The sequence below is a fragment of the Canis lupus genome, chromosome X (genome assembly GCF_048164855.1).
Source record: "Canis lupus baileyi chromosome X, mCanLup2.hap1, whole genome shotgun sequence".
Lineage (NCBI taxonomy): Eukaryota > Metazoa > Chordata > Mammalia > Carnivora > Canidae > Canis > Canis lupus.
Genome location: NC_132876.1, coordinates 102948941 through 103093119, shown reverse-complemented (window position 1 = coordinate 103093119; position 144179 = coordinate 102948941). Strand labels below are relative to the sequence as shown.

At 36.3% G+C, this 144179-nt stretch overlaps 1 pseudogene; it reads right to left on the bottom strand.

Annotated features, from left to right (window-relative positions):
- Nucleotides 1–47215: 47215 nt before the first annotated feature.
- On the bottom strand, nucleotides 47216–135843 carry LOC140627487 (large ribosomal subunit protein eL29 pseudogene; annotated as a pseudogene).
- Nucleotides 135844–144179: the final 8336 nt, after the last annotated feature.

Below are 144179 nucleotides of genomic sequence, written 5' to 3'. Positions count from 1 at the left end.
ATTGATCAATTTAATGTATTTCTAAAGGGTATTAGAATATAGTGCACTACCACTGAGCATTCAGTGAACACCTGAGGGAAAATTAAGGGCAGATGGGTATATAGTTGCTTTGGGGCTGGGGCACCTCCACATTAGAATCTGTCTTATTGCTCAATATTAAAAGTTCTATACAAGTTCAGCTAATACCTATAATTATGTGGATTCCTCTCCCTCCTTTCTAGTAGGCATGAGAACAGCTGCGGGTCTCCTTTCTGCTAAGAAGAGCTTTTCAATCTGTGGAGCTTAGCTCACAGAAGTTTTTCTGTGTCTTCAGTTTCTGGTTCTTAGAGTGAGGGCAACACTCTCTTTAACTTTCTTTCTTTCTTCCTTTTTAAAAAGATTTTATTTATTTGAAAGAGAGAGAGAGAAAGAGATAGAGCATGAGCATGAGCAGAGAAAGGAGGCAGAGGGAGCAGCAGACTCCCCACTGAGCAGGGAGCCTGATGTGGGACTTGATCCCAGGGCCCTGAAATCATGACCTGAGCTGAAGGTAGGTGTTTAACCCATTGAGTCACCCAGGTGTCCTTCTCTTTTAACTTTCTACATCCAAACTTAAAATGAAAATCTTTTCATTTTTGTTTTAAGCATAGAAAGTTTTATCCCTTAACAATTAGATATTTAAGAGGCAAGTTCTTAAATATGTCCCTTTTATACTTGCCCTTGCAATTCCCCATTATGTTAATTTTGTCTGCATTTTTATTTCTAGGTTGATATTATATCATTTTCATCCCTTTGGGGAATCAGCTTTTATTTATTTTCAAGATCACAGAAAGTCTACTAAAAGATTATCCCATTCTTACATCTCTTACATAATGAAATGTATTTGTGGGTTTGTTTCTCTTATAATTTTTCCAGGTGTATATATAATTCGTTTTTTGGCAAGCATTCTGACACTATTTGTGAAAATTATTTTTTATTATGTTCTCATATTTAAATAATTTTGAGGTTAAATATTGCATTCTTGATTTAAACATATTTTCCTTTAATTATTTCATAACATTTCATTTTTTTGCGTTGAATTTTGCTGTTGATAATTCTGATACAATGATTCAACCTTATTTTTCTGTAGATTATTTTCTTTCCAACTAGTATCATTTAAAATTTGTATCTGTCATTGGTGTTCCCCATTTTAATGTGTCTAGGTGTGGATTTATTTCCTCTTAGCTCTCTAGAAATACTGTAAGTCTGGTTTTGATCCATTTTTCTTAAATTCTGGGGAATTTTTAGACATTAGGTCTTCAAACATTAATTTTATATTTTGACTTAGTTTTTAAATTACCAACTAGATTCAACTCATTAATTCTCCATATATATCTATCTTACTATTTTTTTAAATGCTTATTTATTTTAGAGAGAGAGAGAGAGAGCAGAACCTGGGAGAGGGGCAGAGGAAGAAGATCTCAAGCAGACTCTCTGCTGAGTGCAGAAGACCATGCAAGGCTCCATCCCAGGGCCCTGAGATCACAATTTGAGCAGAAATCAAGAGTTGGCCACTTAACTGACTGAGCCACCTAGGTGTCCCTCTATTTTATTATTTAACTCACTATAGTACTCTTATTTCAAATAAAAAATTTTATATCAAATGTTCCCACTTGGTTCATATTGAAGTTTCATTGTTAATGATTTGTATTGCTTATATCATCTTCTAACTATTTAAACATGCTTAAATGTTTGGTACTTCTGTTTCATATTATATCTTTTGTTTAGATTGGTACCTTTTTTGGAAATGACTGTATTTTGGGTATCTAATTTACTTGGTCCATGAGCTCATGTTCCCTGATAGTGTCAGCTATCTGGAACCCCAGAAGCACCGTATGTCACTCCCAACAGCTGCCACTCAACGAAATAACCCCTCTGGACAGTATTTCACTTTAAATTCTTCAGAAAAAGCAGCATGGGTGGATGGTCTCCCTTGGTTATAATCCACTGGCCTTTAGGCTTGGAGTGTGAGAGCATAGAGAAGTGAACTCCCCTAAGTGCCTGTTAGTCCACATCTGTTCTTTTGAACTCATCCTTGCAGGACTTTTGTTCGGCACTGTTATTTTCTACACTAGTATTCCATTCTTTTGCTGCAGAATTCTTTGCTAAAGGGCTGATGGCTGTTGTTTCAAGGTAAAAGAGAGAGGCAAAACAGAACTTAACATATTCTTTCCATCGTTTTATTTTATCTCTGTCTCAAGCCACTGTCTGCCCCAAGCTGCAGCACACCTGCTAAACACACACACGCCATTTAAGAGAGCCTATGACTGCCCAGGCATTTCCCAGCTTTTTGTCATTGTTATTTTTGCTCAAAACAGTGCTACCTTTTTATCTCTATCGTGTCCTCAGAGGTGATTTGGGGGATAAGATGTGTGGCAGACACACTCTAAGGTGAACCTCAGTGAGTCACACCCTTATATGATCCTTTCCTCTTTATTGCAGGCAGAATCTGTAACTTAATTCTAACCAATAGAATATGGCAAAGATGATAGAGGGGCATCTGGGTGGCTCAATGGGTCAAGGGTCTTGAGTCTTGGTTTTGGCTCAGATCATGATCTCAGGATAGTGAGATTGAGCCCCACATTGGGCTCCACACTCAGCACAGTCTGCTTGACTCTCTCTCTCTCTCTCTCCCTCTCTCTCCCCCGTCTCCCTGCCTACCCCCACCCCCGCTGCTTCTCTCCTTAAAATAAATGACACAGATGATAGGATGTTACTCTCATGATGATGTTTTGTTATGTATGAATCTGATGAGAGTGAAAGGGACAGGCAGAGAGAGAGAGAGAGAGAGAAACAGAGACATTCTCCTGGTGGCCTCAAAGGAAGAGAGTCATGTTATGAACTGCCTATGAAAGGGGCCATGTGGCAGGGAACTGTGGTTGTCCACCAGCCAACAGCCAGTAGGCAGCCAGAGACCTCAGTCATACAGCCATGACCAAATTAATTCTGTCAACAGCCTGAATAAGCTTGAAAGCAGATTCTTCTCTAGTCAAGCATCCAAAAAGACTCCAGCCGGCCAATATCTTGATTGCAACCTGAGTAGAGGACGCTGCCAAACCATGTCCAGATTCTTGGCCACAGAAACTGGGAACTAATAAACATGTGTTGCTTTAAGCCACTGTATCTGTGCTAATTTTTTGTGCAACAAGTAGAAAAATAATACAGTAGGAAATAGCCTGAGCTAGTTCTAGAATTTGATAGGAACTAGAAGCTAGGGATGGATGGGGAAGTAAAAAAATGTGTATACTTTTATCATCTCCCAATGAGGAGAGAGAATCATTTAGAAGGTAGAATTGTCAGAGTAAAATAAAGATCATCTACTGCAAATTTTTTAGGATTACAAATATTTTTAGATCTATTTTTTTAAAATTCAACTGAATAGCTATGGTCTATTATAGATTGTTAAGGAAGACTATCAATATTTCTTATGTTCCACTGCTCTGTAGAATGTCAATAAAATGGATTAACTTCAATGTTATTCATCCTAATGTTCAATAAATTAATACGCCTTTTTTCAACAGGAAATTTCCCCAACTGTCACATAAATTTATGATATGTGGAGAATCATAATTTTTATTGAAGTTTACTATCTTTAAAATAAAACTAATTTAGCATTCATGAAGAAGTAATATATCAGCCTAATAGAATTCAGTCATAGTTTATCAGAACCGATTACAATGTTGGCATTGTAGTTATTTTGCCCATATTTCTCTTTTAAAACTATCCTGGGCAGGATTTAGCGGTTTAGCACTGCCTTCAGCCCAGGGCCTGATCCTGGAGACCCGGGATCGAGTCCCACGTCAGGCTCCCTGCATGGAGCCTGCTTCTCCCTCTGCCTGTGTCTGTCTCTGTCTCTGTAACTCTCTCTGTGTCTCATGAATAAATAAATAAAATCTTTTAAAAATAAAATAAAAACTATTCTTAGGAGAGGCTCACTTCAGTCTTTCAGGGTATACCTTATGAATGGGTACAAAATGAGTGAATTAAGGAATTTATGATATTTACATAGGTAATTTCCTGATAAATAGATAAAAAAGCGGGGGATTTGCTCTTCCTGATAATTATCAACTTCCTGGAAAGCTGAAAAAATGTTGATTGTTTTTCTCATTAATACTCATTGATTATATTAAAGAATTTGTACTAATTGGATTATAGCAAGTATCTGCTGAAAGTATAACCTTTTTCTTCCTGCTCTATCATCAGACAGACTGATGACCATTTCATATCCACCAGTTCTCATTTTTACTTGTATCTTTTTGTTCTATTAACTTATTTTAAATACTTTTTATGATGAAGTGGAAGGCACTGTTTGCAACAAAGACCCCACTTACAGTACTCAGCTATTCAGAATATCAACTCTTAACAAGCCTTAGTTTTTAGGATATCAACAAAATTTGTAGATGTGAATATTCAACCTGTGTTATCATGGAAACTTACTTAACTGTTTTGGTGTCTTTCTTTCCTTCTTTCTTTCTTTCTTTCTTTCTTTCTTTCTTTCTTTCTTTCTTCTTTCTTTCTCTTTCTTTCTTTTGTTTCTTCCTTTCTACAGAAGAACAAATAAAATTATTTTCCCTTGCATTCAAGAAAGATTGGAAGATTAAATAAATCCCTATTACTACCAAAAAAAAAGAAAAGAATTTTTTAGTTGTCAGTAATTTGGTCTTTGAAATAGAATGCCATCATAATTTATTATGTAAAGGAAATAGGGGAATAAAGGAAAAAGGGATAGGGATACAGGGAAAGAGAGTGCTTGTAGGATAGAAGCCAGGAGGAGATTTCAGAGAAGAGAAACAAATGTTGGGAGTTATTAGAAATGTTGTGGAAGCTTGGTTGTTGATTCTGGGAATGTTACTGAAAAGGCAATATAGTTTACTGTCTGGGAAGACACAAATGAACAGAAATAAAATGAAATATCTCATAGAACAGAGTTTATTTATTTATTTATTTATTTATTTAAAATATTTTACCCACTTATTCATGAGAGACCCAGAGAGAGAGCAGAGAAGGTAGAGGGAGAAGCAGGCTTCCTTTGGGGAGGTGGACACAGAACTCGATCTCTGGACCCCAGGGTCACCACTTGAGCCAAAGGCAGACACTCAACCACTGAGTCACCCAGATGCCCTCATGGAGCAGAATTTAATGCATAACAACTATGTAGAAGCTAATTTCTAACCTGCTAATTAGCAACTTTTTCCCTGAATAAGAATTCATGCAATTTCTCAAAATCTAGTTGATCTCTGCCTCCTCCAAAGCCCAATAAGCTCTGTTTTCATCAGTATCTTACTTGTTGAGGGCCCAGAAGGAAATTCTTAGCAATACTGGCAACCTCTGTTTAGTTTAATGTACTGGGACAATTGTATCATAAAATGAAAGACTCTAGATACTTGATATGATGATTTTTTAAATGAGACTTGAGACCATCTGTCTCAATACAGTTTAATAATTAAGACTGAGAAGTGAGTCTACCTTTACCAAGATGACCTCAATATTTGTTCCATGGAACTTCTTGTCCTAGAAAATAAAGCTTTTTTTTTTTTTTAAGATTTTATTTATTTATTCATGAGAGACACACACAGAGAGAAAGGCAGAGACACAGGCAGAGGGAGAAGCAGGCTCCATGCAGGGACCCCGACATGGGACCCAATCCCGGGACTCCAGGATTAGTCCCTGGGCTGAAGGCAGCGCTAAACCTCTGAGCCACTCGGGCTGCCCAAGCTTTTAAACTAATACATAACTTTGACCTTTGCTTCAAAAAATTGTTACAAACCAATTTGTGCGTGCAAACAATTTATTCATTTGGACAAACAGAGTTACATTGGGACAAATGTATTATTCACATTAGCAAACAACTCACTTAACAGACAAGAGTTGACTCATCAAGACTCATGTCAAAATGCTCGCATAGGAGTGTTCATCACTTGTAACTTGTAGCCAAACCTAGCAAATCTCCAATTTCCTGCCTTGGAAGACCCACAAACCACTTGATTTCACTTGGTCTCCTGACACCCTATTCTATTATAATATTAAGACTCTATCAAGGTAGTGTCCTCCTTTCCAGAAGTGTATCTAATTAAGTTTATTTTATTTGATTAACAGGTTTTCTGCTAGTCTCTTGGGGAATCAATAGTACCAAAGCCACTGAATCTGTACTTGGGTAGTGGGGTTGAATGAAACAGTCTGAGAATACTTTCATTATGCTTATAGAAATGTTGATGTATCAACATTTTCATATGGATAATTTAATGTCAATTCCCTTTTGAATCTATTTTTTATGTGACCCATGATATATTCCATGAGACAATAGGGAGTGAAGACTAACTAGGATAAAATATAGGTGAACAATAAAACCCAGGAATTTATCATGAAATAATAATATATGATAATACATCTCTAGTATATCTCTGCAAAATAGAAAAAGAAGGATCACTCCTTGGTTGATAACATGTGCTATATGTTGCACCTCAGAAACTTAAAAGGCCAAATATTAAGCTCTGTGAGTATATCAGTGATGTGTGTGTTTGTGTATGGATGAGAGAAGCATGTGTCTCACGCACTCCTTACTAAGCATTTCAAATAGGCTTTTTTTCCACTGGGTTGTAATTATTGTTTTTCATAATCAGTTTATCAAAACTATGCTTTGCATATTTTATGTGATTTTCCTTTGTCATTATCAGAGAAACAAAATTACTTTATAAAAAAGCATCTGTGTTCCAGTAATTGCTCTTCATAATCAATTTATCATTTCTTGGGCATTGTGTTGGCAGTTCACTTTTCAGGTTATCCTTTTACTTATTCCAGATGATTACTGTTGATGATTTGTGCCAGACACCAATACCTAAAGACGTACCTGTAGTAATGATTTTAACTCAGAAGTTCAAAATGTTAAACAGATTGTAGCAACCCAGTGCTAGCCTCAGAATTTCCTCTATGAGAAGCAGTCAGAGGTGGCAATTCACATCTGGAATTAGTAGAATGATCTATTGTTCTATTAGTGCTTACAGGACTAAAGGTAAGATTGCTTAAAATTGTTGGAAGAACTGCACCCAGGATAGATTCCAGAAAGGATTACAACACCTCTGAAGTCTTCAGATGTAGGCTAGGTAAAGAATCTCAGGTAAGATTATCTTGAGGTCATAACTCAAATTGTCCAACCAGCCTTGTGTTTCCTTTGCTAACTTCAGTCAAAGAAGGAAAATAATATTTGTTTCTAACTTTAGTGGGGATGTTTTGACATGTTATCATTGAAGTAACTCCAAGAAACCCATTTCTGGTTGCTATGTTGAATAGATATTTTTGAGTTAAATGGCTCATGCCTATTTCTTTATCTCAAAGTGTAAATAAATGCCATTATTACTATAGTGAATTTGCTATACTTTCATTTTTACATCTTTGTGATATGCCACTTATGTACCTGCTAACAACTACAAACATAAGCATAGTTTTGTAAATAAATTTTGGGCAAATTGAAAGGCGTTGTGTACTTGCTATACAGATATAAAAATGTATAACACTTTTCTTATGATCCATTATACAACATTGTGACATCCTCCTCCAAATTTTCCAAAAAAGTTTGCACAGTTCTTTTACTGCACAAGAACAAACTAAGTTCAAAGTTAGTAGAAGGAAGAAAATAATAAAGATTTGAACAGAAATAAATAAAATGGAGACTCATCAGAACATAGAAAAGTTATTTTCCTTAAAAAAAGATAAAGAGGAGAACCTGGGTAGCTTGGTGGTTGAGCATCTGCCTTTGACTCAGGTCATGATGCCAGGGTCCTGGGATCGAGTTCCGCATCAAGCTCCCTGTGGGGAGCCTGCTTCTCCCTCTGCCTAGGTCTCTGCCTCACTTCCTGTGTCTCTCATGAATAAGTAAATAAAATCTTTTTTTTTTTTAAGATTTTATTTCTTTATTCATGACAGACACAGAGAGAGAGAGAGAGAGAGAGAGAGAGAGAAAGGCAGAGACACAGACAGAGGGAGAAGTAGGCTCCCTGCAGGGAGCCCAATATGGGACTCCATCCCGGGTCTCCAGGATCACACCCTGGCTGCAGGCGGCACTACTAAACCACTGTGCCACCAGGGCTGCGCCATTCAATACCATTTTAAAAGGATCATACAGCATGGTCAAATAGGTTTCTTCTCTGGGAATTAAGGCTAGTTCAACCCACTCAAATCAATGAACATGATACTCCACATTAATAGAATGATGAATAAAAACATATGATCCTCTCAATAAATGCAGAAAAAGCATTTGAAAAATTCAACATGCTTTCATGAAATGCTCTCAACAAATTGGGTATAGAAGGAAAATACTTCAACATAATAAAAGCCATATATGACAAACTCACAGCCAGCATCATACTCAACAGTGAAAAATGGAAAAATTTTCCTCCAAAATCAGGAACAAGTACCCAGCCTCATCACTCTAATTCAACATAGTACCAGAAATCCTAGCCATAACAATTAGGCCAGAGAGAGAAGCAAAAAGCATCCAATTTGGAAAGGAAGAAGTAAAACACTCACTGTGTACAGATGACAATTTTATATACCCTAAAGACTCTATCAAAAAACTGTCAGAAGATAAATGAATTCCATAAAGCCACTAGATACAAAACCAATGTACAAAAATCACTTGCATTTCTATGAACTAACAACAAAATATCTGAAAGAGACATAAAGAAAATGATCCCATTCACAACAGTATCAAAAACAATAAAATGTTTAGTAATAAATTTAACCAAGAAGGTCAAAGATCTGTATTCTGAAAACTATAAGATATTGATAAAAGAAATCAAAGACACAAATAAGTGGAAAGGAATCTCATGTTCATGGGCTGAAAGAATTAATATTGTTAAAAAGTCCATTCTACTGAACACTACCTATAAATTCGATGCAATTTCTATCAAAATTCGAATTGTATTTTTCACAGAAATAAAAAAAATAATCCTTATTTTCTAATGGAATCTCAAAGGACTCAACGTACCCAAAGCAATCTTGAGAAAAAAGAACAAAACTGAAGACATCATACTTCCCGATTTCAAACTATACTACAAAACTACAGTAATCTAAAATAGAGTGGTGCTAACATAAAAACAGGCACATGGATCAACAGAATAGAATAGAAAGCCCAGAAAAAAAGCATGCATATATGGTTAACTAACATTTGGCAAAGAAGCCAAGAATACCTAGTGGAAAAAAATCGTCTTTTTATTAAGTGATGCTGGGAAAACTAGATATTCATATACAAAAGAATGAAATTGGACCCTTATCTTGTACTACTCACAAAAATTAAACTGAGATGGATTAAAGACTTAAAGACCTAAAACTGTAAAAGTTCCAGAAGAAAACTTCAGGGAAAGGTACCTTGACAATGGTCTTGGGCATGACTTTTTGGATATGACACCAAAGCACAAAGAAGCAAAAGCAAAAATAATCAAGTGGGACTATATCAAATTAAAAAGTTTCTTCAGGGGATCCCTGAATGGCGCAGCAGTTTAGCACCAGCCTTGGGCCCAGGGTGTGATCCTGGAGACCTGGGATCGAGTCCCACGTCAGGCTCCCTGCCTGTGTCTCTGCCTCTCTCTGTGTGTCTCTCATGAATAAATAAAATCTTTAAAAAAAATTAAAAAATAAAAATAAAAGTTTCTTCACAAAGCAGAAAAAAAGATCAACACAGAAAAGAGACAGTCTATGGAATGGGAGAAAATATTCACATACCATATAGCAGATAAAGGATTAGTATACAAAATATATAAGAAACTCATATAACTCAGTAGCAAGAAAACAACCCAATTAATGAATGGGCAGGGGAATGGAACAGCCATTTTCCTAAAGACATACAAGTGGCCAAAAGACACATAAAAAGATGCTCAACATCACTCATTATCAGGGAAATGCGAATCAAATCCACAATGAGACATCACCTCATCTGTTAGAATGGCTATCATGAAAAAGATAAGAAATAACAAGTGTTGGTGAGGATGTGGATAAAAGAGAACCCTTTTGCACTGTTGGTGGGAAAGTTAATTGGTACTGCCATTATGGAAAACAGTAGACAGTTTCCTCGAAAAATTCAAAATAAAACTACCATATGATCCAGCAATTCCATATTTGTGTATATACGCAAAGGAATTTAAATCACTCTCTCAAAAAGGTATCTGTACTTTCACGTTCATTGCAGCCTATTCACAAAAGCCAAGACATAGAAACAACCTAAGTTATCATTGACACTTGAATGGATGAAGAAAATGTTATTTACATATATATATATATATATATATATATACACACACACACATTTATATATAAATGTTTTATATAGATATAAATATAAATATAAATATAAATATAAATAAATAAATACACACACACACACCCAAAGGAATATTATTCAGCTTAAAAAGGGAAATCCTGCTACTGGTAACAATATGAAAAAACCTTGAGGGTATTATGCTAGGTGAATTAAGTCAGAGAAAGACAAATACTCACATATACGTGAGATCTAAAAATAACCCCATCAAACTAATAGAAACAGAAAGTAAAATGATGATTGCCAGGTGTACGGGGTGAGGGAAATGGGGAGATGTTGGTCAAAGGCAACAAACTTCCAGTTATGAGGTGAATAAGTTCTGGTGATCTAATGTATAGCATGATCACTATAGTGCATTATATATTTGAGAGTTGCTAAGGGGGTAGATCTTGTATCTTCTCATCACACAGATAAAATTTTAATTATGTGAGGTGCTAGATATTTTAACTAACTGTATTGTGGTAATCATTTCACAATATAAATGTATATCAAGTCATCATGTTACATACCTTAAACTTACATAATATGTTAATTGTATCTCAATAATGGTAGGAAAAAAAACAAGCCACTCTCCTAGCACTCCTGAATTGACACTGTTAAGAAATATTTTATAATGAAAATATGTGGACTTTAAAAAAATATTGAATGATTGCTGCTATAATTATTCAATGTATTTTAAAAGGTACTTAGCTAGACATATTTCTGCTCAAGGACACTTTCCAATGTATATGTCAAAACAGACACGAGGGCGACAAAGAGGCAAAACCACTTAATATTATAATTAATATTGGACTGCTGACTTCTGAAATTCTTCCTGAGAATAAGAAAGACAAAACCCTAATGTGTTTAACGAAAAGTCATTTCTGGACCTTGTTACCAGTACCTGAATACAATCCCAATTGCTACAGTTCTAAAAGTCTTTTTCAATTCAGAATAATTGTGCATTGGAAGGAGTAACTGCTTTAATGTCTTGAGGCAGGAAAAAATGAATAATGGATTGGAAGACCCTGTTGCCAAAAACAGATCTACAGCAGAGGTAAAAGATCAAAGCTGTGCCTTCCAAACACTCTCACTAGCCAAGTGTGAAAAACTGAAAAATCAAAAAGAAAAAAATAATTACAATGATTTGGAACTTGTTTTATCTTGAAAACCCTTCAGTACATAATGATACTAGCAAATGTAAAAGTTATTTTAAAATGTACAAAAGTTAATTATAAATAAAAAGAAGATGACTAACAGAATATGCTTAATTACAAATGGCAACCTGTTGGGAATTTGTTATTTTTTTGTTTTGTTTTCTTTTTAATTAGGAGTTGCTATACAGATTTGTGTCTCCTTTAAATATGGGACACCGGCTTTGAGGAACTGCAGGAAAACCTACATAGTTCCCAGAAGTTAGGCACTGTATAAAATCAGGAGGAGTAATCAGCACTGCTGTTCACAATGACCTGACACATGAGAGTACAGCAATGAGATATAAGATATGGATTAGCTAGAAATCCAAATTCAAGAACTGACCACATAGACACAATGCACAGTTTTCTTGTAGCATACACAGATAAACTAATATTTAATAATAAACTTCTATAAGGCATTATGAAATAACTCTTAAATTGAGGAAAATATACCCAGATCAAAACTGGATGGAAATCTGAGTAGAGAGAAACACCACAACCTGAGATTAAGCATGGATTTGTAAATTCCAACTGAATTAGCAATGAATCTTAATTCTATAGTGGGATCCAGCCAGTAAATTTTGGCTAAGGTTTAAACCCAATCAAGAGGGACGCCTGGGTGGCTCAGTGGTTGAGCGTCTGCCTTTGGCTCAGGGCGTGAACCTGGAGTCCTAGGATCGAGTCCCACATCAGGCTCCCTGCATGGAGCCTGCTTCTCCTCTCTCTGCCTGTGTCTCTGCCTCTCTCTCTGTGTCTCTCATGAATAAATAAATAAAATCTTAAAAAAAAAAAAACAATCAAGAAGATGAAATTAGAGCCTGTAAATCAGCAATCTGACAGTGCTTTTTCTTTGGGATCCTAGTATTCTGTACCCTCGTGTAGAATTAGACATGTATGAGGTTAATAATGAAATAGAACAAACCTTCAATGTTGATATTTAGTATTAGTATAACTGTATATGTAAAATAACTTTTATTATCATAGTAATAATCTGTATATTGTCAAACTATTGGAAGGAATTGAGAACCTTTGAAATGTTGGACTTACCATTACACAGATACATTTTTTTAAAGATTCTTATTTATTTATTCATTTATTCATGAGAGAGAGAGAGAGAGAGGCAGAGACACAGGCAGAGGGAGAAGCAGGCTCCACACAGGGAGCCCGATGCAGGATTCGATGCAGGAACTCCGGGATCATGTCCTGAGCCAAAGGTAGGCGCTAAACCGCTGAGCCACTCAGACGTCCCTACATAGATACATTTAAGAGCATTTCACTAAGTTTACAATCAACATTTAAAAGTCTAGCAATACCTAGTGTGCTTTATTTATTTTAATGACATTATTGATGAAAGAGTATTTAAATATTTTTAAAAATTGACTCATGGTGGGCAGCCCGGGTGGCTCAGCGGTTTGGCGCCACCTTCTGCCCAGGGTGTGATCCTGGAGACCCGGGATCCGGTCCCGCGTCAGGCTCCCTGCGTGGAGCCTGCTTCTCCCTCTGCCTATGTCACTCACTCTCTCTCTCTCTCTCTCTCTCTCTTTCAGGCCTGAAAATTAATCAGGGATTATAGGAATGATAAAATGGATTAAAAAGAAAACATAAAAAGTACAAGTAAAATAGAAGAAGCCATCATTGAAATAAAGATTTCAATGTGTACACCATAAAGGGCATATTGTTTCTAGAAACACTGAAATGAAAGGCTGAATGTCAAAGCATATGGTGGCAAAATACTGAATATTAAATATATTAAAACTATATAAATGAACACTGGTAAAGGCAAAACAAATCATGCACAAGGTCTCCTACAAATCACCATTCAACTTAAGAAGATTATGTACCAAAGGTATCCCACTGTGAGAGAAAGATGCTTGAAGAATTTTATGCCCAGCCATATCTTTCAAGTGAAAAGATAATAGAAAATATTCTAAAGCTTATAACATCCAGAAAATAAAATTTCCTTCTTATAAATCAAACATACAAATAAAAACTATCTGATTATAAAATATAACTAATTGGTTGTGTGATTTGAAATAAATCAGGAATGATGCAGAATAAATCTAATGATGAAAAATAATCAATTTGAAATTAAGAATTGATGCTACTTTAAGTTTAGAATTAGAGAAGAGTGTATAAATGTTACAAAACTTGACAATAACAGAAGTATTACAAGTGAGTAAAAGCTCAGGATGGTCAAGGGAAAGTTAAAGTAAATAAGTGGTTGATGGCACATTTTCTTGAATTTCCCAAAGGTGTCAAAATATATCACATGGATTTGAAACATGAACATGTATTAAAGCCAAACTGGCTCCAAATTCTTAATGTTTTTGAAAATCTAAATGTTTTTAAAACCAAAGACCCCATCAAAAAGGGGAATTATAGACCAATATCCCTGATGAAGATGGATGCAAAAATTCTCACCAAGATACTAGTCAATAGGATCCAACAGTAGATGAAGAAGATTATTCACCATAACCAAGTGGGATTTATCCCTGGGATCCAAGGTTGGTTCAACACTCGTAAAGCAATCAACGTGATAGATCACATCAATAAGAAAAACAAACAAACAAACAAACAAACAAAAAACAAGAACCATATGATCCTCTCGGTAGATGCAGAGAAAGCATTTGACAAAATACAGCATCCATTCCTGATTAAAACCCTGCAAAGTGTAGGGATAGAGGGAACATTCCTCAGCATCTTAAAAGCCATTTATGAAAAGCCCACAGCAAATATCATTCTCAATGGGGAAACAGTGAGAGCCTTTCCCCTAAGTTCAGGAACAGGACAGGGATGTCCACTCTCACCATTGTTATTCAACATAGTACTAGAAGTCCTAGCCTCAGCAATCAGGCAACAAAAAGAAACAAAAGGTATTCAAATTGGCAAAGAAGTCAAACTCCCTCTTCACAGATTTCATGATACTATATACAGAAAACCCAAAAAACTCCACCCCAAGATTGCTAGAACTCATACAGCAATTCAGCAATGTGGCAGGATACAAAATCAATGCCCAGAAGTCAGTGGCATTTCTATACACTAACAATGAGACTGAAGAAAGACAAATTTGAAAGGAGTCAATCCCATTTACAATTGCACTCAAAATCATAAGATACCAAGGAATAAACCTAACCAAAGAGGTAAAGGATCTATACCCTAAAACCACAGAACACTTCTGAAAGAAATTGAGGAAGACGTAAAGAGATGGAAAAACATTCCATGCTCATGGATTGGAAGAATAAATATGGTGAAAATGTCTATGTTACCCAGGGCAATTTACACATTCAATGCAATCCCCATCAAAATACCATGGACTTGGCAGCCCCGGTGGTCCAGCAGTTTAGCGCCGCCTGCAGCCCGGGGTGTGATCCTGGAGTCCCGGGATCGGGTCCTGCGTCAGGCTCCCTGCATGGACCCTGCTTCTCCCTCTGCCTGTGTCTCTGCCTCTGTGTGTGTGTGTGTGTCTCTATGAATAAATAAATAAAATCTTTTAAAAAAAATACCATGGACTTTCTTCAGAGAGTTGGAACAAATCATCTTAAGATTTGTGTGGAATCGAAAAGACCCTGAATAGCCAGGGGAATATTAAAAAAGAAAACCAGAGCCAGGGGTATCACAATGCCAGATTTCAAGTTGTTCTACAAAGCTGTGATCATCAAGACAGTGTGGTACTGGCACAAAAACAGACACATAGATCAATGGAACAGAACAGAGAACCCAGAAATGGACCCCTCAACTCTATGGTCAACTAATATTCGACAAAACAGGAAAGACTATCCACTGGAAAAAAGACAGTCTCTCCAATAAATGGTGCTGGGAAAATTGGACAGCCACATGCAGAAGAATGAAACTAGATCATTCTCTTACACCATACACAAAGATAAACTCAAAATGGATGAAAGATCTAAATGTGAGACAAGATTCCATCAAAATCCTAGAGGAGAACACAGGCAACACCCTTTTTGAACTTGGCCACAGCAACTTCTTGCAAGATACATCTATGAAGACAAGGGAAACAAAAGCAAAAATGAACTATTGGGACTTAATCAAGATAAAAAGTTTCTGCAGAGCAAAGGAAACAGTCAACAAAACTAAAAGAAAATCTACAGAATGGGAGAGGATATTTGCAATACCAATCAGAAAAGGATAATCATCATATGGCTTCACTCATACGTGGAATATAAGAAATGGTGAAAGGGATTATAAGGGAAAGGAGGGGAACTGAGTGGGAAAAGTTAGAGAAGGGACAAACCTTCTCAAAAAGGTTTGTCCCTTCTCTCAAAAAGTTAGAGTTAGGACAAACCTAACTCTGGGAAACAAACAAAGGGTTGCAGAAGGGGAAGTGGGTCAGGGGATAGGGAACTGCGTGGTGGGCACTAAGGAGCGCACTTGATGGGATGAGCACTGTGTGTTATACTGTATGTTGGCAAATTGAATTTAAATTAAAAAATGTGAAAGAAAGAAAGAAAGAAAGAAAGAAAGAAAGAAAGAAAGAAAGAAAGAAGAAAGAAAGAAAGAAAGAAAGAAAGAAAGAAAGAAAGAAAGAAAGATTTAAAAAGAAGAAAATCTAAATGTTTTTAAAGATTTTTATTTTTAAGTTATTTCTATGCCCAATATAAGGCTTGAACTCACAACCTCAAGATCAAAAGTCACGCACTCCCCTGACTGAGCCAGCCAGGTACCCTCAAAATCTAGTTTTTAACTAATTATATCATTTAGATTTTTAAAGTAAACACCTGAAGCTCTATTATTCCATGTTTTCATTCAATTAATTTATGTTTATTTTTTGTTTTCATAAAAATAAACACATTATTACCTTGTAACTTTAAAAGAATACATATAGATAGTACACTTACTGTAATGAACATTGAATAATGTTAGAAGTGTTGAATCACTATATTGTACACCTGAAACTAAAATAATGTTAATGTTAATTATACTGGTATAAAAAATAAATAAAAATTAAGAAAAAAAGAGTACATATGATTCTATTTTTCTAAAAGTGTCAGAATTTTTGAGTATAGTCAACAACCTTGAACAATCAGTGTTGAGCTCCTTCGGTCCACTTATATGTGGATTTTTTCAATATATATAGTACAGTACTATAAATGTATTTTCTTTTACTACTTTCTTAATAACATTTTCTTTACTTTATTGTAAGAATACAGTATATAATATATATAACATATAAAATATGTGTTAATCAAGTGTTTATGTTATCAATAAGGCTTCCAGTCAACAGGCTATTAGCAGTTATGTTTTTGGAGAGTCAAAAGTGATACATGGATTTTTGACCATGCAGGGGGTCAATGCCCCTAACTTTTGTGTTGTTCAAGGGTTGAATATAGTTGAATTTTTATAAATGAGCATGTTTCAATTTCTAACAAACCATAATATCATTATCTTTTATTAAAGGTAACTTAAAACATTTACATTTAGAGATGTCTTATAAGTACTACCGGATACCAACAACACACAAATAAAATGACAGGGTTAGACATGGCTAATCATTGTGTGTCATTTGTAATTTAGAAGCCTCCATTAGAAATCACATTGCCTTTGCAGAGACCTCTCCAATCTTCCTCATTCTTTCATGCTGTATTCACAGAGATCAGACATAACTGATTCTTAAGGAACAAGTGAGCAGTTGTGCTCTGCAACTGACAAACTTCCAATTAAGGAAGTCCAATTAAAAGCTCATTTCTGTAATTGAGCAGAGATGTAATCAAGCTTAAAGAGAAGCAGAAGAACAAGATACATGCAGTTTGTTTAGGGGAATGCGCATAGTGATTCTGAAATTTAATAATTTTAAAATAATGTCTATGGTTTCACAATTCTACATTAAATTTCTCCTCTATTCTATTCAAGATCAATAGCTAGAGTCACCATGCCAGTATATTGAGAACAACTAAAATTCAAAATATGAATGAATTCTGGAAGCATGCAGGCTTATAGCCAAAAGCAATCTTTTAAGTTCCTTGTTTTGAAAATGGCTATAAAACATGCATGCATAGGAAAGGTATATGTTATCTTCATGCTTCATAGATTAGGACAATCAAACCCTAAAGCAATTGTAGAATTTTCTAGAACTCCTTAGTGAGATTATATCTAAATGAAATCACTGTTATTGCTTAATTTCATTAATTCCACCTCTGTGACTAGACTTATTCTTCAATTTTTTTTTCACAAACTGTCCTGATGTTGACAGAAATTATAATATGCTTAATCTAGTATATTTAGGGCAGCCCCGGTGGCTCAGTGGTTTAGCGCCTTCAGCCCAGGGCGTGATCCTGGAGACCCAGGATCCAGTCCCACATCAGGCTCCCTGCATGGAGCCTGCTTCTCTCTCTGCCTGTGTCTCTGCCTCTCTCTCTCTCTGGGTGTCTCTCATGATTAAATAAATAAAATCTTTTAAAAAAAATCTAGCATATTTATACATCAAGTAATATTCTGCATATTATTCTATCTACTTCTTATAAACCTTTCAGTAAAAAAATCTCATATTGTCTTTCTAGTAAAGATTTGAAACATTTATCTAACCTAAAATAATCAACAAATAGAATCTACTCAGTTTATTTTGTTTTACATTATTGTACTACCTTATACAACCAAGAATAAAAAATTAAAGTTACATATTATAACTTTCAAATGCAAACAGACTTCTTCAGGAGGTGTTTTTAAATTATTGCATGTTAATTTACAAAAGGGCATTTTTCAAACTGCTGATGTTTATAAATAATCAAAGTACTTCAATCATTTTTTGTTTTGGGAAAGGAATTCAAAATTTGTAGGAAAAAAATGTATTCGTTCCTTTTCCTAAATCCTGAAAGTAGCTCTTTGTATATCCAGTCCACTTAGAAAAACCAGTAGATGGTAATACTTTAGTAGTGCTGGTTTAGAATTTCATAAAAAGTCTAAAAATAAAAGTCACATTCTCTGTCATCCAACATCAGATCCTTATAATTAATCTTCACCTTCAACCGAGGGCATGAGAAAATTATATAGACATTTGTCCTACTTTCTTTATTGCTAGTGCTATAAAATATTTTTAAATTATATCTCTTATTTGTCATATTTCCATTCTGAAATGCTTAATTAAATTTTCACAGATGAACTTAAATTACTTCAATGACACTACAAAATAATGAGAATTAGTAAAGTGCAAAATAGAAATAGTTTCTCTGCTCTTTCACTAAAACTTTTAGGGCTTGGTGTTGAAAGCTTTATATATTTATGCTCTTGAAAAAAGAAAATTCCAAAATTATATTGTGGAATTCTAAATAATTCCTATTCTTAATTGCTTGTTACACAAATAGTAAAGACATACATCATACCAGAAATGTCTGAGAAGCATAATTTTGTTACGATTTTTATAAATGTGAAAGCAACTAGGGGAGGAGAAAAGAACAGATGACTTTATTTTTTAATTTTATTGTTAATTTTTTATTTGTTCTTTTTACTTTTTAAAAATTTTTATTTAAATTCAATTATTTAACATATAATGTATTATTGGTTTCAGAGGTAGAGGTCAGTCTTCTATAACACCCAGTGCTCATTCCATCACGTGCCCTCCTTAATGTCCATCACCTAGTTACCCTGCAACTGATTGCTGGACATCTGGGCTCTTTCCATAGTTTGTCTATTGTGGACATTGCTGCTATAGACATGGGGTGCAGATGCCCCTTCAGATCACTACATTTTTAACTTTGGGGTGAATACCCAGTAGTGCAATTGCTGGGACATAGGGTAGCTCTATTTTCAGCTTTTTGAGGAATTTCCACACTGTTTCCCAGGGTGGCCGTACCAGTTTGCATTCCCACCAACAGTGTACCAAGGTTTCCCGTTCTCACCATTTTCACCAACATCTATCATTTCCTGACTTAGAACAGGTGACTTTAGATCAAATAAGTTGGATTTTTTCCACTGGTACCTCTATACATTTATTTGTAGAATAAAAAACTAAGACTCAAAAATTTCCTAACAGTTCACAATATAGTAGGCAAACAACAAATATATATTGCATGAAATAATGAACAGAAAGCAAGTGGAATTAAGGAATTTTAGTTGTACAAGAATATTCAAACAGCATATTCTCTTGGGTATGGTACACACTCATTACCTCATCACACATTTTCAATCTAGATGATTATCCTTAAGGAGCGTCTCTATTTGCCTTTCTAATATTCTCAATCCCTGTTCCACTTCCTTTTTTCCATACTCTTAAAGATCCTGGCCTTAAAATAACTGGCAATTCTTGGCTCAAGCTTTATCTCAATAAACAACTACACTGTTGTTTCTCTTTAGCTCAATGTAAAATCTTTCCAAATTAACTTTTTAACATATACTGCCCCTAATAGTCACTTCTCAACACAGTTTGACCCATCTTTTGGGTGCACACAGTTTTATATATAATGTAATATATTATGTAATCAAGGGACACCTGGGTGGCTCAGTGGTTGAGCGTCTATCTTTAGCTCAGAGTGTGATCCTAGGGTCCCAGGATAGAGTCCCACATCAGGCTGGCCACAGGGAGTCGGCTTCTCCCTCTACCTGTGTCTCTGCCTCTCTCTCTCTGTCTCTCATGAATAAGTGAATAAGATCTTTTTTTAAATATATATAAATATATATTATGTAATCAAAATGTTGACCAAAGGTAATTTTTTAAAAGATTTTTATTTGTTTATATGAGAGAGAGAGAGAGAGAGAGAGCGAGCAGTGGAGAGAGGCAGCAGGAGAGAGAGAGGGAATCTTAAGCAGATTCTGTGCTAAGCTTGGAGCCCAATGTGGGGCTCTATTTATGACCCTGAGATCACCACCTGAACTGAAACCAAGAGTCAGATGCTTAAGTGACTGTACCACCCTGGTACCCTCCAAAGATCATTTTTAAAAATTCAGATAGTACTCCTCCTACTTTGGTTATAAAAGCAATAGCACTTATGTAACACATTTTAGCAAGATGTCATCAAATGAAAAAATTTCCTAATTTTCAAATTTGCTAAAATAAAGAGTGCCACTCTAATAGAAAAACTTTTCCAGGGCTACTAAGCTTCATATTTTGTTTTTAAATTTCTGGTGTATTTTCTTTTTTTTTTAAGATTTTATTTATTTATTCATGAGAGGCAGAGACACAGGCAGAGGAGCTCCCTCGCAGGGAGCCTGATGCGGAACTCGATCCCAGGACCCCGGGATCACAACCTGAGCCAAAAGGCAGACACTCAAGCACTGAGTCACCCAGGTGCCCCTCTGGGGATATTTTCTTTTTTGTAATGTGTTCCTTCACAAAATGTCCTTGTAAGAGGAATATCTGCTTTATATGTTAGCTATCCTCACATATATCTGAATATCTGTTTAGTTTATAAAAATAAAGGTCTCTCAGATCCTTGACTGATGTTTAACTTCAAATGATATTTAAATTAAGTAGCTAACGAAATTTTTTTTTTTCCAACTGTCATGTCTTGATGAACAGTAGAGGAAACACATAGCTTCTCTTCCAGGAAGGACTTGTTGCCCTGGTTACTTTCAGCCCTTTCAGGTACCTCACCTAAAGTTATGCCTATCTCTGGCAGTCCAGATCCAATGACTGTTCAAGATGGGGTATAAAGACCTAGCTTTTCTATGAGGGATAAGTCTAAAGGACTTCTCTAACTCCAGAACATCCCTTATGGGATGGGCGGAGACTGTTGATGGGCTTGCCTCAAAACTGGACTTCTTCCTCTTTCCCCTCCTTCTTTCTTTTCCTCCCTTCCACCAGTTTGATCCCAAAGAGCACTATAGCATAAAACTCCTGCAAACTAAATACCGTCTCAGAGTCAGCTTCCCAGGAAACCCAACTATGATAACCCATCTCTTCATAATTTGCTATTGTAGAGGACCAAATCTTGCCATCCCAAGATAGGGATCCCTGGCATATTGATTATTTGGGGTTAAATATAAAAGTGCAGACACAAGAGAAGCTCTGAAAAACAAGTAGGAGTCGCCCTTATGTGAGATGTTTACAAGTATAAGGGAGATCTTCATTTGTAAGAGTTTCTCCATACATTCCTCAGGAAGAAGGCAATGACTTTAAATCTCTGAAAACTGTTATCAATGGAGAAGGTGAAGACTCAAATCTGCAATACTAACCTTACTCTTGTTTACTTGGCTTTTCCTAGTAACCTCCCATAACTGATTCCCCATCCACAACATTCTCTTTTCTCTTTAGTCGAAGACTATATTCAAGGTGATGGCTTCAGTGATTTCAAGAAGTTTACTCAGCTTTCTTATCTATGTCCATGTATATAGGGGTTATACATGTTTTCAAAATTTTGTTTGATTATCTCTTGCTAATCTGTCTCAGGTTAATTTAATTTTTAGACCAGCCACAAGAATCCTCAAGGGTAAAGAAAAAATTTTCCCTAAGACCGTACAAGTAAATAACTTGCTTTTAAAATCCACTGTGTTGCAGTAGAGTACCTGTAAGTAATTGTATAGGTATTTTCAGATGTCATAGAACTTCTCTGCATTCAACAGGGCAGATATTTTCTAGGACTTCAACTAATGTATTATGTAAAAAATTGTCAGATTGCTCTGATTAGGATACTATGCAATAATGCAGTGGAAATACTTTTAAAAACTAGTGCATTAAAAAAAACTAGTGCATTACCCTATAATAAATGGATAATTAAGAAACATTTAGTCTGTAGTTCACACTAGTGACTCAGAGACAAAAATTGAGGGATTGTAGGTTGTGTGAATTGAAATGAAGATTTTGAAATATATGACCCAAGCAACTATCATATATTTAATTATAGTTGTGTTTACTCTTTAGAAAGTTGATTAAGAAATTACACATATTTATTTTTTTTCCAAGACAAATTTCTTGCCAAAATATTTAGAACTCCTTTCTACACAATAAAGAACTTCGTAAATGAAATAGACTTTTACAGTAAGCTCTTTCCATAAACTATGGTGACTTCTGGTTACCAGTCTGACATATAAAGAACTTGGAATTCAGAAATTCCTATCCTCAGGATGGATTAGGAGCAGACTACAAGTCAACAAATTATCTGAGATCCGTTAGAGAATTGAGGTCACAAGGCAATCCACTGGCCCACAAACTAGAGAGAGAAATGAATACAGAGAATCAGTGCTTACCAGGAGCAGAAGCTACAACTAGAGATTGGTACAAACACTAAAAGTTAAATGACTAATTGTTGTAGACTGAGTGTGAACTAATTTGAGATAAAAAGTCCTGCAGCCCATTCTTAGGGAAGGCTCCACACTTTTATCACCAGGTATTAAATTTTGCCAACAGGTTTTCTGGGTGAAAATGAGAGAAAAATCTCATACATCCATCAGTAGGAAGGGAAAAGTAACCATTTTGAAATAAACCTAGAAGGTCTTTTTCATTAACAAGACTGCCCCCAAGGGAAATTATTTTATCAGAATCTAACCAATGTGGATTTTAACAGAGTCTAATTGAGATGGATAAAGAGAAATATACAACTGTAGGCTCCTGGAGCCTCCATGTGAGGCAAGGGAAAAATCCAAATCCAGCCTATTCCAGGTATCTTGTATGTATAAAAATTCTGAGAAGCATTTGTGAAAGTCACAGTCTAGTGCCACAGACTCACTAAAATACTGAGACCTAATCATAGGAGTATAGAACACTTCCCCTCTGCTCCCTACTAAGTACCACATCAACAAGGCTCCTGAAAATAACAGGGCATTGCAGCTAAAAAGAATTCCAAAGCTTAGATTCTATTTAAGGAGTCTCTAGGAAAACCTAAATCCAACAAGAGTGACCAAAAAAAAAAAAAGGACACTGGAAGAAATTTTAGCCTCTGACACCAACATTATAGCCAATAGTAAATATAGCCTAACAACATATAGTCAGATAAACCTAAAACCTCACACAAAAGACCTATCTACTTCCATTCCTTTTACCTAACATAACATAAAAGGTACTAAGCATGGCAAAGGCAAAAAATGCAGTCGGAAGAAACAAACCAAGCATCAGAACCAGACTCAGATATAGCAGAGATGTTGGAATTATTAGAATTAAAATAACTAAGATAAATATGCTAAGGCTCTAATGAAAAACAATGGGATGACATGCAAGAACAGATGGGTAATGTAAACAGAGAGATGGAAACTCTAAAAGAGAATTGAAAGGAAATGCTAGAAATGCAATTGGGCAGAGGTGAAGAAACAACAATGAGCTTAAGGATAAGTCAATAAAATCTTCTAAAACTGAAAAGCCAGGAGAAAAAAAGTGGGGAAAAAAAAAGAACAGATATTCACAAACTGTGGGACACTTAGGAAAAGGTGCAACATATCTGGAATGGGAATACCCAAAGGAGGAGAAAGAGAAAAGAACAGAATTTCTGTTTGGGATGATGACAAATTTTTGAAATACATAAGAGTAATATAATCAACGTCACCAAATTATGCACTTAAAATGACCAATTTTACATTCTTTATCTTTTTCCTTAATTACAAAAAAAGTGAAGGAAAAATAGGCTTTTACACGCTAATATAAATTGAGAGATAATTTGTTGCCAGTAGACCTGCCTTGTAAGAAACGGTTAAAGAAGTTTATCAGAGGGAAGGAAAATCGTATAGACTTACAACTACATAATGAAGTGAAGAGCATAGAGAGTGATTAAATGGAAATAATTTTTTTTTTGTTTTTCTTATTCTTAATTTACCTAAGAGATAACAATTCACTCAAAACAAATAATGGTGACAAAGTATTCAGTGACTATATGTTACAGAGAAGTGGAATGAATGATAGCAGTTTTATAAGGATGAGACAGGTAATGGGAATATTTTGTTATAACAGTTATAATATATAATACTATAATAAATAGTACGCATACTATAAGTGAAGTATTATGGTTATTTGAAAATAGATTAGCAGTCATAAGCATAGTAGTCATAAATGTCTATTGCCATCTCTAGGCAAACACTAAGTTAAAAAAATGCTAAAGAGAGAAATCTAAATCATATAAAATATTCAATTAAAGCCAGAGAAGGCAGCAAAAGAGAGGAAAGCAAATAAACACAAAACAAAACAATACAGAAAACACAAAGAAAACAAAGGCAACAAACACAAAACGTTTAAAATGTGGTCAATATTAGTCGAAGAATATCCATAACTACTTTAAAATATGAATAGTCTAAATATACCAATTACATGACACCAACTGTCCGAATGGATAAAATTACAAGACTCAACTATATATTGTTCATAAGAAAACTGATTTAGGGATCTCTGGGTGGCGCAGTGGTTTGGCGCCTGCCTTTGGCCCAGGGGCGATCCTGGAGACCCGGGATCGAGTCCCACGTCGGGCTCCCGGTGCATGGAGCCTGCTTCTCCCTCTGCCTATGTCTCTGCCTCTCTCTCTCTCTCTCTCTCTCTGTGACTATCATAAATAAATAAAAAATTAAAAAAAAAAAGAAAACCGATTTAATTGCAAAGACACAAATAGATTAAAAGCAAAGGGATGGAGAAATATATACCATGCTGACACTAATCAAAATATAGCTGGAGTAGGTATGTTATTTTCAAATAAAGCAGACTTCAGAGCAAAGAAAATTATATGGAATATAACACGTAACAATAAGGAGGACAATTCTCTATGAAGACATAGTAATCCCAGTAATCCCACAAACTCTCATTAGGGGACCAGTCTTACATCTCAATGTTATCTCACCTTTAGTCTCAGAATCTGACTAATAATACAGAGTAGGTTCCAGCAGTGGAGGCAGGCTGTATTAACAATACCCTTGGGTGCCTGGGTGGCTCAGTCGGTTAAGCATCTGCCTTCAGCTCAGGTCATGATCCCAGACCCGCAATGGGCTCCCTGCTCAGCAGGGGTCTGCTCCTCCCTCTCACTCTCCTTCTGTTTTCTCCCCTCCCTCAAATAAATAAGTAAAACCTTTTTTAAAATCCTCCTTTAGGGACGCCTGGGTGGCTCAGCGGTTGAGCATCTGCCTTTGGTTCAGGACGTGATCCTGGAGTCCCGGGATCGAGTCCCACCTCAGGCTCCCTGCCTGGAGCCTGCTTCTCCCTCTGCCTGTGTCTCTGCCTCTCTCTCTGTGTGTCTCTCACGAATAAATAAATAAAATCTTCAAAAAAAAATCCTCCTTTAGGTATAAACATAAGATTCTTTTTTTAAAAAAGATTTTATTTATTTATTCATGAGAGACGAAGAAAGAGAGAGAGAGAGAGAGACACAGGCAGAGGGAGAAGCAGGCTCCATGCAGGGAGCCAGACGTGGGACTCATCCCGGGACTCCAGGACTAGGCCCTGGGTGAAGGCAGCGCTAAACCGCTGGACCACTGGGGCTGCCCCAGACATAAGATTCTTAGTGATGGACATTCAGAGCATTTATCTTCCACTTTAAAACACTGGTGCATTACTTTCTTTTAATTAAAAAAATTGTTTAAGTAATTTTTCAGGGCAGCCCCGGTGGCGCAGCGGTTTGGCACTGCCTGCAGCCTGGGGTCTGATCCTGGAGACCCAGGATCGAGTCCCACATTGGGCTCCCTGCATGGAGCCTGCTTCTCCCTCTCTGCCTCTCTCTCTCTCTCTGTGTCTACGAATAAATAAATAAATAAATAAATCTTAAAAAAAAAAAAAGAAAGTAATTTTTCACCCAGTGTGGGGCTCAAACTCACAACCCTGAGATCAAGAGTCATGTGCTCCATTGACCGAGCCAGCCAGGAGTCCTCGGTCACTACATTTAACGAATATTTCTGACCCATGCCTCCATTACTGTCAGAATACCTGATACTAACAACTAGGCAGGTAGCCAGGGTTATGTAACACCATTTGGCCTACTTCAGAAAATGCAGTTTATTTAAAGTCAATGCCATCTAGTTTGCTTTTGTGCCTACATTTAGAGTACAGGGGCGCCTGGGTGGCTCAGCAGTTGAGCGTCTGCCTTGGGCCCAGGGCGTGATCCCGGGATCCCAGATCGAGTCCCGCAAGGGGCTCCCTGCAGGGAGCCTGCTTCTCCCTCTGCCTGTGTCTCTTGAATGAATAAATATTTTTTTAAAAAATAGACTACACTGCCATTGTGCAAACGGCTACAGATCTCTTCTTATGTTAACATCTTAATATAAAGAAGAAAAATTAAGTAGGTTCGGGTACCAGTTCCAGTTGGGGGGGTGCCCACACCAACAAGCAATTCTTGGGATACCTATATACGGAATATAATTCAGCCATAAAAAAGAATGAGATCCAGTTCTCCTCTCTCTTTCTCTCTCTCTCTTAAAGATTTGTTTATTTATTTTAGAGAGAGAGCACAAGCAGGGAGGGGCAGAGGAAGAGAGAAAGACTCTCAAGCAGGCTCCCCACCCCTCCAGGAGACGGATGGGGGGCTCCACCCCATGACCTGGAGAGCATGACCTGAACAGAAATAAGAGTCAAACACTCAACCGGCTGAGCCATCCAGGCACACTGAGATCAAGTTCTTTTTAATGGAAACTAAAAGTTCAACAATTATTTACTACTGGCAAGCATCTGTCAGGTGTTAGGCTGGGGTGGAGAAAAAAATAAGTGGTATAGTTTGGCAAGTGTTCAATAATACCGAAGTTCCCTTTTTCCACAAACCACTGCACTTAAGTTTGGGTCATGTGATGAACTTCTGGCCTATAGAATGTGGGCAGAATTTATAAATTGCACTTCCAGTCCAGACTACTAGGCCACTGTCTGACCCCCATGGGTATTATCCTTCCATTTTCCCTAGGCTTGCTGCAGAAAGTTCAGATGAGGGGCACCTGGGTGGCTCAGTTGTTGAGCCTCTGCCTTTGGCTCAGGTTGTGATCCTGGGGTCCCAGGATCGAGTCCCGCATCGGGCTCCCCACAGGGAGCCTGCTTCTCCCTCTGCCTATGTCTCTGCCTCTCTCTGTGCCTCTCATGAATCAATAAATAAAATCTTAAAAAAAAGAAAGTTCAGAGGAACTCTCTGAGACCCTAAAAGTGGTGGATATACTTAATTAAAGGAGCATCTCATTCTGAATCCTTCTTTAAAAGCTTCCCACCAAATAGCTAAATTATCTGCAACATAGGAAGAGATATACCTCCATTTTGTTAAGCCACTAAGATCTAGGGGTTGGTTGTTATAGCACAGTCTACTGTGAACAAGAGACAAAATAAGACATGGCCCCTTTACTTAAAGTCCTAAATATTTAATAATAGAGAGCACATATACATATATTTTATCATTGCTTAGTACTGTCTCCTTCCCTCATAAGAGAATGTCTTACTTCTGGAAGCAAAGACTTCTGTTTGGCTTTTTTCAAAAATTAAATTAATTTTCTCTTTTGTTTTTTTTTGTCCTCTGAATATTTTAAGAGATTTAAGCCGTATCCTGTATCCTAGTACAAGCCTTGGTGCCAAAGAGGCCTCTAATAAATACTTGATGAATAAGTGAATTCCATGTGGAATCTAAATCCATCAAACAAATAAGCACTTAATAAATCTGCCTTAGAATGACAGTGATGCAGTAACATTTTAAGATATTTCATTTTGTGAAATTTCTAAATTCTTGAGTGCTGTAAGTATCCTTATTTCCTTAAAAGTTAATATGCACAGGGACCCTGGGTGGCTCAGTCAGATAAACATCTGACTCTTGGTTTCACTTAGGTTATGATCTCAGAGTCCTGAGACGGAGCCCTGCGTCAGACTCCAAGCTCAGCGCAGTCTGCTTGTCCCTCTCCCTCTGCTCCTCCCTACTCCACGGCCCTCATAAATAAATAAAATCTTTTTTAAAAAGCTGATGTGCACAAGAATATATAATTCAGTTGAATTTCCTGTTGCCATTGCTCCTTCTATCTCATTACAACATAATATTAAAAAATATGCCTTTTAAACTCTACACACAGGGGAAGCTAATAAAAAATAATAAATGAGTTAATTTATAAATGACAAAATACGTATTTAAATACAGAATATATAACTATTCCTTGATTATTCCTAGAGGTGCAAATTAAATAACTGATTTTATATTCCAGGTATACATCGCAACAATTTATCAAAAGACAAAATAAATAGCTCAATACAAAATGATATTTGTAAATGTATGCTTCTGCCATTACTTATTCTAAAACTTTATTTCAGTCACAAATACCAAATTATATGCAATCACCTTTTTAAAAAAGTAAACTAATTATGGAATTATTATTATAGGAAATTTCCCCGTTTCCTTTTGGAATTTACTAAATATTAAAAAAAAAAAAGAAATGTCTACACTTGCACTCCTCCTAATTTCCTTCCTTTCTAAGAAACAAAAATCTGAGAGAAAAATTTAACAGGATTTAATACCAAGTGTAGACTGCTGACAATACTGACTCCATCTTTGGCTGTCCATTATGTTCATGTCTGCCTGATGACCTCCTTTGGGGCTACATGTTCTAGGCCCATTGGAAGATTCTGTATGCCCTGACCAGAATGAGGAAAGAGTTGTTTCTGACAACTAGAGTTATTTAGGTAACAAGTAGAGATAACAGTTGCCCCCCCGCCTCCCCGCTTCTGGTGCACAGGTGGCACCATGGTCTGTTTTTGACCCTCACCACAATGCCCTCTACACATCCCCTCACTCTATCAAATCTGTGGACTAAGGTCTGGACTTTGTAGAGAATAGCTGCACAGCTCTGGACCATTAACTGTTCCATCCCTGTTGTAAGTGACCCTGACTAAAACTCCGCATAAACTCTATGGACTCACTTGCTTTGTTTTCTGTCTCAAAGTGCCTTCTCAGTTTGGAGGCTACTTTCTGCCTTCTCCCCCACCTTCCAACAGTCAAGTATCTTACCTGTTCACATCATAAACTTGGTTGTCTGATGAGTAACTAATAGAAGATGGATTTACAGAGTAAAATATTTAAAAATGCCATTACGAGTCAAGGAGGACAGAAGTGGTGGGTCATGATCACAACTTGAGGTCTGGTGATTTTACCAACACCTGAAAATCTATAATGTATATAAAGGACTGTTTTTTGTTATAGTTTCCTATAACTCATATGAGGAATTAAAGTATGAATGAAGCTATTTTAGTTAGCTTTTAGTCTTGATTTCATATTGGCTTTGGGGCTGCATAGATTTATTTCTTTATTTTTAAAGATTTTATTTATTTATTCATGAGAGACACACTGAGAGAGAGAGACAGAGGCACAGGCAGAGGGAGAAGCAGGCCTGCCATGGGGAGCCCAATGTGGGACTCGATCCCGGGACCCAGGGATCACCACCTGAGCCAAAGGCAGATGCTCAACCACTAAGCCACCCAGGCGCCCCCGCATAGGTTTATTTAAAAAGAGTTTCCATGCAATTGACTTACTGTTTCTATATATTTTTGCATTTTTGCTGAATTTAACTTTGTAATTTCTAAATAGTGTTCTTAAGTGTTATGGGTATGTATTCTCAGTTTTATTTTGTTTTATTTTATTTTTTTTAAGATTTTATTTATTTATTCATGAGAGATACAGAGAGAGAGAGAGAGAGGCTGAGACACAGGCGGAGGGAGAAGCAGGCTCCATGCAGGGAGTCCAATGCAGGACTCGATCCTGGGACTCCAGGATCATGCCCTGGGCTAAAGGCAGGTGCTAAATCACTGAGCCACCCAGGGATCCCCTATTTTGTTTTAAATGTATGAAATCGAATAAACACAAACTAATAGATTGGACATCTAAATGTCTAAAAGCCTTTATATTGCTTAGTTTCCTTATATTTAAAATGGAGACATTATTGATTCATAAATTGAATGAGGGAAGTAAATAAAAATGCATAAAGCAATTAACACAATATTTGGCATATTAAGTCTGTAGTCAGTCTTAGTAATTATAATTTAGTTTGGGTTCCAATTACAAACCGAGGAAAACTGAGATAAAGTACTGTAAGATTAAAACAGAAACAGTGTTATCTAATGAAGTGAAGTAGATTCACATGCTAGACGCTTAAAGATCTAAACTGTGTCTTCTCTCATTCCTCAAGTATGGAGTAGAGTTTTTGCTAGTCCCAAACTAATGATCACCAAAGAATTGAATGCCCCGCTCTCATATGAATGTCTTTGAAAACTTTAATTTTGCTCTGTAATTCTGTTTAAGAATTTGATTTATACTTAAGATGATACAAAGGAGGGACCCTTCAAGTGATGTCTGGAATTGTTATACAGAATAATACTGTTAGACTTCGTACAGAGTTATTTTTTTTACTTTTTTTTCATACAGAGTTTTAGAGAGTACTCCCCCTGCAACAATATGAGAGAAGGGTAAAATATTTGGAACCAAGAAATGCTTCCCTCCCATATATACGTATTTCCCACCGGAAGGGATCTAAATTGGTAGAGTACTGTAGCTGCCTCCTATATGAGGAGGGTGTTATCAAAGGGAATGTGAAACCCAATTAGAGTTTGATTGTTTTTCCTTTTCCATTACATATTTACAAATCCAGCACTCCGGGCAGCAATTCAGACGGCTAGTGTGTAGATCTTCTGCTGTTGATTCCTGGTGGTAGATTGGGAACTACCAATAATGCAATATGTATAAATCTATTCCACCATTACTGTGGAGAAATAACTTTTTATCTCGACTTTAAAACCCTCTTGTGTTCTGTTTAATTGTGTTCTTCAGAGTTATGTCCTGCAGAAAGAGACTAAGTTACACAGAAGCAGTAGAAGTCAGTGTTACATAAAATACCGAATTGTATCAAAGGACGAAGAGGCAAGCAGGGAGAAAATTTAATTTCTCATCTAAAAAAGGATAACCGGGAGATGAATATGTTGGTATGGGAGGTAAATAAGCAGGTTGAAAATTTCTCTTCTTGACTTTGGCTATGATTTTTTTTCAAAGGGAGGAGGAAAAGGAAGAGAACTCTCAGCTGAATTTGAAGTCCATAGAAGATGAATTTTAACCATTTCTGGTTTTTCTCCCACACTCTGTACCATTACTCTCCTAGCTATACAAATAATTACATAACATACATTATTTCATGTCAGGTGCTAAGTTAAGACAATCTACATATTGACTTTGCCAAAGTAAAACTGTAAAAGGAAGCATATTCCATTACTATGTTTTGAGCTCAATAAATCTCAAGAAAGTTGGTAGTATTATGTAAAAAAATTACTGGTGACTGTTGATAAACAATTTTGGATAGGGAAACTGCAGTGACTTCACTTTTTGAAAGGCTCCATCTCTGCTGCTTTTCTGCGAGGCCCCATTTACTCATGTTCTGTATTTTCTATCTGAGGAAACCAAAGAAGCTCTGTTCCCACTCCAAAGGGGAAGCAAGGAAGTTAATCATTCTCTGAGTTTCACTCTAGGCCTCAAAGGCCCTGATAACATCTAAGAACTGAATTCCAAACATGTTCAAGGACATTATCTTCGAACAAATCTTCACTGACACTGGCATCAATATCCCCTACCTTCAGCGATTTATGAAATAACACCTATTCTTCACCTAATACTCGCCTTTGATAGGACCCTCCCTCGGATTTCTGAAGGAACATGTGCCCTGGACCCCTTTCCAATGCTAACTTCTAGCCCTGAATGACAGAGATACTCATTCTCCTTCATTTCCGAGTCTCCCAGACACTCCATCTGCTATACTCTGTCACCTATATTATCCAATAAAACTCTGTTTTCACTTCTTCATGGTTCTCATCTCATTTCTATCCTGTGCAAAGGCAAGGACCCTCCTGGCTGGTCCTGTGGGACCCCCTCTGGGTCCTCATACCCAGCCTGCCTGCATCAATTTGATCATCTCTAATAAAAGCAAGACTGCATACCCTACAACTCAGCATTTTTACTCCTAGATGCCTAAAACACCAGAATATTTATAGCAACATTGTTTGTAGTACAAACAACAGGAAACAACTCAGAATAAATAAAGTGATTTCGAGAGAGTAAATTGTATCCATGTAGGTCGATCTCTAAAAACTAACGTTACACAAAATAATGACAATTTGCTGATGGACAATTTTGTAAAATGTCATTTGTATGAAGGTTAAATTTGCATAAGAATAATCTATAATGCTTAAGAAAAAATATGTAGAAAACAGATAGGACATTATTATGAATAATAAGTAGCATTACAAGATAGTGGTTATTTCATAAGAGGAGGGCTATACCAGGGGTTGTTATTACCTTTTGTAATTTTCATTTCTTAAACTGGGTAATTAACATAGGAGTGTTAGCCATTTTAATCTTTATAAATGCTCTGTATGGCTTAAAGTTAATTAAAAAAAAAACAAAACTAAAAACCTCTCCATAGAATACTAACCCATTAAAAATATTTGTGCTTAGGAGGAAAAAGGTGGCTGCTAATAAATATCTTCTAATTATTTTAGTTATCTATTGCTGCATATCAAACTACCTCAAAACTTAGAAGTTTAAATCACCATTTTATTTGCTCATGAAACCATAGGTCAGGAATTCAGAGCTCAGATAGGTTGTTCTTCTGCTCTAGTAACTCAGCTGCAATCAGCTGGTGACTGGGCTAGGCTGGAAGTCTATACATGCTTTACTCACAAGTCTGGCACCTTCGTGCTCTACCATGACCTTCCTCTCTCTCGTCACAGTGCTTATTTGAGCTTTTTCACAGCATAGCCTTAAGATAGTTGTATGTCTTACCTGTTGATTTTTTTCCCAGGAGGACGCATTCCAAGTGGTATGGTGTGTAGTTACAGATTTCTTAATGTCTGATACTATGAGTTTCCTTTTGTTTCTTATTTCACATTCTATTGCAGAGTCCAGATTCAAGAGGAAGGGAAATAGACTCTACCTCTAGATAGGACACAGCAAGGTCATATTGCAAAAGAGCATAATGTGGTTTTTAACCTTCTAAACAATAAAATACAAAAATCAAACTACACAAACATTCAAACAAAACCTCTCTTTTGGTTTCTTATCCTCTCCAACTATTGTGTCCCCCCACTTTTGTTTCTAGCTTTTAAAGACAATCTTCTAAAATTATTGGGGAATCATTGTATTTCCATTCTCTGACCTTTCATTCAAGCTTTAACCATTCTAACTTGCTTTCCACATCACCACTATATAAAATTGCCCTGTTTAAAGGTCACCAAACATTTAGGTAAAGCCAATAATGTGAATGGTAGAATAGCAACCCAAGAAATAGAAGTTACACACATAGAAAAATTGTTATTGTAACTCTAAGTGCAGGAAATTATTATTATTATTAAGATTTTATTTATTTATTCATGAGAGGCACAGACACAGGCAGAGGGAGAAGCAGGTTCCATGCAGGGAGCCTGACATGGGACTCGATCCTGGGTCTCCAGGATCAGGCCCCAGGCTGAAGCCGGCACTAAATCGCAGAGCCACCCGGGCTGCCCCTAAGTGCAGGAAATTAAAATAAGTTTACTTAATATCAATATTATATGCATGGAGCGGGAAAAGGAAGTTATTTTAAAAGATTGCATTATTATGTATACGAAATAACTAGAGATGATGACTAAATTAAGTGGTGGAATGGACAGAAGACAGATGAGAGAACTAAAAATTATACCCAATTAATGAGTTCTTTCCCCAAATGGCAACAGAAAGCAAAAAAAAAAAATTTTTTTTCAAAGAGCATTTGAAACATAAAGATGATTGATTTAGAAGTCCCAACATCTACTTAAAATATGATTCAGAAGGAGGAAATAGTGAGACTGGAAAAAAGAAGATAGCTTAATTCACCATGTTCAAAAGGTAATCCATCATCTGTGTCACTTTACATATTTTATACATTTATACTAAGTGTATATTCATATGTATTTAATGCATTTACAAAATATAAAAATATAGGTATTTGTGGGGATAAAGGTCAGGCCACCCCAAGATAGGCCACTTCGGCATGAGCATTATTTTGAGTTAATGAGCAATCAAAACCCAGCAGATTCTGGAAAAGCCCTTTACTTCTCCCTCAGTGGCTGCCTATACCAGGAAGAGAGCTATTAGCAGAAATTCCCTCTTCACCTAAGAAACTTATCTGTACAACAGGACTTTTGTTTTCCAAACATCTCTCACCTGCAGGCTAATGGTCTTCCTCACCTTTCTAACCTCAGACCGTGGAGTCTCATTTTGGTTCATTTAAATTTGCAAGGCTGCCAAAAAGAATACAACAGGCTCTCAGCCATTTCTTTTTGATTGGCATATACTCTCAGTACAACAGGGAGCCTTGATACTACTTGCATCTCTCAATGTCTCCATCCTCTCCCAGATCTTAATTTTTCACTATTGTTAGCTCTTGGATCCCGCTAATATAAAAATTTTAAAGCAATCCAACTTGTCTTAGGTTGGTTGAATAATCATAGATGAATTACCTAGTCTACCATAGGTATGTGAAATAGATTGAGTGGGATGTGGTGGTATGGCTATACAACTGTAATCCTTGTATAATTCACTACCACTAATATAGTCCAGAGGGTTTAATCATTCAACATGATGCAAAGAGTTAGTAATAACATCAAGGCAAAACTCAGGTTTCCTAACTGCCTCTCTGAATGTTCCTTCTGTAACTGTCAGATTGTCTATCATATTTTAGATGTTCAATAAATATTTATTGAAGTAAAGAATCAATATATTTATGTAATAGACACTGATATAAAATTCCATAATGTGAACCATGCTAAACCACATTTGTTGTTACCATTTATACACTTCTTTAAAAAGTAATGTGAAATCCTCCTCTGAGTGGCATTCACTAGTGTCATACTTAGGGAAAAGTCAGCAAGATAGATTTATGTAACTTCAAACAGCTTCATATCCTAATCTGCTTTTCATTTACTCTGCCAAAAATGCTATAATTATCCTCTGGCTTCTTAATTTTAAGCCTAGAGGGAGAGTTTCCTTAAATGCAAATATAATTATTATCCAAGACCAAGGTTCCAACATTAGACAGATGCTATACAGAACAAATTTTAAAATTTACCTTGCCTATGCTGAACCTGAACCCAAACTGACACCATTGCTACATTTTAATCTTCAAAAAAAAGTTACAATTAAAGTTCTCTGGGGAAAGGACAGTCCTGTATCAACTTACTGTTATTATTTTTTGATCAAAAGGACTACCATCCCCTGCTCAGAATTTAGAGAGTTGGGAAAGCTGTCATCACTATACTAACAATGAGTAAAAAGCAGTGCAAACTATAAAATCATACATTTTGTTGAACCATCAGAGATATGATGTTACAGAATAATCAACAATGCTGAAATCTTGGAAAAGATAGGCATTTCCAAGATGAGATGTGACACAACCATTGACTCACCTATGGCGGAGCACAGAAGGAAGACAGGGCTTGCTTAGAAGTGGCCAAAAAGGTTTCAACTAAAATATTTGACAATTTGCTAAAGGCTGAGCATTGGGTAGCATGAGGTTATAGAGCTCTTGAGAGCTACAAACACAAAGTGAGACTGCATACACTTGAGGGCTCTTCTCCAGAGATTTCACCAGGTGCTGAAGAGAAAGATTGTGAGCAGGAATATTGGAGAAAGCATCCCTTGGTGGTTTAAAATAATCAATGTGATGCGCCATGTCAACAGATTAAAGAAGCAAAACAATATAATTGTCTCAATAAATGCAAAAAAATATTTTGCACAAAATTCAATACACATTTGTGATTAAAACTCTCAGAAAGCTAGACAAAGGAACTCCTCCATCTGAAAAGGGTATCTAAGAAGACAAACCTCTGCAAGCAGTATAGTACTTTTTGATGAAAAACACAGTTTTGCCTCACAGTTAAAGGGAAAAGGCAAGGATGTCTATTCTCATTAGTCCTATTGAACGTGGTATTTTAAGTCCTGGCCAATGCTATGAGACAATACATATAGATATACATACATACATACAAATGTTCATGCATATATAAATGGCATACAGATTAGATATGAAAAATAAAACAGTATCTACTTGCAGATGACATGATTTTCTACATTGGATATCCAATATAATCTATAAAAAGCTAAAAGAACTAACAAGTGAGTTTAGCGAGATCACAGGACAAAAGGTCAATATAGAAAAATCAATTGTATTTCTATGTACCAGTAGTGAAAAATAGGAAACTTAATTTTAAAAATACCACTTAAAAAGCAGCCTTGCAGTGGAGAAATGTGGCAAACATAACTCTGTCAGGTGTCAAGGTTAACATCAACAATCATAAGTCATGTCAACCATGTGTACTCCTGATATGATGTGATGAGAACGGCACTTTATCTCTGCGGTCTTCCTCACAAACTCTCAACTCCAATCTAATCATGAGAAAAACATCAGAAAAATCCCAACTGAAAAAAAAAATTCTACAAAACATTTTACTAATACTCCTCAAAAGTATCAAGATCACCAAAAACAAGGAAATTCAGAGAAACTGTAGCAGTTCACAGGGGCCTAAGGAGACATGACAACTAAATATAATGTGGTATTTGGGATACGATCTAGGAACAGAAAAAGGACATTAATGGAATTCTAACAAAGTGTGAAACTTTGGGACGCTTGGGTGGCTCAGTGGTTGAGTGTCTGCCTTCGGCTCAGGGCGTGATCCTGGTCCAGGGATCAAGTCCCACATCTGGCTCCCTGTGAGGAGCCTGCTTCTTCTTCTATCTGTGTCTCTGCTTCTCTCTGTGTCTCTCTTGAATAAATAAATAAATAAATCTTTAAAAACGTGTGAAATTTTATTAATAACAATGGAATAATGTTGGTTCCTTAGTTGTTAACAATGGGTAAGGGCTATATTGGAACTCTGTACTTTGAAAAATTTTGTTAATCTAACTCTATTCTAAAATTTTTAAAGATTAAAAAATAGCATTTAAATTTGCACCCAAACATGAAACATGTAGATATGAATCTGACAATACATATGCAAGATCTGTGTGCACAAATGTATAAATTACTGATAATGGTAATCAAAAATAACTTAATAAGTAGAGTAAAATATATTGCGTTCATGCATTGGAAGACTCAATAGCATTTACATGGCAAGTCTAACAAAACTGATCTATAGTTTCAACTAATTCAGTAAGAATCAAAATCCTAGCAAGAAAAACCAAACAATTTGATTTTTAAAATTTATATGAAAATGCAAAGGAACTAGAAGAGCAAAAAGGCATTTTTGGAAAAAGAATAAAGTTAGAAGATACAATTCTCCTGATGTTAGTAATTATTATAAAAGTTAGACTAGCTAAGAAAATGGGGTATTAGAGAAAGAATAGAAAAAAGATCCATGGCACAAAATAAAGTCCTAATATAGATTTACATATATTTGGTTAATTAATGTTTTTAAAGACGTAATTATTTAGAAAAGCTTTCAGTTTGCAAAACTGAGAAGAAAACACAGAGATTTCCCATATATTTCTTTCCCCATCACTATCATCATCATCACTCACTGGAATGGTACATTATTACCAAAGATGAACCTACATTAGCACATCATAATCACCCAAAATTCATAGTTTACCTTAGGGTTCACTCTTGGTGTTATACATCCCATGGGTCTGGATAAATATATAATGATATCCATCATTAGGGTATTATATAGAGTATATTCACTGTCTTAAAAATCCTCTATGCTCTGCCTCTTCATCCTTTTCCAAATAAACTTCAGAAATTAGAGAGTATATTAATACTTCCTACTAACTGGAAGACAAGAAAATGTCAAGGGTACATGTTACTGAGGCAGGACCAAGATTAAGCTAAGGCCAGTGGGCAATAAAATATCAAAGTTTTAAAGAGAGAGGATCTGACCCTGCACTTGCATGACCCCGACAGTCTGTGCCTCACTTGTCTAACCCTATTATCAGCCCATGAATGGTGTCTTTATTTAAATGTGTGATATTTTTTCATTATGGATTTTGGCATTAATTTTAGTTTTTAAAAAATATTGAATGGAAGCATAACTTATCTTGATTACTGAGATTGTCTCATCTTCCTCTGACCTTAAATTTTGAGCTCAAGGTGAATGCCTTACTTGCTTCACCCCAGCTCCAATCCTGGTGAGTCTTCAGTTTTTAATACTGATCCTTTTCCTTCTCCCTCCACTCCTGGCAATCACTGATCTTTTTACTATCTCCGTAGTTCTGTCTTTTCCAGAATATCATATGGATGGAATCAGATGATAGTGGCCTTTCACTTATTAATATACATTGAAGTCTCCTCCATGTCTTTTATGGCTTGCTATTTCATTTCTTTTTGGTATTGAATAATATTCCACTATCTGGATGTACCACCATTTATTTATCCATTCATCTACTGAAGGACATCTTGATTGCTTGCAAGTTTTTGTAAGTATGAATGGAGCTGTTATAAACATCTGTGCACAGAGTTTTGTGTGAACATAAGTTTTCACCTCCTTCGGGTGAATACCAAGGAGCACAATTACTGGATTGTATGGTAAAAGTATTTTTAGTTTTTTAAGAAATCATTGCCAAGCTGTCTTCCAAAGTGTACCATTTTGCATTTCACAGAGATAAGATCTGACCCTGCACTTGCATGATCCTAACAGTCTGTGCCTCACTTATTTAACCCTATTTTCAGCCCATGGATGACGGAGAGAAACTCAAGCAGACACTGAGTTGAGTAGGGAGCCTGATGCGGGGCTTGATCTCACGACCCTTAGATCAGACCTGAGCTGAAACCAAGAGTTGGATGCTTAACTGACTGAGCTACCCAGGTGCCCCTTGATCACCGTAGCTTTATAAGTCTTGAAGTAGAATGTAGGTCAGTCAGGCAGCCCTGGTGGTGCAGCGGTTTGGCGCTGCCTGCAGTCCAGGGTGTGATCCTAGAGACCCTGGATCAAGTCCCATGTCAGGCTCTCTGCATGGAGCCTGCTTCTCCCTCTGCCTGTGTCTCTGCCTCTCTGTGTGTGTGTCTCTATGAATAAATAAATAAAATCTTAAAAAAAAAAAAGAATGCAGGTCGGTCTTCCAATTTTGTTCTTATCTTGCAATATTGTGTCACCTATTCTATATCTTTTGCCTCCATATAAACATTAGAATCAGTTTTTGTATATCCAGAAAATAACTTCATGAAATTTGACCAGTATTGGTTCAATCAATAGATCAAGTTAGGAAGAACTGACATCTAGACAATTTAATGAACATTTCCTCATTATAGATCTTGTATATATTTTGTTAGATTTATACCTAAGTATTTCATTTTGGGCAATGCTAATATAAATGGTATTATGTTTTTAATTGCAAGTTGCACTTGAAAAGAAAGCAGTGGACTTTTTTGTCAATTCTTTCAGATTTTCTGCATAGACTATTAGGTCATCCACAAAGACAGTTTTATTAGTCCCTTCCAATCTGTACACCTTTTATTTCCTTTCCTTGCCTTATTGCATTACTAAGGACTTCTAGCACCATGTTGAAAAGGAGTGGTGAGAGAGTCATCAGTTGATGTTAAGAAAAGTGCAAAGGTAATGCAATGGAGGAAGAATAGTATTTCCAACAAATGATCCTGCAACTGTTAGATATCTATAAAGAAAGATGAATATAACTTGTACTTCAAGTGCAGGTAAGTGTTTATTAGATTATCTTTTATTGCTGAGCAGTATTCCACTGTAGGCTATATCACAGACTATCCATTCTCCCATTGAAGGACATTTGGTTTGTTTCTAGTTTTCGCCAATTATGAATAAAGCCACCACAAACACTCATATCCACAAATATTCAAGTACAGGGTTCTGGTGTGAAGATAAGACTCTCCCTTATCAGGTAAAATAACTGTTTAACTTTAGTGAAAGGGCCAGCCTGTTTTCCAAGTTGCTATAATATTCTGCACTTCAAGCAGCAATGTATGAGCATCCCAGTTGCTCAACATCTTTTCTAGCCCTTCAGATAGATTGTTTATCTGAGTGTTCTACTTTGTCTTTTATTTTATATGTGTTTTGGGGTTTCCAACTGGTGTGTAATGGTATCTCATAGTTGCATGAGGATGTTGAGTATCTCTTTTTCTTTTTTTTTTAAGATTTTATTTATTTATTCATGAGAGACACACACACACACAGAGAGAGAGAGAGAGAGAGAGAGGCAGAGACACAGGCAGAGGGAAAAGCAGGCTCCATGCAGGGAGCCCGATGCAGGACTCGATCCAGGACTCCAGGATCATGCCCTGGGCTGAAGGCAGGCGTTAAACCACTGAGCCACCCAGGGATCCCCAGTATCTTTTTTTCTTAATATGTCAGACATATTTTTTTCTCGTTGAAGTGTTTGTTTGAATCTTTTATCTGGGGCACCTGGGTGGCTCAGTCAGTTAAGCGTCTGCCTTCAGCTCAGGTCGTGATCCCAGGGTTTGTTTGCTTCTCCCTCTGCCTCCTCCCTCTGCTTGCGCTCTCTTGCTCTCTCTCTGTCAAATGGATAAATAAAATCTTAAAAAAATAATATATTTTTTATGCATTTGTACTTGGGATGTTTGTTTTCTTATTAGTAATTGAGTTTTGTGATTCCTCTATATATCCTAGACAATTCCTTTACCAGCTATGTTTGTAAACGTTTGCCACAGCCTGTGGTTTTTCCTTTAATTCTGTTAACAACATCTATAGAAGAGCAGAAACTTTACAAATATATAATATCCAATGTAAATTTATTACAAATATGTTTTGATGTTGTATTTAAGAAATGCTACTATCTCAAATTTACAAAGATGTTTTCCTATGTGTTTTCAAAGAGTTTTGTGGTTTCAGGTTTACACTTAAGTCTATGATTCAAGTTAATTTCATCTTTCTCATATTATATGAGGTAATATATTTTTAAGGCAAATGCTAATTGTCACTCCATTCCCTGTTCAACTTTGATTAAAGATCAGTTTTTGGGGACCCCTGGGTGGCTCAGTGGTTGAGCGCCTGTCTTTGGTCCAGGGTGTGATCCTGGAGACCTGGGATCAAGTCCCACATCGGGCTCCCTACATGGAATCTGCTTCTTTCTCTGCCTATGTCTCTGCCTCTCTCTGTGTCTCTCATGAATAAATAAATAAAATCTTTTTTTTTTAAAGATCAGTTTTTGTCTTGAAAATAAGAGCACAAAATATTTTCTGTCCAAAGCTGAGGTTTGCTTCAATTCTACCTGTTACTATATTCTTGATCCTCTCTTTACCATCAAATGACCCATTTTTCCAATCCTGCTGCCCAGGCTGTTACATGACATAACCATCTTTCTGCCCAAATTGCTGGTCTGAATTCCTGAACTGTTTGCAGCTGAACTTTTGTCTTGGTTTCTATGCCCTTGCCTAGTATTATTAGTTTCTGATTCCTCTGAGTTATTTAGGTTCTATAATAAGCAGTTAATAAAAGCTGAATGAATAATCTTTTTTCTTCACCCTTCAATTTTGATTTAAATCAGTAGGTGCATTTACTATATGAAACAGGCACTGTGCTAGGAATTAGGCATATAATAATGAATAAGGGGGCTATTGGTACTAGAAGATCTCCTGCTTTTAGAGAACTTAAGAGGCTTATGGTAGAAAGTATACCTTGAATTACAATCCAATGTGATAAACTCTGGGTGAGATATGAGAACATGGACAGGATACATAACATAATTTGGGGGGAGTCAGCCCAGCCTTTGCCAAGTGATTTCCATGTTGGTTATGGAGGGTAAAGAAGAATCACCCAAGGAAGTGAGAATGGGGAGAAGAGATGTATTTCAGATGGCAAGAGTACAGTCTGAAATGGTCCAAAATGAGAGACAACAAGGAGGTTTAATAATATGAAAGGAGTTACTTTTTATAGAAACATACAGTGAGGTGGTTGCTGAGAGGTTAAACTAGAAACAGGGATTAACTCATGTAGAGTCTCATACACTCTATTAAAGGCTTTTTGTCCTTCCCATTTCTGCACAGATAAAATTACATTACAAATTTTTATTAATATACACTAGTTTTGTGTGCATGATAATTTGGAAAAATTTACACAGCTTTCAATCTGGCTAGGCCTTGAAATTAATCTTTTAGTAGCTCGCAAAGGCCTGGTTCTTTTATACTTTCTGCTCTGCTCTTCTAAACATGCCTTATATTTAACAGAATTAATTATCTCCCCTCCCCGTTCCTCACTCAGACCAGACTGCCTCACAAATAAGTGGCTAATCATAGAATTCATATTGGTTGGTGAAGGTTTATACTTTCATCCTAGATGCCATTATCATTTATCCTATTGTGACAATTGTTTTGATTGTTTCTTGTTTCTTTCTTTTCCATTGATAAGCATGAGTTACTGTTATAATTGTATTTAATTTATTTTTTAAAATTTATTTATTCATGAGAGACACACACACGGGGGGGGGGGGGGGCTAGGCAGAGACACAAGCAGAGGGAGAAGCAGGCTCCAGGCAGGATCCCGGGTCCCCAGGATCACGCCCTGGGCCGAAGGCGGCGCTAAACCGCTGAGCCACCTGGGCTGCCCTAATTGTGTTTATTTAACTTCTGAAATTCAGAGAATAAAATAAACTGCTAATAAGTTAGGATACTGCACGGTGCCTGGGTGGCTCAGTCAGTTAAGTGTCTGCCTTCTGCTCAGGTCATGATCCCAGGGTCCTGGGATCGAAACCCACCCCCACCCCCACCCCGCCAAACCCTGCATCAAGCCCTGCATTGGGTTCCCTGCTTGGTGGGGTGCTTTTCCCCCTCTTTCCATCGTTCTCCCCTCCGCACTGTGCTCTCTGGCTTTCTCTCTCTCTCTCTGTCAAGTAAATAAAATCTTTAAACAAAAAACCAAAAAGAATATTGCAGAGCTCAAAATAAAAACTCATTTTTATGTAGTATTTTGTATTTTAAAGTATTCCAAGTGCTACATTTTTTGGATAAAGCTTTTTTTCTGATAGTCATAATCATCAGAGACCTTGACATTTTAGCCAATATGATAAACAAAAGCTTTGGTGATATTTTTGCAAAAAAGAATCAGATGATAGACAAGAGACAGAGAAGGTCAGTTCAGTTTTAATTATGATGCCTGAATTTTCTATCATGGTTTATTTAGGTTTTGCTTCACAACCAATATTGAGTCAGAGAAAAATTAAATTAGGTGGATGGCTGGGATTTTCAAAACAATGGCTTTTACTCTGCTGTTTATACTCTAATATTTCAATTGAGCAGACACTAATCATAGTGCTTTTCTTAACCACTAATAACAACATTAGGAAACTTACAGAAAGTGTTATCATTATTATTCACAGTGAAATGAATGAGTTAGTGGTATTCATAGAAAAATGTACTCATTCTTTATTATCATCACACAGTAGACACTTAATTAGTGCATACTATTTGCCATGTGCTAAGTACTGAGGATTTAAAAGTAAGCAGGATAAAATTCATTAATTCATAGTCTGAATCCATGACAAGGTTAAGAGACTATTACAGTAGCAAAACAATAAATGTGAAACAAGTTGACTTTGATAAAAAATAAGTTCTTTCAAAAGTTTTTAGGAAGTGAGCCGATTAGTATCAGGAGTGTTTGTTGCTACACCTTCTGGTTGTCAGTCTGGAGAAGAAACCAAGACAATACGTGTACAATGGTTACTACCTACCTTGTGAGTCATCTAAACTACAGCTAGCGTCTTCTTGAACCAATGAGAGCATTTCAATTCTGCTAGACACACAGCAAATTTTTGACATTTAACAGATAATGTTGTTACAAAATAGAATTTTTAGTTTTATGGCAGGAAGCAGAAAAATTATTTCCCAAATCACAAAGATTTTATGAATTGGTTCCAGCGGCTTAAAATGCTGCTGAGGAGGACAGCCAAAATGGGATTCTGGAACGACCCTGTATTATCAACAAATTTCTCAATCCTTTTCTCTTATGCCACCTGTAGGGGTGTTGACCAAACTAATTCCAAGAGAGCATCCATGCCAAAACATGGCATTTGTGCCGTTTTATAGATGCCTTACATGAAAAGGGAATATTCTACTTGTTCAATTCTGCCAATAAACACTTTCCTCTCGTAAAATGTACATGGTTTACATAAGCTTTGATATTTTTGTCATTTTTAAGCACTTACCCACATCATAAATATTTTCTGCAGTTTTGTGAGTTACTTAGACCAGTATCATTTTCTATAATTTTAGTTAAATCATTAATGTCAGAGATTGATTCAGTTGTGTGTATAGTTGCCTTATAGACCCAGCATATTAAACAGTATTAAAAAGGGTTCTAATTCTACAAAGGAAAAGGCATTTAATTGCGATGCAGCTGTACGTTGCATTTGTCATCTGTTATACAAATGGGAGAGGGTGAGAACTACAAAATATCCAGGACCTATCATTTATTCCTAATCATCATAATTACCATTAATCATTATTCATCAGCTCCTCACACATATTCTCTATCCCTTTGGACATATGATTTGGCATCACTAAATATGTCATGTTTGTTCTTGAGTACTGGCTAAAACTGTATAGGTTTACAAAAAAAAAAACAACTTGAAAGGAAATAGATCAGAGGGCACATGCATACATTTATGTTCTTTAGTATAATTAAATATTTATGTTTAGATTTGTACATATGGCAAGTCATTATCCTCAAAAATGCAATGAATTTCTTTCCCTGAAGAAAAACTATGTTCTGATTTGATACAATATGAAAATGTAAGTTATATAACAATCATAATACAGTGATAGCACAGAAGAGTAAGGTGGGGAAAGAGGTTATAGTATGTTGTATTGTTTATCTCCCTCTTTTTTTCTGGAAAAGTGATGATATAGTGCAAAATTTTAGGATTTCGTATACATGGAATTCTGAAAACAGCATAAGGCAATCTGTGACTGTTGGAAATGAATATTCTTGTCACACAATATAACCCACAAAAACTCATCTACTCCCAGGAGATTTTTTTCACAAGCTACAGAGTGAACAGTAAAGCTCAAAATTCTTCCCAAAGAATATTGGATGAGGCAAGTAAGTGAATAAGCCGTGTCTGACAGTAGATCCATTTCATCATTGCTTGGTTTACTTTCGGTGCCTAGTATCAATTAGTACTGATTGTCCTTTACCTTTCCTCCTGATAGGATTGAAGACATCACCCTGCAACTGTTTCGAGGACTAGTACGATGACAATTAGAGGAAAGAGCTCTAGTCATCCAAATTAACCCAAAATACACCTGTGAGTAATTGCATCCATGCTTAACTCTTTAATAGCTAATTTGAGAAAGGTCTTTTTTTTCCTCCACAATGCTAAATTATTCCCTAAAGAAGGCATCAGATTCTTCTTCGCTTTGGTAGTCCATAATTTAATCATTTGAATCAGATCAGTGAATCAGATCATCACTAAAGACTCTGGCAGCTCTAAAATGTTATGATTTTTCACGGAAGGAGAGATTTCTCCCTAGAGCTTTTTCCTCTATTTTTTTTGCCATGGAGCCAGGTTTATAACAACGAAGTATTCTCGCTGATATTAAATATGATAAATCTCCCACAGGGAGCTCAGAGCATTTCCACATATATAGCGTCCAACATTAGTGCTGACACAAACAATGCTTGCAAGGATACAGAGAGAAACTCAACAATTAACGCATTTGGGGCCTCTAATAACTCAAGAGTGTATTTTGATTCCCTAGCTCCGTAGTTTCCACTGTATTCCTTAATGCTAGCTGAACCCTACATGCCTTAAAGGGACTAGAAGTAAAACAAACAAACAAAAAAACCCAATATTAGGAAAATATTTTTGACTTTGTAAACCCTTGAAAGGGTCTCAGTGATGCCAAGCATTTTCTGGAACACATTTTTAAAACTATTGTAATCAAATCCTTATCATTTAATAATTCAGTTATTCAATATTCATTTGCCAAGTGTCTTCTGTGTGATGGAGATCCTGATAGTTACTAGGAATGTAATGCTCAAAAGATAATACCCCTGGCTGGTAAAGCTATATAGATGAGTAGAGAATACTGAGGAATAAATAGGTGACCACAATGCTATATAGCTAGTTTTGTCTGTAGGATGCTTCTAGACAATATAAATCTAAAGCCAAAATCATGAGAAATCAGAAAATTAAAAACAAAAACAAAAACCTTAGGGATGGGTGTGTCACCTAGATACCTTCATATCCAAACCTCTAACCATTAGATGAACTAAATGACTCTTTAGGAAGAATAAGAACAGTTTTGTTGATCAGGTTCTTATACACAGATCTGGCTTCTTGAGAAATACTGTCACATACCTATTTTTCAGGTTCCTGGAACATATGAGGCAGAAAATTAATGGTGAGAAAAAAAAGATGTCTTTACCTATATAAGTAGCTACAGTAACTTTTTAAATCACTATTATCCATTATCTAAACATCTCTTGACCCATTGTTTATGTGGTGTCTGTTTGGCAATATTCCAAACCTACCTAAGATGAACCAATAACTTTCTTGGCACCTGCTCCTAGATATAGAATCTGCTGTGGAAACATAGACAACGGGGTTTTAGTCCATGGTCATGCTAAGAAAGGACATACATTCACTGATTGTTGAGTGCAGGATTCTACACAGAAATTGAGGAGATCACTTATTACGGTGCACAAATATTCTACATTCTTGGTGCTTATCTGCTCAACACATAAATTTTTAAGAGAGATAAGTTAAAATCCTTCAATCTGATTTTGGAATTGACCATTCATTCACTCACTCATTCATTAATTCACTCATTCACTATTTATTTATTTATTTATTTATTTATTTATTTATTTATTTATTTATTTATTTTGACAGGTCCTGCCGCAGGTTTATTTGTACAAATAGCACAGGAGGACACCAGGCCCATGCAGAGGGAAGCCCAGGGGTCATACCAGTCCTTCTGTCCTCACACTGGCAAGCAGAAGCCTGTACACTGGAGACTTTCTGGGGACCTGGGCACCTTTGGGAGCCTGCGCTGCAGGAGTAGAAGCAGGAGCCAGAGCTGGGGTCGCAACTGCAGCCTAGGCCTTGGTTTGAGCCTTGGCCTTAGCCTTTGGCCGGCAGAGCCTGAGACCTTTGGCAATGCGGGCACGAGCATGTTTCCTGAGCTTGGGGTGAGCGATGTAGGCAAATAGATTGAGCTTGCAGCTGCCGCCCTTTGGGATCTTGGGATTAACCACCTTGGGCTTGACAAGAGCCTTGGTAGCCTCAGCACTCACAGTCATGGCCTTGGCATTGTTAGCCTGCATCTTCTTTAGGCCCTTCTTGTTGTGCTTCTTGGCAAAGTGCATGTTCCTCAGGAACTTGGGGTCTACCCCCTTAAGAGATTCATATCTTTGTGACAGGGGTTTCTTGATGCCATTTCTGTGCCATTTTCGTGACTGGTTGTGCGTGGTGTGGTTCTTGGACTTGGCCATGTCTGCACCAAAGCCCGCGGCTCCCCGAAGAGAAAAAGTCATTCACTTTTTATGTTATGATTCCATGTTATCAGGCACATAGAGTTTTAGGATTGTTTTCTGGAATTAAACAGAAAATAAATGCAAATACTTTTTTGTGTGTTTTCACTCTATTTGCTTAATCACAACTTTAAAAATTGATTTTGTTTTCCATTTTAGTGATCAACCTGATCTTTCTTACTCTTTTATGTTCTTTCATTAATCAAAACTTGCATTAACATCTTTTTCTGGTGCTTGAATTGGAAACTTAGTTTATTTTCAATCTTAACTTGTTTTTTAATCCATGCATTTAAAACCATAGCCTTTACAATTTAACAGTAAGTGCTTTTTATGTCTTTGCTTATTATGTCTTTGCTTATACCATCTCACTTTTGCCTCCTTTTTCTTCCTTCTTCTTGGAGTAAATTCTCGAATAATTCTTTCAGAATGGATCTGTGAGTGAGACACTTTCTGAGACCTCGCACAACTCAAAATTGTTTTTGTTTATCTCTATTGCCCAGTGATGGTTTACCTAAGTGTAGGATTCTTTCTTTCTTTTTTTTTTTTTTTGTATATTTTTTATTGGAATTCGATTTGCCAACATATATCTTTTTTTTTTAGAAGATTTTATTTATTTTTTTCATGAGAGACACAAGAGAAAGACAGAGACACAGGCAGAGGGAGAAGCAGGCTCCATGCAGGGAGCCTGATGTAGGACTTGATCCTGGGACCACAGGGTCACGCCCTGGGAAGAAGGTAGACACTAAACCGCTAAGCCACCCAAGCGCCCCCTATGGTTAAGATTCTAAGTCCAAGGTTACTCTCCTTCAGATCTCTGAAAACTAATTCACGTTATTTTAACATTCAGTATTAATAAGATATTGTCCTGGTTACTTGACTTGTACTCCTTTGCGAATATAAGCTACTTGTTTCCTTTTCTAGAAGTTTTTAGGAATTCTCTCTTTATTCTCACTTTTCTGAATTTATGTTATGTCCAGGTTTGAGGACAGGTTATTTTTCATATATTTATTAAAGTTACTTAGTCTATTCTGCATTCAGGGGATCTTTTCAATTTTAAGATACCCACCAGTTGTTTTTTTCCTGCTAATTTGAGACCTTGACTACTATTGCTTTATCATTTCTCTTTTTAAAATCCATTTTGATTTATTAATTTTTCTTAAAATCTTATCCTTTCTGCTTTATGCAATCGTGTGAAACATATTCAGTTTAACACCTATAAACAAAAATTCTGCTATCTGAATAACCCAGGCCTCTAATTCTGCTGTTTGCTAATTCTGTTGACGTTGGCCTACAGTGACAGATTCCTACTGTCTTTTCTAATTATAGATTGTGAACTCCTGTTCAGCAGGGGTTTAGTAGAGAGAATCCATTGAGGTTTGGTTTGAAAGTACATTTTCCTGAGGATTTTTATATTTGCTACTCTTAGATGCACCCAGCGCCATTAACAGTCCTGTACCAGGTTTTGTTACATTTTTTAAAATAAATATATTTTTTATTGGTGTTCAATCTACCAACATACAGAATAACTCCCAGTGCTCATCCCGTCAAGTGCCCCCCTCAGTGCCCGTCACCCATTCACCCCCACCCCCCGCCCTCCTCCCCTTCCACCACCCCTAGTTCGTTTCCCAGAGTTAGGAGTCTTTCATGTTCTGTCTCCCTTTCTGATATTTCCCACACATTTCTTCTCCCTTCCCTTATATTCCCTTTCACTATTATTTATATTCCCCAAATGAATGAGAACATATAATGTTTGTCCTTTCAGCTTCTGGGTAGTCAATGCAAGCAGTCTAAATTAAAGTTCTAAAACTTCATCATGGCAAGAATGTGGTTCAAATATTAATGAATGCTTTCTTACCTAAAGTCCAAGTTAGTAAATACAAATTTTGGTTCATCTCCCTTTGTTTGCCAGCAGTTAATCTCCTCCTCCTCCCTCATGTTCCATTGGAGGTGGAGTCTTTTCTTGGACAATCTTTCAGGGGTTTCATGCATGCCTTTATTTTGAATTCTGGTACTGTTTAGCCATTATGGCCTGGCCTGAGCCTTTCGGTTCGCGAAGTTATAAAATTATTTTAGGAGAAATCAAAGACTCTGCCTCCATTTACCACTGTGAAAGTATTGAAGCAAGGACTCCATTAGACTGAGTAGCCCTAATGTCTTGGTAGCTTAAGCTAGCGAACCAAAACTTAGGCCAGAGTCAACACATTTGAATCCTAGAAAATGAAACTGAAGAACAACCAATCACACACAGCCAAATAGGCTTTCCCAAATAAGGCAACTACTTAAGCTATAGTCAATCAATTTTCTTATTTTGCTTCCATGTCTTCTCTATTAAAAATCTCTCCTTTAGTTCTTGTTGATGGAGTGTTCCTAACCACTTTCGATTTGGATTCAAATCAATAAATGCTCAAATAAACTCATAAAGTTTAAATGACTCCATCTACCTTTAACATCACCGAGGCTCTCATTTCTTATGCCTTTTTTTTAATCTGTGGAGATACCCTCTTAATATATTGTAAATTTTGTTCTGCACTTAAGGCTTTGTTGAATATTTTACTCAAAATTTCTAGATATTTTCAGCAGAAGTTCCTTCAGATTAATCTAGTCCTTTATGGTATGTGAAATATTCCTTTCTGTTTTTCCATTTTTCAGGGTTTCCTCATTGTTTCCTTTTTGTGTTGTGTCTTGGCTATGATTTACAAAATACAAAATTTTTCTGCTTTTTTTTCCTATGCTTTTGAAGTAGGAGAGAGCAGTATACTCTTATATGACATCTTAAATTAGAACCTCTAATTAATACTTTATACTGGGGTTAGAATTATATTTTATTGTAAAGCAAAATCAACCATGTCATGCTTGTTTTTTAAAATTCCTCAAAGACTACCTACTGGGGTTGTAGAACAAGACCTGATACCTTCAAAGTGCTAATCAGCTCTCTTGAAATTTGGCACGCAGCCAGAGGGATCATTAGTTAAAACTGTCCTCAATGTAATGATGATGAAGGGCCTCTCCTTGCCGTAACTTTCTCCCCCAACTGTTGAAAAAAGTTTGCTAAGTAATTATATTCTTAGAGGTAGCTGTAAACTTTGGTGGTGGGAGGAGACCCATGTGTTTTGGAATGGGAAAAGCAACTGGAGTTCAAATTCAGAGCAGTGGGGATGTCTTCCAGGGAGTCAAAACTGTATTTATCTAGCTTTTTTGGTATAGGGAAGACTTTACTGCATCTAGCAGCAGTACCAGAGTAGGCACGACTAGAGTACTTGATGCTGCTCGACCCCTCTCCATGAAGACATGCTGACCTGTTGTGGGCAGAAGTGGAAGTGTGCTCCCCAGGAACCAAGAGTGGTCTCCTATAAGGAGGGGTCCTCCCTTTCAATAGCCAACTCAGGCACCCAGGTTTTGCCAGTGAAAACACCACTGAGCAAGACCCTCATGCAGACCTGATGTAACACATAATCCACTTTGGCTTAGCCTTATCACTCTCCTGCCCTACTTCTTTAGCCCTACCTGGATTTCCTTGTTTCTCTCTGTCAGGCAATCTATTTGTTATCTCTGTTTCATATCTTCTAATCTCTATTTGGATACCGTTTAGTATACTCAAGGCAACATACTTGCCACTCTCTGGTAGGAACATATACCTCACCACGCTGTACTTTCCCCCCACTGCCTTTCCTCCTCTGGATCTTTGCCACAAATACTGTACAGTTAAGTAGATTCATTTGGACTTAGTTTTCCCAGGTTCTGCCATAGGTTGAGGTTAGCTCCTTCTGGAAAATATTCTCCCAGTGTGTGCTTTTCATGTACTTCCTCTGTGATCAAGTTTTAATGAATACACTTATGCAATAATTATGTTTCTACACACATGCACATGCATGTGCACACACACACACAAGTCAGTAAAGCCTATGAAGACACTGGTCATTTTGTCTTGTTGATATAAGTAAGCTCAAAGCCAACACAAGCTCTAACCATAGGGTAATTGAATTAAAATTTTTACCTGCTATCCATTTTCTTATGTGAGTATAGTATATTCCTATGTGAACATATTTAATTTTTTATATATTTCTTTGTTCTCATGCATATCATATGTTGACTCAAAATATTTGAGTACCTTTAGAGCAAGACCATTGGTATATTTTTTTCTTATATAGACCCCAGCATGACCATAATATTGAGATGTGGTTTATTATCAAAAATATTTGTTGAATTGAATGGATACAATTAATAAATTAAGTACATAATTTAAGTTATGAATATAATTTTATGAATTCTGAAATGTTATGAATTGGAAGCTACGTGAAAAAAATATCACTCTGAAAAATTTATTCTGATGCCTCAGGAAATCATGCAAAATCTCCTAAGAATATTATGCTTGTGTAGAATAATAACGTACAACATCCTGAGTCATAGATATTAAAGGAACATCTAAAAGTATAATGTACAATTAATGAAGGAAAATTAAACATGCAATTGAGTTACTCTTTCTGCTGGAAGGAGAAATCAAATATACAGGAAGTATTAGTTTCCATTTATCTTCAAATTCTAATCTGTATTCACATACATGTATTTGCATTCACAAGTTCAGATTTAATAAGCCGAAATGATTATTTTAGGCTGTAATTGATTATAGAAAGCCTGTGAGGATCAGACTTAAAATGTAACTCTCACAATTCCATGAAGTCAATCAAAACACAAATCACCGGGCTTGTGATTTAGCACTTCTCTATCTTCATTAATTGTACTATTGCCCTGGGCAAATCCCATCTTTAGCTGAAGCTACTTATAAGATGGCAACCTTTCCCAAATAAATACAATTTACTGACACCCTCTCAGGCTGTGTGCCTAAATGAAGACACAGAATTACATTTTAATAGGCGAACCTTCTGTTTCATTTCTGTTCCACATTTAAAATGATAACTTTCTTCAAAAAGGAAAAGAAAAAGCAGATATTTCTGCTTACTTTGCATGCCACAGTTTTCCGAGGTGTAGTAGCTTTGATGAAAGAATTCTCATCGCCTGTTTTGAGGGCAAATCATGTGACTTCCCTTAAATTAGTGATTCTCAAACTTGCTTTTATAAGGACTGACGCCTGGGTCGCACCCCCAGAGATTCTGAGGTAATTGGTTTGGAGTTCAGCTTCCTGGGCATGAGATTTTTAAAAGCTCCCCAAGTGATTCTAATGTGCAGCCGAGGTTAAAAATCACTACACTAATTAATAGAATAATAATGAATTGTCTAATCACAGAGAAGACCACACCAATACAACTATACTTATAATTGGGAACCTATTGTTCTTTGCAAAAGAATATTCTTGAAAGATTGAAAAAAAATGAATTTGAGGTTTGTGTAATTGTATGCAGTCTTTATTTCATAAAAGACCCGACACTTACCATGGTGAATTCTAATCAGGTGGCTCACCATTCATTTTGTGTTTATTTTCTTATATAAGCAAAAAGTGAACTGATCAAGATTCATCTATGATTAATTAAACAAGTATGTATTTAGCCCTTAGAATATGCTACTCTTTCTGATTTGTTGGCTCTTCCTATAAAATAATAAGGAGGAACTTTGTTGTTTATTTCCAACGTGGGTCAACCTTAAATTGAGAAGGGAAGATAGTCTGAAAGGCAAGAACTTTTTAAGCATTGAGTTCACCATCACCTTCCACAAACCAGATAGGGGCACTGAATTATTCTTTCTGTCAAAGGCATCACATTACTTGCTATACATAAAAATTAAGTGAATAAATACGATGCTATATGTAAAAGTCAGGCACAGGAGGTAGTGGGAGCTCAATGAATATTAATTTCCCTTTATCTTCCTCTGAAGCTTGAACTGTTATTGCAATAATAACTTGAATTATGTAACTAAGATATCTTTTCTACTTCGCCCCCTACATTACTGCCAGATTAGTTTACAGAATTACACTTCTGCAAATAATACAGAGATATATAAAATTAAAAAGTTATAAATCTTACTTCCACAATCTAATCTCACTCTTCTTTCTACGAGTAACTATTATTAAAAATGTGGGATGTAACTCCCAGAAACTTCATGCACTAATGCATAAAACCTTAAATGTGTGTACAAACAGAAGCATATATGTATGTGTGTGCACATGTTTGTAGGCGCACGCACGTGCACGTGTGTGTGTGTGAATTCCTATTTCTTGGGAACATTCTGTATTAGCACTCAAAGAACTATTTCATTTTAAAAAATATCTTACAAGTAACTCATGTATCCATTTATTTTATTTTCCTATTTTAGAAACTAAAGTTGTTTTTATCTTTTTAGCTAATTAAGAAATGTTTCTTTGAGAAGAATATATTTGCATGCTGGTGGGAATGATCCAGTAGAGTGAGATAAATTGATGATGTGAGAGAGAAAGAGCATGTGATAACTTAGAAATTAAGTCTTTGAGATGCTGAGAGAGGGCAGGACCTAGGGGAACTGGCTTTGATGCATGCAATTTATTTCATTTGCAACGTGAGAAGAAGCAGTGAATACATACAGATACAGATGATTTGGTAATACTGTTGGTGAGACATGAGGAAATTACTGGCTTATTTTTATCTGTAATTTTTTTCTTTCAATACAGTTTTAGGGGGGAGACATATACAAAGATTAAAAGATAAGTACAAAAAACAAATAAAAATAAGAAAATAAAAGATAAGTACACTATGTGAAATAATCTGGAAGAATGAAAATGTAAATACATATACCAGAAAAGTGTTGAGGAAATTTTGACCAGCAGAGGGCGCCTTTTTAATATTAATAATCGTTAATTTAATAGTAAATAGACCCACTCCTATGTGCACTATCTTCCAATCAGCCTTCATCTGTTTAGGGAAAACCATTGAGAAGAAAACTGCCTAGTTATAGCCGAGATTGAACGTTTGCCAGTTGTGTGCTATGGAGGGAAAGAAGGATGATGGAAATGAAATGAGTCACTACAATTTGGAACACAAAATCCACGCTGGATAATGAAGAAAATATGCGTGAAGCCGTGAGGTTAATAGGTAATTATAATAAATGATATACCAAACTGGAGGTCTCGGTGAGCTTGAAAAATTACAGAAGATAAAATTCTAGACTAGAGATCGACTAAAAAGGTAGGGAATCTCTGTTGGAGTGTGGTAAGACCGCAGCAGAGATTTTGGAGCTGCGCAACCATGAGTAAATACGAAGGGCGTGAGAATCAGAGATTGAGGTTGATGGAGGGCGTGAAAATTGCAGCAGGTTGTTTGGTAACTGTGGGGACAAAGTGCAGGCAAGATCATCCTTACAGAGGCTGAACTGTCTGAGTACATTATGACATGAGATGTGGTAAAAAAAAAAAAAAAAAGGAACCGAGTAAGCTGTCTGCTGCTCACAGTGGTAAATAAGAAGTGACATAGCCTGCTGGTGGATCAAAGCATTAAGAGGAGCATCAGTTCATGAAGACTCACAGCTCAAATTTCAGAAGATCTGGGGTTCTGAGGAAGAAGGAAGAAAAACAGTTTAAAAACTAGCAACGAGAGCAAAGATGACACTTCTCCAATCCCTCCATATTTGTGTGGTTTAAACAGTTTCCTTATATTTACAGGCCATTGGGGTTTTGCCTTCTGTGAAGTGCCTGTTCCAATCCCGTATCCAATTTTCTATTGAATTGTTTGTCTGTGTCTTATTTGCAACAGTTTGTTAGATATCCTGAGCTCTGATACTGTGTTTGATGTATGTTCAAAGAACTTTCCCCAGGCTATCTTTGTCTTTTAACTTTTTATGTCATCTTTTTCTTTAACAGAATATTAAATGTTGAGGTAGTTACATTTGTCAATTTTCCCATTATGGTTTTATTTTTTCCCCTTGTCACAAGCAAGCTACTAGTTGCTGGGATTCACAGCATTGGCCCTGGATTCAGGCAGGGAGACTGGCTTCGTTCCACGCCACTGTTCAGTCTTTTGGATTCCAATTCCCTGAAAGTAGTTTAAGACCAATCCTCATTGCCAATTTCTGGTCTTAAAAATTCTGGACCTCAAGAGTTTAGCTTCCATTCAATGTTCAGGGTTCCCATATAATATTGGATGGATATATCTATCTATCTAATCTATCTATCTATCATCTATCTATCTATCTATCTATCTATCTATCTATATATATATATATCTTCACATATCCCATGGACACCTACATCCTTTTTTATATAAGTATTTTCTTAATAATTTCTACATGTTTAGATCAGAAAGTGTACACATATAGCTGTTCTATAATGATAAGAATTTAAGAACTTTCAGTCCAAAGAAAAATACTTAAACCTTTGTAGATCTCAGACCCTCTCTTTAAATAGACACACCTAGAATTTTCATATAAGGACTATTGATTTACCAGTCCAATTAACTGAACAGACCAATAGAAAAAAAACAAGTCACATTTCATAGACTCTTCAAAATTACTAAATGGCCAATAATCATATGTAGACTGTGATAAAATACCAGTCATCCAATGAAGGGGTACTGAATTAAGAAGGAAATACAATATGTCAACTATGAAACTGGTCATTAAAACCAATACTATTATCTCCAGGGAGTCCAGTTTATGGGCAAATGGGCCCTTTTGGATACAGCTGATAAGAGAGCACACTGATACTGGTTTGCTTGAGATAAATATTCAAATATTTTAAAGTGTAGAGACCCCTTGACTATTAATAATCTCTTTGAAGAAAATGATCATACTTGTGTGCAAAGATTGATACAGAAGGAATCTCATAGCTGAGGTATTTTTTTTATGGCTGAGGTATTTAAAATATAAGTGTTGGGAAAATATTAGTAATCAAAAGGTAACTGACAATCTTCTGCAATAATACATAACCATTAAAACTAAGATGTAGAAAATGATGCCCAATGAGATTATCAACCAACTGCACTATTAAGGGATGGGAGACAAAGAAGACTGCAAGGCAGTGAGGTCTCACTTAGGGTGAACTTGGGTGCCGTGTTTGCTTATGTGACTATGGATAAAAGAGCATACAGCCACAAGTTAAGGAAGTTAATTAAAAGTAATTAAGATACTTTATTTTTGGGGGGGGTTGATATTATTTTCCATATATATTTGTTATATGTGAAACATACTTCTTTTTGTAAATAGATTTAAGAAGCTGCTAGCATTTCTTTAAAATTCGTTGTTGTTGGGATCCCTGGGTGGCGCAGCGGTTTGGCGCCTGCCTTTGGCCCAGGGCGCGATCCTGGAGACCCGGGATCGAATCCCACATCGGGCTTCCGGTGCATGGAGCCTGCTTCTCCCTCTGCCTGTGTCTCTGCCTCTCTTTCTCTCTCTGTGACTATCATAAATAAATAAACATTTAAAAAAAAAAAATTCGTTGTTGTTGACGAACCTACATAGACACGTCATAGTCACCCAAAGTCCTTGGTTTACCTCAGGGTTCACTCTTGGTGTCATATATTCTATAGGTTTCAACAAATGTATAATGACATGTATCCATCATTATAACGCTATACAGTATTTTCACTACTTTAAAAATCAACTGTGCTCCACTTGTTCGTCCCTCTGCCAGCCACACATGTCAACAACTCCTCTTTTTATTGTCTCCATAGTCTTGCCTTTCCCAGAATGTCATACAGTTGGATTCATATGATATGTATCCTTTTCAGAGTGGCCTCTTTTACTTAGTAATATGCATTTAAGTTTCCCCCAAATCTTTTCATGGCTTGCTAGCTCATTTCTTTTCACCACTGGATAATATTTCATCATGTGAATATACCATAGTTTATTTATCCATTCATTTACTGAAGGACATCTTTGTTGCTTCCACATTTTGGCAATTATATTTTTTTTTAATTTTTTATTTATTTATGATAGTCACACACAGAGAGAGAGAGAGGCAGAGACACAGGCAGAGGGAGAAGCAGGCTCCATGCACCGGGAGCCCGACGTGGGATTCGATCCCGGGTCTCCAGGATCGTGCCCTGGGCCAGAGGCAGGCGCTAAACCGCTGCGCCACCCAGGGATCCCCATTTTGGCAATTATAAATTAAGCCACTATAGGGGCACCTGGTTGGTTCAGTTGGTAGAGCATCTGACTCTTGATCTTGGGGTTGTGAGTTCAAGCTCAAGTTGGGTGTGCAGATTACTTAAAAATAAAATCTTAAAAAATAAATTAAACTGCTATATATATCTGTGTGCAGATTTTTGTGTGGACATAGTTTTTAAATTCTTTGAGTAAATACCAAAGAAGGTGATTGCTGAGGATTGTGTGTTAATATTATGTTTAGCTTTGTAAGATGCTACCAAACTTGTTGTTAGGGTGGAGTGGTGACTTCAAAGCTTCTTACATACCAAACTGGAACCTGGAAGTCTTACCCCCCTTTAATACTCATATAAGCAAAGGAGCTGATAAAGATGACACATTTTAACTGTTGTTTACTAGAATTCTGAAGAAAATACTCCAGTTTTTATTATCTTACTTTCCTTCAAAAACTTTATGGCTATCATTCCATCTGGATGTAACGTTTAAAATTATCTAAAAGTCAATTGTCTATTGTACTCTTAATTTAGGCCTATATTATTCTGGCACATTCCTTTCCGTGCAAGGAAGCCTGGGTTTATTTGATCCATAGTCTACATGAAGGACAGAAAAAAGTTAGGTATTTCACCTCCTCATTGTTTTCTAACAACTTATAGAGAAAAACTTCAGTAGCAATAGGAAGTTGTTCAGACCTTCTCCTGATTTTCCTTTGATCCCACGTGGAACTAGGATGGGTTAAAGAGAAGTCAACATCAATACCTGGATAATGCTATATGAGGGCATCCTAAAGAATAGATTTGAGTGTATCTCCTAGTGAGACAGGGGACAGTAATACTAACTTGATTTTAGATATTTATATATTTAAGGTAGATATTTAAGTATTTAAAATGATCAATCTAGTGATCACTCTTACGTGTGTGCGTGTGTGTGTGTGTTGGTCTACAACACAAACTTTAAGCCACAGCAAGTTTTATATTTCCCTTTTCACTGCTCTCTGTAATGTGTGAACTTTTGTATAGTCTTGGCTTCCATGTAGAGGTTGTAAAATCTTCCATGTAACATTTGCTATTCCACTGGGCAAGAAGCTCAAGAGTATGCATTTAATTTTGGGACATGCAAGGGAACTATTTAGTTTTGGGTTGTTAAAATTTTATACCTAACTCCAAAATGCAACAGACCAATGACTTCTATAAGAAAATAAAAGTATTGTTCTGAGTAATGGATTAGAAATCCTTTTGCTCACTATAATTGCAAAGTATTTTTTTAGTGTCTTGTAAATTAGATTTACTAAGAAAGTAATAAAGTTGAGCAAATTAGAAATAAGCCCTAACTGTAATGAGTTGACCATTAAACATAACAAAACTATTAAGAATGAACCCAAAGAGGGTTCTGGGAAGATGGCAGAGTAGGACTCATGAAGAACCTGCATCGAGCCTAGACAAAAACTGCATGGCAGGATTTGCTTGATACAACTATTTTGGAACTCTAGAGTCCGTTGAAGGCTTGCAACTTCCAGGGGAAGACTTGGATGATAAATTGCTAATTTTGGTCAGTTTCAGCTCTTAGCTCATTGGCAGCTACCCAGCCCCAGCCCCTTGCCATGTGGCAGATAGCTATGCACATGCTCATGGAGCAGCTTTCATGTTGCTGTGGGAGCCAGGGTGGGAAAAAAGGGTCCTGTTCTCTAGACCAAAAGATACTACCCACAGACTCCAAAGGCAACCCACAGAATGGGAGAAAATAAACGCAAATCGAATATCCGATAAGGGATTAATATCCAGAAAATGTAGAGAATTCTTAAAATTCAACAAAAAATCTACAAACTACTCAGTTTAAAAATGGGCAAAGTATTTGAATAGATGTTTCTCCAAAGATATATGAATGGCCAATACACACATGAAAAAATGTTCCACATCACTTATCATTAGGGAAAGGCCAATCAAAACTACAATGAGACAGCACTTCACGCCCATTAGAGTGGCTGCTATCAAACAAGAGCAAAAACTAAAAACAAAAACCAGAAAAGGTGAGGACATGAAGAAATTGGAACCTTTGTGCACTGTTGGTGGGAATGTAAAATGGTAAAGTCACTGTGGAAAACAGTATAATAGTTTTTCAAAAAAAATTAAAAATAGAACTACCATATGATCTAGAGAATCCACTTTTGAGCATTTACCAACAAGAATTGAAAGCAGGGACTCAAAGAGTTATTTGTACACTCCTGCTCATAGTAGGATTACTCATAATAGCTAAAACACGGAAACAACTCAAATGTTCATTGACTGATGAATGAATAAGCAAATTGTGGTATATGCACACAATGGAATATTATTTAGCCTTAAAAAGGAAAAAAACTTCAAAATATGCTGTGACATGGATGAACTTTTAGAACATTATAGTAAGTGAAATAAGCCAGTCACAAAAGGACAAATAATGTATGACTCCACTTATATGAGATATAGAATGGTCAAAATCGTAAAGACAAAGTATAATAGTGGTTGCCAGGGGCATGGGGGAGAGGAGAATGAGGAGTTATCAATTAATCAGTATCGAGTTTCAGATTTACAAGATGAAAAGAGTTTATGGAGATGAAAGGTGGTGATGGTTACTTAGCAGCGTGAATATATTTCATAACACTGAACAGTACACTTAAAAATGGCTAAAATGGGGGCAACTGGGTGGCTCAGTCAGTCTGCCTGCAGCTCAAGTCATCATCCCAGGGTCCTGGGATAGAGCCCCGCCCCACATCTCTGCTGAGCAGGGAGACTGCTTTTCCCCCTCCCTCTGCCTGCCATTTCTCTGCTTGTGCTCTCTCTCTCTTTCTGTCAAATAAATAAATAAATAAATAAATAAATAAATAAATAAATCATTTTTAAAAAACGGTTTAATTGGTAACTGTTATGTTATTTACATTAATCATTATGTTATTTTACCACAATTTTTAAAAAGTGAAAAAAATGAACCCAAACTCAACTCAAGCAAGCTGGAGCAAGATAGATCACTAAAACTCAGGTGCCAACTTTCAATGACAGAAAATAATTATGACAAACATTTTCACAGCTAAAATTTGCATAGCACTTTGTACCAAGCACTATTTTAAATGTTTTCCATATGTTAATTCTCATAAGAACTCCATGAAGTAGGTATTGTTATTATTATACTTGTAGATAAGCAGATTGAAGCATGGAGGGGTTAAGTAACTTGCCCAAGGGCACATTGGTAGAGAATATCAAGTTTGAGTTTCATAGTTTTTGTTTTGTTTTGTTATTTAAGTAATCTCTATGCTCAAGGTGGGGCTTGAACTCACGACCCTGAGATCAAGGGTTGTGTGCTCCACTGACTGAGCCAGCCAGGTGACCCCAGAGATCGGTACTAAGACAATACTGATGCTAGTCATTGCCAGGGATGCAGTGGTTGTTGTATTAAAACCCAGTTATTTAGATAATGACTCCTAAGATCTAATGCTCATATGTTGGCATTTTCACAAACAAAAGGTTCTAGCAGAGACCTGAGGAAAACAAAAGTTGAAGAAGAGTCTACTCTGGAAGGGGCTGTCTAAACTGTGCAAATAAACTGCTCCGAGGATAAGGATACTGAAAAGGCAGTTGAGTCCGGTTCTGCTTCCTCTTTTGACTACTAAATACCTCCCAAACGAGCTTCAGCTCTTATTAGAACCTGGATATATAATGCTTTGGTTGGTTAGTCCATTAAGGTAATTGGTGAGGGCTATCTTATACAATTTTTCTCTCTGTATCAAGTATTCTTATTTTTTAACAAATGCTAATTGCACAACACAAAGATATAGTCTCCTTATAAAATATTCTAGAAATTACATGTCAAAATAAGATGCTTTTTGAAAAATAACCCTGCATTATCTTTTTTTCTGCATAAAAAGAGACATTTCTCACTATTCTGTGGGTCAGTAATTTCATCTGGAATCAGTTGTTGAGTCTGGTTTCTGCTCTACCTGGTATCAGTTGGGTTCACTCACTTGGATGTACCTCAGTTGGGATGGCTGAGATAGCTGGGAGGATGGGGGTGGTGGGGATGGTTGGGATGGTTATGATGACTGGGATGGATGGAATGGCGGGGAGGGTTGAGATGGCAGGGAGGGAGGGGATTGTGTGGAAGGTTGTGCCTCTCTCTCCATCCTCAAATGGGTAGTCTCAGGGTTCCAAGAGAGCTACAACAGAAGCAGCAAGGCCTTTTGAAACCTAGCCTTGGAAGTTGAACAATGTGAGAATGCAAGTCCTGAGGCCAATCCAGATTCCATGAGTAGAGGGATATACTCGACCTCTTAATCAGAGGAGTTGCAAAGAATATGTGGCCATTCGCAATCTATCACATTCCTGAATCCAGTGCTGTTTCCTTTCTGGAAGTTATGCTCACAGAAACTTTCTATACATTTATGTGCATTCAAATAAAAAAGCATAGTGATATTTTGCAATGTATTTGCATAAATTGTAGCAAAATATATGTGTCATTTTGCAGTCTGTTTTTTTTTATCTTAATTGCATATTGAACTGCGTATTGGAGATTTTTCTAAATCAGCATGTATGCGTCTTTATCATCAACTTTAATAGATGCATAGCACTCAAAGTGAAGATGCATTATGAGTTGGTATCTTGTTTAATTTTCTTAGTGGTGAACATTAGACTATTTTCTTTTTTGCTACTATAGATTTTAGCTCAATGGAAAGACCTATCCCTGCTATCACATGTACATATCTAGGTTCCTCTAATGTTGATATAAAGAAGGACCAACATAACAGTTGAGTCAAGTTGTTTTATTATGCCTTATACTTTGTATTTTGTCTCTTGACTGGTGGAGATCTTGGAAAAGAGCGGTGGTGGAGCTAGGTGATTCGTCCAGCTCCAGCAGGGGATGACGAATTACAGTGTTTTTAGGATGGAAATTACTAGATTATCTTTGGATGCAGACAGAAATAATACAGTCTTTACCACATGGTGCTTTCTAAGAGCATACTGAAGATAAAGGACAGATAAGAGATCATTATAAGATCAGAGTCCTGGAGAGGTGAGGGTCACATGAGAAATATGGAGGGGTTTACCCTTCAATATAGATATATATTTCCTATCATAAAATAAAGGAAAATGAGTTCAATGGGTAAGAATGCAAGTAGGTTTGTAGATTTTGTGATGGAAAGATGACATTATTTGGGCTTCATATAAAGTGGATTTACAGAATTATCCTCATACATTAGACCATTAGGGTTTATAATAAGGTATAAAAATGGAAGTGCTGGTTGAGGTATATTACAGAAAGAGATGATATCACTGATACTGAAGGTACAGAACTTTTGGGAGTAGGTGATTAGGAAAGACTTCTTGAAGAGAACCAATTGTGTGCTGTAACAGAGTATTGCGTTTTCAAAATAAGGGGCTTCTTGGTGCTTCTCCTCAGTCTCAAGTCAAGAGAGAGAAGTTTTATTTTATTTTTTTTTAAATTTTCTTTTTAAGTAGGCTCCATGCCCAGCACGGAGCCCAACATGGGGCTTGAACTCACAACTCTGAGATTAAGACCTGAGCTGAGATCAAGTATGGAGGCTTAACTGACTGACCTACCCAGGCACCCCAATGGAGAGGAACTTTTAAAGAGTTCACCTACAGGACCGTGTGTCACCTGTAGATGTTTTTCTTTTTGTTTAAAGATGGAAGAGGGAAGCTATCTGGGGATCTGACCCACTGCACAGAAACATCAAAGATAAGAGGCAGCCTGAAGTGGTCTTTGGCACTAGAACTGAGGATTGTGTTTTAGTATCTAACTGCATTTCTCAAAGTGCTTCTAAGGCATTTGAATATGTGAATGTTCCCCTTGGGGCTATGTGTGAAAGAACATTCATGAACTTGTCATACATTCCACCTAAAGGTTCTCTTAGTGAAGCAAATAGGACTCCATTAATTAATAAGCTAGAAAGTACCAGATGCTCAGGATATAAAGAAGTGATAATATTTAGCTGGACCAGAAAAAAAAAATTCTTTGTCAAGGAAAATATAGGCAAGGAAACCCTGGGACCATTCCCAGGTTGGGAATAAAGGAAAGAATCTAAAGAACATGGAGAAGCACTCCCTGAAACAAATGACCAATTCTAAACACTTTTCAACTTCAGAGCACCGAAGTGCCACCGCAGTATCAATGAAATAAGAATTTCCCTGCTCTCTTTATTACCTCCTCTAATACTTAATCATTTCATCTATTCCACCTGGAAAGGGACATAAATCATAGTAAGAAAGATGTAGAAGGACACGTAGAAGTGAAAGGCCAGGGGGAAAAAAAAAGTACATTCTCATTGTAGGGCAGAGCTAAAAATTTTTTTAAATCATTACATTGGAATAAATATCTTCATGACTAGCTAAATAAGACCACAACATTATGATATTTCCCATAGATTTCATCCAGAGGCATGGGAAATCCAGTCCCATCAAGGGGCATTCAAGGGCCAGTAGGAGACAAAACCAATCTTTTTTTCTGATTAAATCACTTAAGATCCGTATGTTCGGCATAATAGTTATTACTTACATAAAGAATGCTTTAAAAACCAGTCATTTACTTTTTAACTTACTGTTGAACTGCTATTGAAGATATTACACATTTATCATGCAAAGCTAATTTTATGTGTGCCCATGATAATGCATTTGCTATGAACTTCTCTTTCAGAAGATTAATACATTTACTAAAATAGATTTTTCAATTGTTAGTGTTTTGAACCTGATAAACATTGCACACCTTGATTTTTCTCTAGATTATTCCTTTATTTTAGAAGCTGGGGTTGTATAACTGAGGTCTCAAAGGAAAATAAATGTCATGCTCAGGGTAGAAAATTTCAAAAAGCCTAATGAAGGGACTATTTGCAAAGGTGTAAGCAGCCTGTAGGGAAGCCATTAGGGATGGTACAGGGATCCTGGGATTGTAACAGCAAAGATTTTGCCAACCGCAGGCCTGAAGTTATGAGGAATAAAGTGATGATCAGAACTCAAAATCTATTGTATATGGAGAGGAAGGCTTTCTTCAAAGAAACAGTGACTCACATTTGAAGAACACAGCCATGCTGAGGAGATCCCACAGGTAAGAGCAAAAGAAATTAATACCCTGACCTCATTCTCTTGCTTCTCTATACTCTCCTGCCGGGTATACCCATTGTGGAACTCAAGGAAACCAGAAGGCTAGGAAGCTTGTGGAAGTAATCCATGCAAGAGGTATAGAGTTTCAGAATAAAAAGGTACAGAATTGCACTGCAAGACTGAATAGACCATATCAGCAAAGGGTTCTTAGCAACAAATTTGGGATCCTCCATAAAGTCTATGGCCGTTTACATTTACATATTTCTTGGCAACCTAATTTTACTGTTGACTATTCTTTCTCTGTTGTTCTTTTTCCTTTGTCTTGATATCTGAAATAAACATATTTTAAACTTTTTTCAGTACAGATATTTTTATCAAGTATCTCTTTTTGAAACAAAGCAGAGTATAAATATTTGAATATATAAAGAAATTATCATTTTGTCAATTAATTAATGCATTTATTGTATATTTAATGTGTGCTTCATATCAACTAAAAGCACTCAGTACTGTCCTAATAAATTTATTTATCAAAAAAATTTTACAAAGCATCATTGCATAGAGTAGATACTGAGCAAAATATTTTAAGAGAAAGAATATAAAAACCTATCTTCTATGTGAAACAATAGACAATATCAGTTTTCAGCTATACTTCAAGTGGTTCATGATGCAGTTACCTGCAGTTTCTATAAATGGTCAAAGACTCATTTCAATACCAGAAAGATATATATAAAAAAACCTGTGCTTTCTGTCCTGAAGACAACATCTCAAATCTGCTTTTACCACTAACTCAAAATACATGGCAGTGTAAGTTGCACTTTTTTCTTCTTTTATTCTGGTAATTTTTGCATAGTTTGACATGCCAAAGATTGATAAAAGAAAATCAGTTATATGTTTGTGATTGCCATTAGTTCTATTCTAAATGATAATCTAGTAATATACATGCTTATCATTCCTTTATGTATGCTTTTGATTATAAGAATTAGGTCTTAAGATTTGAAATCTTCAGTTTTTACTCTGCATGGCAATGTTTTACATAGGGATTCAGACATCAAGTTACTTATATGGCTGAATAAATGTGGCTTGCCAGGAATAATGGCAAGATTCTTGCCTTTCAGTGTTTAAGATTAATGTTTCAATTTCAGTTATGTAGTGGAGAAATTATTTTTTCAGATAATTAGAAATGCTTTCATATGACATGATATTTCTTCCCTTGAGATCAACTGGCTGAGTGGCAAGAGGTTATCATGATTTTATAGAAATATCAGTGGTTTTGGATTTAAAAAAAAAACAAAACTGTATTTAGCTATGGATTTGGTAGTAAAGTTTAATGGGCTTCATTTCTTTCATCTGAAGGTGTTAAGTAAAAGACATCATACTGATTGACTAGCACTCAAGAGTCAAAAATGTTTCAGGAAGCAGAGGATCCCTGGGTGGCTCAGTGGTTTAGCACCTGCCATTGGCCCAGGCGTGATCCTGGAGTCCCAGGATCGAGTCCCACGTCGGGCTCCCTGCATGGAGTCTGCTTCTCCCTCTGCCTGTGTCTCTGCCTCTCTGTGTGTCTCTCATGAAGAAATAAATAAAATCTTTAAAAAAAAGTTTTAGGAAGCATCTGTAGGTTTTGGAGTGTGGATATCATAGGATAGCTACCTCCTGGAGCAAACTCTGACACAAGGATTTAAATGTGAGCAGTTTATTTGGAAGGTGACTGTGGAAACACCTGTTAGGGAGGGGAGGCATGGCATAGGAAAGGCAAAGAAGCCAACAAAGGGTTCGTTATTGATCAGGTTACTCCTGTGGGCAACCAAGGAACAATCCCACTGAGGAACTCTGGGATACTGTGCAGAATATACCTAGGAGATGTTCTACCTGAGGGTTAGGAAGCTTAGATATTTATCTTCAAATCCCATCGGTTATTGGTTGAGGGCTGCACTTAGGGGCATCATTTCATCAGGAATTCTGGCCTCACACACCTGAGGGGTTGCAAGTACTTCCAGTTATATGCTGTAGACTTTTACTTAGAATTGTGAGTAACAAGGGAATACAGGCAGAGCATCAACACATCTGCTAGAGGAGGAAAAAAAAAAAAAGCCAATGAATGTGACCTAAGTATTCAGTGTTTGACCAAGCTTCCTGTGCTTGTGCAATGTATTGTCTTACCATTTAGAGTTTCCCTTATCACAGGACTTATTACACTTTATTTTTTGCCCGTTTAATTTTGTATCTCTTCCACTAAGACATATGAAAGTATTCATCATGTCAATCATATAATGCATTGGTGATGAGCACAATACCTTAACATAGTGAGTTCTTAATAAATATTGGCTGAATGAGTTAAGGCATGAATGAATGAAGACTGAACAATGTAGGAATGGACAAAATATTAGAAAGTAGAATCTAATATTCAGTCATCTTCTATTGGAAACAAATCAAAGGACCAAGATTCCATTTACTATATGTGTTGTTTTTTTTTTTAGTTTTTAGAGAATTATAGTTACTAAGTGTTTCTTCAATTGAATTGGAAAAAGATTGTTTAGATCTCATTATGGAATTATCAAAGAATGATGAGTAACAATAAATGAAATGCTGTGCTTATTTTGTTTTGTATCTACAGAGTACAGATATTTGATATCTTATGTAGAAAAAATATAAGGGTAATAGCTGGTGGGATCTCTGCTAATCACCAATGGAAAAATCTGACATTTTGTTTAGAAATATGATTTCTAATTAAGCAAAAATCTCATAACTTTACAAATAATCAGCATATGTGTCCTTATCACTACGCAAATGGGCATGACTCTAATGATTATGAAACTTAGTCTTATTAAATAAAAATGGTATAAATATTGGAGCCTTCTCTGAAATAAAATCAAATTTTAGGAGTCTTCCCGTAATCCGTGATTCTTCTTCCTTTATTTTGGACAGTGTCATTATACAGCACTGCATTCTTTAAGAACTTTCAATAACTGAGCCAAATTCTATCATTTCAATATTGATCTGTTGAAAAAGATCCATATTTTTTTTCATGTGATAATGGCAGAAATGAGCCCTTAATTTGATATTTCGGGGGGCCAATACCAGAATTAATATTCCCTGTCTATTTAAATAGCAAACTAAAAAAAAAAAAACAAATTAGGTCACACTGATATGATTAAGCACTAAACAAATGATCTCATCTGCAAAAATAGAGATGGAGATAACATATCATGGAGTATCGTTATAAGATCTGAATACTAACAAAAATAAAACCTTTCACATAGGGCTTTACATCATCATCTGTAATGAAGAATTAATATTAAAAGGAAATTTTCCTTTAGTAGTTTCATAATCATTAAGTAAATATATGATTAGGATGTAAAAGTCGTTACCATTCTTTACCATAATTCTGGGTATATAAGAAAGAAAATAAGTCCACATTAAGGAAGAATAATAGGGAAATATGCTAACTTAGCTAAATACAGATATACACATGGACTTGAATGGCAGTGAGAAATTAGTTCAGATTTGTTTAAAAAAATGGATATCAGAAAACAGTATACATGCCTGTGCTGAGATATGATTTTGAATGCCATAATTGAACAAGCAGTACCCCTATTCCACACCAAACTCTCGAGATGTATTGGTCAATTAGTATCGGAAGAGGAGAAAACCAGCACCCTGGAATCCACCAGCTGGGATTCAGTTACTTTTCACACAGGTAGCTAAACAAGTATCCTGGTTACCAATGTCTGGAAGCAGTGTGGAAAAAAATAATGACAAAAAACAAGGTAAGTATGAATTTTTAAATAAAGTTCAGCCATATTTTAAAAATGAAGAGAAGGATATACTTAACTTCTCCTTTGATTGCTCTCTGTCCCCTACCCCAAGGGTTTTAGCCTCCCCTCCCTGTTGGGCACTCAGAATGCACAGCTCTAACCCTGTGTTCCTCAGGGCTTTGCAGTTTTTTCCTAGGGATGCCCCAGGGCACCACTGCTAGACTGGAAGGGAGTTCAGGATCCATGAAGCTCCTCCACCCTCAGTTCTGCCAGGGCAGCTCCTCTTTTATCTGTTTTATCAGTTTTGTGTAAGATCTCATTTAAAGAAATGTATTCCTTTAAAGTTTGAAAAATACAATTCTAGCTCTTTTTAAAATCCATCCTAAAGAAAGATATTTTCTATACATTTATTTACCAAGGCAGTTTCTATATCACATTAGTACCCCCTCATTCGTCTATACGAAAGAAGGGGGATGTAAAAGTATTTTTGTTTTTTTTTTTAAGATTTATGTATTTATTTATTCATGAGAGACAGAGAGAGGCAGAGACACAGACAAAGGGAGAAGCAGGCTCCATGCAGGGAGCCTGATGCGGAACTCGATCCCAGGACCCCAGGATCACGCCCAGGGCCGAAGGCAGGCGCCAAACCACTGAGCCACCCAGGGATCCCCATTTTTGCTTTTTAAAATGTTTCAACTCCAGAAAGCAAATGTATGAGAAATCTTTCATAAAGAAAGGGCGACCTTAGTTTCTTTTCTTTTCTTTTCTTTTTTTTTTTTTTTTTAAGATTTATTTATTTGAGAGACAGCACGTGTGTGCCAAGGAGGAGGCAGTGGGAGAGAGAGAGAAAGTCTTTAGGAGACTCTGTGCTGAGGGATCCCTGGGTGGCGCAGTGGTTTAGCGCGAATCCCACGTCAGGCTCCCGGTGCATGGAGCCTGCTTCTCCCTCTGCCTGTGTCTCTGCCTCTCTCTCTCTCTCTGTGACTATCATAAATAAATAAAAATTAAAAAAAAAAATTAAGGAGACTCTGTGCTGAGGGTGAAGCTGGAGCTGGGCCGGATCTCAGGACCCTGAGATCAGAACCTGAGCTGAAAACAGGAGTCCAGTGTTCAATCGGCCGCACCACTCAGGCGCCGCAGGAGGATCTTAGCTTCAAGGTTAATATTTTCCCCATGGAAACAACATGAAATTTAGACATGCTTAAAACTATTTCCATAGGGATCCCTGGGTGGCGCAGCGGTTTGGCGCCTGCCTTTGGCCCAGGGCGTGATCCTGGAGACCCGGGATCGAATCCCACATCAGGCCCCCTGTGCATGGAGCCTGCTTGTGTCTCTGCCTCTCTCTCTCTCTCTCTCTCTCTCTCTCTCTCTGTGACTATCATAAATAAATTTAAAAAAAAATTTTAAAAAAGAACTATTTCCATAGAACTCTTAAGACTATGAGCCTTGGTTTCCTCATCTGAAAAATAGGAATAACATCTATTTTGAGGAGTTTGGGAGAAGATTAAAGTATATTAAAAAGTCCTAATGCAGAAGGCCTGCATAGTCCATGATCTCAAAACTGTTATTTACCATCTGGAAATCAAGCCACACTGAAGGTTCCCAACTTTATCAATATTTTCCAAAGATACCTACATATCTTTGAATGTCTTCTTTTATACTTTTCATTTCTTAAAAAAACACACTTAAATAGCAAACTGTAAAAAGGTACAAAATGTGAAAAGCATAGAAGAACAAATAGGAAAATATACAGTTATTTAAAAATGTACTCTGTTGGAATTAGCAAGTCCTGCTCTCATGCAGCCTACCATGATGATGATATCATAGGTGAGAAGGCACATCCATAAGCCATTATCTGGGAGTTAATCATAATAACCCTGATTGTTGATAGATTCTAATAGTTTTTGCTATTAGAATTTTAAAAACATTTTATTTATTTAATCATGACAGATACACAGAGAGAGGCATAGACACAGGCAGAGAAAGAAGCAGGCTCCTTACAGGGAGCCTGATGTGGGACTCCATCCCAGGACCGAGATCGGGCCCTGAGCCAAAGGTAGATGCTCAACCACTGAGCCACCCAGACTATTAGAATTTTCTTTGATATTTGCATCAGTTTCTCTAGCTCTCACCTTCTTTTGGCCACTGACTTCATTCGATCTTCGTTATTTCCTGTAACAATACTTCTGTACTCCCAGTTCTGCAATTTTTCAGTACTGGTGGTACAGTCCACTCACAGTTTGTCCCTCTTGGGGCTTTGGATATGTATCTAGCTCTCTTACTTGGACGATTAATATGTAAAGGCTGTCTATCTCAGCTTCATGTCCCTAATAATCTCAAGAATGTCTAAAAAAGAATATAACTTATTTCCTTTCTTCCATCCCTCCTTTCATTTTTCCTAACTTTAAAGCAGAGTAAATTGAGAGCCTACTATGTGTCTGGCAACTTTGGAGGGTCGGGGAGCTACAATGAAGCATAAAAGCAGATATGATCTCTGCTCGCCTGGAGTATATATATGGTGCAGGAAAGGAGCGATAAACATTTAACAAATATCCACATGAAGAAATTCAAAATTTTATTTTTATTTATTTATTTATTCATTTATTTATTTATTTTTATTTATTTATTTTTCAAAATGTTTACTATGCATGTGCTATAGGAGTAGACAGTGTTGTGAGATTCTTTAATAGATATATTTGTCTTTGTGAGGAATCACTAAAAAGGTGACACTAAAATTGAGAATGGAAATATACATAGGAGTTACTTCTGTGAAGAGTAGGAGAAGTAAAATATGTTGACTGGAAAACATATCATGAATAAAGACCGTATGATGGGCAGGAGTAAGTAATCAAATAAATACTGTGAAAAGGACATTCTGGCTGATATAGATAATGGGGAAGGAACTAAACGTATGAAGGGAGAACATTTAGGAAGCTACTGAAAATCCAGATGAGACAAATTGTTTGCATGTCCCAGGATCAAAGCTCACACTTTGTTCAAAGACAGATGCATACAAAGGTGAGGGTCGTAATGTATTTGGTTTCAAGTTATTTTTAGGGGTTTTAGAAACCTTGTGTAAGGTTCAGGGTTTTTGACACCATCAAATGCAGGGACAGCTTCAGAACTAGAAGTTGCAGAGTCACACAAAATAAGGGATAGTTGATGATTTTATTAAAGGATGTTCATTACCTAGGAAAAGCGTAGAAATGTCAATTCAAAGAGCAGGGCACTGGTGCCTAAAGAAGTCAAGAATTTTCTACCATATGTACATGTTTGAGAAACAATGGAAATCAAGCAGCCTGTATTCTGCCCAAATAATTAATTTTATTTATTCATTTACAATTAATGTATACGTATTGTGTGGCAGTCATAATTTTAAATAATTTTAAATACCGGAGATTCAATCGGGGGCAAAGTAAAACTCATCAGTTTGCTCATAGAACTCATAATATCATGAAGAACCCTGAAAAATGCAATGTGAAAAGTCTGTAACATGAGAAGTACAGTTTATGATGCACCTACATTTATGAAATAGACACCAAGAGTAATTTTGTTGAGTTCAGAGGAAGTGGCATTAACCTTGCAGCAGCAGGGCAGAAAGAGAAGCATAAGCCAGGTAGAGGGGTTTGGAATGGGAACCTTTCAATCAGAAGAACAGGACATGCAAACGGCAAGAGATGAGAAGAGGTAAATCGGTACTGAGAAGTAAGAACGAGATAAAGGGGTAAATCATTCAGGAGTCTGTTAGCCACGGTGAGGAGTGTGTGTTTATCCTAAGAATGATGAGAATTCAGTACAGGAGCAATAAGATCAGATTTGCATTTCAGAAGGACCCCTCTGGCAGCAGCATTGGCCAGGGGTGGAAGGAGAGAGGCAAAACCAGCCAGGGACACGTGTTAAGAAGTTGCTTAAATCACACAGGCAAGTAATGGGGTGTCTATTAGGATAGGAAGAGGGAAGAGGAGATGTGGATCAATTCTAGAGGTGCACAGGAAGTGGAATCAATCCGACTTGATGATTAATCGTATCAGGGTAGCAGATGGGAAAATAAGGAGAGAGAAGGAGGTGTGAGAAAAACACCAAGGTTTTACCAGAAATCCTCCCTGAGGAGTATTTTTAAAAATGGTGAGTTATAATGATCATTAACTTTTCTTTCTTTCTTTCTTTCTTTCTTTCTTTCTTTCTTTCTTTCTTTCTTTCTTTCTTCTTTTCTTCTTTTTCTTTCTTCTTTCTCTCTTTCTTTCAGAGAGAGAGAGAGAGAGGCAGAAGGAGAGAGACTCTCAAGCAGGCTCCACGCCTAGCATGGGGCCAGACGTGGGGCTCAATCCCACAGCCCTGAGATCAGGACCTGAGCAGAAGAGTCAGCAACTTAATCGACCGAGCCACCCAGGCACCCCATAAACTTTTGTTGCTTTATAGTGGTTGCCTCTATGCATGCATTAGGACACAAAGCCTTGTTGAAATGTGCTGGTTCCTGAACTTTGTATAAATGGAATATTCTTCTGCAACTTGCTTCTTTCTCTTGGGATTGTACGTTTGATATCCATCCGTGTGGTTGTGTTTAGCAGTAGCTCATCCAATTGCTTGGCTGCATAGTGTGTTGAATGAATGTACCAAAATCAATTGATCTTTTAGATGGAATGATATGCAGTTGAGAGTTTCCAATTCTTTTCTATTATGAACAGTATGGCTAAGAACATCAATTTACATGTGTCCCGGAGTGCATGTGCAACAGTGTCTCTAGGATAATTAATGATCCAGGAGTAGAACTTCTAGGTTGTATGTAGTCCAATGTTTTTAGCAATTTCGGCTTCACCTATAGTTGTAAATTCCATTTATGCTACTTTTGTGCTCACTCATGCCTAATATTGCCTGGCTTTTCTTTTCCTCCGTCAATTCCTTTCTTTCTCTCTTCCTTTTTTTTTTTTTTTTTTTTTAAGATTTTTTTTTCTTTTTTTAAGTAATCTCTACACTGAGCAAGGGGCTGGAACCCACAGCCCTGAGATCATGAGTCACCTGATTCACTGACTAGTCAGTCAGGGGCCCCTTGCTCATTTTCTTTTGAATTTGTTAGCTATAAAGCTATAATTCATTGTGCTTTTAAAATTCAATTTCCTTGACTTTTAATAAGCTAAACATTATATATATGTGTGTGTATATATATATATATCTGGTGTTCGTTTAAATTTCTTTTTTTTTAATTTATTTTTTATTGGTGTTCAATTTACTAACATACAGAATAACCCCCAGTGCCCGTCACCCAATCACTCCCACCCCCCGCCCTCCTCCCCTTCTACCACCCCTAGTTCGTTTCCCAGAGTTAGCAGTCTTTACGTTCTGTCTCCCTTTCTGATATTTCCCACACATTTCTTCTCCCTTCTCTTATATTCCCTTTGACTATTATTTATATTCCCCAAATGAATGAGAACATATAATGTTAGTCCTTCTCCGATTGACTTACTTCACTCAGCTCGTTTAAATTTCTCATTGCAATTATCTGTTAAAAATTTTCCCATATATTTTTTTCTACTGGTTGTTCATGTTTTTCTTATTTTAGGAGTTTTGTTTTATTGTGAATACTAATGATTTATCAGTTATATGTGTCACAATTTGTCCTCATTTGAGATGCATTTTCCTCTTTTTAAAAACAAAACAAACGAGCAGAGGGGGGAAAAAGAGCGAGACAAACCAATAAATAGAATCTTAATTAAGGAGAACAAACTGATGGTTGGGCGGAGGCAGAGGGGGATGGGCAAAACAGGTATAGGGGATTAAGGAGTGACTTTGTCCTGAAGGAAAAAAAAAAAAGGACACTGTGAAAAAAGTATTTTAAAGTAGTACACATTATCAATCCTTTCAAAAATCTTTTTATAGCTTTTTGTGTTTACTTTCAAAAGCCTTCCTCTTTCCCGTGGTAATAAAGATGATCTCCTATGCTGTTTTCTAAAATATTATAGATATGGCTTTCATATTTAAAACTGTAATCCAACAGAAAATGATTTTATCCATTACGGTAGAGGTTTAGTTTCAATACTTTTCCCTCTGAATAATATTTTTTTCTCACTTCTTATATAACATGGGTTAATCTCAGCAGGACGCCTTGACCACATACTTAATTCAAGCAACCCTGGGGCCTGGGACTAATTCTTGCCAAAACTGTGAAATGCAGTGACTAGAGAAGAGTGATATTCTGTAACCATGAGTATGTGAATTGTTTCAGGGTAGGACATAAATAATCAGTGGTGTTTACTAATAATGACTGGATTTTAAATTTTTACCTGATTTCAGGGGAGCCTGGGGGTTTTTGACGGTTCAGGCTGGTCTACATCTGCACACATGTCATTGGTTTCAGATCTAGAGGCAAAGTGTGTTCCTCTGAGGCCCCAGTGGTGGGAGGACAAGCAAGCTTGCTCCTGATATCTCGGGGCCCTTCAGTGCAGATGCTTCACCTGCTGTTCCTCTAATGCATCTCTTATCTCTAATAAAGCTGTAAGTATAACTGATTGAGTCCTGGGAGTTCTTTCGCAATTGAAAAGTTAAAGCAATCAATGTCTAATTAGGGCACTCCATTTCATTTATTAAAGTCTCTTGGTTCTAACATAAATTAAGTTTTCAATATATGGTGGTTCTCATTCTGAGGCACTTTTATTCCTTCCATTTGGCTATCTCTGCACGAATATCCTGTTATCCTAATTAATGATTGCTTTAAAATAATAGTTAACATTTGATAAAATAACCCCCTACCAAGTTCTTCTTAAGGAGCATCTTATGCATTCTTGGCAGTTGGCTCTTCTACATAAATTTGAGAGCCAGCTTTGCAAGTTTATTAAAAATCACAACCAAAATACTATAAAACTACCTGAGGTCAATGATTCCCTTGTAGGAACTCATTCATTCGTTCATTCATTCATTTATTATTTTTTTATTTAAGTTCAATTTGCCAATATATAGTATAATGCCCAGTGCTCATCACATCATGTGCCCTCCTTAATGCCTGTCCCCCAGTTACCCCATCCCCTTCTGCAATCCTTTGTTTCCCAGAGTTAGGAGTCTCTCATGGTTTGTCTTCCTCTCTAATTTTTCCTCACTCAGTTTCCCCCCCTTCCCTTATGGTCCACATATGAGTGAAACCATATGATAATTGTCCTTCTCCGTGGGGAAGGTGTCAAAGGGCACCTGGGTGGCTCAGTGGTTAAGCATCTGCCTTTTGGCTCAGGTCGTGATCCTGGGGTCCTGGGATCAAGTCTCACATCAGGCTCCTGCAGGAGCCTGCTTTTCCCTCTGCCTATGTTGTTGCCTGTGTCTCTTATAAATAAATGAATAAATCTTTTTAGAAAATTGTACTTCTCCGATTGACTTATTCCATTCAGCATAATACTCTCCAGTTCCATCCACATCGATGTAAATGGTGGGTATTCGTCCTTTCTGATGGCTGAGTAATATTCCATTGTGTATACAGACCACATCTTCTTTATCCATTCATCTGTCGAAGGATGTCATGGCTCCTTCCACAGTTTGGCTATTGTGGACATTGCTGCTATAAACATTGGGGTGCAGGTGTCCTGTTGTATCTTTGGAGTAAATACCCAGTAGTACAATTGCTGGGTCATAGGATACCTCTATTTTTAACTTTTTTTTTTTAAAGATTTATTTATTTGAGAGAGAGAGACAGAGAGAAAGAGAGTATGAGTGAGAGAAGGGGCAGAAAGAGAAGGAGAGAAGCAGACTCTCTGCTTCATGACCCTGAGATCCTGACCTGAGCTGAAATCGAGTCTGATGCTTAATCATCAGACTCGATTAGCCATCCAGGTGCCCCTATTTTTAACTTCTTGAGGAACCTCCACACTGTTTTCTGGAGTGGCTGCACCAGTTTGCATTCCCACCAACAGTGTAAGAGGGTTCCCATTTCTCTACATTCTCGCCAATATTTTTTGTTTCCTGTCTTGTTTATTTTAGCCATTCTCACCGGTGTAAAGTGGTATCTCATTGTGGTTTTGATTTGTATTTAGGAATTCTTTTAAATGGCATTTTGATTATCTGGTTTTGAAATTATTCATGTAAATAGTATATTCTCAGGTCTGTTTGCTAATCTTATGATTTTGGAAATATTCCTTTTTTCCCAATTTTTTTGGAAGAGTTTGGGAATAGTGATGTTAATTTTTCTTTAAATATTTGGTGGAATTCACCAGTGACACTACCTAATCCTGAGCTTTTCTTTGTTGGACTTTTTTTTTTTAAGATTTTATTTATTTATTCATGAGAGACAGACAGACAGAGAGAGGCAGAGACACAGGCAGAGGGAGAAGCAGGCTCCGTGCAGGGAGCCCAATGTGGGACTCGATCCCGGGACTCTGGGATCACACCCTGGGCTGAAGGCGGTGCTAAACCTCTGAGCCACCGGGGCTGCCCATGTTGGAAGGTTTTTGATTACTGATTCTATCTTCTTATTAGTTATAGATCTGTTAAGGTTTTTTATTTCGTTATGATTCAGACTTGTAGATTGTGTGTTTTTAGGAATTTATACATTTCTTTTAGGTTATCCAATTTATTGACATACAATTATTTACATTATTGTCCTATAACCCTTTTTACTTCTGTGGCATTGTTTGTAATGTCTCTTCTTTCATTTTTTATATTAGTTGAATCTTCATTTTTCTTTGTTAATCTAGGTAGGAATTTATTAATTTTGCTGATCTTTAAAAAAACAACTAGTTTAGTTGATATTTTTCTATTTTTTTCTATTGTTTCGTATTCATAGAGAATACATTAATCTTTGCTCTCTTTATTTTTTCCTTCTGCTAGCTATTGGTTTAGTTTGTTCTTTTTCTAGCTCTTTGAGGTTAAAGTCAGGTTGTTCTTGTGAGATCTTTTAAAATTTAAAAGTATTTAGCTATATACTTTCCTCTTGGTATTACTTTTGTCGCATTCCATAAATTTTGGTATGTTGTATTTTTGTTTTTATTTGTCTCAGGGTAGTTCTGAGAATTTCCATTGTGACTTATGCTTTGACCCAGTAGTTGTTGATTAATGTGTTACTTAATTTGCACATATATGTGGATTTTCCAGTTTTTCATTTTCTAGCTTTGTGCCTTTGTGATCAGAAAAGATACTTGGTATCTCAATCTCTTTAAATTTGTTGGGACTGGTTTTATTGTCTGACATGCGGTCTATCCTGTAGACTGTTCCATGTGCTCTTAAGAAGTATGTATACTCTACTGTTGTTGGAAGGAGTATCCTGTATATTTGTATGTCCAATTAGTCTATAGTGTTGTTCGAATCCTCAGTTACCTTATTGATCTTCTGACTGGTTGTTCCATCCATTATCGAAAATGGGGTACTGAGGTCTCCTACTATTACTATGTTGCTATTTCTCTTTTCAGTTCTGTCAAATTTTGCCTCATTTCTTTAGGAACTCTTATGTTTGGTGTATCATATTTATAATTGTTAAATCTTCTTGGTCAATTGACCCTTATATCCTAATATAATGTCCCTTTTTTGTCTCTTGTAATAGTTTTTGTCTTTTTTATTTTTTTTAAGATTTTATGTATTTATTCATGAGAGACACACAGAGAGCAGCAGAGACACAGGCAGAAAGGGAAGCAGACTCCCCGTGGAGAGCCTGTTGTGGGACTCCATCCCAGGTCCCTGGGATCAGGACCTGAGCTGAAAGCAGACACTCAACCACTGAGCCACCCAGGTATCCCTAATTTTTGTCTTAAAGTCTATTTTGTTTAATATTAGTATAGCCATCCCTGCCTTTTGCTGATTACCATTTGCATGGAACATTTTTTCCCATTCTTTCACTTTTAGCCTATGTGTTTGATCTGCAATTTTCCTTTCTTATAATGTCTTGATATGTTTTGGCATCAAAATTATACTCGCTTGAAAATTTTCTACTTTTCAGAAGAATTTGCCTATTTACACTAAATTTTTGATGAAATTTGCAGAAAAGACATTGGGGCCTAAAGTTTTCTTGGTCGGAAGAACTGCAAATTATAGATTTAAATTGTGTAATTATCTCTTGGCTTTATCATTTTTTTTCCTGTGTAAAGTCAATTGTATTATTACTCTTATAGGGTGATTTTTTTGTCCTCTGCTGTTCTAGAATTTTCTCTTCATGATTGACTTTCAGTAGTTTTACATGATGTGCAAGGTGTGGATTTTTGTATTTATTTCCTGGAATTGTTAGAGTTTTGTGACTTGATATCTTTTATGACATCTAAAAATTTATCGTCTAATTTCCTTTGAAAATATTGTTTGTTTCCCATTCTCTTCCCACTTAATGGGACTTCAATTAGAAGTATATTTAACTTTTCCATTGCACCTCATATGACCATTATTTAGTCTCTTGTATTTTCATTCTCTATTTATCAATATACTTCTTTTTGAATATTCTCCTATGATTTCTTTAGCTCTAACCTGCTGTTAGCCACATACATTAATTTTTACATTTTTCAATTATTGTTTTCTTTGGTTCAAGGATTTTTATCTTGCTCTTTTTATAATTTTCATTTCACTTCTCAAGTTTTATTCTCATCTTTATTTCCATAGCATATTGAGCATGATCATTAAAAACATAACTTACACAATGTTATATGTCAATTATATCTCAATAAAGCTGGGGAAAATAATAATAAAATAAAATAAATTTATGTCGAGTAATTCCATCATCTGTTTCTCCCTCTGAATCTTTTTCTGTTTTTTTGTTGTGTCTTCTGATTTTGATAATATTTCTCTTGCCTACTTGTATGCTTGATAGCTTTTGACTGGCAGGTATCATATATGAAAAGCCATATAAATAATTTTAAGTCTAGTTTGATATATTTTTCCACAAGAGATAACTTATTTTTGCCTCTTTCAGACAGGTAGAGCACTTTCTTATGGCATATTGCCCATATGTTATTTGCAACACAAAGGTTATAGAATTTGACAGGAAAACTAAATCTTAATTTTTGTTTCCCCTGCTCTGTGAATCTATCAGAAGTACTGTCTAGCTTCTTGGCCTCACCACCAACTCTTTTATATGTGTCAGATGTCCCTTGGAAAAAAAATCCCCAAATTCTCAACTCAATGTTTCTGGGTTTCCCTTATTTCTTGCCTTCCAAGTTAGTTCTTCAGTGCCTTCAAACTAACAATTTAAAAAAATTGTATAAATTTTTTATTGTATTTGAGAAAGTTGATCTAAATTAATTAATCTACCATTACTGGAAACAGAACTTATTGGGATTTTATAATACATGTTTTGTATTGTTTACTAACTCTCTTCTGACTTATTTTCAGTCTTTGATTTCTCTAAAGTTATTAAGATATTACAGTGCAATGGATAATAATTTTAATGTTTATTGTATTGGTGGGCCTCATTTTGCCATTGTTTCTTTTGACTCATACTCATGGTGGTTACTTTCTTTGTAAATTGAGGTTTTTTTTTTTTTTTAAGGTGAATTCATATTCCTTAAAACTTTAGAAGTAGAGGGGCACCTGGGTGGCTCAGTCCGTTCCATGTCCCACTCTTGGTTTCAGCTCAAGTCATTATATTGGGGTTCTGAGATCGAGCCCCATGTAGGGCTCCACACTCAGTGAGAAGCCTGCTTGAGATTCTCTGTCTTTCTCTCCCTCTGCCCTTCCCCCTGTGCTCTCCCTCTCTAAAACAATAAATAAAATCTTTTAAAAAAACTTTATAAGTAGAAATTATTTGAGATCTGGCTTGAAAGTAAGACTCTATTGCCATTTTCTTTTGGCATATGTAAGGCCCCTTTGTATTTTACTAACCTGTACGCAATATTCTCCACTCTTGTACATTGCTTCATCCCAAAGTAATATAGTTTACATTTTGTTACAGAAGCACCAGAATTCCAGGTTTAAAAAAAATATATTCCATTTATTTACTGCTGCATAATAAACAACCCTATATGAATGTTAAAATGACAACATTTATCTTACACTTGAATCTACAGTTTTGGAAAGAAATCAAATAACAAGACTGAACCTACAAACAAAAAGGGGTGGAAACTCACTGGTGTAGACCATCAAGGCTCAGAACCAATTGGGAACAGAGACACTGTGGTAAGTTTCCAGAACCGGTCCAAGAGTATGGAAGGGTTCCACAACTTGCTTCCCATAGTTGTTCGGAGTCTAGTCTGAAAAAACCTGAACTGAATCTGGCAAATTTCACTGTGATTCTTAACATAATATCCAAGTTGAACTAACAAAAATAGGAACCAGTTCACCAAGCACAAAGAGGTACACTCTATTATTACAAAAGCCCTTTTTTTTTTGTCTTTGGAGTCTGAAACCTGCCCTCCTACTAGTGAGCTACCTACCTACACACACACACACACACACACACACACACACACAGAATAAATATTCCAAGGCTCTCTCACATGAATATTACATTTTGCTGAAGCAATGTAATCATGAGACTTCGCTGCCGTCTACATAATGTTCCTCTATTCTCATTGACTGCTGGAGAAAATATGCAATGGGAAAAACAAGGAGCCAAGGCAAGAATCAATCATGTAGCTATCTTAACTAGGACCACTAAGCTGAATAAGAAGAGAAAGAGAATCATGGACTGACATGCTGATTATCCCATGGTCCAGTTCAAAAAGACAATGAGCACTAGAATACAAAAGCCAGATTATCTTTGGAATGTGGTACTTTATTAAATAGGTATTTTCATAGTCAAAAAGTTAATGAAAATTATCCATAATCTAACTTTTCATCTTAGATCAGTAGACCTTATTAAAAATTCTAAATTTCATACACATTGTTGACATACTTTCCTTATTTTCATTAGAAACTGAAGATGGTTTTTTTTTTAACCTTTCACTTTGGGCTTTATCCTATTTTAATACAGAAACTAGATAAATTCACATATTTCACATTTATGCATTTTAATATTTCAAGTCTCTTGGAAAAATTCAACAAAATATTTTCTGATTAAAATTATTACTTTAACCTTCCTGTGTAGTTTATGTCAATCTGTTATAAGACTTCATTGTCACATGATACCTACCTTTATATTCATTCTGTGTTTGTGTATGCATTTTCAGAGATCTAATGATAAAAGAAAAGTTGGCAGTCACTAGCAATGGGAGTCAGGAATTTACAGACACCACTAGGTTCTAATTTTGTGACTCTGAACCCAATTTTAAAAGTTTGTGCTTCATTTTCCTGTCCTATAAAATGACCATACCAAATTAATCCTCCCTATTTTATAAGGATGTTATGAAAATCAAAAAAGATAATACCTGTTAAGGATATCTGTAAACTTTAACATTCTGTTAACATAATAGTAATCTTTTCATAGATAATAAGTAGAAAGACTGAGAAAGTCTTCAACTCTCAAGCTCACAACTCAAAGCAGTTTACTAGAATTCTGTCGAAACATTTGAAACCCTATTCTGCTCCTTCTTCCTATTGGGAGGATGAGAACATGGATAATATCAATTGCATCCTGAGATCCTCCTTTGCTCTTTCCTCTTTTCAGGAACTTGGCAGTTAATTCTCACGATAAAGCTACAAAGCTAGCACTTTTAGTTCCCCCATACCCCACAAGAGCTACCTGAGGCTCAATGATATAAAGTCATACTATTCAAGTAACTTGTTTACTGAAGAATTTTCTCTGAAGGGAATGTAAGCAATTACTGCCTGCAATTAAGATATTATTAATAGCTTATTCCCTTCATGACATTTCAGTCATGAAATGACTTTCAGTTCAATCCCTCTTTTCTCTTCTCCCCCAGAGTATGTTTGATCTGGGACTTTGCTTATAGGGGCTCAGGGAGCAAGATCAGCTTGTAGACATCTCCTACCCCTACCTCTAAGTCTCTTCAAAGGCCAGAACTTTGGCTTAAGGAGGAAGAAAAGAGAAAGCAAAAAGGTCTTTTTATTTCGCTGGGTTATAATCCCCTCACCTTTCTTTTGAATTACCGCTTCTTTGGCTAGTGCTGACTGATATACGTATGGCAGGTATTCAAAGGCAGTCTTTTTTGTGGGGTACATCATTAGGGAATTCCCTGATCCACTGTTTCCTGGCCTCCCATTCTTTTTGGTTCCATTTGGATTAATGTTTAGAACTGTACTGGTATTTGTCAGATCCAATTTACTAGTCTCCAAACAACTATGGGAAGCCAGATCTAAACTCATTACTTTAGGACCAGTTCTCCTGGAAATTCACCACAGTACTCCTCTCCCCAATTAGTCCTGAGCCTTGATACCCTATACCAGTTACTTTCCATGCCTTTTTACTTGTAATGTTAGTACTGCTTTTTGGCTTCCTGAATTTGTTTCTGCGCTCTCTATCATGGACTTTGTTCAGACATATCCTCTTTCATTCATCTTGAATAGACAACCTGCATTAATTGGCTGCAGTCCAAAAAAAAAAATAATACTTGGCTGCAGTCCCTCTCTTGGGCTTGTAATCTGAATAGTTCCGATGAGTATCCCCTGATGATCTGGCTCAGGCTGTACTCCTTAATCATCTATACTTATTCCAAACCCAAATCCCAGCTCCTGCCATAAGGGCATCATTTCCCAGAGCTGTAAAGTAACCTTGACTAGTAGCCTGGCAACTGTCCTGGGAAAGATACCAACAGGATGGCTCCAGTCCAGTTACTGGATGTGGTGCTCACATACCATCCAAAACAGGGAATGCAGGCTGATCCATTGCCCCTTACCTTCTATGCCTTGACAACTCCATTTCACTCTACTTGGATGAATACACAGCAGATTATTGAATTTGATCCATTAGTAGACATCAGAATGGTTAACAGAAAGCCAGTGTCCTCTATTTTTTTATATTTTCATCTCTTTGAGGGATTCTCCTTTATCTTCTTCCCTTTCATGGCCTCAAGTTTGGGGAATACCCTTTCAGCATACATTGTTTTTGCCCTTGCTATATAGAAAACACTCCAAACCCGAGTGGCATAAAACAACAATTTTATTGTGTTTACAGATTCTATGGGTTAGGAATTTGAACCCAGTACAGTGGGAACAGCTTTTGTGTAGGTAAGGAAGGCACTGTGGCAGGGAACTGGGATCATCTTGATGCGTCTTTACTCATGTCTAGCAGTTGATGTTGGTTATAGATTGGGATCTAAACTGGGACTGTAAGCCAGAGCACCTACACGTGGATTCTTCATACGGCCTGAGCTTTCTCAAAGCAGAGTCCTCAGAATTTTTACATGGTGGCCCAGGGTTACAAAGGCAAGTAGCAGGGGAAAGCTAGGCTGAAGCTCCATGGTCTTTTCTCCTGACCTAGCCATGGAAGTTCTACTGTTTCACTCCTGCTGCATTCTACTGATTGTAAGCAAGTCACTAAGGTCAGCTCAGATTTGAGAAAATTGACCTTTCAATGGGAGGAGTGTCAAAGAATCTGCAGATATCTTGTAAAACTATCACAGTCAACAATTCTGACAACTGTCTCTACTGTTTATCTCTACTCCTAAGACCTCTTTATATAGACTGGAAAAGGGAGGACACTTTGGTCAGTGACTACAGGGTACAAGATCATGCTGGCAATCATTTCATGTCCTTCAGGGGAAGTGCTGGCCCCACATTGAGGCAGCTCTCTGTAGAATTCAAGATAATTATTTCTTCTTATATTTTTCTTTAATAGTTTCATTGAGATATTATTCATATAACATACAGTTAACTCATTTAACATGTACAATTCAGTGGTTTTTATCATTTTCATAGAACTGTATAACCATCCCCACGATCAATCTTATAAAATTTTATCATCCCCCAAAGAATCATATATCCATTAGTAGTTGCTCCTCATTAACCCCAACCTCAGCTCCCAGCAACCACTAATTTCCTGTCTCTATAGATCTGCCTGTCCTGGCCGTCTGATATAAATAGCATCATATGCTATGTGGTATCTTGTGGCTGGCTTCTTTCACTTAGCATAATCTTTTCAAGGCTTCCTCATGTTGTAGCACGTATCAATGCTTTATTATTTTTTGTGATTGAGTGATATCCCATTATATGGATATGTGACACTTGATAGTTAATGAAAACTATGATAGTTAATGGATTGCTTACAGTTTTTAGCTATGATGCATAATGCTATGAACATTCATGTGCAAGTTTTTTGTGGACATATGGTTTTATTTCTCTTGAGCATATATGTAGGAGTGGAATTGCTGGGTAATATGGAAACTCAATGTTTAACATTTTGAGGAACTGCCAGACTGTTTTTCATAGCAGTTTCATCATTTTTACATTCCCACAAGCGGTAAACGAGGGTCCAATTTTTCCACATTCTCACCAACTCTTGTTATTATCTGTCTTTTTTATTATAGCCATTCTAGTGAGTGTGAAGTCAGTATTTCATTGTTATTTTGATTATTTTTTTCTCTGATGGCTAATGATTTTGAGCATCTTTGTATGTGTTTATTGGCCATCTTCTTTGGAGAAATGTCTATTCGGATACTTTACTCATTTTTAAACTAGTTTATTTGTTGTATTTTGTTTTTAATTATTGAGTTTGGAGTTCTGCATGAATTTTGGAATCCAGTTTCTTATCTAATGTATGACCAGTAAACATTTTCCCCCATTCTTTAGATTGTCTTTTCACTTTCTTCATGGTGTCCTTTCAAGTACAAAAGTTTTAATTCCGATGACATGCAACTTATCTATTTTTTCTTTTGCCACTGAATTTTGGTGCCCTCTACAAGAAACCATTTCCTAACTCAAGGTTACAAAGACTTATCCTATATTTTCTTCCAAAAGCTTTATGGTTTTATATTTTACACTTAGGTGTATGATCCGTTTCACATTTGCATGTGGATATCCAGTTTTCTCAGAACCATTTGTTGAGAAAACTCTTTTCCCTCCACTGAATGGTCATAGCACCCTGGTCAAATATCAATTGACTATAATGCAAGGGTGCGTTGTTAACTCTCAATTCTCTTCCAATGATCTATATGTACTTATTTCTTCTCTGTTTCAGCTAAAGAGTCTATTCACCAATTCCAAGGAAGAGGGAAATGCAAACTTAATATATCTAATCATAACACTTCACCATGTTGATATCTTCATGTATGAGAGGCAAGCTAACCTATGGCCTGAAGGGAGATTTGAATCTCCAAGTGAGACTTCATTCCATGTGAATAACATGAATTTCCTAGATTACATGGCTCCCAGGCATTGAATGAACCAGGCTGCATCTATGGAAAAGTCTGAATTAAATTTACCCACATTTTTTAAAGTGACAGAGCTTTACATTAATGGGAGGGCTGATGAGGTGTGTTGCTGTTAATTGGCTGCCTGAAGATATAGCAGTGCTTAGCTTGAGTCACTCTTTCAGCAAATAGTTTCCTCTTTGTAGTTTGGTGAGGCTGAACTCCGGCTAAAATTTTTCTACCTTTCCTCTCATTTTCATGACTAAGTGTGTACAATATATTCAATTCTTGAAACATGGCTTCAACCTCAACTGGATGAAACCAAGTCTTCCTGAAATATGCCATTCATCTACAAACATTTTGAGCTTGGTAGTCCAGCCCTGACATGAAACTCTATACAGAAAATCCCTGTGTTAAAGCAATTCAGCAGACTTCTTTGCTGACCAATCAAGTTCTTTTGTCAAAGGCAAAGTCTAATTTCATAATTGAAGATGAATGGCTGAAACAGCAATTCCCTGGTAGGAGTGGCACATGAAAACTCATTTAAAAAGGGATTGCACATTGAAATTCACTTAAATAAAAGAATGTAATTAATTGAACAAATAAAGATGAGGTTTTGGTGAGAGGATAAGCTCAGCAAAATAGTAGGACATTGCAGTAATATAAAATAAAAGGAAAAAAAAAACTAGAAATGGAACCTAAGGGTTCTTAACTGATTAAAAGAAAGTCTTAACTGATGACTGTTTTTAAAATATATTTAGCAACATTTATTACAAATATTCAGACAATGATGTATACAAATTACTTTGCACTGCACATCTTCATGGATGAATGAATGATGATGAATACATGATGAATACATGCTTCATGTATTCATGTGAAGTACATTAGGCACATAAATGATCCATGCCCTAATTTAAGAATATTTCTTAAAGATACCCAATATTCTAATAAAGGAGTTTCACTCCCGAAGTGTATGTTAATCACAGGATAAGTCTGCTTCATGTATGGGTGTCTGTACTGCCGACAAGTGTAAATTTACCCAGTAGCAGCTGTGATCAATTACTTCCAAAATTCCTAATGACCTCATGGTCCAAATCAACCTACAGACAATGATTTGTATAATTTAGTCAATGATCTGTGACTTGGGAGAGGGAAATTACACAAACTTCCACCCAAATAAGAACCTATTTATTCTTATTTAATATTACCTTTAAAAGTTACCAAAGGAAAAAATTATTGAGGCATAATGCATACCCAATACAACCTAATAGGGTCAATATCAAGTCCTGGACAGGGAGGCCTGGGTGGCTCAGCGGTTTAGCGCCTGTCTTCGGCCCAGGGTGTGATCCTGGAGTCCAGGGACTGAGTCCCACATCAGGCTTCCTGCATGGAGTCTGCTTCTCCCTCTGTCTATGTCTCTGCATCTCTCTCTCTCTCTGTGTCTCTCATGAATAAATAAATAAAATCTTAAAAAAAAAAAAGTCCTGGACAAATCAGAAATTGCTTGGCACCAAAATTTCTAAATGCTCTCTTGCAAATTAGTTAAGTATACCCTAAATCTCTCAAATGTCACTAGGACATGTATATATATACAGGGGGGATATTAATATGATGGATTACATGTCACTCTTCTTTTCTTCTCTTATTTGCCTATGCAGGTTGCCCGGGCCCCTCAAAGTCTTACTCAGTTTTGGGGTCCCTAGTGGTATCTCATGTGGTTCATGTTCTGCTCTGGACTGTTTTGTTGATGATAACGACAACAGATGTCATTTGAAGATGATGACTCATCACTGCCAAGATATGGTTAAAAAAAATACTACATCTTGGTCTCAATTAGGTCATACAGAAGTTGATATAATCCAAAATAGTTAAACAGTGACTGAGCTTGGTCACTACTATCTCCTCCTTTGTGCTTGGCCTCAAATTTCCCTTTGAATATTAAAACACAAGGTTTTCCTTGTTCTCCTTTAGCCTGGAACTCTTAATACACAAATCATCTGATGATGCCCAGTCGGCCACCTCTTCAGATCTATCTGGGTATGACTCTTTGCATTCAGGGTTGAGTAACCCCTCCCATATTAATATAAATTTGAACTAAACGGAACTTAGGCATAAAATCCCAGATCAGTACATCTGCAAATGAGGACTCTTGCACACACATATATTCTCTTTCTATCTATGGACAGAAAAGAGGGAGACATGGAGCAGAGGAAATGAGGAAGGGAAGGATCAAGTGGGAAGAAAGAGACTGAAAAAGAGACTGAGGGAATGAAAGTGTTCTCAAAAGTCATCAATACTGAACCCATCACTTCAGAATTATTGGATGGAGGAGAAATTTTGTAAAGGTAGTTTTTAAAGAAGATGTCAACTAGGAAATCTCAAGCCACTTATTAGTTTTTAGAGTGAAAACTTTTCAACCAAAAATAGGCAAGTAAACATTATTTTGTATTCCTTTCAGCACACTGATGATATTTTGCAGTGTGATGGATTGAAGTTGTTTCAGATATTCTACAATTTCTGTGATTTTCACCCACTGAGACTCTATTCAGATAAAAGGATCAATCTAAATTCTGATGGTTAAGAATTGCGTGTGCCACTTTTCAATCACATTTCAAGAAATCAGCTGAATACACCAAATAATTCCAAAGCATTTTTGTCCTAAATCAGCCCTTTGGGTCTGGGTTTCAGTGGAACTAAGTTTTAATCGCTTTTTAGCAGAAAGTACAAAGCAAGTTATAAACAGAAGTGTTAAGACAAACATCAGAGGAGTTGTCATGTTATGCCTTGGATTTTCATGTTTTTGAAACAACCATAAAGAAGCATTTTCATATTTTATCTTTTTTCATATTTTTCCATCCATTCAAAATTATGGAATCTAAAGTATTACAAGTATTTGTTTAATTTTTCTATATTATCAGGTTGATCCAAATAGAATAAAGTTTCTTAATTGTACCCATTAGTTGTTATAGCTCACACTACATACTCCCCACACTCTAGTTCTGATCAGTCCATTTTGTCGAGAACTGGAGGAGAAACAGATACGTTTCAGAATGAACGGGTTTTATAAAGCCTCATGAAAAGTGATTCACTAAGATACCAGAAACAAACTCTCCCATCCCACATACTATTTGGCAATAAGACTCTCCCCACAACCCTATTAAGAGGCAGTGCCTATTTGCTCTCTCCTTGAATCTGGACTGGCCCTGTGACTTTCAAAGGAAATGCGGCAGAAGAGATATTAAGCAAATTTTGTGGCCTTAAGAGGCCTTACCACTTCATTTTTCACCCTATTGTGTTCTGAGGCCCCATGGCTACCCTGCTAGAGAGAAACATGAGCTAGAGGTCTTTTTTGGATGGTAGCTATGACTAGACATGAGTGAAGCCATTCTGTATCATTCAGCCCCAGCTGAGTTTCTAGATAATCGCTACCATATGAATGATCTCAGCCAACATATATGAAGCAGAACTAGCCCAGTGAGCCCTACAGAAGTACGAATAAAAGATCTTTATTGATTTTGGAGGGAGTGTGATATGCAAGGGTAAATAATGAATACAAACCTCAAATGCCACTGCTGTCTCCTTCTCTGTAGTTATCATGAAGATGATACTCCTTTTCCTCTCTAAGATTGCATTTCCATCTTTGCACATTTTCTTGCACTATCAAGGGACCTTCCTTATTTCAACTATGCCTTCTTTAATCATGTGTATCATGCATCTTCTACTACTACCTCTCTAGTAGTTCTTTTGTATTCACATTTAAACATCCCTTGTTCTGTCTTATCTTAAAATATACTTTTCAGACCCATCAACACCTCTGGTTAGCAGCGTATCTCTTCTTTTCTCTTTATAACTCAACAATTTTAAAGAGTTCTTTATCCTGACTGATTTTACTCTCACTTCCTCTTTGTAACTCGCTGGAATCTGACTTCTGGAGCATCATGGAAATGGAGCATCACCAATGATCTTGCTATCCCTAAATCCAAGAGAAATTTCTCAGTCTTTTTCTGACTGAACTTTCCTGTAGCCCCTGATGGTATCAGTCATGCCCTTTGCCTTTAAACATTGTCTTCCCTTGACTTGATTACACTTCATATTTCTCATTGTATTCTAATAACTACCCTGTGGTATCCTTTGATATATCCTCTAATTGGTTCACTCTGCTTTCCTTTAGACCCGTGGTCAGTGAATCATGGCCTGTGGGCCAAATTCTGACCTTTACCTGTTTTTGTAAATTAAGTTATATTAGAACGCAGCCTCACTCACTCATTCATATATCGGCTGTAGCTATGATCAATGATAAATGAATAAGCTGAGTAGTTGCAACACAGACCAAACCATATGATCCACAAAGCCTAAAATGTTTTCCATATGGCCTTTTACAGAAAAAATTTGCCAACCCCTGATACAGAGTTCTGATGTGTGTTCTATTCTATTTTCACTATATAACTTTCCTGATTGAGCTTACCCTTCACTACCATCAACACACAATGAAAGTTATATCTATACAGTGCATAGATCCCACAAAGCCTGTCTCTAATCCAGGTGATAGAGTCAAATCTGTGGGCTATTCCCCCCTTTATTGCTCTATGTGCATTATCCATTTTTCTCTGCTTTACTCTGTGACTCGGGAACCTGAGCTCCATGGACTGGGCCCCTTGCCTTCTGCAATAACCAATTAAAAAATTGGTTAACCTCAAGTGGAGGTATTAGTGGGAAATGGGAGGGCAAAGGAAGAAAAAGGTCAAGGTGTATAGTATACTCCACTGCCTCCCTCACTTACAGAACATGATTTTTTTAAAAAAGATTTTATTTGTTTATTCATAGAGATGCAGAGAGAGAAAGAGACAGAGAGAGGTAGAGACACAGGTAGAGGGAGAAGCAGGCTCCACGCAGAGAGCCTGACGTGGGACTCGATCCCGGGTCTCCAGGATCACACCCTGGGCTGCAGGCGGTGCTAAACTGCTGCGCCACCGGGGCTGCCCCTACAGAACATGATTTTGTAGTGGTTTTGTTATTTTACTGAAGGCTGTATCTCTTGTTCTATGATGCTTTTCTTTTTTCAAACTTTTAAAAATGTTTCTAACACTTTATTTAAATTCTAGTTAATATATGGTGTAATATTGGTTTCAGTAGTAGAATTTAATGATTCCTTACTTAGACCTGACACCCAGTGCTCATCACAAGTGCCTTAATATCCATCACCCATCTTGCCAATCCCCCCTCCAGCAACCCTCAGTTTGTTCTCTATAATTAAGAGTCTCTTGTGGTTTTCTTCCCTCTTTCCCCCCTCCCCTTCCCTTATGGTTATCTGTTTTGTATCTTAAATTCCACATACAAGTGAACTCGTATGGTATTTATCTTTCTCTATTTCACTTAGCATAATACACTCTAGCTCCATCCACATTGTTGCAAATGGCAAGATTTCATTCTTTCTGATGGCTGAATAGTGTTTCATTGTGTGTGTGTGTGTGTGTGTGTGTGTGTGTATACACCTAGATATACATATAGCACATCTTCTTTATCCATCTACTCTGATGCTCTTCTATAGTTATGTCTTCTGAATCTTGGTAACTGCTCATTCCCCTTTCTCCCTTAGGTCTAAGCAAGGTCTCCTTACCATTGTTAGCTTCAAGTACTTCCCCAGCCTTTTTGGGTTCCTTAAACTCTACCTACATTTTATAAATCTTTCCTTAAAATTTCCTTATTCATACATTTTGGATATACCTTTTGATCAGGATTTTGATATAAGCAACTGCCTACTGGATATATAAACATAGATATCTGATAGTCAATTAAATAGAAGATATCCTTGGGGTGCCTGAGTGACTCAGTTGGTTAAGCATCTGATTCTTGATTTTGGCTCAGGTCATGATCTCAGGGCTGTTAGATGGAGCCCCACATTGGGCATGGAGTCTACTTAGGATTCTCTCTCTTCTTCTCCCTCTGTCCCTCTCCCTGCCACTCATGCTCTCTCTCTCTAAAAGAGAGAAAGAAAGAGAAAAAGAAAGAAAATGAAATCATTGCCACAAACCTGAGTATTTATTGTGACCTCTTCCCAGTCTTTCACAGCTCAACTAGTATAAAGTTCTGTTCTAAATTGATGCTAGGCCCACTGACATCTCTACCTAAGCCCTGTGTAACTCCTGATCACTATTTTTGTCTCTAGGGCCCATCCCAACATTCTGTTTTTCATAATGCAACCAGATTCTGCTTTCTAAATTAAAAATCTGATCATAGCAGTCTCTTCCTTAAAACTCTTCAACTGTATCTGTAAAATAAAGACAAAATCCTTTGGCATGGCATATCCAATCCTCCATGATCTGAACTTGTTTACTTTCTGAGCCTTATCTCTTCTCACTTCCTACATTCTATTCCACACTCTGAGCCATATTCAAATTCCTTTTAGTCCTTTGAAGGGGCCACACTTTGTCTTCCTTCTATGCCATCTAGCTGCCATTCCTCACACCTGGAACACTTTCTCTCAAGTTCATTTGGATAATCTCTAGTTTTCTTTCATTTCACTACTCCCAGGGAGTCTCCCTTTACATGCTCAGACGCAATTTATCACCCTTGTTGTGTTCTACATCTGTGTTAAATAATACTTGTTTGCTAGCAGTAATCACACTATTTTTAATGTGTTTTATGCCCTTCTACCAGGCTATAAACCAAGAAAGGGGTAGGAGCCCCATCTATGTCATTCACCATAATATCACACAGCATGTATCACACGCCCATAGTTACTATAATAAGATTTAAAATAATTAAATTAAATTAATGTGATAATAAAATGATTTACTATTTAAAATTGTGACAGATCTAGATTAGATTAAATTTCATGGCAAATATTTTATGGCAGCTAATACATGCATGGCATTTGCAAAGCTCCTGCTTTCATTGTACTCTGTAGGATACAGTTTTATGAGGTAGGTCTTTGCGACCCTAGTAATCTCATAGTGATCACAAGGGCAGGGCAAATAGGAAATTTTGTGGTAACACAGGTATCACAAAGGAAGGCGAGTTAGAACTTTTGGAGTCTAAACCGCTTGAACATCCTAAATGAATGAACAACTATCCATTTATGTACTCTTCCACCATGACATTTCCAGAATTAAGGCTCCTGTACTTAGAACTCCTCATTAAGATATTTGCTTGAGCTAAAGAGACAAATGAGGGCTATAAATGTTACAACCAGAACCTCATTTATAAAATGTAGAGAAAAACAAGTATCACCATACATTTGAGGAAAACCAAGTGCATAAAAGAGAGGTGCCAAACTTAGCAAAGTGAAGAAACTCACAGCTAAAGAGAGAGAACAGAAAATAGAACATATTTAAACTAAGTATAATGCAAAATTAAGTATAATGTACATCTTCAGAGTAATGCCAATAGATATAATTTTTTTTAAAAGATTTTACTTTTATTTATTTATTCATGAGAGACACAGAGAGAGAGAGAGAGAGAGAGAGAGAGAGAGAGAGAGGCAGAGACACAGGCAGAGGGAGAAGCAGGCTCCATGCAGGGAGCCCAGTGTGGGACTCGATCCCGGGTCTCCAGGATCACGCCCTGGACCGAAGGCAGCACTAAACTGCTGGGCCACTGGGGCTGCCCTCAACAGATATTATTTCTGAAAGAAAAGATTTTGAGGATGAAATAAATACAGTTCAAATTCAAACCATGGGCGGCCCTGGTGGCTCAGCGGTTTAGCGCCACCTTCCGCCCAGGGCATGATCCTGGAGACCTGGGATCGAGTCCCACGTCCGGCTCCCTGCATGGAGCCTGCTTCTCCCTCTGCCTCTCTCTGTATCTCTCACTAATAAATAAATAAAATCTTAAAAAAAAAAAAAATTCACACCTTGATTTCTGAAGTTAAAAACTCAAAATTACAGGCTAAATAATGGAAAGAATGACATCAAAGATTAAAATTCATGACCTGGGGAATATTTCAGAATCGAGAGGAAAAGAATAAAGGGATGAGAAGTATGAGAAAAAATTTAAGTAACATGAAAGAGAAAATTAGACACACCAAAACTGGTCCACTGAAATGTTAGTACAGAGACAAAAGAGCAAAGAGAAGGGAAACAAACACCAAAAAATGCAGGCAAAAGTTTTATGATCTGATGGGAGAATTGTATATACTTAGACTAGAAGAGGCCTTTCATGAGAAGCAATAAAGATTTAACTCTAAGACCCGCTTCTGGTGCCATTTCTGACACTTACATCAAAATATTTATCATTATTTTATCAGGAGGACATTCCAGGACAAAATCCAACTCTCTTTTTACATCCTTCCCACATGAACCTTCTGAGAGGGAATCAGAATATTTTTATTACATGGTATAATTGCACTTGAATTCTAATTGATATAATAAAAAGTGAGCCACATCTTTAATAACAATTTGAAGGCACTGGGGCGGTCGTATGTTATAGTCCCCGTTTCTCCACTCTGATTTACTGCCCCACTTTTTCTCCCAGTGTCCTGGGAAATTATAGTGAGAAATCTATTATTTCAGCTTGCAGGGTTGTTTCTACCCTCCATTCTGACAGATTCTCTCTACATTAGAAAATGGGAGAGGTGGGATGCCTGGGTGGCTCAGTTGGTTAAGCGTCTGCCTTCGGCTCAGGTCATGATCTCAGGGTCCTGGAATCGAGTCCCACATCAGGCTCCCTGCTTAGCGGGGAGCCTGCTTCTCCGTCTCCCTCTCCCTCTGCCTGCTGCTCTTCCTCTCTCTGTCAAATGAATGAATGGATAAATAAATAAATAACATTTTTTTAAAAATGGGAGGGGTGTAAATTCCTCTGATCGGTTCCCATGTTAACACGTTGTTTTTGTAAATCATCTTAAGAATTCCTAACCAATGGGGATGCCTCGGTGGCTCAGTGGTTGAGCATCTGCCTCTGGCTCAGGTCGTGATCCCGGGTCCTGGGATCGAGTCCTGCATTGGACTCCCCATGGGAAGCCTGCTTCTCCCTCTGCCTATGTCTCTGCCTTTCTCTGTGTCTCTCATGAATTAAAAAAAAAAGAAAGAAAGAAAAGAATTCCTAACCTATGTTCACCTCACTTTTGGTAGGTAGGTAAGTTATAAGCCTACTCTTCACCCTCAAAACAGAAGGTAGATTATAAGTATTGGTTATTCCACTCCTACAGAGTCCTCACAGCTGTAGCAAGACTGGAAGTTTCTGCCATGTATCAGCCTTTACTCTGGCATGAGTGACATATGGCCCATCATTCTGATGTCTACAAAGTATACTTAAGTGCAGCTGGATACTGAGTGAACTTCTTAGATATCTCACCACCTCCCTGTGATTAGTGGGCAGCCTACTTTCTTGTCAAAGATTATGAAATAAGAGACAGGCAATGGTGTAAATCTTCACAGGATCATATGCACACATTAACAATTCAACTTACTGTCCACAAAGTTTCTTCTGTACAGTGGCAGTTTCATAAAAGAAAAATAGTGAAATTTAGTTAATTCTTTCTCATTGGTTAATTTATTGGGAATTATAAGGGAGAATTCTGTCCTTCTTCATTGTAGGGAGCTGGGTATGTTCCACAGAAAATGACTTTCAAAGCCTAACCCTTGATCAGACTGAGTTATATCACTGAACCTATATAGTGAATGGTACTTCACCCCGAATGACACAATGGTGGGTACTTTCTGGTTCCTGGTGAAATAAGTGTGCACGTAGTTGGTGAATATCGTAACAAGTACATTAAGTTCTCCTGAGATGAAATCTGTGCATTCTAATTGCAGGTCCTCAAAGTTCTGAAACGTCTCCAGACTTTTGACCTGGATGTCTTTTGCTGTTATCAATTCAAACCACTAGGCCCAAATTAGTTCTAAAACATCCTCCCTGACCAAGTGACTGGAGTCATCAGATAACATTCTCCAACACAGAGAGTAGTATCTTGGTGACCGTACCGATATTTGCAATTATAACAGCACCAGGCACTGAAGTACTTAGCAGAACTCACATTAATTAATTTATATCTAAAAAAATTAATTTATATCTACTTATTACTTCGGCAGTAATAGTTTCAATACATTTATCGACGTCCCTGAATCTTTCAGCAAAGAGCTACTGTCTCTTTTCCTTTTCACCTTCTCTCAGCTAGAAACTAGTCTGATGATTACTTTTCCACTCTTACCAATCCGACTGAGGTAGTCGTAGTTTCTCCAGTGGTGTGTATTTTATGGTTACCATGGATGTTGTCACAGACGGATGACGCAAAAACTCATCTGTACCACATTTTCCCTTTAGTGTCCTCATTTGGTCTTTCCTTTTAAGGCAATACAATGTTTTAATAGATTTTTGCATGTTGCAAGTAAGAAAATGCATCTACATCTCTTTGATATTTGATCTGATACCTAATGAATGCAGAGATTCAAACAGTGTAGCTACCCATTGCTGCCACATGAGATTTTCTCTGTTGCTGGTAATATTTTATGCAAGTGGATTGTTGCCATTCTCTATTCCAAAAGGCACCTTCAAACTTGACAGTGATAGATCATTTTGGTCCAAGAATTCACCTTCCACAGTACAGAATTTCACTCTTAAATAATTTTGACTAGTAACTTATGTAACTACTCTTTAACTTGACAAGACACAGCCTATGTGGATAATGAAGGACTGAGTGTGGTCATGATAATTTATGACAGTGCTCTGTATCAGACACATCTTATGTGCCACCTCAGATATCTCTTGGTCCCACTTATCTCTATAGCATTTGTCTGCTGGTTCCAACAACCCACTCCATAATTATCCCAGCCACTGCTGAAGTTACCAACTTTGTGTGGCTACATGCAGCACAACACGACCTCACTTCATTTTTTTACAGTGTGCCTCTAGCCTCCCACCTGGAACTTCCCTGTTGACACTGAGGTATGAGATCAAAGCACAATCCAAAACTGTGGGGGAGTTGAAACCCACAGAAAAATAGCTTTAATGAATGGGACTCAAAGCCAGTGAATAACATTTCAACTACTTTTCCCTCCAACCAACTTTCCTGAGACTCATAAGACTTCTCAGAACAGAGTCCATTGAGATTGGATAATAAATTATATCTGATGCCAACTGGAGGCCAGTTTGGTAGTCTTTCCCCGTATTGTCTCCTCCTCCTGATTCAGTCTTCGCTTACTTTATTCTTGCTGCCTTAGGATTACGTTCCCTAATAAATTAGCAGCACATAAGATTTCCCTCAGGCTTTGCTTTTTAGAGAATTCAGACTGATAGTTGGTATCCAAAACGGCACTAGAAAACAGACATATTCCATCTTTTTTGAATGAGTTTTTGGAGTTGGATTCCTCATCAGATTAATAACAATACGGATGCCATTTCTGGTGATAGGTGAGGTGGTGATGGCTCGTGTCACGCAATGGCATCACAAGCAAAAAAGTCATTTTAAAACATCTGGTTAATTGGAATAATATGCAGGTTGACGGTGAGGCTATGGAATATATGGTTGCTATAGCAATTGAACTGTATGAGGCCAAAGCTAATTTAGAATGATTGTAGAGTAGGCTGGCTTCTGTTACTAGCATTGAAAGCCTAGCAAAAATGAAACGAAAGTCTCAGAGAAGCCAACTGACAATGGATGGCATGCTGTAAAAGCCAGAGGGCCTCTCAGTTATAAGACCTTATGGAAAATGTGGTAAAGACTGAACAGATTAATTGATAGTTGTTTTTTTTTTTTTTTTTTTTAAGATTTTATTCACCCATTCATGAGAGACACGGAGAGAGGCAGAGACACAGGCAGAGGGAGAAGCAGGCTCCATGCAAAGAGCCAGACCCGGGACTCGATTCCAGGTCTCCAAGTTCAGGCCCTGGGCGGAAGGTGGCACTAAATCGCCAAGACACCCGGGCTGCCCTGGATTAATTGATAATTTTAAGGAATTATTGTTTCTTTTTGGATTTATAAGCATGCTTTGGTTGTACTAAATGGAATATTATCTTTTTGAAATACATACATTTAAATATTTACAAATCAAATACTGATGTTGAAGATTTGCTACAAAATGACTGGGTCACGACAGTGAGTCAAGATATATTTAAAGCAACATTTGTTATGCACTGATTATTGTTGAAGCTGGGTGATGGGTGCATGTATCTTCATTTTACTATTATATCTACCTCTATAAATATTTGAAAATGCTCATAGTATATATTATTATTTAAGAAAATCGGGCCTAGTATTTGATTGTAAGTGTAGCAGAGCTACAAATGAGCTGAGATATGCAGTCATGATAGCATTCTGTAACAAAGTTAGGACTTTGATGGAAAAAGAATGGGTTCCTGAAATCTGGAAAGGGGTCATATAGTGCATAAGCCTGAGAATATCATACTCACAAATTCTCCCAAGTCCTCCAGGCCAACAGAAGCAATGTCCTCTACTAATGGGTATATACCCAAAATAATTGAAAGAAGGGACTCAAACAGATATTTATACATTGATATTTATAGCAGCATTATTCAAAATAGCCAAACATAGAAACAACCCAAATGTCCATTGACAGATTAAGATAACTAAAATGTGATATATATATATATATATATACACAATGAAGTATTATTCAGCTTTTGAAAGGAATAAAGTTCTGAGGTATGAGAACTTTATGCTACAACATGAATAAAACTTGAAAACATTATACTAAGTCAAATAGCCAGATACAAAAGGACTAATATTGTATGTTTTGACTTATATGAGGTACCTAGGATAGTCAAAGTCCTAGAGACAAAAAAGTAGAATAGTGGCTATTAGGGGCTAGAGGACAGAAGGGAATGAAGAGTTATTGTTTAATGAGTAGAGATTTTCAATTTGTAATGATAAAAAACTTCTGGAGGTGTATGGTGGTAAATGTACTTAATGCCACTCAACTGTACATTAAAAATAATTAAAATTCTAAATTTAAAAAAAAATCTAAATTTTGTATTATGTATATTTTACCACAACAAAAAAACCTATTTTTTATGATTTAGGCTTTTCATGTCCTATTTTAAGAAATCTTTGTGTAGTCCAAGGCTGCAAAGTATTACCCTATAGTTTCTTCCAGAAGTTTTATGGTTTTATGTCCATGCATATGATCCATTTCAAGTTATTTTTGTACAATGCAAGGTAAGGGTCAAAGTTCATTTATTTCCATATGATTATCCAGTTGTCCAAGCACCATTTGTTGAAAAGTTTATCTTTTCCACATTGAAACATCCATGGCACATTAAATGAAAATCAATTAGCCATATCTGATTCCATTGACTTATATGTTTATTCTTTTTTTTAAAGATTTTATTTATTTATTAATGAGAGACACACACAGAGAGAAAGAGAGAGAGAGAGAGAGGCAGAGACACAGGCAGAGGGAGAAGTAGGCTCCATGCAGGGAGCCCGATGTGAGACTCAATCCCGGGTCTCCAGATCAGGCCCTGGACTGAGCCATCCGGGCTGCCCTGTATGTTTATTCTTATGACAATATCATGCTATTTGGATTAATGTTGATTTACAGTTAATTTTCACATCAGATAGTATAAGTCTTCCAACTTTGTTTTTTTCAAGTGATTTTAGTTACTTGAATTTTTTTCCATTTCTATATAAATTTTGTAAACAATTTGTCAATTTCCACAAAGACCCTGACAGCTGTGGCTTTTACTAGAATTACAATGAAAATCAGCATATTAATAAGATTGAATCTTCAAATCTATGACCATGGCAATCCTCCAGTTATTTAGTCTATTTCTTTTCCTAAAGCATTGCTTTGTAGTTTTAATGAATGTAGAAATTGTATACCTATTTTTATTTATTTATTCATTTAGCTCCATGCCCAGCATGGAGCCCATTGTGGGGCTTGAACTCACAACCCTGAGATCAAGACCTGAGCTGAGATCAAGAGCTGGATGCATAACTGACTGAGCCACCCACGTCCCTCTGTACACCTGTATTTTTAGACTTTACCTAAGAATCTCACATTTGGGATACAATTTTCATTTTTTTTTGTTGGTTTATAAAATTCCTATTTAATTTTACATATGATCTTGTATCTGCAATCGTGCTTATCTCTTAAGTTCTAATATCTTTTTGGAGATTCTTCAGCGTTTTCTATGTGCACAATCATAATGTATCCTTTTAAGGCAGTTTTATTTTTATTTCTTCATTTCTGATTTTTATGACTTTTCTTGATTTTCTTTGCCTTGTCACACTGTCCAGGTACCCTCACTAACTTGTTGAATAGCAGTAGAAGGAGTGAACACCTTTGCTTTGTTCCTGATTTTAGGGGTAAAAATCCAGCATTTTATAAATAATATGATTTTAGCTCTAGAATTTTTCATAGATGCCTTTTATCAAGATTGAGGAAGTTCCTAAAAGAACTTCATTTGCTGAATATTTTTTATCATGAGTAGGTATTGAAATGTATCAAAAGATTTTTCAGCACATTTTAATTATTTGATTTTATTTATTTTTTAAAAAAATGATTTTATTTATTTATTTGAGAGAGAGTGAGTGCACACACAAGCAGAGAGAGGAACAGAAGGAGAGGGACAAGCAGATTCCACACTAGCTTGGAGCCCGAGGTGGGGCTTGATCCCACAACCCCAAGATCACAACCTGAGCCGAAATCAAGAGTCAGAGGCTCAACTGACTATGCCACCCATGCACCCCTTTGAGCACATTTTCAGATGATACTATGGTTTATAGCAAAGGAGTTAGCAGAAATACCCTGACATGCCTGAGCCATTGCAACTTTGATTGGTAGAGTAGGGAAGAAGGAATGAAAAAAGAGGGCAAAATAGCCAACTAGGAAGGAACATGGTAGTAGAGGGGACTGTGAGGTCAATTAAGAGTGTGGAAGAATTTAAAGGATAGGAGAATGATTTTAGAGATAACAAATTTTAAGTTAGGATACTTGGAGGCCAAACTCAGTTTAGCTGTATAGATGTACCGATTTCTATAAAAGAAGATTTAGAAATATGAAAGGAAAAAGAAAGTAGGTCTGTGTGTAGGCACATTAGAATCACAGAATTACAGATTTTTTTTAAGTTGTTTGTTTTTTTTGTTTTGTTTTGTTTTGTTTTTTTAAGAGAGAGAGAGTGCAAGTGCTGGGGAGGGGCAGAGAGAGAGGGAGAAAGACAATCTTAAGCAGGCTCCATGCTTAGCATGGAGCCTGATGTGGGCTTGCCTTCACAACCCTGAGATCATGACCTGAGCTGAAATTAAGAATTGTAACGCTTAACCAACTGAGCCATGCAGGTGCCCTAGATTTTACTTTTCAGGTTATCACTACACCTTACGTGGGGCTTGAACTCACACTCCTGAGATCAAGCATTGCATGCTCTACTAACTAAGCCAGCCAAGTACCCCCAGAATCCTAGATTTTAAAAGCACTTTGTAGTTTATCTAGTTTTTTTTTTTGTAGTTTATCTAGTTTATTGATGCATTATATGTTTGCAAGTTTTCCACATCAGTCCAGTGCACATTTGTTAAACATTAACACCATTAGTAATAGAAATTCCCTTCTGTGTTATATATATTTTTTTACATATTAAATATCCATATTGTTTCTACTTATTAGGCATTATTCTACTCTTTGGACCTCGTAGAACTCATGTGAAAGCTTGATATAGAGCTGCTTTGAGACTACTTAAGAAATATTAAAGATATAAAATCATTAGAACTTTGGTGTGTTGATGAGTGGTGATGGGAAAGAGTAAAGGGAGAGTTGAATTGCCTATTGTCAATAGTGTTGATATACTATCCACAAGAAGGAGATAAAAAAAACTTCTTGGTTAGACACTGTGCCTGGCTGGCTCAGTTGAAGGAGCATGCAACTCTTCATCTTGGGGTTATGAGATTAAGCCCCACACTGGGTGCAGAGATTATGAGATTACTACAGGAAAATAAACTTAAAAAAAAAAAACTTCTTGGTTAGAGGCATTAGTTAGTTGCCTCTTCATAGTAGAAGTAATACTATTACTATTACTACTACTACTGTTGCTGTTGTTGTTGCTTTAGAGTTTGTTAATCTCAGCGAGCCTATAGATCAATCAGGTGAGCTGTCCAGGAAGGGACTAGAAAAGTGAGTCTTGCCCCTCTTCACTTAATAGCAAGTGATGAGGGCACTTCTTGAGCATGATTGTTTGCTACATTGAAACATTGGTTTCAACATCTCTGAAATAGGAGTAATAACAAGTATCTCACAGGATGATTGTAAGAATAAAATGGATTAACTTCTTTAAAGTGCTGAGTCCACTTTATAGAACCACTGTTTTTATTACTATAAATAACAAAAATATTTCAGAAAATATATGTAACATAAGTGTAAGTAATATATAATGTACTATATGTGGTAGGAATTATGTGTATTTTAAATTATTTTGAAGCATTAGTATAATTATAGAGTCAAGTCAAATTTCAATATTTTTGATAGTCAAATTGACTCATTTATTATTTGGTATCACAGTCATTGTGCAATTTATAAAGTATTTTTGTTTCTCTTTCCAGGTGTGTAGGGAGTTTGTATCTCGCCACTAGTGAAACAGTAATTGGACATGTGAGTTCCTTATCTAAAGAACTGTGAGTAGAACAAATGTGTCACTTCCAGACTGAATGACCACTCTCTCTCTGCCCTGGAATGAGGAGGGCCTCTAGCTCTTCCATGTAGCAGGAACAAGAAATATATCTTGGGGATCCCTGGGTGGCTTAGGGGTTTAACACCTGCCTTTGGCCCAGGGAGTGATGCTGGAGTCCCGGGATTGAGTCCCATTTGGTGCTTCCTGCATGGAGCCTGCTTCTCCCTCTGCCTGTGTCTCTGCCTCTCTCTCTCTCTCTCTCTCATGAATAAATAAAATCTTAAAAAAAAAGAAATATATCCTGATGACATAAACCATTAATCATTTTTTTAACTGCAGAATAATCCACATAATATCCTCTCTCTTGATTAATACTGAAATATGTACCTAGAAATGTGGTATGGCCATAACAAAACCTTAACATAAAGACTGGGAAGTAGGTGGTGAGGAAAGTATTATCAGAGGTTATAAAAATGGTGATCTATGCTATGTAGCATCTAATCATTTGATAAAATTGTTGACATAATTGTTGAGATAATTTGGAAGACAAATTACAAACTTTGTCAATTTGTAAATCAGGAAGTAAATATCACAAAAGTATGCAAGTGTGTGTTGGCTGTGTTTGTTGGTAGCTTTGATCAAGTACTACAAAAAGAGATTGGCTCTGAGAAAGATTGGCTGGTTTGCAAGCAGGAATAAAAGGAAGGAATGAGAGTCCAGAAAGTTGGGGACTATAGGATTAGAAGAGGCAGTTGCTTTTTAACGTTAATTGGGTAAAATATACATCTGAGAGGGGCTTTGAGAGACAAAGGCCAATTAAAACCCAGTCTTGTGACAGAAATCAAATCAAGAGTACTCCCTCCATATCCAGTATTAAAATCTCTGAACAAATTAAGATCTTTCAGAGAAAAGACCCAATTAAGGTTTTGACGCCCAGCAAATCCTTTCAATTGGACAAAATGGCTCAAGAAAAAGAAAATAAAGTTGTGGCTCACCTACTGCTCAAGAAATAGCAATTAAGTTGAAAGAAGGGGAAGTCAGGAAGAAAGTCAAGAAATATAGCAAATCTAATAAGCAAGTACAGAAACAGACTGTGTGCATAGCTTTTAGAGCATGGGCTGACTAGAATTAAAGATGTAATAAGCCTACATAAGTTTCTATTTATTTATTTATTTATTTATTTATTTATTTATTTATTTATTTATAAACAGGAGAGAGAACGAGGGGCAGAGGGAGAGGGAGAGAGACTCAAGCCGACTTTGCACTGAGTACAGAGCCAGGGGTGTGGTGGAGTGGGGGGTTGGATGGGGGTGGAGGGCTTGACCCCAAGATGCTGAGATCATGACCTGAGCTGAAATCAAGAGTAGGCCGCTTAACCGACTGAACCATCCAGGTGTTCCAAGCTGATTAAATTTTTAGGAGAATGTTACTGCAAATGAAACTGAAACCTTTACATCTGTTTAAGACTCAAAGTGACTCCTGGAGCTTCAACCTTCCCAGGGGCAGCAGACTGAGAAAACTGTAAAAACCCCAAGGAGAGATATTCTCCACTGCTTAATTCAGATGTGTGCAAGGAAGATAATAGAAAAGGAAACTTCTTCATAGTTTGTAGCTGGAGACCATGGAGAGCAATGAACTGGACACACTTTCCCCATAGCAGAATCAGGGCCTAGTCAAAGAACATTTTATCCATTCACATCCTCCCCAGCTTTTATTCTTATATTGTTCCTTAGTATATAAATAATATTGGTGTGGGACATATCACTGATTCATTGGTTTTATTAGTTTATAGTTCTCTAAATCAAGAGCAGCTATGTGTGGAAATTCTAAAATTTCAGCTAAATGTATGAGAGTAGGAATTTGGGGATTTTACTCCTAGAACGATGTCAAGGAGATGTGTGTATACTGTTCATGCAAAAAGAAGAAACCAAATATTTGGTAACTATCAGATCAAACTGTGATAGTCATTAATGCTCTTCACTAACATTTCTTGCTCTCTTTCCAGATATTTGTCAATACTGCATTTATCCACTCCCTTGAAGTTGAAACCACATGAATGGTTTTAGCTAATGAAATGTGAATGGACGTGATGTATGCTGTTCTCAAGAAGAAGCTCTAAGAAGCTTTAAAAGAAATAAGAGATATTAGTCAGAGGGCACAAACTTCCAGTTGGAAGATGAATAAATTCTGGGGATCTAATACATAACACTGTGATTACGGTTAATAATAATGTACTACCTACTTGAAAGTTGTTAAGACTAGATCTTAAATGTTCTCACCACAAATAAGAAATGGTAATTATGTGACATGATGGAGGTGTTAGCTCATGCTATGGTGGTAAACATTTTGTAATATGTAACACATTGTACATCCTAAATTTACACAATAGCATATGTCAATTGTATCTCAATAAAGCTGGAAAACTTTTAAAAATTAAAAAAATTAAAAAGTAGGAGATTCATAATTCTCTGTCTTTAACTTTGCCCAAGCAACTCTAATGTTTAAGATAATGACTGCTGCATCAGAATTGGTCCTGAGTTGAGATGATGTGGAGCAGAATTCCCAGCCAATCCACCATTCATATGGTGCATAAGTGAGAAATAAATTTTTGTTTTATATGTCATCAAAATTTAGAGCTTGTTTTTATTGCAGAATAACTTAGCCTACCCAATTAATTAATTTTAGTTAAAGCACTAATTGGTATTCTTTAATCTCCTTTGAAGACAACGGTGATTTATTTATAGCAAAGTATCAGACAATTTAGAAACAAAAGTTACATTATATATACACTCTTAATTCAGAATTATCTTCAGATGATGTTTGCATTCCTTCTTTAGAAATTACTAAAATATTTTATTTACATTATTTACTTGGGTTAAAATGATTTATTTCTAGGATTCAGGCTAATTTTTAAGTTTTTTAAAATTTTTAGTCTGGTAAAATAGCATATTTAGAATTGGATGTTCTTTATTATAGAAATCATCTGAAAATCGTCAAGAATACAAACTTTAAGAATTATTTTGTATGTTACTACATATACAGGTAACAAAAGACATAAAATAATTGCTAAAGGAAAGCATTAATTGGAGATGCTTAGGATAATGTTGAAAATATTGATAAAGTCTGATGGCAATAGTTTGGATTTGTTTCTTTTTTTTTTTAAGATTTTTTTAAGTTCATGAGAGACACAGGGAGAGGCAGAGACATAGGCAGAGGGAGAAGCAGGCTCCCTGCAGGGAGCCCAATGTGGGACTCAATCCCAGGACCGTGGGATCATGACCTGAGCCAAAGGCAGATGCTCAACCACTGAGCCATCTAGGTGTTTCTCTTTATTAGTTTCTAAAAAGAGAACATACATGTCTTGTCTGTGCATGACCTATGATTTCAATGCTCTAGTTAGAACATATATGTAGGTATGTGGATAATGGGAAGAATGATGATATATAAGTGCATGGGGCATGGTACTTACCCTGGCAAATGCATTGTTTCACTATATCCTTGTCCATTACATCCAGAAGGTAAATTGTCAAGATGATAAAGAGGCAGGGGTTTTTGGGTGGCTCAGTCAGTTAAGTGTCTGCCTTCAGCTAAGGTCATGATCTTGGGATCCTGGGATCAAGACCTGCATCAGGCTCCCTGACCCATGGGGACTCTGATTCTCCCTCTCCCTCTGCCCCCAGCCCCCATTCCCACTCATGTGCTTTCTCTCTCACTCAAATAGCTAAAATCTTTTTTTAAAAAAAGATGATAAAGAGGTAGAATTGTGAAAATCTTGGGTCTGGTAGCTGGGCAATGAGTATATGTAGAATTTTTTTTTTTTAAATGCCCAGCATGGAGCCCAACATAGGGATTGAACTCAATACCCTGAGATCAAGACCTGAGCTGAGATGCTTAATGGACTGAGCCACCTTGGTGCCAGAGTATATGTGGAACTCAAAGAGTAAATATATTGTTGCCCTTGCAACATTTTAACAATACTGTGAATAAATACTGAGTTTATACTACTGAAGTATATTATTCTGGTTTATGGAATGTGGTAGGGTAGGGAGGCCTGGTAGGACCAGTAAGGATCATGGTAGAGTAGAAAGAGCATAGCCTTTGGTTAAAAAAAAAAATCAGAATCTGAAAAAAAAATCAGAATCTGATTTGAACCTAATACTGCTAATACTTGACCATATGTCCTTAAGTACTTTCTTAATGTTTTTTTCATTTATTTACCTGCTTCATGATGTTTTTGGGTAAATTATATCAGGTTAAGTGTCTAAGTATGTATCTAATAAATGCTAATTCCCTGAGTTTTAACAAAATATTTTTTTTTAAATATTTCATTTATTTATTTGAGAGAGACAAGGAGTGAGTGAGCAAGAGAGCACAAGTAGGGGGAGGGGCCGCAGGAGAAGGAAAGGGAGAAGCAGACTTCCTGCTAAGCAGGGAGCCCAATGCAGGGCTTGATCCCAGCACCCTGGGATCATGACCTGAGCTGAAGGCAGTTGCTTAACCAACTGAGCCACCCAGGTGCTCCTAACCAAATCTTTATCTCCTTGTCGGGACAGAGGTTATACTGAGTTGAAGTGTTCCCCCAGATCCATGTCCATCCAGAACCTCAGAATGTGATAGTATTTGGAAATGTCTTTATCAATATCATCAAGTGAAGATAAGGTTAAACTGATTTAGGGTGAGTCCTAATCCAACCACTGGTGTCCTTATGAGAAGAGGAAAATTTGAACACCCGCATAGGGAACGTGGCCACATAAAGATGGAGGCAGAGATTAAAGTTATGCTGCCACAAGCCAAGGAACACCAACAACAGCCAGCAACCACCTGAAGTTATGAAAATGATGCGGAACACATCCTCCCTCAGAGCCTCCAAGAAGCAACCAACACTGCCAACAACTTGATTTCATACTTCTAGCATCCAGAACACTTAGAGAATAAATTTCTGTTGTTTTAGGCCACTGAGGTTATGGTAATTTGTTAGGGTAGCCCTAGGAAACTGACACAGAGGTAATAAAAACATGGGAAAAATTATGTTTAACTTGGAATTTTCAGTGACCTACCAAAAGGGTGGTACAGGCAGTAAATTAGCCAAAAATCTATCTGCTTTGGAAAAAAAATACAGAAAAATCTAAAAAATAATTTTATTTATTTTTTTAAATTTTTATTTATTTATGATAGTCACAGAGAGAGACAGAGAGAGGCAGAGACATAGGCAGAGGGAGAAGCAGGCTCCATGCACCGGGAGCCAACGTGGGATTCGATCCTGGGTTTCCAGGATCGCGCCGTGGGCCAAAGGCAGGCGCTAAACCGCTGCGCCACCCAGGGATCCCTAAAAAATAATTTTAAAAGACAAAAAAGTAGTTCCAATTGGACTATTGTTTCTTTTTTGGAATACTGTGGAATAGTAATTTCTAATTTATATAAAGAAAATTACTAGGAGTATATTGAGTATTCCTAGTTGAAAATTCCTGGATAAAGTTTGGTGGTTCCATTTTCTAATTTGTAGTATCAGTGGACTTGGGGAGCAATAGAGGAAAAAATAGATGAGTCATTACAGGGAATGATCATTCTAATTTGAATAAATTACTTTATTTACTCATTCAACAGATATTATATAACTACTATATGCTAGGCTCCGGAGGTATAAGTTAAACCCAATCTCTGACTTTAGGGGAATCACAATATGGAATCAGAGATACACTGTAAATAATTAAATAGATGGATAAATACTGATATGTGTAAATTAAAGGAAAATACAAAGAGCTATAGGAAAATATAAGATGTGGACTTTATTCAGATGAGAATTCTCTTTGGACATGTTATTGAAAGGATGAGTTAACTAGGTAATCCGGCAGATATAGAAAGAATAGTCTCTGGAAAGAACTACATGAGCAAAGGTCCTGACTTAGGAAGAAGTATGGTTCAATGACTAGAAGTGATGGAAGGCTAGAATAATTTTATTATAGAGAACTGAGTGGTAGATAGAGTTTGGAGAGTGGTGGTAGTGGATAGTACCACAGGATGTAGCCAGATACAATTTACCTGATACAGTAGATGAGTTTAAGAAGATTTATGTTCATCCTTACAGAAATGGTAAGGCGTTAAAGGATTTTTTAAAAAGATTTTATTTATTTATTCATGAGAGACACAGAAAGAGACAGAGATATTAAGCAGAGGGAGAAGTGGGCTCCCCATGGAAGCCCGATGGAGAACTTGATCCCAGAACCCTGGGATCAGTCCCTGAGCCAAAGGCAGATGCTCAACCACTGAGCCACCCAGGTGCCCTGGCATCAAAGGATTTTAGTGAAGAAATAAAATTATCAAATTTATATTTTATTTTTTTAAAATATTTATTTATTTATTAGAGAGAGAGAGAAAGAGAGCATGAGCAGGGAGGAGGGGCAGAGGAGAGGGAGAGAAGCAGACTCCCTGCTGAGTGCAGAGCCTGATGCAGGGCTCATCCCGCAACCCAAAGATCATGACCTGAGCTGAAATCAAGAGTCTGATGCCCAACTGGCTGAGCCACCAACACATCCCTCAAATTTGCATTTTAAAAGGTCATCCTGAAAGATCCTAAAAATTTCTGTATATTACACATTTTATTTATAACTTTTATAGCTATTGATAAATAACTTCAACAAATATTATTTGAGCATCTATGCCTTGAGATACATAGTCCCATCTTATATGGTACACAATACTATGTGTGTAAAGCATTAAGTACATGTCTTGTATGAGCTATACAGAGTAAATATTATGAAGTTTGTTTCTTTAGAATTCTCAACCCAACAAAAGCCAGAATAATAGTTCTCAAAATGTAGCATACATGAGCATCACCCAAAGGGTTCAATAAAACAGACCATTGTGCCTTAATTCCAGGTAAGTGTCCAGTGACACAGATACTGCTAGACCTGGGATCATGCTTTGAGAACCACTGAACTTACATTCTAACCTTAAAAACTACTTTCAAACTCTTCAAACTCAATATTAGCCAAAAAATGGTTATGATTTCAGGATAGTGCCCCTTAAACGGTAATGTACATGCAAATTGCCTGTGAATGTTGTTTAAAACCAGATTCTGATTCAGTTGCCCTAGGGCGGAGCCCAAGGTTAGGCATTTCTAACAGGCTGCCAGGTGATGCTAACTGAGCTGGTCCACAACACACCCTTTGAAGAGCAACATCTCAAGCAAATCAGTAACCTTGGGATCATCGGGAAACTTGCTTGAATGTAAACATCTAAGGTCCCACCCCAGTCCCACTGAATCAGAAACTGTAGTGAAACAAGATCTCCTCTGAGATCTCCATAGCTGATTTCTGTGTCCTTCAAAATATAATAAGCACTGTCGCAAAGCACTAGTTCTCAAACTTGGCTAAACATCGGAGTCACCTGGAAAGATACAAAAAAAAAAAAAAAATCCTGACGCCTGTGTCTCACCAAGAGAATTCATTATCTGTTTCGTACTGGGTGCAGCCTGGGCATGGTGGGTTTTAACGCTCCCCAGAGCATTAAAGTTTGAGAATGACTCTTCTAAAGCTTTGTTTTTTGAAGTGCAGTCTGTGGAACAGCTACAGAGGCATCACCTGGGAGTTTGCTAGAAATGCAGAATCTCAGGTGCTACCCCAGATACACTGCATCTGAATTTTTCTTGCAACAAGCTCCCTTGCTCTATATTAAAGCTTGAGAAGAGCTGTTCTAAAGTTGTGCTGGCTGATACCAAGAGAATTGCTACTAGCCACACATGCCTATTATTGTTCCAATTAATGACAAATTAAAAATGAAAAATTCAGTTCCTTAGTCTCACTAGCCACATGTCAAGTGTTCACTAGTCACAGGTGGCGGGAGGTGATCATAATGGACAATGTAGATATGGAACATTTTCATCACAGCATCAAGTTCTATTGGACAGCACTGCTCGGGGTATGGCAGGCTTGTATTTAAATGACTGGGCAAAGCCAAGTTTAAAATAGATATAGAGGGCAGCCCCAGTGGCTTAGCGGCTTGGCGCCGCCTTCAGCCCAGGGCGTGATCCTGGAGTCCCGGGATCGAGTCCCACGTGTCGGGCTCCCTGCATGGAGCCTGCTTCTCCCTCTGCCTGTGTCTCTGCCTCTCTCTCTCTGTGTCTCTCACGAATAAATAAATAAAATCTTTAAAAAAATAAAAAAATAAAAAAATAGATATAGATAGCTGAAGATAGATTGTAGTATCTGAAATAGATGTCCATGGAAACATATTCACACATCTTTATAAAAAGCACACTATAAGTAAATGAAATTATTTCTCAAAATTCTGACCTTGCTTAGAGATCACTAGTGTAACTCCTATGCATGGCTCCCACAGAGTAATTTTTTTTCATAAAAGTATTACATCTGGTTTATGGGAAGAGAAGACTTTTCCTGTTTTATATTCTGGAAAGGCTCTTTCTTTCCAGCTCCCATTCATGCTAAAGGCGTCTCTGAACTATGCTCAGGCAGCTCTGCTCTTACAAGGTGCTTCAGGGAATAGGAATTTACTTCCTCTGCTTAAGTCAGGAGGATAACTAGGAAGCTTGCTGATTTAATTTTTGAGAAAGGTCTTGACGTTTTGCCTCTATTTGCAAAAATGTCCTCAGGGGTTGAGTGACTCACCAAGCCAGCCATCAGGGCCATCCCAGGTATGCATTTAGAGGCATGCTTTGTTAACATGCAGCATTGATCGCTGCCAGGGTCGTAGCTCCAGACACATTCATATTTCTGGAATGAAGAATGTTTGGAAGTCCTCCTTTCCTTTTAATTGTGAGATCCGAAATGGGGACAATTTGTTTTAAGGCCCCCTTAGGCATTCCTATGTAGCATTATTTAGAGTTTGACAGTAAATGATCTGCTGCTTTAAAATTCCTTTACCAAGAAGGCTTTCATCCCATTCTAACGCTTTGAATTCTAGTTTATAGGTGAATCTCTTGTTTGCCTTGTGGTGAAGCACATTGCTCCTAAGGAGCAAAATTAAATAATGAGATATGTTTAGAAATTATATTTTAAAGAGATCATTTATCAAAAGTGAGTTTTCTGTCCTTTCAGATTAAAAGGATTGTTAAATTCTGACGTTAGAGCGAAAGTGGGAGAGGAAACCAGGAGAAGATACTTTCCTAAAACAATGATCACTTCATTTCCTTGTAATATACGAGATTTAATAAACCCAAGTAGCTGAAGAAGATGATTCGGACTTACGGAGTGCAAGTTTCCTTAAGTTATTTCTGCAAATTATAGATTTATAATAAACATTTGTAAACCAAAACTCAATGGAAATATTTAATTTTACGTAAATATTATAAGAGAATGCACAAAGACATAAAAGGATGTATTAAAAGACATGCATGCCCACACATTTTTAAAGGTTTTGCTTTGTCCCCTTATACAGGTATGCATGCAGAATGGGAATGAGTTCTATATTTATACAATAGTGATACAGTCTGATTATACCATTTTATGAATATTCTCTATGGTTTAAAAATTACACAATTCATAAGAATTAAAACAATGTAAATTGACAAAAGAAGTGCAAATTTTGTTGGATTACCCTTTTTTTCCATACACAAAATAATGTTGATTTTCACCAGGCAGGACATTTGGGATAATGTTTCCAACCTGGAATGTAATTTTCCAGATAAACTGATGCTTTACGGATACTAGATACTCCCTGAAACTCAGCTGACCATTCAATAATGTTTCCAAAAGAGGGTGAAAGGACTTCAAGAAAATGATCAGATTGCTTAATTATTGTTTCTGAATAATAATATGCCAACTTGGTTGTGGGGTCAAGACAAAATCTCTATGTTTCCAAATAGGATCGCCTATTTCTAAAACTTAACCATTTGCTCTCAGGCTGAAGGAAACATATTTGTTGGATTTTTTTTTAATATTATCGTATTTACACTGGCACTTTACTGCATATACCTCTAAAGTAGGGGAAGGCAAATTCCAAACTTACCTGAAGAAAAAAATAAGTGGAAAGTTGTCTTGTCCATAGTCCCTTAATTCTCGTAATGTTGTTTGCTCTTTTTACAGGGAAGTGGAATAGAGTGGCACAAACACAGATGCTTGGATCTCATTTCACAGTCACCTAGGGAAGTTTATATGTAATAAAAATGAGCCATAAAGAGGAATTATTAGAAAGAGAAATTACTGCAGAAAGTATTATATTGAAAGGTGGTAAAGAGACGCCTGGATGACTCAGTAGTTGAGCACCTCCCTTCAGCCTAGGGCATGATCCTGGAGTCCTGGGATCGAGTCCCACATCAGGCTCCCTGCATGGAGCCTGCTTCTCTCTCTGCCTATGTCTCTGCCTCTCTCTGTGTGTCTCTCATAAATAAATAAATAAAATATTTTTTAAAAAGTGGTAAGGATAGGGAATGGGAGGTGAAACCCCACAAAATGAAAAGAGAAGCTAGGGGTGCCTGGCTGGCTCAGTTGGTGGAGGAGGTGACTCCTGATTCTTGGGGTTGTGAGTTCAAGCCCCACGTTGAGTGTAGATCTTACTTAAAAATAAACAAATGAATACATACATACATACATACATACATACATACATAAAATGAAAAGCAAAGCCAGAAATTTTGGACATTTAGATCATCATTACTAAAAATTGCCAAAAAGAAGTGATGTATTGCATGGTTACACATAGAAATAGATACTAGCAATACCCTATACATAAGTTTTGCTATAAATTTCAACCATTTGACTAGTATTTAGATGAATGTCTTGTGTCATACCAAGGAGCAAACCCTTTATACATGAAGAGGGAATTACAACTCAAAAGATGGTGGGGTCAGGGCAGTAATATAAAAAGAAAGAAATGGGCCAGATGGGAACTGTGTTGATCTAAGGGAATGTGGGTAAATATAGAGAAATCAGAAACCATGACATAAACACAGAACTGCAAGTGGTTTATCATGAATGGAGCATAGAGGTGTGAGAAATGGCAAGACAACACATAACTAGAAAGATAAGCAAAGGCTGGATTTTTTTTTTAAATTTTTATTTATTTATGATAGTCACAGAGAGAGAGAGAGAGAGAGAGAGAGAGGCAGAGACACAGGCAGAGGGAGAAGCAGGCTCCATGCACCGGGAGCTCGACGTGGGATTCGATCCCGGGTCTCCAGGATCGCGCCCTGGGCCAAAGGCAGGCACTAAACCGCTGCACCACCCAGGGATCCCCAAAGGCTGGATTTTAAGGAAGAGAGATACCACACCAAAGATCTTCATCTCATCCTTAAAGGTCTAAGAAAGAAATGATTATGGTACAGGTTTTAGAAAATCATGTTGGTAGTATCATGTATGATTCTTTTGTCCCCAGAGACCAAGGTCTATAGAGATCATATGTCCAAAACAGGAATTTAGATAATAACAGTACTAGGATTCAAAGTCATTAGACTCACTTCTGGTTCAGTGTAGGATACAACATTCTTAGGTTGTGTGATATGATGTGACTGCCTATTTGTATTGGCAAATGCAAAGTTAAGCCAATAACCATTCTTCATTTAAATGCAATGGAACTATCTGTATTTGATTGAAAATTTCTGGAGACATGGGTTTTATATGTGTAAATATATTTTAAAAACAAGTATCTAATGAGGTGTGTATATTTATATATTTAATATATGAATATTGATTATGAAGATATAGAGCATGTAAAATTGCTCAATTTTTCTCTCTGCAAAATCATTTCATAAGTTGACCTTCAGAATTCATTAGCATCATTACTAATTGATTCAAGTATTGACTTAGGTGACCTTTAGTAACAGCCTTAATTCAAATACTAAATCTAGCAGAAGCAGAACACTCTCTCAGGCAGTTTATTTTGTGTTGTTCAGTTTTTGTTAAGAAAATATTAAAAGTATACTGAAGTAGATAGAATAATACAATAAGCCACAATGTGCCTATCACCCAGCTTCAAAAATTATTAACTCAAAGTGGATCTCATTTTACCTAAACCAGTGATCTTCAAAAATAGTCAACTTTGCCCCCAAGTGGAAATTTACCAATGAGTTGAGACATTTTTGGTTGTCACAACTGGTAGAAAGGGTGCTACTGGTGTCTAGAGGATAGAGGCCAGAGAGGCTAGTAAATATTCTACAATGCACAGCCCTCCATGACAAATACTTAGCTTAAAATGTCAGTGGTGCTGCTGTTGAAATATCTTGATCCACATCCTAACATGTTCTGTCTCTTTTTGCATAATTGTTAAGCAAACTCCAAACATCATATAACCTCATTCATATTTTTTAGTATGACTATAACAGGTTCTGAAGAATTTTTTAAAACATGGTAAGTAGGGGTTTTTTTTGTTTGTATGTTTGCTTGTTTGTTTCTCAAACCCATACCTAGCTAGCCCCTGATCTGCTTTGTATCTCAAAGAGCTGTCCTTCATAAACCACATTTCTCAGTCTCTGATGCCAACCGAATTCTTAGTAGGATTAACAAATGGAAGTCATTGGATGGAAAATGCTTCAGGTGACATCTCCAACAATTTCCTGAGTGGATCCACCTCTCTCCTGAACTCTACCTCTACTGGGCTGAATGGTGTCCCCCACTCTCAAATTCATGTTCACCTGAAACCTGCAAATGTGATCTCCTTTGGATATAGGGTCTTTGTAGGTGTAATGAGTTTAATATGAGATCATCCTGGACTACAGGTGGCTCTAAATTCAATGACTGTTGTCTTTATGAAAAGAAGAATATTTGGAGACAGCGTCTCAGAGGAGGACAGATGCCCAGAGGGAAGATGGCCATGTGAAGGTGGAGGCAGAAATTGGAGCGAAGCAGCAACGAATCAAGCAACGCCAAAGCTTGCAGCTAACAACCAGAAGCAAAGAAGAAGCAAGGGGAATTCCTCCCCTGAGTCCTCAGAGAGGGCATGGCCTCCTTAACACCTTGATTTCAGACTTTAGGACTCCCAAACTATAATAGAATAAATTTCTGTTGTTTTAAGCCACTCAGTTTAGGATGAATAGTTATGGCAGCCCAAGGAAACTGATAGACTACCCCTCCATGGTCCCATTTCCCAGTGCATGGCATCTGCTGTGATTCCAGGTTCTACTCAGAAGTGCTAGCACCTGACTTCTGGTGTCCTTTTATTCTTTTAGCCTTAGATGTAGTGGCACCATATAGTTGGTAATCTCTGAGTTGACTCATCATCATCAGTCTTAGTTCTTCTAATAATTTTGTAACTAGTTCCCTACATTAAATACCTTGTAATGAACTATCTGGGTGGTTTCTGTTTTCCTCACTGAATCCTTTTACACGTGGAAAATTTAGTACCAAATTTAGTAATTTGTAGAAAACACTTATCCTTGGGTAGTACTTGAGTTTCTTTTAATTTTTTCCTATTTTTATTTATTTTTTATTTTTAAAAAGATTTTTTATTTATTTGACACAGAGAGAACGCAAGCAGGGGGAGTCACAGGCAGAGGGAGAGGGAGAAGCAGGCTCCCCACTGAGCAAGGAGCCTGACTTGGGGCTGATTCCAGGACTCTAGGATCATGACCTGAGCCTAAAGCAGATGCTTAACCCACTAAGCCACTCAGGTCCCCTAATTTCTCTCTTAAATAGACTTCACAGTCTGGCTTTTATGCAAAAGGATTATTTCAAATCTATTTAATATTTTGCATTTTTATGTGAAATCTGATATAAATTAACCTGCAGAAGCATTATCATTTAGCACTTTATATTTGGGCAATACTTAGCAAACATGTATTAATTATTGTATTATTTACTGCATTAATTATTGAATTACTGTTAATTATTGAAAGAAATACGAATTTTTACAGAACTATAATGTAAAACCATGGGTGTGCAAACTTTCTCTGTAAAGGACCAGAAATAAATGATTGAGGCTTTGTAGACCATAGGTATCCACCACAAAAGCTCAACTCTGCTGCTATAGTGTGAAAGCTGTCACAAACAATATGTAAAGAAGTGAGCCTGGCTGTATTCCAATAAAACTTTATTTATAAACAAAGGTAGTGGGCTTGATTTGTCCTAGAGGTCATAGTCTGCTGACCCTGCTATAAACTATCTAGACTTTTGAGTGCATACTTTCCATCAATATCACATATACACACTACTTGCATCTATATCATTTTATACAGAGAGAAAAAATATACTTTATTTCTCTTTAAAAAAGTCAATTTTTCAAAGAGCTGCTAGCTTCTACTCTTGGTATTTCATTCTTTCAAAAGATTGATATCTTGAAAAAGAGTCATTAGGCCAAAACATTAGACCTTAGGGATAAACCTACAGAAAATTGATTGAGTGAACAAACCAACTTACTCTTTTGTAAAGTCTCCCTACACTCTTATTTAGAAGGATGAATAATATCACAACAACTGGCCAGGATTTATTTCTGTCAGTATCAAATTTTGATTCCATTCTCAAACACGTCTCCAAAAAAAATCAATATTTTAAAAAGTAAACAGTTTTGGCCACACACAGATAACAAAGAATATGTGACTTATTTATATTTCCACTAGACTTAGTTAGACGTTTTGAAGGCATGCTCTAATTTGTTTTATTGTTCTTAACATCCAATTTAGTTTCTGTCTCCTCATCAAATAATATTTGCTGAATAAATGAACGTAATATTCTAAGATGGTGAAATATACATAATCATACATCATGTAGAATCTATGACTGGCTATTTCATAAATATAGAGGTTAAAAATTGGCTATGGGAACAAAAAATAATTTGTTTCAATGGAGGAATCCATAATTCTGAATGTGGAGAGAAGTGCTAACAGGTGCTAATTTACATCGAGGTCTATTCTTCTCTTTGAATTGAATGGTTTCTCTCTGTCATGAGCAGGCAGTCCAATATCACAGGCATATAAAAGTATTGAGTTATATCCTGGGGTTAACCAAATCTAATATCATGGTAGACTTTGACAGAATTTAAGGTTGAGATTTCCCTCCAGGTGCCAGAATGTCATACAACAGGCCACAGTAACCATGCATGTAGGCAGCCCTAAACAGGCTGCTAGATCCTGAGTATCTAAATTTGTGACAATTTGTGAATGAATCACCATGCCCTCCATAGAACTTGGCAAATGGATCAGCGCTTCTGCATCTGGCATTGTATACAATTTGCATATTGTGGAAGTGAAACACTTTGCAATCTCTGAAGCCCATCTCATTATGGCATGATGAGCTCATAGCCATGTGCTTTCCATCTTTAGTTCTAATTTCAGGGCAGCCGTAGTTAAAACCTAAGGACATACATACATAGCTATGGATAATGATTGGCTAAACTGTTTTTACTTTCATAAACTTAAGATGTTAAATTAAGGACAACTCGACACTAACTCAAGTGGAAAAGAGGACAGGCGAAAGTTTTCCCTCCTTAATACCAGTTTTTACAAAATAAAAAAGAAATTAAGAATACTTGAGTTATTTCAAATGAGAAAAATGCTGGAAATAGTTGTTAAAATTTAAACTACCTCCATAATTTACGTTTAGTTTCCATAAAACACTGTTAGCAATCATAAATTCATGTGAACCATGTGCTAAAAATGTGTTTCCAAAATATGACAGTAGTTATAGTTCTATTCTTTATGCAGCTTGATTTTGTTATTATTTAAAAACAAGAATAAATGAGCATATGGCAGTAGAGGTTTTTTTTTTTGCAAATTTGTTTAACATGTATATTTAAAATTAGAATTAAGAGAAAATTTAGATAAGGTGCCATGGTGCTAGTATTCATTACACAGACTGTGAGACACATACAAGTAGAAGAGCATATAACCATATGCTGTCCATTACTACTAGGATTCTAAATGCATTGGCAATTAATGTTTTATAAATGCTACTGGAACTAGATTCTGGCTCCAATATTCAGCTCCCTTACAGATTTACTAGTTCCCTAACTTACCTCTTATGATTGATAATTTTAAGAGTCAGAACTTTGAACTTAATGGATTTATTATGAATACATTTTTGTGATATGTGATTTCAAAATAATTTTGAGGAAAGATTACTAATTAAGAATGCTCAGATCAACAAATGGTGTTGGGAAAACTGGACAGCTACATGCAAAAGAAGGAAACTGGACCTCTTTCTTATACCATACACAAAACAAAACCTCAAAATGAATTAAAGACCTAAATGTGAGACCTGAAACTATAAAAATCGTAGAAGAGAACATAGGCAGTGGTTCCGCTGACATTCGTTCTAGCAACATTTTTTTAGATATGTGTCCTGGGGTAAGGGAAACAAAAGCAAAAATAAACTATTGGGACCACACCAAAATAAAATGCTTCTGCACAGCAAATGAAACAACCAACAAAACTAAAAGGCTGAATGTGAGCAGATATTTGGAAATGACATATCTGATAAAAAATTAGCATCCAAAAAATATAAGGAACTTACATAACTCAACACCAAAAAAAAACAAATAATCCAATTAAAAATGGGCAGAGGACAGGAACAGACATCTCTTCATAGAAGACATACAGATGGCAAACAGATATATGAAATGATCCTCAACATCACTTATCATCAGGGAAATGCAAATCAAAACCACAATGAGATATCAGCTCACACCTGTCAGAATGGCTAAAATCAAAAACCTAAAAAATAATGTATTGGTAGGAATGTGGAGAAAAAGGAACACTGTTGGTAGGAATGCAAACTGATGCAGCCATCGTGGAAGATAGTATGCAGTTTCCTCAAAAAATTAAAAACGGAACTACCCTATGATTCAGTAATTGTACAACTGGGTATTTACCCAAAAATATAACACACTAACTCAAGGGGATATATGCACCCCTATGTTCATTGCAGCATTATCCATAATAGCCAAACTATTGAAGCAGCCCAAGGGTCCATCAATAGATGAATGGAGAAAGAAGATGTGGTGTGTGTGTGTGTGTGTGTGCGCACACACACATACACAATGGAAATATTCAGCTATAAAAAATGAAAGCTTGCCATTTTCAACAAGATAGATGGATCTAGAGAGTATAATGCTAAAATACGCCAGTCAGGAAAAGACAAATACCATATCATTTCACTCATATGTAGAAGTAAGAAACAAAACAGCAAACAAAGGGGAAAAAAAGAGAGACAAACCAAAATACCGACTTTTAGCTATTGAAAACAAACAGATGGTTATGGCGAGGGGGCGGATGTGTAGGGTGGGAAATGGATGAAATACATGAGGTGGATTAAGAGTTCACTTATCTTGATGTGCACTGGGTAATATATGATATTGTTGAAACAGTATATTGTACACCTGAAACTAATATAACACTATATGTTAGCTACACTGGAATTGAAATAAAATACATGCACAAAAAAAGAAAGTTCAGAGTATTTTCATAGTATGAGGAAAACAAGATAAAAATGAACCAAAAATATATCTTCTGCAAACTAATGAAATATTTGTGTGAAAAAGATCAATGTGGCCAGTTTATTTGGTGTCTTCAGATAGTCACAAATGTATTTCAGTGTTTTTTAAAAGTCAATGAGAACTTTGCTGATGCACTGTCACAGACAAATTACCAAGTGCTACCTACTCATGGAATTATTTTGATGTATATATATTATATACATATTATATGTATAATATATATATACACACAAAGACACATAAAAGACACATTTCTTATTTTTACAAATTGCTTTCTTAATGAAAAGTAGAATTCAGTCAATGAACTGATGTTTTTACTTAAACCAATTTGATTATTTAGACAGTCAATTATTTGTGTTCTCACACTGATTTTTATGCTGATAGACATAGCATAACTGCCTTCCTCTTGATAAAGTTAATTTTGTGACTTTAGGTTAACTTCTTTGGGCCTCTGCTTCTCCATCTGTAAAATCAGAAGTTTGGACATGCTAAACTCTTTCATATTTAATTATAGGTTATTTATAACCTCAGACGTGTTAATTATAGAATCTCCTTCACATGGTTATTGTGGAAATTAAATGAGATCATATATTTAAAGCATTTAACACAGTTTCTAGCACATATTACATGTCTAAAAAGTATCAATGTGTTATATAAGATTTTTAGTTTAGCTTTATAAAAACATAAACTAAATTGTAAATGGAACAAATGGGCTCATATAATTGGCTCACATTGGAAGCACACTAATAGGCCTTCATTTGGCCTGGCCAGATAGAGGTGTTCAAAACTGTCATTGGCCTTTTCTTCATCTCTCAGATCTGTTTTCCTTAGTATTGACTTTATTCTCATAAAGGGCCTTGACGTGACAGGAAAATCCTGATATTTACAATTTACAGTTACAGAAGTAAAAGAAAGATCATATATCCCTATAGTTCTGGCAACAGCCTCAGAAGGATTCTTGTCTGGCAAATCAGTGAGGCCAAGAAGAAGGAGCACTCTGAGGAACTTTAAGAGATCCCGCTTGGGGATGGTATGGTAGGGTTAGCCCCTGGGCTAAGCAAGATTACTTGGAATCTTTGTGGGGTCATTCAAGAAAGAGACACATACTTGGAAGACAAAAAGACAAGTCCAGGGATCCCTGGGTGGCGCAGCGGTTTGGCGCCTGCCTTTGGCCCAGGGCGCGATCCTGGAGACCCCGGATCGAATCCCACGTCAGGCTCCCGGTGCATGGAGCCTGCTTCTCCCTCTGCCTATGTCTCTGCCTCTCTCTCTCTCTCTCTATGTGACTATCATAAATAAATAAAATAAAAATTAAAAAAAAAGACAAGTCCATTACACTTACAACTTATTACTATAATGATAATTGTAGTGAGGAGTCAACTCACTGAAAATTCTCCGCTTGAACCTTTCTTCCAGCATTTTATTTTCTATTATTCTGTTCTGGGTTGTCACCATATTATCCATGGTTCTTCTACTTTGTACCTTTTGCTGGCTAGTTATAAACATTAAAATGACTTTTATCTAACTAGGTCATTTACTAGAAGTTAAACTCAAAAAAGTTGATGTTTGACAAATTTGCTCAAGGTTAAAAAATACAATAGAGACCTAAGCCTCGTTGGGATGCCATTTAGAAAGTGACAATCATGGAAAGACTACATTTATTCAACTCTGCGGTATAAATAAATAATTATCTTCACATCGAAATCTGGGATGAAAGTAATCAATGATGATTCAAAAATAACATGGTAAAGAGATTAAAAGCATGAGTAGAAAGGCTTCTCTCTTATTTGCAGTGTGATTCTTAGGTACATCTGCCAAAAAGGAATGGTTTTGTAGCTTAAAAGTACAGTGGGCAGTTTAAATGCCAAAGAATCCATGGCACTTTGCCTGTGAAAGAAAGCATTTTTCTCACCTTCCTTAGCTAACAGAATCTCAGTTAAGAATTAAGAGCAAAGCCTACTCTTTAGGGTTATTTATGGCTATTTTCAGCTAAGGCAGTATTCCTTATAACCACATGAAAAACAAGTAATAGAAGAGCGATTTTTGACCAAGCTGGTGTTGTGACAGCATTTTGATGGAGGACACAAATGTAACATTTTATGCTGTAATTTAAGACAAAAAGAGATATCTTCTTTAACTTTATCCACTTATGTGATCATGAGTTTTCAAAATAACTGTTTAATTTAAAAATAATTTTAGATTTACAGAAAAATGCTAAGATAATACAAAAAGTTCCTATGTACCCCAAAGCCAGTATTTTCTTTTTTTTAAAAAAAAAGATTTATTTATTTATTTATTTATTTATGATAGACAGAGAGAGAGAAAGAAAGAGAAAGAGAGGTAGAGACACAGGAGGAGGGAGAAGCAGGCTCCATGCCGGGATCCCGACGCGGGACTCGATCCCAGGACTCCAGGATCGCACCCTGAGCCAAAGGCAGGCGCCAAACCGCTGAGCCACCCAGGGATCCCCCAAAAGCCCTTTTTTTCTATACTACTATTAGCATCTTACTTATTATGGTACATCTGTCACAGAATCATTTTAGAAAAACAAACTTTAGGTCAGTATTCCAAAGGTAAAATTATATATTATATTTCTGGTTAAAGACTGTGCAATAAACCCATTTTCTAGCATCTTCCATAAAACCACCCCAAATGAAGGGGTGCCTGGATGGCTTGATTGGTTAAGACTTCAACTCTTGATTTTGGCACAGGTCAAAATCTCAGGGTCATGATCTCAGGGCTGCGGAACTGAGCCCCATGTCCGGCTCCATACTCAGCAGTGAGTCAGCTTGGGATTCTCTTCCTTTCCATCTCCCTCTGCCCCTCCCCCGACTTGTGTCATCTCTCTTTTTAAAGTAAATATATAAGTCTTAAAAAATATATCATCTCAAATAAAGAAAAGAAATGAAGCCAAAATATAAGTATTTCCAATGAATCAATATACAACTACAACCTCCAATTACAAGTTTTGGAGTATAGTTATTCTCATTATTTGTTGTAGTTATGTTCTATAAAGTCACTGCACACAATGAATTAGTGAATTCTGAATTATTGCTCCTAGGGGAAATACAGAGTTTGATTCCTGTGAGCTTCTGGACACAATATTTTACCATCTAATCAATACCTAACTGTGTTTTATATATGTTTCTATTTAAAGACACCTTATTTTATTTATTAACATTGCACTCACAGTCCACAGCACTATGACTCATGTCTGAACAAAGCTTATCTAACATATATATTTTCTCCATAAGGCACACCATAGCCTTTTTGCATACAGGAACACTAGATAACAGTTCAACAATACACATTGGGGGCCATTTTAAAAAAGTGTAATCGCTAACAAAAATCACAAAAAATATGGCATCAAAAAGAATTCAAAAAGGACACTTATTTATGAGAGCTAAAACAAAGAAGCAGAGTGTTGCCTTGTTTGATCTCAGCTAGGAACATGCACGTTGAGCAAAACTCAAATTTTTCATCACTGTGCACATATCTATGAATGACTGTGAAAGCACTCTGAATATTGACTTTGAGGTTATGAATGAGCATTATTGAGCAAATACAGAATTTGAATTTAATTCAAATACAGAATTTGAAATAATGTGTATCACGTGATGGCAACGAAACATGGTCCCAAAATATGGGGGATTTGGGAAGGTGCAGATGAGAGGTTGAACATTTCTTCTGGCAAGATATTGATTATCTGAAAGTACGTAGCTCGAGTTTCCCAGATCTTGCTAATACTCCCGTTGTGAGGATAAGAGATCTTGAAAGTTGGGCAGCCATGGGAGAATGAAAATGTTTTTTTAAAGACTTTTTCCCATGGTTAACTCTAAGTTGAACTGAATGAAGGAATAATGATACAGATAGATATCCTGTCTTTTTTTTTCTATTAATTCATTCATTAATGTAAAGGGGCATCCAATGACCACCAGACCTCTGGAGAAATCCTGGATCATGGAAAAAAAGACTAAGAAATATATATTAACATATATTAAGTAGATAAATAGATGAGAGCTGAATAGATAGATGGATAAATAAATTTTGAAGAAAAAAGGATAATTTAAGGAATGGAAGACATTTATTTTTAAAGACCTGTTAATTAGATATCTAGTTTCTGGTCTGGCATATCAGGAGCCTAGAAGTTGTCACGCCATCCTAACAACAAGGAAAAAGCTGAACAAATTAAAAAATTAACAACTTCTCTTAGATTTGTCAGAGAAGTGATGTCAAAGGGCAAAGCACTGCACTCCATGTATAATCCACAAAAGAAATAATTAATAAACTGGACTTCATTAAAATTAAAAACCTCTTCTCTGCCAACAACACTCTCAAGATAGTAAGACAAGCCACATACTGGGGGAAAATATTTGCAAAAGACATATCTCAGATAGGACTGTTCTCTAAAATGTACAAAGAATTCTTAAACTCAACATTAAGAACATAGTAACCATAAGAATGGGCAAAATATCTCACCACATATGGCAAATAAGCAGATAAAAAGGTGTTCAGCATCATATGTTATTAGGGAATTACAAATTAAAACAATCATGAAATACCATTATATGCCTGTTAAAATTACAAAAAATTCCAAAGCACTGACAGCACCAAGTGCTGGCAAGTAAGTGAAGCAACAGGAACCCTCATTTAGTTTTGGTGGGAATGCAAAATGATAGAGCCACTTTGGAAGACAGTTTGGCAATTTCTTATAAAACTAAACCCATTGTTTTTTAAAATTTTTCTTTCTTAATTTAAATTTTACTTAACATACAGTGCAATATTGGTTTCTGGAGAATTAAGCGATTCATCACTTATATACAACACCCAGTGCTCATCACAAGTCCCCTCCTGAATTCCCAGCCCCCATTGAGCCCATCCCCCAGCCACCTCCCTCCATCAACCCTCAGTTTGTTGTCTATCTTTAAGAGTCTCTTATGGTTTGTTTCCCTCTCTCCTTTTTTTCTTTTCCCCCTTCCCATATATTCAACTGTTTTCTTTCTTAAATTCCACAAATTAGTGCAATCATATGGTATTTGTCTTTCTCTGACTGAATTATTTTGCTTAAGCATAATACACTTGAGCTCCAACCAAGTCATTGCAAATGGCAAGATTTCATTCTTTTTGATGGCTTAGTGATATTCCATATATATATATACATGTATATATATATATCTTTATCTGCTCATCAGTTGATGGACATTTGGGCTCTCTCCATAGTTTGGTTATTATTGATAATGTTGCTTTGGGGTGCATGTAAATAAATAAATAAATTTATTCCTTTGAATCTGTATTTTTATATCTTTTGGGTAAATATCTAGTAGTGCAATTGCTAGGTCATAGGGTAGTTCTATTTTTAGCTTTTTGAGGAACTTCTATACTGTTCTCCAAAGTGGCTGAACCAGTTTGCATTCCCACCAACGAAAACTAAACACATTCTTAACATATGATCCAGTAATTGCACTGTTTGGTATTTTTACTCAAGGATTTGAAAGATTATGTCCACTCCAAGACTTGCAGGAGGATATTATAGCAGTTTTATTCACAATTGCCAAACATGGAAGTAACCAAGATATCCTTTAGCAGGTGAATGGATAAATACACTGCGGTACATATAGACAATGAAATATTATTCAGCACTAGGCAGACATGAGCAAACAAGCTATGAAAAGATATGGAGGTACCTTAAATTCATATTACTAAGTGAAGGAAGCCAACCTGAAATGGCTGCATATTTTATCATTCCAACTATATGACCTCCTGGATAGAAAGAACTATGGAGGCAGTAAAAAGATTAGTGGTTGCTAGGGGTGGGGAGGGATGAAAAGGCAGAGCACAGGGGATTTTTAGGACAGTGAAAATATTCTGTATGACACCATACTGAAAGACACATGTTATTTTACATTTATCCAAACCCACAGCATGTGCTATACCAAGAGTGAACCTAAGGTAAACTCTGCACTTTGTAGTCATTATGATGTGTCCAAGTAAGTTTACCAGTTCTAACAAAAGTTTCACTCTGTTAGAGGATGTTGATAATGGGGGAGGCCATGCATGTATAGGAGTAGAAAATACATGGGAAATCCCTGTACTTTCTCCTGAATTCTGCTGTGAACCTGAAATTGCTTTTTAAAAAGTTTATTTAATAAAACTATTTAACTAGTAATTTTAGAGAGATTTGAGAAAAATATCCATCTAGGTGAGATATAAAGAAACAGAATAAGACAGTCCTCTTAGAATTAATAATTACATTTAAAAATCAGTAAAAGCATTTGCCAAGTAAGTAAAAATGAAAGAAATGATACATAAAGTATAAAAGAAAAGAGAAACAGGGGATAAGCGAAACAACAAAAAAATTTATACATTTAAAAAAATGTATTGGTATATACATAGTTGAGTTGACATAAAGGCAAGAACTCTCTAGATTTCCCAAAACGAGGCATAGGCAAAAACCCTTGGTGGTAAAGAAGCACCAAAACTTGCTTTTGATTTAAGTGTAAAAACCGGGTATCATGGCAAGAATTTAAAACCTAGAACCTGCCATGATGGATAATCCAATGGGAGAATCCCTACATTAAAACGAATTATGAATATGTAATAAACCCACTATAGAGAAAGAAGCCAAAAGAAATTCACCAAACTCAGTTTAGGCACTGGGTAGAAGTTTAAAAACAAACATACCAAGAAACCAAAAGAAAAAAATGAAACCCCATAAGATGATTCCGGAAAGAAATATCAGACTGAAGCAGGTTCTGGTTTGATTTGGGGCCACTTGATTTTTTAAAAACTTCATTTAATTTTAAATCATGATGAATTGGTAGGGCACTCAAGGAACACTCAAAAGCAAGCTGTTTACAACAGACACATATAGAGCAAAAGAATACAAAAAAGATGAACATAAATGAATGTGAAAGAATAGGAACATATAGATAAAAAGACTTATCATTATCAACTAAAATAGATTTGAAATCAGTATCAAAGTCACAATGGTTACTTTATATGTAGTAAATATTTTAATTCTAAACTTGTATGGATCTACTAACATGGTTTATAACATTTAAGCAAAATATTCCAAAAGAGTGACAAAGAACTTCATAAAGAAACCAATATTTTAGGAAATTTTAACATTATTATTCTAATAAGTAATAAATTGAACAGATGAAATAACATAAATATATTGTCTTAAATAAAAATGAAATTAAATTAGGGGCACCTGGCTGGCTCAGTTGGTGGAACATGTGACTCCTAATCTTGGAGTAATGAATTCAAGCCCTACATAGGGCCTAGAGTTTACTTAAGAAGAAGAAGAAGAAGAAGAAGAAGAAGAAGAAGAAGAAGAAGAAGAAGAAGAAGAAGAAATTAAATTAAAAATACATTTTAAGAAAAATGAAAATAATTAAAAATCTTCAAAATATTTCCAAAATGTATAGGTCAAAAATATATTAAAAGAAAGATAATATTTCTAACCAAATGATAAAAAATACTCCAAATCAAAACCTGAAAGTTGCAACTAGAGCTGAAAAATGATAGCTTTAAATACTTACACTAGGAAACCAGACAGTATGAAAATTAACGCACTAATTATCAAATTTAAGGACTTACCAACAAACAGTAAAAAAAAAAAACAAACCTAAGAACAAAAAGCCAAAGGGAGCAAACGCTGAACAATATTCAAAGTTGATGCTTAGAAAGACAAACATCTGTCACAATTCTAGCGAGATTCAGCAAGGGGAAAATGACAGAAAAATAATATTAAGATTTACTTTAAACGTTTTTTCAATGATAAAACCACAGAAGCTGTATAAACTAAACAGATATTAAATACAAATATACAAAACATTATGACAATAAATCTTTGGACCTAGCCATCCATAGAAAATGCACTGTTTCTGCTCTATGATACATGGTGGTGCCTTCCCCTCTAGCCTATGCACCTAATCTAACATTGCTCATGACTTCTTTGTCATGGCTTAATATCCTGTCATGCCTTAATATCCTGTCAATATTCATCCAAGATAGTAAATACTAGTTCTCTGCTATTGTATTTTATGGAGATAAAGATTACTATAAATACTCTAAACAACACCACATATCTTGACCACAAAATTTTGCTCCGAAGTATCAACTGATCACAAGCTAAATAAATTGAACCTTTCAGAAGTGATAAAAGGGAAAGAAAGTACTTCATTTTGGAATGAGGACTGGGCTATTTTGTTTTAAGAATATCTAGAAATATCTAGAAAATTTGAGAAACTATAAAACAGAAAACATCTGTTGGAATACCTTGTTGATATCTAAAGAGAAAAAGGAAACCTGATGGAGATAATCCCAGACTTTGGATTGAATTTACCATCAAGACATTTCTTAAGATTTAAAGATGCTGCTTAGTGTCTAAGAAACAGTGGCTTCAGATTCATAGGGTTTGGTAAACAATGAAGGAATTCAGGTTCTGCCAAAAGGAGGAGCTCAAGAAAACATCCAGAAAGGCTACAAACTAGAGAGAAAACCCTGCTGCAGAATGAAGCCAACAAATATAAATCTTTAGGGAAAGACTTCATCATCTAAATCTTTGAATTATTTCCACTTTATTTCATATGAAATGTACAGAGCTAAATAATATATAACTAGCTATAAAAGAAACAACAACAACAACAACAACAACATTACACTCAGCAAGAGAGAAAGAATGAGTGGACAGTAAGGTGCATCAAAAGAAAACATACAGAAGGTAGATGAAGGAGCAAATGTACAAAATCCAGACTGGTCAATTCTGAAACCTATGTGAGTAAAATGATTCAACTTAAAAGATAAAGAACTCTGCTGGATCTCCAGCTGAAAAGAATGTCACTCACAAAGGAAAAAAAATCAAGTTTAAATCTGACTTCTTGATAGCAATACACAAAGCAAAGCAACAAAGAAGGAACATTTTCAAGAAATACAAGAAAATAAAGTGAGAATCAAGGACAATGTGTCTTTCAAACACAAAGCTAAAGAAAAACATTGTCATACATGCCAGATCTCAGAGAATATTGTTCTCACAAGCCCTTACAGTCCTACTACACTCATAACTAGAAAATAAGCTTCATACAACTCACTGATGATTATATGATAAACTTCAAAAAGATGACTGGTAGTGGGCTCCAGATGGATTTAATGGTTGGTTGAGATCAAGAACACAGATGGAGTTAAGAATTGAAGATTGAAACATAAATGTTTTTGGTTTCATCAAATAGATGTAATAGGATTTTTTAAATTGAGAATTAAAATTTAGATTTTTTTTAAAGATTTTATTTTATTTATTCATGATAGTCACAGAGGAGAGAGAGAGAGAGAGGCAGAGACACAGGCAGAGGGAGAAGCAGGCTCCATGCACCGGGAGCCCGACGTGGGCCTCGATCCCGGGTCTCCAGGATCGCGCCCTGGGCCAAAGGCAGGCGCCAAACCGCTGCGCCACCCAGGGATCCCGAGAATTAAAATTTAGATTAAGTACATTTTTGCCTCATATATGTTATTGGGTGGGAAGGACTAATATTTAAAGATTAAAAACCAAACATGACTAAGAAAAAGAAGGATAATAATGTTAGAGTATTAGTTTAAAGGTAATAACTAGGAAAAAAAACCTAAATAAACCTTCTTGGGGCACCTGGGTGGCTCAGTGGTTGAGCATCTGCCTTTGGCTCAAATCATGATCCCGGGATCCTGGGATCAAGTACCACATCGGGTTCCCCATGGGGAGCCTGCTTCTCCCTCTGCCTATGTCTTTGCCCCTTTCTCTGTGTCTCTCATGAATAAATCTCATAAATCTTAAAACAAAACAAAACAAAAGCACCTTCCTAAGTACAAACAAAAAATTAGCACATCAGTAAGGAGATCAGATAGCAAAATACCATATATAAAATATAACGCATTTAAACATAGCATAAAATAACAGAGCAGAATCTAATTATATTACTCATGTCAACCATTTCAATAAAAGCAAATAGGCTAGACTCACCTATTAAATGGAAATTAGTTTCAGAGTGGCTTGGAAGGAAGAAAAAAAAATTAGTTTCAGAGTGGCTTAGAAGGCAAAACCCAAGTTTGTGTTGAAATCAAAAGACAACTTTTGGAGCGTTTGGGTGTCACTTAAGTTTCCAACTCTAGATTTTTGCTCAGCTCTTGATCTTGGAGTCCTGAGATGGAGCCCCACACGAGGCTCTGCACTGAGTGTGGAGCTTGCTTGAGATTCTCTCTCCTTCTGCAGGCCTCCACCTAGATCTTTCTCTCTCAAAAAAAAATCCCCCCAAACCAAACCAAACGAAACCAAAACAAAACAAAACAAAAACAAAATCCCAGAGAGACATAAATTTTAAAAGGTGAATTAGAAAAACTAAATATAAAGTGATAAAAGAAAGTATATTGGGAGACTATAAAAAAACCCGCAAACAAACAAAGAGGAGTGGATGCAGTGTTGATATTTGAGAAGGCAGAATTAAGGCCAAAAAAATCATAAAAAAGAAAAGAAAGGAAAGAAAGAAAGAAGAAAGAAAGAAAGAAAGAAAGAAAGAAAGAAAGAAAGAAAGGAAAGAAAGAAAAAAGAAAGAAAGAAAGAAAGAAAGAAAGAAATGATAATTGTGAAGTCAAATTCACAATGTAGACATAATAGCTATGAATGAATGTATCTATGCCCTAAATAATTTATAGCAGAAATTACACGAGATGCTAAGAGTAATAGAGAGAAACACACTATTAATATGAGTGGTTAATATACGACTCTCAAACCAAGTCAAGTGAAGTGAACTGAATCAGTACAGATATAGAAGCCTTAAGCACACTCATTAATAAAGTCCATCTAATTGAATATATAATTTTGCACCCCAGTAATTGAAGATGCACATTTTTTCAAGTGTATTTGGAACAATTATGAGATTAATTGGGTCACAAAGAAAAGCTTAATATGGGGATCCCTGGGTGGCTCAGCGGTTTAGCGCCTGCCTTCAGCCCAGGGTGTGATTCTGGAGTCCCTGCTTCTTCCTCTGCCTGTGTCTCTCATGAATAAATAAATAAAATTTTTTAAAAAGAAAGCTTAATGTGTAGAAATAATAAAAACTATTTACTTGGTTCACAATTCAATATGTTAGAAATAAACATATTTTTTGGAAAGACCATCCTATCTAGAAATTTAAAAGCTCAATAGTGGGATGCCTGGGAGGCTCAGCAGTTGAGTGTCTGTCTTCAGCTCAGGTTGTGATCCCGGGGTTGAGTCCCATATCAGGCTCCCTGCAAGGAGCCCGCTTCTCCCTCTGCCTATGTCTCTGCCTCTGTGTGTGCGTGTGTGTGTGTGTGTGTGTCTCATGAATAAACAAATAAAATCTTTAAAAAAATAAATAAAAGCTCAATAGTGCATTTTAGATTCTATGGAATAGAATTAAAGCAGTGATATAGTAGTCATACCCTAAATATTCATATCAAAACAAATGAAAAAGAAAAAAAAATACATGAATTAAATACCTCATTCAAAAATCCAAAAAACAAACAACAAAATAAAAGAGAGCAAAAAAGGAAATGATAGGGATTACAGCAGAAATGAATGCCTTTGGGGCACTTCGGTGGTGCAGTCGGTTGAGCGTCCAACTCTTGATTTTGGCTCAGGTCATGATCTCAGAATTGTGGGATCAAGCCCTGTGATTAGCTCTATGCTCAACACAGAGTCTGCTTGACATTCCCTCTCTCCCTCTGCTCCTTCTTGCCCTGTGAGCTCTCTCTCTCTCTGTCTCTCAAATAAATAAAATCTAAAAAAAAAAAAAAAAGAAACGAATGCATTTGAAACAGAAAAGTACTACAACTGCATATAAATGAAAGCCTTATTTCTGTGAAAAATTAATGAAATAGATAACCCTTGGAAAACTAACCAAGAAAACAAGTACAATTTACCGTTGGTCTGAAATAACCATTGACACTGAGGAAGTCATTTGCCAAACTCTTTGCAAGTACATTTGAAAACCTCTGTGAAATGGATGATTTATTAAAAAGTACAATTTACCATAATATGCCTCCATTAAAGTGTATATTACATTTTCTTTATCTGTTTGTCCATCTATTGATATTTATTTTGTTTCCAGATCTTGGATATTGTGAATAATGCTGGAATAAATATGAGAGCACAAATAATCTCTTTGAGATTCTGATTTCAGTTCTTTTGGATAAATATCTAGAAGTGGGATTGCTGGATCATAAGGATTTATATCTTTAATTTTTTAAAATGAAGCAAGAATAGCATTGATATCTAAATCCAATGAATATTACACAAAGAGTAAAACCATAAACTGATCTCATTTCAATTCTTCTTACATCTTAGAAGTAGTGAATGATATTAATATATTTTATAATATTGAACAAGAATTGCATTTTTAAAATCAACCCTACTTGTTTATGGTATAGTTCTTTGGGAAGAGGGGCTTGGATTCCATTTATAGTCTGCTTTCAATTTCTACAAAGATACTCAAAATGAGATTAGAGCCAAAAATATAATGACAAAATTCCACAAACATTCCTGGTAAAAGCAGTTTAAACCAGGAATCAATGGGAACTTCCTTAACTATTGATGGATAGTAAGATGATAGATAAATGATAAATAGATTAGATAGATGATGGACAGATAGACATGGATACATAGATTCAGAGATGGATAGACAAAGAGATACACCTTAGCATAAAGCTAGCATCTTACCAAAGGGTGAAATATTGTTTCTTCTTTCTGCTAAGAGAAGATGTATTATATTGATGCTCACACTTATTAATGTATTAATACACTCAATATTAAGCCACTGTAATTAGAAAAAACAATTAAAATAATAAGAATTGGAATGAACTGATAAAACTCTCTGTTTGCAGATGATATAGTGTACCCAAAATACAGATGGGACACAATGCTAAAACTAACAATACAATATAAACAATAAGTTAATTATTAGGATATAAAATAATCATGGGAAATATGATACTGTTCATAATCAATTAATTAGAAGTTATAATGGAGGGGATCCCTGGGTGGCTCAGCGGTTTAGCGCCTGCCTTTAGCCCAGGGCGTGATCCTGGAGTCCCGGGATCGAGTCCCACATCGGGCTCCCTGCATGGAGCCTGCTTCTCTCTCTGCCTGTGTCTCTGCCTCTCTTTCTCTCTCTGTGTGTGTCTCTCATGAATAAATAAATAAAATCTTTTTTAAAAAAGAAGAAGTTATAATGGAAAAAATACCCCCTTAGAATAGTTACAAAAAAGGTAAAGAAAAACTTTAAAAGATAGAATTATCAGAACCAAATCTGTTCAAAAATATGAAGGAAATGTGCAAATTCTGTTGAAAAACAACAAAATACATTTGAAAAAAATGGAAAGACACCAGTTCCTCTTGGACAAGATGAATCAACATCAGGAAGATGTCAATTCTCTCAAAACTGATATATAAATTTAACATGAATCCAATAAAATTAACAATATTTTTTAAACAAACTAGACAAATTGATCTGAAACTTTATATGGAAAATAAATATGCTACATTATACAAAAGTGAGGTAGGGGAGACTAGTTTTATGTATGAAAATATAGTAATTCCACAAATAAAACAATTTGATATTGGTATATAAATGGACAGAGCAAAGGAGCAAAGTAGTTCAGAGAGAAGTTTTGGACATTTTAATGAATAGAGGTATAGAAACTGATTAGCCATTTACAAAATTATGAAACGGATTCCATACCTTATACCACATGATATAACTCTAATTATATGACATCTACATCAAAAAGAAGAGAGGGGCATCTGGATGATTCAGTCGGGTAAGCATCTGCCTTTGGCTCAGGTCATGATCCCAGGATCCTGGGCTCAAGCTCCATGTCAGATTCCTTGGTTGGCAGGGAGTCGGCTTTTCTCTCTCCCTGCCACTCCCCTGCTTGTGCCCTTTCTCTCTCTTTCTCTCTCTCTCTTTCTCTCTCTCTCTCTGTCAAATAAATAAATAAAATCTTAAAAAAAAGAAAACAAGAAGAAGAGGAAGAAGAGGAGGTAGGGAGAGGTGAGGAAGGGGAGGAGAGGAAGAAGAAAGATCTAACACACAATAGACAACCAGAAAAAGACATAAATATGGGTGTTAAATATATAATAGTTGGCCCTTAAATATGTGAAAAATTGTTAAGTATCAATCTTAATAAGAAAAATACAAGTTAAAACCATATTAAAATCCAATTTATAACTTTAAAAAAAGAAATCCCAAAACATCCTGACCATATAGAGACACGGTTTACATTCCCTTTAAAAAAAAGATTTTATTCATTTATTCATTCATGAGAGAGAGAGAGAGAGAGAGAGAACGAGAATGAGAGAGGCAGAGACATAGGCAGAGGGAGAAGCAGGCTCCATGCAGGGAGCATCCAAATGGGACTCAATTCCAGGACTCCGGGATCATGCCCTGGGCGGAAGGCAGGCGCTAAACCACTGAGCCACCCAGGGATCCCCAGAGACATGGTTTACATTCCTAATGCAAGCAAGAAATTGTAGAACCTATACTGAAGTAATAGTAAAAAATTAAACATGCATTCGACCCAGAAATCCCACTTCAAGAAACTTATTGTGAAGACACACTTCCACTAATGTATAAGCATCATAGACACAAGCTTATTTATTGTGGCATTATTTATAATGATAAAGTATCAAGAAATGGCATATAAAGAAGACTACCTGGCTAAATTATGCTACATCCACATGATGAAATACTATGTAATAATAAAACTAAATGACATGCATCTCAATTTATGGATATGGAGTGATTTATAGGATTAAGCAAAGAGTGAGAAGCTAGGTGCAGAGCTATATATAGTAATCTTCTTCTTGTTCAAGAAATGGGAAATACTAATATTATATACTTGCTTATTTCTCCACAAAGAAATACAAGAAGTGAAAATGAAGACTTAATGGAAATGTTATCATTTTAGGTGATAGAATGGGAGTGTGATATATGAATGTATCATTTATGTTTTTTAGTTTTTTAATCATGTAACTAGTTCATATATTGAAATATAAAAGTTAATAGGGGCACCTGACTGGCTTAGTCCATAGGGTATGTGACTCTTGATCTCGGGGTTGTAAGTTTGAGCCCCACATTGGGTGTAGAGATTACTTAAAAATAAAGTCTTTTTTAAAAAGTACATAAAATGTTGAATAGAAAAGAAACAAATAAAACTGAGTGTATATCAAATTGACAATATAACCACGCAGAGAAAATAATTATTTTCTGTAAATTTTAGCACAGTAGTCTAACTGCAAAGAATATTTATGTTAGTAGTAATATAGCAATTTTGAAACAATTTTATAAATATTACAGTATAAAACCAGCAAATGAATATATTAGAAACTGATACTTCACTGTAGGGAAAAAGAGATACACATATAAAATATAATATTTAAAGAAGCCCTTGCAACAATAAATTTATGGGAAATAACCACATGAACACATAATTTTGGAACACATATAATCTCTAGTTTGTCTCCTGAAAGGACCTAAAGGAAATGATACTGCAGTGACAGACCCTTACAGAGGGCTCTTGGGAAAAATCTTCATTTTAAGTTTACAAAAAGAAAAATACAAAGTAAGCCAGGTCATATTGTGCCAGTATGTGGGGAAGCACTAAAATACAAATGGAATTATGTCACTATAACATAGGGACCAGTTTGAAGGGTTCAGAAATGTCAAGTTGGGAACAATATGATCATCTAAAACAATGACTTTAATTTATCGTAATTAAATAAATTACAAAACAGATTATAATTTATTTATAAAATAAATCAAAATCATTATTACAAAATAAATAAAAATCAATGTGATACACACAAAACCATACAAAAAAGAGTGAGAAGGGGGTTGAAAGGTCTTCTTTATATACAAGCAATGATATAGAATTGAGAAAAAAAAACCATGTTATAAACCCCATGGCAAAGATCACCAAAGAATGTTAAAACCACTGGATTAAATGTTCTTGAATTAGCCAAAAGTATTAATATGGTTACACACATACATATACACATATAAAAGATTTCATATTAAAAGTATGTTTTAGGGGCACCTGGGTGGCTCAGTTGGTTAGGCATCCGACTCTAGATTGTGGTATAGGTCATAATCTCAGGGTGTGAGATCAAGCACTGGGTTGGGCTCTGTCCCAGGTGTGGAGCTTGCTTAAGATTCTCTGTCTCCCTCTCCCTCTTCCCTTCTCTCACCTCAAAAAAAAAAAAAAAGTATATTTTATATCCCCTCTCCCTCAATTTCTAGAGAAAATATGAATACTTTTTGAATTTATATGGATGATATGGAGGTGATTGTTCTATTAGTCTTAAATTCTCGGTTTAAAAATTTTAAATGTGATAAATTGGAGGGAAATATATCATTTATAACAATAAAATATGGTCAACCCCATCATAGATACATTTTAAAAAGGTAAGACAATAAAGAAGACCTAAATAAATATCAACATATTAATGCTAAGAAGACCCAATACTGGAAAGACGTCACTTATTCACTAATTATCCTATTGATTCAATATAATTTCAACATGAATTCCCAAAGGATTTTTCTTTATTTATTTCTTTTTAAAGATGTTATTTATTTATTCATTCATGAGAGACACAAGAAAAAATTGGAGACACAGGCAGAGGAAGAAGCAGGCTCCCTGTAGGGAGCCCAATGCAGGACTCAATCCCAGGACCCTGGGATCACAGCCTGAGCCAAAGACAGACGTTCAACCACCGAGCCACGCAGGCACTCCCTCAAAGGATTTTTCATTCAAATCAACAAGTTGTTTCCAAACTTTTATAGATCAAAAAGGACCCAGACCAGCCAAGATATTCCCCCAAAGAACAAATGTGAGGATATATCCTAATATAAAACAAAACTATTTATGGAGCTATTATTACAGAGATTATGTGGATTTGGTGCCATGAGAGCAAATAAACAGCTCATAAACAGACACATGCTTATGTGGAAAGTGGATTTATGCTACAGTTGCCACTGAATATCTTTGAGGAGATGTGGGTGGTAGAAGAATTGGTGACTCTGGCAGAAGAATTCAATTGGATCCCTCTAAACTATTTTTCAAAACCAATTTCATCATTATTAAAAGGCTTAATTTTGACAAGCAAAACTATGACACTTTTTTCAAATCAATATAAGACAATATATTTAATGCATCAGATTAGATAAAATGTCTTAAGATACAAGCAGCATTAACTCTAAAAAAAAGATTGGCAAATGTAACTCAATGCAATTAAGAAATTTTGTTAAGGAATAAACTATAACAAGCCAGAAGGAAATCTCTGCAATATTATGTGACTTATAGAAAATCACTGTAACAATATAAAGGATCAGTAAGCACCCAAAAGATGAAAAATCTCAAAAGAAAAAAAACAAAACAAAAGATAAACAGAGCCCTCACAGGAGATATATGTGATGCACAAACAGAATATATATATAAATTTCAACTTCATTAGTAATCTGTGTGGCAAAAATTAAAATCACAAGAAATGCAATATTATATCCATTGAAAGCCAATTAATATGTTGGCCAATATGAAGAGCAATATGTAGTTTCACCCAACTGCTGCTAAAAGTCTACACTTTTAAATATTTCCACTTCCAAAACATTTCCAAAACTGCTTATACCAAAACTAGCAATGCCACTTAGATATATATATGCTCTGAGGTTGGCCTTTTTTCTAAAGGGCTAGATAATAAATATTTTAACTTTCGTGGGTCATGGAGTCTCTGTCATAACGACACAACTCTCTTTCATTGGAGCATGAAAGCAGCCATAGAGAATGTATGAACAATTGAGGATGGCAGTATTCCAATAAAACTTTATTTACAGACACTAAAATGTGACTTTCTTATAATTTTCATGTATGACAAAATATCATTCTTCCTTTTTTTAATTAAAAAGTATAAAAATAATTCTTAGCTCGTGGACAGTACTTAAACAAGCAGAAGGCTGGATTTGCCTCATGAACTATAGTTTACCAACCATACTATTCCCTATTCAGAGTGGTCCAAAAAGCAGCAGCAATGAAATCACTTGGGAGATTATAGAAATGAAGAATACTAGGCCCTACTCAAGACTCCCCGCCCCCCCCAAAAAAGAGTCTGCACTGGCCAACACATTTAGTGTGAGTTATATTCACAACGAAATTTCTGAAACATTGGTCTAGGTCTATCTTGCACAGTAGAACTAGGAAATATCAAAAAATTGTTTATGCCAGTATTTGTTAAAACTGAGAACTGATTAAAAATAAACTCGCATGAAAAAATAAAAAATAAAATAAACTCATATTTATAAGTTCACAAAACAATACATTGTTTACAAACATCTAACAACCTAAATGTCCATCAATAGATGAATGAATAAATAAATGTGATACATGCTCACAAGCAGGCACATACTCAGAAGGGAATATTATTCAGCCTTAAAAAAGAAGGAAATCCTGTCATTTACAAAATGGATGAAGCTGGAGAGCATAATGCTAAGTGAAATAAGGCAGAAACAGACCATACCGTATGATCTCACATGTGCAACCTAAAATAGACTCACAGAAGGGCGCCTGTGTGGCGCAGTTGGTTAAACGACCGACTCTTGATTTTGGCTCAGGTCTGATCTCAGGGTCATGAGATTGAGCCCCGAGTTGGCTCCGAGCTCAGTGCAAAGTCGGCTTGAGATTCTCTCTCCCTTTCCCTCTGCCCATTCTTCCTGCTTTCTCTCTCAAATAAATAAACTAAATCTTAAAAATAAAATAGATTCACAGAATCAAAGAATACAATGCTGGCTGCCATGGAGTAGAAGGGAGGGGGAAATGGGGAGATGTTGGTCAAGGGGTACAAAATTTCAGTTATACAGGATGAGTAAGTTCTGGGAATTGAATGTACAGCGGGGTGCCTATAGTTAACAATAAATAATACTGTACCATATACTTGAAATTTTCTAAGAAAGTAAATATTAAGTGTTTTCATTACTCACACAAAAAAGAAAATGATAATCATGTGAGATGATGAATATGTTAATTTGCTTTACTGTGGTGATTATATCACAATGCATATATACATGAAGACATCAAGTTGTAGAGCTTAAATACATACAATTTTCATTTGCCAGTTACACCTCAATAAAGCTGAAAAAAAAAAGAGTATCTAGACACATTGGGAAACTAAAAGAAAAGCAGAAAAATGAATGCAAAAATTGGGTCAAAATTCTACTTCTAGCCATGATGGAATCCTAGGTACCAAAGTAATCATCCCACTTTTAACAGTTAAAAAATGCACAAAACATATGAAACATAAGTTTTCAGAAATTAGACAACTAAGAGACAGAAAACAAGTTAGGGGAACTCTGTGGTTGCCCCAGTTTGCTGTCCCAGTGACTATCCAACCAGGCTGCACTTTAGGAAGGTACAACCAACGTTGAGCTGGACAAGCACCAGAGCTTGAGGACAAATACTGAAGAACCGGAGAAGCGAGGGAGGCTAGAATTCACAAGTCAGTGTACCAGAGAAAAGAGAGCCGCAAAGAAAGAAGAGAACACAATAGAGAAAGAGCTCAATACTGCAGATGGTTCCACTGGAGTCCTCAGCTGTGGACAGATCAGTGCATGAGGGCAGCCCCGGTGGCGGAGCGGTTTGGCGCCGCCTGCGGCCCAGGGTGTGATCCTGGAGCCCTGGGATCGAGTCCCTGCATGGAGCCTGCTTCTCCCTCTGCCTGTGTCTCTGCCTCTCTCTCTCTGTGTCTCTCATGAATAAATAAATAAAATCTTAAAAAAAAAAAATCAGTGCATGAATGTGAAGAAACTCAAGGCTGAAGAAAGAGCCACTGGAGCCATCCCCAGAGATTACAGATGGCCAGGAACAGTCTGCATTCCTCAGTAATAAAGAGGAAAAAATCTCTAATGCTAAAAGTCTAGAATACTAACAAGGATATGTTCTCAGTGTTACTTTAAGTCAAATGGTTGCTTTTATTTATATGTATAACATAGTATATATACCTCCCATTCCCATATACATTTCCTTTATCCTTTTAAAATTAAATCAATTCGATTTTAGTTTATTACTTTTATTAACGGAGATTTTTGTTAACTGCATTTGACAAATAGGATATGTGAATGCCATTTCATTAATCTAATGCTAAAGAAATAAGAAGGTCTGTAACTTTTCCTTACAGCCCTGTGATTCTTGGTGAATCAATAGAGAAAGGAAGAGAATCTTAAGCTGCAATTGTCTCAAATTACTAATTTTTTAGACTCCACCTTGTTAATTTTGCAGGAAAACATTCTATCTTGGAAAAGACTTCCTTTTATCTGTCCCTGCATCACCTGTCTCTAATGTCTCCTTCATGTTCTGGCAGGGAAAAGAGGATCGGCAGTAAAAACAACAGATGGGAAGACCCATTTCCTTGGTAATGATGCCTTTGTAACTCTGTGGTTGGTTGAGTCTATCAGTCAACAGCTTCTAGATACCTTTGGACTAAGAATATTTTAATTGTCTGATTTATTCAGTGTCAATTTTCTGTTTTTAATTTATAACTATGGAGGGATACTAGCTTCTTTTGTCTTTTTTAAGCTAAAAGCTGAACCTCACCCAGGTAGTATTTCACACACAGGATTGCCATCATTCCAATAATGGTGTGTTGCTCTAACCTTTGAGTTGGAGAGGGCAAAACAATTTCTATTATATTCCTTTCCTTCGCCACACTTCTTTTATCCTTCACATTTGGATTGCTTGAGAAAGAGAATAGTATTGCTTAGATTTTTTGCTTGAAAAATCAAGGAATACAATAAAGAGGTATTGAAAGAAATATCTGTAACAATTTAAATTTACAATTGCACCACAGTCTGGTTATACCCATTTTTTTAGAAATACACAAAGGGATTCTTTTTTCTTAAGGAAAAATCCATTATTTGCTTAAAATGTTTGAAAAATTATGTTAAAATACAACACATTTAGAATAAAAAGTTTATTTCTTCTATGCTCCAAGATACTTGTCAGCATTTACTGTAATTTTTGTCACAACTGAATTGTAATTACTTTGAGGAAGCACAGTAGTTTAGAAAATCTGATAAAAGCATGCTAAAGAATGAGCAAATGGATGTCAATATCTGAAAGAAAAAAACATACATTTTTGCTTATGTCCTTAAAAGAAGCATCATAAACACAGTCAAGTCCAGTTACAAAAATACCAATTAATAGAAATGACCAATTAGAAAAAGAAATGTATTTAATTTTAAAAGGATAAAATTATTTTATGATAATGAAGTTGCACAGTTAATACAACCTATTCATAGAGATATGCAGTACAATATGTTGAAAAATCCCATTGGTACCAATAAATTTGGGACAGACATTTCATGAAGTGTGTACAGATTTAAGTTTTCATAGCATCTGGTTACAGTGATGAAAAGGTATTTCAGTTGCTTTAAGAATAATGTTTTAATATTTCTCAAAGGGTTATTTGAAAAGCTAAGGCTTTGTAAAATTATGTTATTATATTTACATTTGAAATCTTTTTAAAAAGATTTTATTTTTTTTATTTGAGAGAGAGATAGATTTTATTTTATTTATTTATTTTTTATTTGGTGGTACACACCAGAGGGAGGGAGGGGCAGAGGGAGAGGGAGAAGCAGACTCCGCACTGAGCAGGGGGTCCAATGCGGAGCTTGATCCCAGGACCCTGGGATCATGATGATCTGAGTCGAAGGCAGACACTTAACTGACTGAGCCACCCAGGTGCCCCTACCTGAAATCTGTTATAATCACTTTGGTTAAAGGGGTATCCAAATATTGCTTCTCAGTGACCCATGATTTTATACAATCATACAAGTGTTCATGCCTCCTGACAACTTGTGACATTTTGCATTCCGGAAAAATAAACCTAAATGATATCTTCTTGATTTCAAACTGTTTTTGAGATTTCCCAGAGGATCCTGAGAAAATCATAAAGGCTCTTTCACTATATAAAAAGAGAGGGGCTAGAAATTGTGGAAGGAGCCTCGGTGTCCATCGAAAGATGAATGGATAAAGAAGATGTGGTCTATGTACACAATGGAATATTACTCAGCCATTAGACACGACAAATACCCACCATTTGCTTCGACGTGGATGGAACTGGAGGGTATTATGCTGAGTGAAGTAAGTCAATCGGAGAAGGACAAACATTATATGGTCTCATTCATTTGGGGAATATAAAATTTAGTGAAAGGGAATAAAGGGAAAGGAGAGAAAATGAGTGAAAATATCAGTGAGGGTGACAGAACAGGAGAGACACCTAACTCTGGGAAACGAACAAGGGGTAGTAGAAAGGGAGGTGGGCGGGGAGTTGGGGTGACTGGGTGATGGGCACTGAGGGGGGCACTTGGTGGGATGAGCACTGGGTGTTATGCTAAATGTTGGAAAATTGAACTCCAATAAAAAAAATTTTTTTAAAGAGAGGGGCTATAAATAATTAGATTTATTTCATATGTTTCAGTTGTATGGGAAGTGTTATCAAATCAGAAGAGATGCTTAAACTTCCCTAGTTAAAGTTTGTATGGGAAAAGTGTTACAAATATTTCAGAAATTGTGTGAAGTTCTTAGAGATCTGCCAATGGTCCTTACTGGCCATGATATGTTTTGGTGCTATTTTGCTTGATAATAGACAATGGTGGAGTGTCATGAGTCATAACTTCAGATATTTTTTTAAATGTTGTATGACACAGAAACAATAAAATTTTCTCATCAATTTTATTTATTTTCATAATTAAGTCTCATCAAATATTTAACTATGGCTATTTTAAGTCGTTTGTCACCCTTACAGTTTTCTGTTTTAATATGAGGCTTCCCTGAAAGTGCTTGCAATCAAGCCAGAACGCTTGTCTTTCTATGAGACCTACAGAAAGGACTATGCCAAGTATTCTGGGGCACTTCTTGCTTAAGTAACCACGGAACTGAGTCAGGATTTACAGAAGTCTAGTCGAGAAGCTGATGAGTTCATGAGACTCCTAATTCAAGATCAAACTGAATGAGAATTAATTGCATAGGACTGAATGAACTTCTGAAGGATGTTTATGGGTTTTGTTTAAAATATTCATGTTACCAATTTTATTTTGTGAATGTAATGAACCCATTTTTTTGAACTAGTCATAATTTATAACAGTTGAGTAGGTTATAGTTTTATAAATAGAGATGAAACATTTATTTTTTTCTCCTTGCCTTATCCTTCCAGAATTCAGAAACTCCTATTCAATATCATTATTTTCAAGGCAAAATAATTGTTTGCATGGGTTTAATAAAAATCTGTTCTTCTTGTCAACAGAACATAATTGGCAACATTGGTTATATAATTAAAGCTTTGACTGGAATGCCATATTTGAAAACGATGCTCATAGAACCAGATATGACCAGATATTTTGAAAGAACTAAGCTTGGCTTTTTGAAGCCACTGCTTACAAAGTCCTCTTGGAAGAGCCAGCCTGACACCTGGCTTACAGGATTCCCAGCACTTCAAGTCAGTAAGGAAGGTCACTTTGTGGCAGGCCCAAGAAGTTTAAGATACTTGGGGAATTTCGAGAAGAGAGGAACTTATCCAAATTTAATAGGTACTACAGGTGAAATCTGCTGGGGAGGTCTTGGCTTTGCTTACTAGTCTTATGAGGTTTTTAAAAGCCCAATTTAAAATTCCTTATAAAAACATCCAGCAAAGCATAATTTAAAAGGCTTATGTAGTAAATTATCATACTTGCTGCACCCATGTAAATAATCTGGCTAAATTTAATAAGAAACATACTTTGTGACCAAGAATAATCTTTCCTGGAGATTATCTTTGATGAAAAGGGGCATGACTATAAGAGAGAAAGTTTGTTTCAATTGTAAACTATAGCATACTATTGTGGATTATAATATTCTGGTCCTGTTCATTGTCTATAAGCTATTTTGTACCTTCTTGTAAACTGCATGCTTTTATTATCTACCTGGAAATTGGACTGAATCCTATCATCTTGCACACATTGTTAATCATTAGCAAATTTTTAATTCTTGCAGTTTCCTTTAGGATCCAACTGCAACTTTCCAAACAAACATTTCCCATTTTTCTTCCTCCCTCCTGATTTGGCATCACTGAGAACTGAAACCTCATCGCCTGGATCCTTATCAAGACTCTAGGTTGCCATGTAATTGGTCCTTTCTCCCACTTGTTGAAAAAGCACTGAGAGTACTCATTGACTTGATAGATACATCGGAGGACTCATCCCTGAAAGTGACTACACAAGGGCTGGATTTCTTCTTGGACAAGCTGCTGTCTGGTCACTTAAGAAGTCTGGTAAAATGCCCAGATCATGCAAATTCTTATATGATAGGCAACCAAGACTGGGCAACACCTTTAAGAGCACTGATTAAAAAAAAAAAAAAAAAAAGAGCACTGATATCTTTTTTTTTTTTTAAT